Source organism: Pseudorca crassidens, chromosome 2, assembly GCF_039906515.1.
Source record: "Pseudorca crassidens isolate mPseCra1 chromosome 2, mPseCra1.hap1, whole genome shotgun sequence".
NCBI classification, from domain to species: Eukaryota; Metazoa; Chordata; class Mammalia; order Artiodactyla; family Delphinidae; genus Pseudorca; species Pseudorca crassidens.
The window spans coordinates 21,103,152-21,230,202 of NC_090297.1; the positions used below are offsets into that span (position 1 = coordinate 21,103,152).

General features: G+C 45.0%; 2 protein-coding genes across 7 annotated transcripts; both read left to right on the plus strand.

Annotated features, from left to right (window-relative positions):
- Positions 1-31,422: 31,422 nt before the first annotated feature.
- WDTC1 (WD and tetratricopeptide repeats 1) lies at positions 31,423-103,551 on the plus strand. 5 transcript variants are annotated; one of them, XM_067724985.1, is made up of 16 exons: positions 31,423-31,492; positions 50,403-50,550; positions 51,927-52,010; positions 83,134-83,180; positions 83,624-83,735; positions 86,500-86,690; positions 89,135-89,317; positions 90,484-90,578; positions 90,911-91,026; positions 92,342-92,417; positions 93,005-93,113; positions 93,907-94,080; positions 97,165-97,400; positions 98,833-99,013; positions 99,954-100,146; positions 101,552-103,551. In XM_067724985.1, exons 2-16 carry the CDS (start codon positions 50,503-50,505, stop codon positions 101,747-101,749), a joined length of 2,043 nt encoding a protein of 680 aa, XP_067581086.1. In that variant the 5' UTR covers positions 31,423-31,492; positions 50,403-50,502; the 3' UTR covers positions 101,750-103,551. The 5 variants fall into 5 exon arrangements, with proteins under 5 accessions (XP_067581086.1, XP_067581088.1, XP_067581085.1 ...); XM_067724987.1 differs by lacking the exon at positions 31,423-31,492 and adding an exon at positions 31,534-31,971 and having other exon boundaries at positions 93,008-93,113; XM_067724984.1 differs by lacking the exon at positions 31,423-31,492 and adding an exon at positions 31,535-31,971.
- Positions 103,552-112,162: 8,611 nt separating this feature from the next.
- On the plus strand, positions 112,163-124,321 carry TMEM222 (transmembrane protein 222). 2 transcript variants are annotated; one of them, XM_067724990.1, is made up of 6 exons: positions 112,163-112,378; positions 118,647-118,731; positions 120,028-120,059; positions 121,556-121,652; positions 121,738-121,859; positions 123,229-124,321. In XM_067724990.1, the coding sequence occupies exons 1-6, from the start codon at positions 112,182-112,184 to the stop codon at positions 123,314-123,316; spliced, it is 621 nt and encodes a 206-aa protein (XP_067581091.1). In that variant the 5' UTR covers positions 112,163-112,181; the 3' UTR covers positions 123,317-124,321. The 2 variants fall into 2 exon arrangements, with proteins under 2 accessions (XP_067581091.1, XP_067581090.1); XM_067724989.1 differs by having other exon boundaries at positions 112,166-112,378; positions 121,738-121,868.
- Positions 124,322-127,051: the final 2,730 nt, after the last annotated feature.

Below are 127,051 nucleotides of genomic sequence, written 5' to 3' on the forward strand. Positions count from 1 at the left end.
CACAGCCAAAAAAAAAATCTGTTAGATGGATGAATTAGGATACATGTATACATAAACAATATAAAGTATTTTTGTGTGTCTTTTAAATTTATATCAGTGGTATCATATCATATATATCCTTCTTCATCTTTACTTTTTCACTCAATATTTGTAACGTCTAGCCATATTGATATATAGAGATCTCATTCTTTCCTTGTAGCTGCTGTATAGTAAATATTCCACCACATTTATATATCTCAATTTTTATATCTGTTCGCCTATTGATAGACATTCAGGTTGCTCCAATTTTATGTTATCGCGGACAATTTGTATCAAATGCCTTTATAAATACCTCTTGGTGTCCATGTGTAAGAATTCTTCTCTCTATATACTTGAAAATGGAATTTCTGGATTGCAGGGTTTGTACATTCACTGCTTTCCTAGACTAAATTGTTTTCCTAAAGTACCTTTGGCCCTTCTGCCTGCAAGTATGAGAGAACCATTTTTCCTATTCCTCCTGGTTTATTTGAGTCAGACTTTTTATTCTCTGTTAATTTCATGGGTAGAAAATAGTATCTCATCATTTTTTTATAGATAAGATTTTTTATTTATTTAATTTATTTTATTTTTTATTTTTGGCTGTGTTGGGTTTTCATTGCTGCACGCGGGCTTTCTCTAGTTGCGGCGAGTGGGGGCTATTCTTGGTTGCGGTGCATGGGCGTCTCACTGTGGTGGCTTCTCTTGTTGCGGAGCACGGGCTCTAGGCGCGCGGGCTTCAGTAGTTGTAGCGCACAGGCTTCAGTAATTGTGGCATGTGGGCTTAGTAGTTGTGGCTCACGGGCTTTAGAGCGCAGTCTCAGTAGTTGTGGCGCATGGGCTTAGTTGCTCTGCGACATGTGGAATCTTTCTGGGCCAGGGCTCGAGCCCATGTCCCCTGCACTGGCAGGTGGATTCTTAACCACTGTGCCACCAGGGAAGCTCCCTGAAGTACCTTTCTTATCACACCCTATAGGAGGTCACATGCTACCCACATGACATTACTGGTGATGTTATTACCTTTCATCACTTGGTTTAGTTGGTGTTTCTCCACAGTAAAGTTACTATTTTCCCCCTTTCCCTACTCTATTCTTTGGAAGTGATATCTAATCATTTTCATTTGCATTTCCCTCTGCAGTTGGGAGTTCCTGGGAGAATTACCTCTTCGTCCTTTGCTTATGTTTCAACTTGTTTGCTTGTCTTTACTTCTCACCGGCTTCTAGGTGTTATTTATATATAAATTGCAATTATCTTTTTCCAGAGAGTCATTTAGTATTTTAATTTTGTTCATAATGTCTTCTGCCATTTTTAAGTTTTTAATTTTAATTTAATCATATTTACAAATGGTTTCCTTTAATCTTTGTGCTTTCTGAACTAGCTTTTGAACACCCAGCCATGACTCAGCAATCCCTAAAAAATCGTTGGTTCTCCTGACTTGATTCATGTTGCCCTTTTGCCTCGAATGCACTTTCTCCTTTTCACTGCCAAACAAGCTCCTACTTATCTTCAATGCCATAAACCAAATAAAACCTTCTGTGGGAAGCCCCTCCCAATTCCCCCAGGTAGAATTGGTTGCTCTCTCCACAATGCTCTCACAACTTGTCCACACCTTTATTAAAGTACATATTGCGGACTCCTCTGATAGTGCAGTGGTTAAGAATCCACTTGCCAATGCAGGGGACACGGGTTCAAGCCCTGGTCCAGGAAGATCCCACATGCTGCAGAGCAGCTAAGCCCATGCACCACAACTACTGAGACTGCGCTCTGGAGCCTGCGAGCCACAACTACTGAAGCCTGCGTGCCACAACTACTGAAGCCCGCGCACCTAGAGCCAGTGCTCCACAACAAGAGGAGCCACCGCAATGAGAGAAGCCACTGCAATGAAAAGCCAGTGCACTGCAACAAAGAGTAGCCCCCGCTCGCCGCAACTAGAGAAAGCCCACACGCAGCAACGAAGACGCAACACAGCCAAAATTAATAATTTAAAAATATAATAAAGTACCTCATATAAATGGAATCATGCTTTTTCTGTCCTTTTGTGACTGGCTTATTTCACTTTAGCATAACATCTTCAAGGTTCATTCATGTTGCAGCATGTGTCAGAATTTTTTTTTAAGACTGAATAATATTTTATTGTATGAATATACTACATTTTGGTAAACCGTTCAACAGTTGATGGACACTTTGGTTGCTTCCATGTTTTAGCTATTACGAATAATGCTGCTGTGAACATGGGTGTACACAGTAGTGTGTCTTCAAGACCCTACTTCCAATTTTTTTGAGTATATACCAAGAAGTGGAATTGCTGGGTCATAGGTTAATTCTGTTTAATTTTTTTGAGGAAACTCCATACTATTTCCCACAGCTTCTGCATCATTTTGCATTCCTACCAACAGTGCACATGTGTCCCAATTGTTCCACATCCTTGCCAACACTTGTTTTTTTGTGGGTTTTTTTAACATCTTTATTGGAGTATAATTGCTTTACAATGGTGTGTTAGTTTCTGCTTTATAACAAAGTGAATCAGTTATACATATACATATGTCCCCATATCTCTTCCTTCTTGCATCTCCCTCCCTCCCACCCTCCCTATCCCACCCCTCTAGGTGCTCACAAAGCACCGAGCTGATCTCCCTGTGCTATGTGGCTGCTTCCCACTAGCTATGTATTTTACGTTTGGTCGTGTATATATGTCCATGCCACTCTCTCACTTTGTCCCAACTTACCCTTCCCCCTCCCTGTATCCTCAAGTCCATTCTGTAGTAAGTCTGCATCTTTAATCCCATCTTGCCCCTAGGTTCTTCATGACCTTTTTTTTTTTTTTAGATTCCATATATATGTGTTAGCATACAGTATTTGTTTTTCTCTTTCTGACTTACTTCACTCTGTATGACAGTCTCTAGGTCCATCCACCTCGCTACAAATAACTCAGTTTCGTTCCTTTTTATGGCTGAGTAATATTCCATTGTATATATGTGCCACATCTTCTTTATCCATTCGTCTGTTGATGGACAGTTCGGTTGCTTCCATGTCCTGGCTATTGTAAAAAGAGCTGCAATGAACATTTTGGTACATGACTCTTTTTGAACTATGGTTTTCTCAGGGTATATGCCCATTAGTGGGATTGCTGGGTTGTACAGGAGTTCTATTTTTAGTTTTTTAAGGAACCTCCATACTGTTCTCCATAGTGGTTGTATCAATTTACATTCTCACCAACATTGCAAGAAGGTTCCTTTTCTCCACACCCTCTCCAGCATTTATTGTTTTTTGTATTTTTGATAGTAACCATCCTAATGGGTGTGAGGTGACCAACTAATTCATCTTTGTAACCGAACACTGGGCATGATGCAGTCAATGTTTATTGAATGAATGAATGAGGCTATAACCTGGATCAGTGGTCTTCAGACTTTTTGCTCTTGTGCCCCCTTAAAGAATTCTTTTTAATTCCGCATTTGTGAGGATTCCAACAGGAAACAATGCACTCAAAGTAAGACAATTCAAGAAGGTCATATATGCAAAGAAGCTAATGTAGGAGGTGTGGTCAAGGTGTAGGGAAATGACAAGGGATTATGCAGGAAGCTGGGAAGGGCAGCAGCCAGGCTGTTACCCCCTGAGGTCTAAAGGGCAATTTCTCTTCCTTAAGAGGAGCACTAACTTTCTGTCCAGGGACAGGGCCAGACTGACTAGATGTCCAGAGGTGGGAACAAGGGGAATAGAGACCCTAATCTCTCTCTCTTCCCTCCCTTCTGTCTCCTGCCAGGACTTCCCATTGACCAAATCCAAGCCAAGGCTAGAAGGCATAGAGCCGTTGATGACCTCCATCCAAGTCAGCCAACCAGGGGAGAGGAAGGAAGGAGTAGGTCGAAGAATGGACCTGCTGGTCCACATGCAGTCTATCTGGCACGTTTTAAAATTGACAACTGAAACGTTCATCTTAGGGACTTCCCTGGTGGCACAGTGGTTAATAACCCGCCTGCCGATGCAGGGGACACGGGTTCGAGCCCTGATCCAGGAAGATCCCACGTGCCGTGGAGCAACTAAGCCTGTGCGCCACAACTACTGAGCCACGTGTTGCAAATACTGAAGCCCGCGTACCTAGAGCCCGTGCTCCGCAAGAGAAGCCACCACAATGAGAAGCCCGAGCACCGCAACGAGCACTAAATGCAGCCAAAAAATAAATAAATAAAATTAAAGATACTACAGTTTAAAAAAAATGAAAATAAAATGAAGGAATGGATATAGATCAAACTTTTAAAAAAATAATAAAATATTCATCTTAAATGTAAGGCATTGCAAAGGATATACTTGCTAGCATATTGAAAATATTTTAAATAAAACTGTTCCATCATCAGTTGAATGTAAGTATCATCATGGTTTGCTACTCACTATTATTCATGTCAAGAAAATATCAGAACAAGCTGTACATTAGCAGGCAGAAATGCTACATCATTATTTGTTTTCTTCTTCAATGTATAGTTACATTTTGCTTCCTCTCACAGAATGTTCTCCTAGGGTAATATATTTTCTGCTGGAAAGTCTGTTATTGATTACCTAATTCATACTCCCAACAGAAATTTATATACATGATTGCACTTTAAGAAATTTTGAAATTTAAATAATTTAAATTTTCCTTTGACTCTAAAGCTCTACGTTTTAAAATTTCTTCTGGATTGAAATATCACTTTTTGTTGTATTAGTACACAATTGATCAAAGCAACATAACATATATCTTTTGAAAAATGATTATTAAACAAAGAGTAAAACGATATTGGAAATGTATCTCTTACTGAAATAGATTTTTTTTTCAATTAGTTTATGTATTTATGAATAAATGTTACTTATTGCTGGAATGAAGCTGGGTTCAGCATCAACTTTATATCTATTTTTAACTTTTATAAATAGAAACTCTGAGAAACCTTGTTCAAATAAATAAGTAGCTGAAAGCGGAGGGAGTTCTGTTTCAATAATATCACTTAATTATTTGAATTCTTGGTGTTACAAGCCAAAAAATTACATAGTGACCTATCATCAAAAGTTATTTTTAATGACAAGAAAGTCAGAATCTCCTTCAACTCTATTGAAAGCAAAGTACCAGCAACTGTCCCACTTACAAAATTCCTTATTATCCAGTCATCACAGTTCTTCACCTTTGGTTGGTGCCCTGAAGGTGTTTAACCCCCCACCCCAACCCCCTGGGGTAAGGTTGTGGGTGAAAATCAGGGCTGAGAGACTTTTGTAAAGTATGAGCAGGGTGGGAGGGAAAGAAAAAGGTGGACTTGGACTTCAGAGTATCTTCTCCAGAAAATGTGTCTTAGGAAAGAGCATGAATAGAGTTTGAGGATCTGCAGGTCAGTTCTTCAAAGTATCTGTGCCACACACCCTTGCCTTCAACGTACTTCCAATCTAGTAGGGGAGAGAAGTTAGCAAATTGCCAAAGTACAAAATGCACTGAGGGGTTGGTGAGTAGTGATGGAGGTATTCAGGGAGTTTACTTCCCGCTGTGGGAAAGGCTTCATGGGTGAGGTGGCATGTCAGCTGCTTTTCAGGTCGGGTAGGATTTTGACAGAAGAGATAGTGGAGAGGACATTCCAAATGGACCGCACTGGATAAACAAAGGCTCAGAGAGAAGCCATAGGGAAAAAAAAAAAAAAAAGGAAGCCATAGGGCATGTTTGGGGAATAAGCAGAGTGTAGACAGAGGCAAAGAGTGGGAGAAAAGGCAGAGACATAGAATCAAAAACTCTCAAGCCTAAAATCTTAAGAATCACCTAATCCAACCTCCACAATTACCACCAGCACTGCACCAAAATCCACTCAGTGCTCCAAAACATCTAGTCACCAGGAGCTCTCTCTTTATAGAATACCCCGTCCAGTGGAAATATAAGGCGAGCCACATATATAATTTAAATTCTTCTGGTAACTACCAAAGGGGAAAAAAAAAGAAACAGGTGAAATTAATTTTTTTTGTCTTCTCAGACTTTTTAAATCCCCATTATTGATTTACATGCAATAAAATTAACCAATTTTAAATGTATAAGTTTTGTCACATGTACAGGGGCAATTAATTTTAATAATGTTTTATTTAACTCAACACATCCAAAATATTATCCTTTCAACAAGCAATCAATATAAAAAACTGTTAATGAGATATTTTACATTCTTTTTTTCTGTTCTAAATCATCCCAATTCAGACCAGCCACATTTCATGTGCTCAGTTGCCCCATGTGGCTAGGGAATGAAGCACAGATCTAGAGGGAAACCATTGTATCCTTGGACCACTCTTGGTGGTTAGAAATTTTCCCTTGGATGGTAGAATAATGCTGGCTTGGTTTCTTCTTTAAACATCTGCATCTTCAACTTGTTTACCATAGACATGTATTAATATAGAATTAGCATAGGAATAAGTACTAGGTGTTATGGTTGCTCATGTGAGGGGCACCTCATCCTGGCCTTGTAGGTCAGGGGAAGGTTTCAAGAGGAAGATACACAGGAATGGACATAATGCTAAAAAACAGATTTGATTATATTCAGCTTATAATTATTCTTTAAACCATACTTATATGTTTGATGTACTCTTCTGTATATTGTACATTTCACAATTTAAAAACATAGGTCTACTCCCCAGTAGCAATGAGCAATGATCCAGCGCCCAGAGTTTGTCTTCTAAAAACCATTCTCCGATAGAAAGAACCAGGGATCTTTGGAGAAGCAGATGATTTTAGGGCTGGGGTAGAGAAAAGACAAGATGAGCTTAGAGCATCTTGCAGTGCCAGAAAGTAAGGAAGTGTTCAAACACCAAAGGTTGGGGGGACATGGCAAACGCTCGGGAGTCAACCTGACAACCTGAAAGAGCTCCCAATGGGCAAAGCTGGACAATTTGAAAAACAAAAGAAGTGACATAGTATTGGATTATAACCCAAAGTGTAAAATCAATGTCACAGAGTCCCTACTGATAAAACTAAATGATTGAATAAATAAATAAATAGGGGAGAAGAGACAAATCTTCTTTAAAGAAGTATTCCAAAGAATTTATGTAGGTGTTTCCCCTTCTAGGAGGTGGAACTTAATCCCACTCTCTACCCGTTGAGTGTCAGCTGGATTTAGTGACTTGCTAAAGAATAGAAAGGTAGGGGTGGGGGTTAGGGAGTGGATGCAGTAACTTTACAGTGGAGAGGCCTGGCCAATATCACCAAGTGATGGTGGTTAACATCACCAGTAATAAGTCATGTGGGTAGCATGCAATCCATGACAGGGTGTGATGAGAAGGGCACTTCATCTCTGGGCTATTTTTTCCCCCAAACCCAAAACTTCAGTCTAGTCATGAGGAAAACATCAAGTAAGTCCAAATTAAGGGACATTCTGCAAAATACCTAACCAGTGTTCCTCAAGACTGTCAAGGTCATAGGAACAAGGAAAAACTGGTAAGTTGTCACAGACAGGAGCAGACTAAGGAGACAGGAGGACGAAGTGCAGTGTGGTATCCTGGATGGGATCCCGGAACAGAAAAAGTACGTAGGTGAAATCTGATTAAAGTCTGGTGTTTAGCTATTGATAATACGTATATCAATGTTGACTCCTTAGTTGTGACAAATACACCTTGGTAACATAAGATGTTAATGTTAGGGAACTGTTGACTGAAACCATCTGCCTTGGCCAGGCCTGGTTGCTTGAGTTGTCTCACAACAGGGGTCCCGATAAGGAACATGGTGCCGCCGCTGAAAACTAACCGGGAGAATTCGAGAAGGGCCGAAAGGAGGGAGGAGACGATATGTCCTGCCCTAACCCCCCAGAAACCCTCACTCTGGAATCCATCTTGGCTGAGAGATGCATGAGCCACCAGGAAGGACCCTGAGTCACCAGATATGGGCCAAGCAAGATGATTGGCCAGAGACAACCCGGAAGCTAACGCCATTACCATAAAACCCGAGACTGTGAGCCGCTTGGCAGAGCAGTTCTCCTGGGTTCCCTTACCCTGCTGTTCTCTGCCCACGCGCCCCTTCCCAATAAAGTCTCTTGCTTTGTCAGCACGTGTGTCTCCTCAGACAATTCATTTCCGAGTGTTAGACAAGAGCCCACTCTTGGGCCCTGGAATGGGTCCCCCTTCCTGCAACATTAGTATTAGGGGAAACTGGTTGAGGGGTATACGGGAAGCCTTTTGACTATCTTTGCAACTTTTCTGTAAATCTAAAATTATTCTAAAGAAAAGGTTTAATTTTTAAAATATATCACATATATATGATATGTATATATGTATATTATATATGAAAGCAGGGGGAGAAAGGAGAAAGAAAGAGAGAGAGAGAGAGAGAAAGAAAGAAAGGAAGGAAAGAAGGAAGGAAGGAAGGAAGGGAAGCAAGGAAGGAAGGAAGAAAGAAGAAAGGAAGGAAGGTGGAGTAGCAGGTCCAGTGGTTACTATAAGTTGGGTCAGGGTTAAGCCTTTGGGACTTTATCCCGTGGCAGTGGGAACCATTGAAGGTTACTGAGCAAGGGTGTGGCTGATTATAGAATGACTCAGCCAAAGTCACACAGTTTCAGCTTCCCCAGGCCCCTTCCTTCCACGTGCTCTCTATTCTTTGCCTGCAGAAGCCAAGCTCTGGCAGGAATCTAAGTCACTAGCACAGAGATGATCACCTCCACTGCTCACCCTCCCGCCCCCACCCTATCCTGGTTCAGTGGTCTTTAGAGGCTCAACATTGCCACACCTGGTAAGGACCAGAGCCACCTTTCAACCTTCCCAGCAGAGACCCCTGGGCAGGGAGGTGCAGGGCAGGGCCTCCTGTAAAAATCCCACAAGCTCTAGGTGGAGTCATTTCTACCATACCCTCCTTGCTCTCTCTCCTCTCTCCTCCCATAGTGAAAGGAAACTAGTCCAGCAGTGGGGGAAGGGAGCTCAAGGGCAGAAGAAGAGGCAGCTTCAAGACTGAACCTTCAAGACCCACACCAGAAAAATTGTCTGTTATCAGTCTTTCTTCCATGGCCTGCTTGGAAACACAAATATGTCCAGGTCAGAAGCTGGGGGGGAAGAAAAGAGGAGAGGAAAATTGTCAGTGTACAGTCTGCCCTCCATATCCACGGATTCAACCAACTGCAGATTGAAAATATTCAGAAAAAGAAAACTCCAGAAAGTTCCAAAAAGCAAAACTTGAATTCGTTGAGCACTGGCAATGATTTACATTGTATTTACAACTATTTACATAGCATTTACATTGTATTAGGTATCATAAGTAACCTAGAGATGATTTAAATCTTGTTTTATGGTAGATTTATGTTTTTATGCAGATTCACTCTTTTTTAAAAATTTATTTATTTATTTATTTTTGGCTGTGTTGGGTCTTCGTTGCTGCACGCGGGCTTTCTCTAGTTGCGGTGAGCGGGGTCTACTCTTTTGTTGCAGTGCGTGGGCTTCTCATTGTGGTGCCCTCTCTTGTTGCAGAGCACGGGCTCTAGGCGTGTGGGCTTCAGTAGTTGTGGCACACGGGCTTCAGTAGTTGTGGCGCACGGGCTCAGTAGTTGTGGCTCACTGGCTTAGTTGCTCCACGGCATGTGGGATCTTCCCGGACCACGGCTCGAACCTGTGTCCCCTGAAATGGCAGGCAGATTCTTAACCACTGCATCACCTGGGAAGCCCCTAGAGATGATTTAAAGCAGGGGTTCCCAACCCCTGCCCCCCCCCCGCCCCCCACCGTCTGTAGAACAATTGTCTTCCATGAAACCAGTCCCTGGTGCCAAAAAGGTTGGGGACCACTGATTTAAAGTATACAGGCGGAGGGTGGGCTGAGGGTACGGGTAGGTTATATGCAAATACTATGCCATTTTATAAGGGACTTGAGGATCCGCAGATTTTGGTATCGGCAGGAGGTCCTAGAACCAATCCCTCACGGATACTGAGGGATGACTTGTACACTTTTCCTGCCAGCAGTTGTAGCAGTGAGAGTTCAATGCTAGAATTTATCAGATTTCCACACATCAATTAAGCCAGTTTGGACTTCCCTGGTGGTGCAGTGGTTAAGAATCTGCCTGCCAATGCAGGAGGCAGGGGTTAGAGCCCTGGTCCGGGAAGATCCCACATGCCGCAGAGCGCCTAAACCCATGCACCACAACTACTGAGCCTGCGCTCTACAGCCTGCAAGCCACAACTACTGAAGCCCGAGTGCCACAACTACTGAAGCTTGCATGCCTAGAGCCCATGCTTTGCAACAAGAGAAACCATTGCAATGAGAAGCCCATGCACGGCAATGAAGAGTAGCCCCCACTCACCGCAACTAAAGAAAGCCCACGTGCAACAATGAAGACCCAATGCAGCCAAAATAAATAAATTAATTAATTTTTAAAAATTAAGCCAGTTTTCTCATCCTTTATCTTTTATCCCTCCATGGAAAAAAAGAAAACAAAAGGCTAACATTATTCAGCAACCTGTTCTGTGCTAGGCACTACGCATAACTTCATTCGGTCCTCACGGCAACTCTATTAGTATACCCATTTTATTTATTTATTTATTTTTAAATGTTATTTTATTTTTATTTATTTATTTTTAGCTGCATTGGGTCTTCGTTGCTGCTCGTGGGCTTTCTCTAGTTGCGGCAAGTGAGGGCTACTCTTCGTTTTGGTGCGTGGGCTTCTCATTGCGGTGACTTCTCTTGTTGCTGAGCATGGGCTCTAGGCACACGGGTTTCAGTAGTTGTAGCATGTGGGCTCAGTAGTTGTGGCTCACGAGCTCTAGAGCGCAGGCTCAATAGTTGTGGCGCACAGGCTTAGTTGCTCTGTGGCACGTGGGATCTTCCCGAACCAGGGCTTGAACCTGTGTCACCTGCATTGGCAGGCAGATTCTTAACCACTGTGCCACCAGGGAAGTCCCAGTATACCCATTTTATAGGTGAGAAAGCTGAGGCTCAGAGAAGGTAAGTGACATGCCCAAGGTTATGCAGCTAATCAGTGGCAGAGCTGGAAGAGAGCAAAACCAGTTCAAGTCTTCAGAAGCACGGGCCTGAAAATGATCTTGGGGAATTTTACCTTTCAGGGTAGAGGAAATGGTTTTATGGAAAAATCCAAATTTCTTGCAGGATACCTAGCCCCATTTCTTTCTCTTTTTTTTTAATACATTTATTTATTTTATTTTTGGCTGCATTGGGTCTTTGTTGCTGCACACGGGCTTTCTCTAGTTGCAGGGAGTGGGGGCTACTCTTTGTTGCGGTGCGCGGGCTTCTCACTGAGGTGGCTTCTCTTGTTGAGGAGCACGGGCTCTAGGCATGCGGGTTTCAGTAGTTGTGGTGCACTGGCTTAGTTGCTCCACGGCATGTGGGATCTTCCCGGACCAGGGCTCGAACCCACATCCCCTGCATTGGCAGGCGGATTCTTAACCACTGCACCACCAGGGAAGCCCATCATTTTTCACTTATTAATACCATGCCTCCAATTATGTACTCTTGCTCCTGTGTGGTAGCCTGCTGTTTACGTGCAGAGGCCAACTGGGATCATGTCTCTTACAGCTCTTCTGCATCCCCTAGAGTTCAGAGATCAGTGCCTAGCTAACAAAAGGTGTATTTTATTACTTATGACTGTGATTGTAACCAGCTACCATTTATTAGCCAGCTACGCCTATTATGCACTAAATACTCTATATTTTATTTCTCAGAACTACCTTAGAGATAGGTATTTTTATCTCCACTATGCAAACTGAGGCTCAGAAAAATTAAATAACTTGTCCAAGGTCACAGAGCTGTTAGGACCACGGGGGCAGGAGCCTTGAGAGTCTGGCACTGTCGCCAGACTGATGTTAAGGGGCTTGTGGCTTTTCACCTACTCGCTCTTCCCTTGACCATCAGCTGAGCTGTGTCTGGAGAAAGAGAAAAAAATATCAAACTAGAGGCTTGTCAGAGGAGGTGGCTGCCATGTCATGGACCAGACACAGGGACAGAAGACTTCTGACAAGTAAGTTAGGTACGACTGCACCAAAAGCAGTCACAAAGTCTTGTTCCTGTGGATGCAGGGGGTGAGAAGTGGTCAGGAAAAACCCTGGGACATCTAGGAGTGTCAGCACTGGACAGCTGCCCACATCTACGTGCGGAGAGTAGAGAGTGGGATCTGATGGCCAAATCACTCACATCGAGGGGGTGATCAACTCACGAGGGTTTCCATCTTCCCTGTCCAAGAATTTGATCCAAGAGGAGGAAATGCAGGGTTCATAGTGCACCACTAGGTGGCACTGTGTGAGGAGGGCACAAAAATTATCCAATTACAACTTTTCAACATGAATAATTAGAAGGGATTTTACAGCAAGCAAACCATAAAGTAAACATCTCCTTTCACAGAAGGCATGTGAGATCCAGAGAAGTTATCTATGTTTCCCAGCTTTGTGGCTGAGCCAGTACCAGAGACCCAAGTCTGCCTCTTTCTAAGTTCGATGCATTTCATCTTTAACGCTCATCAAAACACATCTAGATGTCCATCTACTCATGTTGTGATCTTACTCAAGTCACTGATGTTTTTCTGAGTCTCAGTCGTCTGTGCATAGAATAGAGTATTAGTCTAGATCCATGATGTCAATAGCCACACGTGGCTATTTGAATTTAAATTAATTAAAACTTAAAATTCAGTTCTTAGTCACACTAGCCATATTTCAAGTGCTCAATAGACAATGTGGATAGTGGCTATCATATTGGACAGCGTAGATATAGAATATTTCCATTATTGCAGATAGTTCTAATAGACAGCATTGGCTGGTATTTAAGGTCCTTCCAGATTTAGTAACCTATGGATCCTCTGTGAGAGCATTGGAGGGTATAAGAGTAAATGCATAAGGTTTCCCAGCTCTCAGTCTGAGTTTTTATTTATTTATTAAATTTACTTATTTATTATTTACTTTTGGCTGTGTTGGGTCTTCGCTGCTGCGCGCGGGCTTTCTCTAGTTGCGGTGAGCGGGGGCTACTCTTCTTTGCGGTGAGTGGAATTCTCATTGTGGTGGCTCAAACCCATGTCCCCTGCATTGGCAGGCGGATTCTTAACCACTGCACCACCAGGGAAGTCCAGCCTGAGATTTTTTTTTTTTTTTTTCCCGGTACGCGGGCCTCTCACTGTTGCGGCCTCTCCCATTGCGGAGCATAGGCTCCGGATGCGCAGGCTCAGCTGCCGTGGCTCACAGGTCTAGCCGCTCCGCAGCATGTGGGATCTTCCCGGACCGGGGCACGAACCTGTGTCCCCTGCATCGGCAGGCAGACTCTCAATCACTGCGCCACCAGGGAAGCCCCAGTTGAGTATTTTTTTAATGACTCCATTTTATCTCCATTATTGGTTTATTAGTTATACCTCTTTAAAAAATTTAGTGGTTACTCCAGGATTTATAATATATATATTCAATTCATCACCGTTTACCTCCAAATAATATTCTACCATTTCTCTTATACAGTAAGAACCTTACAACAGTAAACTTCCAGTTCCTTCTGAGCGCCTTTTATGCTGTTATTGTCATGTATTTTACTTTTAAATATGCTATGAATGCCATTATTGACTATTTTTGCTTTAGTCAGCCAATTTTTAAGAAAATTTTATTTATTTATTTGGCTGCGTCGGGTCTTAGTTGCAGCACATGGGATCTTCATGGCAGTATGTGGGATCTTTCATTGTGGTGCACGGGCTTCTCTAGTTGCAGCACACGGGATTCTCTCTAGTTGTGGCACGTGGGCTCAGTAGTTGCGGTGGTGGGCTTAGTTGCCCAGTGGCATGTGGGATCTTAGTTCCCCGACCAGGATGGAACCCACGTCCCCTGCATTGGAAGGCGGATTCTTAACAACTGGACCACCAGGGAAGTCCTGCAATTATTTTTTAAAGGGATTGAAAATAAGGAAAATGTCTTTTCTGTTTATTTTTACCATTTTCTTTCTTTTTTTTTTTTTTTTTTTTTTTTTTTACCATTTTCAATACTCCTCATTTCTTTGTGAAGATCCAGTTTCTCTCTGGTATCATACTCTTCCTGCCTGAAGAATTTCCATTATCTTTTCTCATTGTTAGGTCTGCTGACTATGGATTTCCCCAGCTTCTGTTTGTTGCCCCCTCAGCTTTCAGCCACCCCTGCACCCCTGCAACACAGTGAGGGTTCTTCTCCATGCTCTCACCCCTCTCCTTGCGGCAGCCTGCTGGTGCTTGTTACTTGATGCTATGCTGATCATGGTGGCAAGACGTGGTGTGGGTTTCTCTGTTGTCCTGATCCATCCTCAGTCTTAGGCAAGCTCTATGCATCTGGGCCTCAGGCTGGAGACTTCTCACCATCCCTGTCCCTCCTCCTTGTGGCACTCAAATTCTGCCTTGTGATTTTGGTTGGTCTGCCATGTCAGCAGACCTCAGATTGGTATTGCTGGTAGGATCCTGAGCCTGAGCTGGTTTCTAGCCCCTCCTGGAAAGATAGAGGGTTTCTGCTTCTACTCTTCCCCCAGCTGCAGTGGGGCCTTGCTTGTGTCATGGAGTGAGAGTTTCCTACATCCCCACCACTCCAGGCAGATGGGCTTTGCTGCTACTCCTCCTGCAGAAGCAATAGATCTTTGCTGGGAGAAACACGGGCATGAGAGGTCTGCTTCCCCTACCCCAGAGGCTTAAGGATTTGCTTTATTGAAAAGAAGGAAGCGTCTGGAAAACTGGGAGGGATTTTATGTCCATCCTTCAGCAGCAGCCGATTACCTCCTACATACCTATGCAATGAGGGGACTCTCTGGTCTCCTGCTGTGCCTCTAATCTTTCTTGTGAGCACCCACTGGAGGCCCGTGGAAAAGAACCTAGAGTGAGTGCAAACTCCTCTTGTGTCTGGGCCCCAATCCATACCACACTGATATACTAGCCCACATATGGTCTTTAAAAATTTGTCAAAATTTTAGCTAATTTCTTCTTACCAGCTTCTCTGGCAGCTACCTCTTTCTCTTGTGCTTTGACAAAGGTGACACACTCTCTGTGTCCTAGCTCACCTTTGAGAGGCTTCTCACTCTTTGGAATTCAGTTGACTTGGTTACTTTACAGCCTGAGCTCTCTGATGGGCTGGAGAAAAATCATGACATTGTAGATTACCTGCCTTTTTCTCCTTATTAAGGTGAGAGTGATGTTCTTTGCCACGTTCTTCATCCAACGTAGAAGTAAAAGCCTGTGGAACTGGGCTTCCCTGGTGGCGCAGTTGTTGAGAGTCTGCCTGCCCATGCAGGGGGCACGAGTTCGTGCCCCGGTCTGGGAAGATCCCGCATGCGGTGGAGAGACTGGGCCCGTGGGTCATGGCCGCTGAGCCTGCGCGTCTGGAGCCTGTGCATCTGGCGCCTGTGCTCCGCAACGGGAGAGGCCCGCGTACCGCAAAACAAAAACAAACAAAAAAATGCCTGTGGAATTTCTTGAAACTTACCTTTTGTTACTGAACAACACTGGCAACAGTAAAGGATTTACGTAGTAAATCAAGACTACTCTGGTGACAATGCAGTACCCCACACAGGAATGTTGCCAAAATTAATTCCCAAACCCTTGAGGGTGGGTCCATCTTTGCTGCATGCCCAGTGTTTGTGCCAGGCACTGTGGAGCAAAATATCTGTTGATTCATTCAGTAAGTATTTACTGAGAGCATCCTGTGGACAGGTATCCACTAGGCTACTTAACGGAGATTCTGCAGAATCCTGGTCCTGGCCTTCATAGGGCTCACAGTAAAGTGAAAGTCGATACTGAAAAAAAATCATGGCAGGTGTGGTAAGTGCCACAAAAGAGGAAGTAGAGGATGCTATGGGAGATCATGACCAGTGATCTAACCTAGTCCTGTCCAGGGAAGCATTTCAGATGAGGGCTGGAGGGGCAGTAGAAGTTAGCCAGGCAAAGAGAGGAGATGTTCTAGTTACTGTGGGTGCATATCAATTCCCCCAAATCTTATTGGCATTTATTATGATCACAAGTTCCCTGTGTCAGGAGTTCAGACAAGGCACCATAGGATGGCCTGTCTCTACACCGGTGTCTGGGGCTTCAGCTGGAAGACTTAAAGGCTGAGGCCTGTAATCACCCAGAAGTTTGATTACTCACTTGTCTGGTGGTTGATGCAGGCTATAGGCCAGAGGCCTCAGCTCCCCTCCACATGGGCCTCATCAAGTGGTCTCTCCACATGGGCCAGTCTGGGCTTCCTCAGGTTCCAAGGGCAAACATCCCAAGAAAGAGAGCCAGGCAAAAGCAACACCATCTTTTATGATCCAACTTCAGAAGTCACTCAGCATCACTTCTACTATGTTTATTTGTTGAAGCGGTCAAAAAAATCCCACTCCACTTCAAGGGAAGGGGAAATAGACTCCCATTTCTTGATGGGGGATGGCAAAGTTCTAGAAGAGCATGTGGGACAAGAAATATTGCTATGGACATTTTTGAAAAACACAGTCTGCCCCGGTGGGAAGAGTGCTTCACTTGAGAGAATCCTTGAACAAAAATCTTCCGGTGGGAGGGGCTTCCCTGGTGGTGCAGTGGTTGGGAGTCCGCCTGCCAATGCTAGGGGACACGGGTTTGTGCCCCGGTCCGGGAGGATCCCGCGTGCCGCGGCCTATGGGCCTGCGTGTCCGGAGCCTGTGCTCTGCAACGGGAGAGGCCGCAGCGGTGAGAGGCCCGTGTACAGCAAAAAAAAAAAAAAAAAAAAAATCTTCCGGTGGGAGAAGGCAGAGCCCATCTGAGGACAAAAAAAAGCCTGGCATGTAGCCAAGAGAAGGAAGCTAGTATGAGGTCTAAGCGGTCAAAAACCAAACTCCTCATCCTTGCCCTTGAGGAGTTTGTCATCTTAACAGCCATAGTGCCTCCCTTCTGTTTAGTGCTCTAAAATCAACAAAGCAGCACATCAGTTATTTCCTCATTTGTTTCAATCAACCATCCTGTGAGGGATATATTATTAGCCCTATTGTACAGATGGAGAAACTAAGCATCAGTTGAGGTGAAGTGGAAGGCAACACAGGAGGGTCAGGGATACTCAGTGATTTTAGTTGACACATGGATAAACATTTTAGATGTTAGTAGCTAACATCCATTTTCATAGAAAAATATGTCTAAGACATCAAACTCATCATTTCACTGATATAGCTTGGGACAAATTAAAGAAGGGAATTGATTTAAAGTGGATTTAAGGGAAACTTTTAAATGAATAACAGTATAGAAGGTTTGTGAATATGGTAATAACGATAAAGATGGAAGGTAAATGAGGAGAGTTTGAGAAATACCAGCAAAGGAGTAGATGTGTTGGATCTGTCTGGAGTCAGATCAAATCCTGGCCAACTCCAAGAGCAAAAAAAAAAAAAGTCCCAAGAGAGAGCCGGGTGAATTATGTAGCGTCCCTGTGCCTCAGTTTTCTCATTTTAAAAATGAAAATAATCATATGACTTCTCTTCATAAGAATGTCATGAAGAGTAAATTAGTTAATATTTGTAAAGTGCTTAGAAGAATTCCTGGCATTTAGTAAGTGCTATATGAGTAATTATTAAATAACTAAATTAAATCAACTTATTTAAGCATAAAAGGGAATGTATTGGCTCTTGTAACCAAAGAGTTCTTTGGTGTCTGTTTGTCTTCAGTCTGGATCCAGGGGCTCAAAGTGTATCATTAGTTCTCTCTCTCGCTCGCTCCCTCTCTCTCTTTCTCCCTCTCCCTCCCTTACTCCTCCCTCTTGCTCCACATCTCAGCTCTACTGTGCTCTGTCTTGACTCATCTCCGGATGACCTCCCACCCAGTTTTGGCAAGGTAACCACCGGAAGCTCCAGGGTTAGAGGAGCCTGACATAGCTAACGGCTACCAGTCCAGAGGAAAGAGCCACCTCCTTTCCGCTGGTGTAGGAAAAGCCCCTTTATTAGTTCTGATTGGTCCTACTTGGGTCACATGACCACACCTCAACTGATCACTGTGGCCCATAGGGAGGACTACTTGGGCCAGTTTAATTACAAATGCAGCCCTGACCCCAAGAGATGGAGCGAGTTTCCCCAAAACCTTGGACTAAATGTGTGGGAGGGGTGGTTCTCTAAGGAAAATCCAGTGTTCTTCAGAGAAGAAAAAGGATTAGATACTGGAAGGGCAAACAAGCAAACAAAAAGTCTGCCATACTAAGTTAGCTTGTAAATTAAAGTTGCCAGGCCTCAGTTTCCATGTATGTCAAATGAGTACAATATAAGACACTGCCCACTGGGAATTCCCTGGCAGTCCAGTGGTTAGGACTCAGCACTTTCACTGCCGAGCTTGGGTTCAATCCCCGGTCGGGGAACTACGATCCCACAAGCCTCGCAGCACAGCAATTAAAAAAAAAAAAATTCCCTCAGAATAAAGTCATGGTAAGGATTAAACGACATAAACGTTTAATAAAGCTTAGCCCATACTAGTCATACAGTAAGCACTGAATAAATATTAGTTATTATTAATAATACCCATGTCACAGAGTTAGTAATGATAGAGCTGGGAATTACACCTATATTTTCTGATTTTAAAGGCTACTGATCTTTGTACATTTCAATCAGTTTTTTATAACAGCAAACCCTCTTATCTCTGTAGTATTTTACAGTATACAAAGAGACTTCACCTACATTTTTCTTACTTGATCATCACAATAACCTGTTTGCCCTGTACAGATGTTTCATAGTTGGAGAACTGGAAGCTTGAAGAACAACACATCACTCCATTCACTTCCTCAGCAAATATTAAGTGTACACCACGTTCTGTTGAGAGGGACCTCTCCTAATGCTCCAGCTTTCTTCTGTATTTACAATGAAGAGAAGTGTTTTTCAAGTTGTAGCTCATTATCCATTAGTGGGTCATGAAATCAATTTAGTGAACTGTTACCAGCATTTTAATTTTTAAAGTGAAATAGAAAACACTGAGCGCATCCCAAAGAGTGAGCCAGAGTTTGTGAAACTCTCATTCAATTACACATCTGCATATATATGTGGCTAATGGACTATGATGAAAAGTGGAGTTTCCTCTGTGAGACCTTGTTTAAAAAGTTTGAAAGCCATTGACCAACAGAGGATCTCAAACTTTTTGATCCTAGGACTCCTTTACAACCTTAAAAATTATTGAGAACCTCAGAAAAATCTTGTTTTTGTAGGTTATATCTATTGATTTACCATATTAGAAAATAAAACTGAGAAAAATATAAATCACAGGAACACACAGTGGAAAAGGCAGGTAAATTTTTTGCACTGTTATGGATATTGTTTTGAATTTGCAGACCCCCTGAAAGGGTCATGAGGACTGGTCTACAAGATATATGTTTAAATGTTTCTGCCAAATTCTAACTCACCCTTTCCAAAACACACTCATTGTTTGATCAATAGATCTTCCCAGGGTGACTGTTTAGTCATTGGCACTACTCTCTTTCAGTGATCCAGGATTCAAACTAAAGATTCTGGTTTTGGGGGGTTTGTTGTTGTTTTTTGTTTGTTTGTTCTTGCCATGCCCCATGGCTTGTGGGATTTTAGTTCCCGGACCAGCCATCAAACCCCGGCTCTCGACAGTGAAAGCGTGGAGTCCTAACCATTGGACCACCAGGGAGTTCCTTAAGGATTCTGTTTGAGCTCTGTTTTCTTCATCCATCAGACATCTACCTCTCTTCTCTCTTCCAGGTGAACCTGGAATTATTATTTGGGAGGTAGTGTAATGATTAAGATCACAGGTTGCAGTTACACAGACCTTGCTGTAGAACTTCGGGCAAGTTACTCATGCATGTGCAAAATTCAGAATTACTAAAAGATAGAGAATAAAAAGTAAACCTCCTTCCCTCCCCTGTCCCAGATCCATCTTCTCCCTCACTTTGGAGGTAGCCACTGCTTGAATATCAGCTCTCAGAGTTTCTAATTTCATGTCATCCCTTAATTTTTCTGTCTGTCAAATTCCAGGCTCACCTTGAACCCCTCCTTGACGCTCCCCCAACAAAACAAAATTGGAAGGAGCTTTCCTGTTGGCAAACTCTGCATAAACCTCTACAAACTTACCAAATGTATTGCTTTGAACATAGACACATTTATCTTTCTCACTGTATTTTGAGTGAATAGAACAATCCCTTTTGCCTTTGTAAGCCTGATGTCTACCCAGTTCAATGCTTAATGCAGTATGAGTGTTCAGTGAATCTCTGATGACTTAGTGTACTTCCCCTGATCAAGAATTTTCAAAGACTCCGCAGTGCCTGTGGGGATGTAGGCTAACCTCCTCATATGGACTTTCCAATTTTCTCCATTAGATCTCGACTTCCCTATCCAAACTTGTCCCCTAGGAAATGTGGCTGTAGCCAAGATAGTCTCCTAATTAGAGCCAGTCTGTCCTACTGCCAGGGCTTTGTTTGTGCTGTTGACGATCAGCTGAAATTCTGAAATCAAATATATATTTTCTAGGAACAAGAAATATATCTAGGGCTTCCCTGGTGGCACAGTGGTTGGGAATCCTCCTGCCAATGCATGGGACATGGGTTCGGGCCCTGGCCCGGGAAGATCCCACATGCCGTGGAGCAATTAAGCCCATGTGCCACAACTACTGAGCCTGCACTCTGGAGCCCACAAGCCATAACTACTGAAGCCCGCGCACCTAGAGCCCATGCTCCGCAACAAGAGAAGCCACCAAAATGAGAGGCCTGTGCACTGCAATGAAGAGTAGCCCCCGCTGGCTGCAACTATAGAGGGCCCGTGTGCAGCAACGAAGACCCAATACACCCCAAAATAAATAAATAAAATAAATTAATTAATTTAAAAAAAGAAATATAACTATTTACTTACTCAATATGTAAATGTTTAATATTTCTCACAAGAAATTGTCTCGTTTGGAAAGTTGCATGGTATCAGTCTTATTGCAGCATTGTTTAAAAACAGCAAAAGTATCCCCCTCCTGGGAGAAAACCATCATCTGAAAGGACTCCAATGTTTATTGCATCGCTGTTTACAATAGACAAGGCATGGAAGCACCCTAAATGTCCATCAACAGATGAATGGATAAAGAAAATGTACATATATACAATGGAATATTACTCAGCCATTAAAAAGAATGAAATAATGCCATTTTCAGCAACATGGATGGACCTGGAGATTATCACACTAAGTGAAGTAAGTCAGACAAAGACAAATATCATGTGATATCACTTATATGTGGAATCTAAAAAAAATGATATAAATGAACTTATTTACAAAACAGACTCACAGACATAGAAAACAAACTTATGGTTACCAAAGTGGAAAGATGGGAGGGAGGGATAAATTGGGAGTTTGGGACTGACATATACACACTACTATATTTAAAATTGATAACCAACAAGGACCTACTATTAGCACATGGAACTCAGCTCAATATTTTGTAATAACCTAAATGGGAAAAGAATTTGAAAAAGAATAGGTACATGCATATGTATAACTGAATGACTTTGCTGTACACCTGAAAGTAACACAACATTGTAAATCAACTATAGTCCAATATAACATAAAAAAAATTTTTTAAAGAATTTTTAAAAATTTAAAAAAATAGCAAAAGACATTGGAAATACCCTAAATGTTTATCAATATAGGAATGGTTACTCAGTGACATACTATACAGCTGTTAAATGAGCTAGATCTAGATATGTTAATCTGAATAAATTTTAGATAGAATCTTACTGCATGCCAGGTTTCTTTCTACAGTGTTATGTTCCTGACGTTCATCTAGGTTGTTGCTTATGGCAGTAGTTTGCTCCTTCTCCTTGCTATATAGTATTCCACTGTATGAATACATACATTTTACTATTGATGACTGGGTTGTTTCCATTTTTCCATTGCTATGATTTTGTTGGCTGTTATGAATATTCTTGAGCATAACTTATGCACATATGTTCACAATCCACCCAGCGTGGAGGATATGCATGTATGTTCAGCTTTACTCAATACTGTCAAATCGATTTCCAAAGTGGTTGTACCATTTTACATTCCTACCAATAATGAATAAACTTTCCAGCTGATTCACACCCTCACCAAAACTTGGTAATGTTGGGAATTCCCTGGCTGTCCAGTGGTTAGGACTCCGCCCTTCCACTGCAGGGGGCATGGGTTTGATCCCTGGTCCGGAACTAAGATCCCACAAGCAGTGTGGTGCAGCAAAAAATAAATAAATAAAATAAAATAAAATTTGTTAAGAAGTAAAAAACCTTGGTAATGTCAGTATTTTAAGTTTTAACCATTTTTGTGGGTAAGTAGTGAGATCTCATGAAGTTTTTATTTTCATTTCCCTGATGACTGAGGTTCAGCAACTTTTCATGTTTGATGGTCATGTGAGTTTTCTCTTTCAGTATGCATCTCTTCAACCATCTTGCTTTTTGTTTTTTTTTAAACTATGCCACATGGCTTGTGGCCCCTGCTGTGGAAGCGCAGAGTCCTAACCACTGGACCTCCAGGGTAGTCCCACATCTTGTCTATTTTTACCTTACCCATTATTTTAAAGGTCATCTGTCCTTTCTCATTAGTTTATAATAATTTTTTTATATATCTGAACCAAGCCCTTTTCATGTATATATGTTGCGTATATCTTCTCCCTCTTTGTAGTTTGCCGTTTAATTTTAGTAGTATGTGACATTGCCCATGCTTCCCCACCTTTGTCAGCATCAAAATGCAATTTGAAAAAAACACAAACTTTTGCCCAAAGGTATCTCATTGTTATTTTTTAATAAATGGACTTTATTTTTTAGAGCAGTTTTAGGTTTATAGAAAATTGAGCAGATAGTACAGAGAGGCCCATAAACCCCATTAACATCCCCCCCATTCGCCTATTATTAATATCTTGCATTAGTGTAGTACATTTGTTACAAATGAACCAATATTGATACATTAACTAAAGCCCATAGTTTACATAAGATGCATTCTTTGTGTTGTATAGCAATAGGGGTTTTGATAAATACATAATGTCAGACTTCCCTGGTGACGCAGTGGCTAAGAATCTGCCTGCCAATGCAGGGGACAAGAGTTCGAGTCCTGGTCCTGGAAGATCCCACATGCCACGGAGCAACTAAGCCCGCTGGCCACAACTACCGAGCCTGCGCTCTAGAGCCCGCGAGCCACAACTACTGAAGTCTGTGTGCCTAGAGACTGTGCTCCACAACGAGAGAAGCCACCACAATGAGAAGACCGTGCACCGCAACAAAGAGTAGCCCCCACAACTAGAGAAACCCCACGTGCAGCAACAAAGACCCAATGCAGCCAAAAATAAATAAATTACATTTTAAAAAATACATAATGTCATATATCCACCTTTACAGTATCATATAGAATGGTTTCACTGCTCTACAAACCCTATTTCATCCCTCCCTTCCTCCTTCCTCCTCAAATTCCTGCTAACAACTGATCTTTTTATTGTTGCTGTAGTTTTGCTTCTTCTAGCATATCATATAGTTGGAATCATATAATATGTAGCCTGGCTTCTTTCACTAAGTAATATGCATTTAAGTTTCCTTCATGTATTTTTGTGGCTTGATAGTTCCTTTCTTTTATCACTGAGTAATATTCCATTGTACGGATTTACCACAGCTTGTTTATCCACTCACCTGTTGTATTTATTTACTTATTTTTTTAATAAATTTATTTATTTTTGGCTGCGTTGGGTCTTCGTCGTGGTACACAGGCTTCTCATTGTGGTGGCTTCTCTTGTTGTGGAGCACAGTCTCTAGGCACACAGGCTTCAGTAGTTGTGGCTCGCGGGCTCTAGAGCGCAGGCTCGGTAGTTGTGGCACATGGGTTTAGGTGCTCCGCGGCATGTGGGATCTTCCCAGACCAAGGCTTGAACCCCTGTCCCCTGCATTGGCAGGTGGATTCTTAACCACTGTACCACCAGGGAAGTTCCTTTACTCACCTTTTGAAGGACATCTTAGTTACTTCTAGATCTTGGCAATTATGAATTAAATTGCTGTAAATATCTGTGTGCAGGTTTTTGTGTGGACATACGTTTTCAACTCATTTAGGTGAATACCTAGGAGTACAGTCACAGGATCATATGGTAAGACAGTTTAGCTTTGTAAGAAACCACCAGACTCTCTTCCAAAGTGGCTGTGCCATTTTACATTCCCATCAACAATGAATGAGGGTTACTGTTGCTCCATCCATATCCTTACCAGCATTTGGTACTGTTAGTTTTTTGGATTTTAGCCATTCTAATAGGTACATAGCGGTATCTTGTTGTTTTAAGTTGCATTTATCTAATAACATCTAATTATTACTTGAGCATCTTTTCATATACTTCTTTGATACCTGTATATCTTCCTTGGCAAGATGTCCAGGTCTGTGTCCTTTTTTTTTTTTTTTTTTTTTTTTTTTTTTTTTTTTGCGGTGCGCGGGCCTCTCACTGTTGTGGCCTCTCCCGTTGCGGAGCACAGGCTCCGGACGCGCAGGCTCAGCGGCCATGGCTCACAGGCCCAGCCGCTCCGCGGCATGTGGGATCTTCCCGGACCGGGGCACGAACCCGCGTCCCCTGCATCGGCAGGCAGGCTTTCAACCACTGCGCCACCAGAGAAGCCCTCTTTGTCCATTTTTAAATTGGGTTGTTTGTTTTCTTATTGTTGAGTTTTAAGAGATCATTGTATATTTTGAATACAAGTCCATTACCTGATATGTTTTGCAAATATTTTTCCCCAGTCTGTGGCTTATCTTTTTATCCTCTTAAGTGTCTTTGTAGAGCAGATTTTATTGTTGTTTTTTAATTTTTTGGCCGCACCATGCAGCATGTGGGATCTTGGTTCCCCTGGCAGGGTTTGAACCAGTGCCCCCTGCAGTGGGAGCATGGAGTCTTAACCACTGGACTGCCAGGGAAGTCCCCAGATGGTTTTTGTTTTTTTTAAGTTTTTATTTTTTTGATGTGGACCATTTTTAAAGTCTTTATTGAATTTGTTACAATATTGCTTCTGTTTTATGTTTTGGGTTTTTTGGCCCCAAGGCACGTGGGATCTTAGCTCCCCGACCAGGGATCTAACCTGCACCCCCTGCATTGGAAGGTGAAATCTTAACCACTGGACTGCCAGGGAAGTCCCACCAGATGTTTTTTGGTGTTTTTTTTTTTTCCCGGTATGCAGGCCTCTCACTGCTGTGGCCTCTCCCGCTGCGGAGCACAGGTTCCGGACGCGCAGGCTCAGCGGCCATAGCTCACGGGCCCAGCCGCTCCGTGGCATGTGGGATCTTCCCGGACCAGGGCACGAACCCGTATCCCCTGTGTCGGCAGGCGGACTCTCAACCACTGCGCCACCAGGGAAGCCCACACCAGATGGTTTTAATGAAGTCCAGGTTACCAATTTTTTCTTTCATGGATCTGAAAACTCATCACCCAATTCAAGGTCACCTAAATTTTCTCCTTTGTTATCTTCTAGAAGTTTTATAGTTTCATGTTTTATATTTAGGCCTATGATCCATTATAAGTTAATATTTATGAAAGATTTAAGGGCAGTGTCTAGATTTTTTTTTATGTGGATGTCCAGCTATTCCAGCAAGATATATTGAAAATATTACCTTTTCTCCATTGAATAGTCTTTATTCCTTTGTCAACGATCAGTCGACTATATTTGTGCAGGTCTATTTCTGAGTTCTCTATTCTGTTCCATTGATCTATTTGTCTCTTCTTTCATTAATACCACACTGTTTTGATTATTGTAGCTTTATAATAAATCTTGAAGTTTGGTAGCATCAATCCTCTGATTCATTGGAGTTAAATTTTTTTTTTAACTTTTTACATTTCCATTTTATTTCTTTTAGTTGAAGTATAATTGACTTATAATATTATATTAGTTTTAGGTGTACAATTTAGTAATTAAATATTTTCATACATTACAAAATGATCACCACTTTTGGTGTTTAAAATTTGAATTTCATAATTTCAATGTATTCCACATGTATACTGTTAAGTTCAACTTGAAACTCTTGTCAAGTAGATGGTGGCATTTCATATACTCTATTTACAGAGGCATAAAAAGCCTAAGTAACCTGTTCATCCAACAGGTCACACAGCCTTGGCTTTTCAGTGCCTGGGTGCACTAACCTGCTCCCTGGGGGAAAAAACCTTCTCTACTCTCTACAAGGTTAACAACTACTCCTCGTTATACATTAAAACACTGGAATTCTATTTGACCTGTCTTTTGTGAGTTTGATTAGCAAAAGTCACTGCCCTAATTTTGACTGATACCAGGCACCCTGGCACCACTGAGAGTCTAACTGTATAGAACTGGGCTTGGCCCCTGGACTCTGAGTTCTGCCCAAAACTATCACCTTGAAAGTTTCTACAGCAGATTCTCCTGGCTGACTAGCCCAAAATCCATTCATTAATCTCTTTTTCTTTGCCTCTTCTTGCAATACAGAGGCTGGACATACTAAATAATTGTCTTCTGGAATTTTCCAAACCTACCTTGTAGGTAGTCATAAGACATAGTTCTGGCAAGTGAGATATAAGCAGAAATCTTTTGGGAGCTTCTAAAAAGCTTTTGCTTTTTTAATAAAAGACAGTCAGTGCTGTTTCCTTTTCCCCTATTCCTCTTGCCTTGAACATAGATATGATGCTTGGTGCTGCAGCAGCCATTTTGTTACTACATTGAAAAACTAAAACCGAGGATGCTGGAGCAGAAAAAATAGAAATAAATTATGTTGAACAGCTGAACTAATTACAACAGTCACCTACCTCAGGACTTCTTGTTATGTGAGAAAACTCGACTTCATGTGTTAAAGCCACTGCTGGTCCAGTTATTTATTACTGGCTGCTAAAACAGTCTCAATCAATCTTCTAACTATTCTTATGGGGCCATCATTGCCTGTACATTTCTTCTGGATGCTTCTTTTGGAAATGTCATAGGATTCTTTGACATAGTCTCTTGAATGTCCCCTTTAGTGGCAATCTCTGTCCCTTTTTTGGCTGGATTAGAAAAAAATGGAGATATCTCATTTAGGAAAGTGGGGACATGAGAGCTGTATTCATTATCTAAAGCTTTTTTAAGAGCAAAAGAGATCATTTTGACGGTCACTCCTGCTCTTACCAAATTGACCCAAGCCTTTACAATTTACACAAGTATCACCTCATTTAATACACAAAATCTATGTTGCCACAGAGAACAGAATTGAGACAAGTAAGTGGAAGTAAGAACTTCATTACAAAGAAGAACTTTCTAATGATCAGAATAATGCAAACAAGGAAATGTGCTGCCCTGTGAGAGGGAGAATTGCTCTCCTGGGAAGGGCTGAGCAGAAAGCTGAGGATGCTGAGCAGGGAAGCAGATTAGGGCTCTCTTGACTCTAAGATTCAGACACAAACTTGGGGCATAAGATTGGCTAATTCTTTCTTAGTCTAGCTAAGCAGGGTTTTAAAGAAGGAACAGAAGATCAATAAGATAAATGGGAGAAGAATGATTCCAAGCGGAAGGAATAGTTTGAACACAGGTGCAGTGTGCTCAAGACGAGTTGGGATCGTCTTTTTTTTTTTTTTTTTTGGCTACGTTGAGACTTCACTGCTGCGTGCGGGCTTTCTCAAGTTGCAGCAAACAGGTTACTCTTCGTTGCGATCCGTGGGCTTCTCATTGCGGTGGCTTCTTTTGTTGCACAGCACGGGCTCTAGGCATGCTGGCTTCAGTAGTTGTGGCACACGGGCTCAGTAGTTGTGGCTCACGGGCTTAGTTGCTCCTTGGCATGTGGGATCTTCCCGGACCAGGGCTCAAACCCGTGTCCCCTGTATTGGAAGGCGGATTCCCTAAGAGTCGGGATACTCTTGATGAACCAGTTGGACAGGAGTGGACAGTTTGGGCCCTTGAGGATTTGTGACTTTAGGCAAGTCACCAGACTGTTCTAAACCAGTTTTCTCTTTGGTAAAATGAAGGGACTAACTAAAATCAGTTGGTCTCAACTTTTCTCACAGTGAACTAGAGTGTACTCCCAAAGGCTTTGCGACCACAAGTCCTAAAGAAAATACAGTGAGGGAATACATTTTAAAAAAATATTTAATTACAAACTACTTCAAACCTTCCAAAAAGTATGATAATAATATAACCACGAAGATAAAAGTGATGTTTAATATTTTGCTATGTTTACTATTGATCTCTTTTTAAAGAACTATGTTACCACTATAACTAAAACCCCATCACTCATCTCTTTTTTCTTCCTTTTTCTCAGAGGTAACCACTTTCCCAAATTGCTATGTGTTTTTCCCATTTAAGTTTTTGTACTTTTATTTCCTATAAAAGCATTTATAATATGTGGTATTTTTCTGTTGTTTTACATCAATATCATACTGAATAGATCATTTTTCAACTTCCTTTTTTCCACTTCTTATTATGTTTTTAAGATTTATCTATCTTGATAGATAAATCAGTAGATGTAAATCACTGAATTGGTTGTGTAGTACTTCATGGTACAAACAAACCACAATTCACCCATCCATTCCCCTACAGAGGACAGTTGGGTTGTTCTGACTCTTTTTGCTATTGTGACAAGAGTTGGAAGACATACCCTTGCCCATGTTTTCTTGTGCACATGGGCAACAGTTCCTCTAAAATATCAGGAGTTAAGTTTCTGGGTTGTAAAGCATGAGCATCTTCGATTTCAGCTCGAATATACCCCCTTCTGTCCAGGAGTCCAATCAGGAGGTGAAAATAGTGGGGTCAGTGAGTACCTCTGTAGAGCTGATCAGCTGGAGCATCAACTGATGCTTTTAGGAGAGGGGCGAGAAAAAGCTGCATTCACTGCCACAAGACTTATTTGAATAATCTTTGTCTACTTCCAAAACCCAAATCAGAGAATATTAGAATTGGTCATTTAATTAAATATCTATATAATACAATAATTTCTTCTAGAGTGTCCTGGACAGATGATTATACATCCTATACATGAACACTACCAAAGACAGAGAGCTCAAAACTTCCCAAGTAGCTCAGCTTTAATGGTTAGAAAGTTCTCTCTTGAACTGATCTGAAAACACCTATGGCTGGGAGGGAGTCTCATTCTGAACGAAACCCCTTGTGATTCTCTGTTTCTTCTATGTAAAACGAGAGTAAGAATAATACTTATCTCATAAGGTAGCGGTGAGAATCAAATAAGTTAGTGTGTGTTTGAATGTATATATGTGTGTGTACACAGAAAATGCATATACACACATATATGTATGCATATACATACGTGTACATAGATATATGTATATGCATGTATACATATGCAATATATAAACATGTCATATATACACATATTCATAGATGTAGAAAAGAAAAAGAGTACATGAGAGAACAAGTGAGCTCCTTGTAGAAAATAATAACTAATAGAAGTAGCTATTATTAATATTCTTCTTCTTGCTGTCATCCACTCTCTACCAACAAAATTTCTTTCTGACAACAAATACTTACCGAGTGTCTGCTGTGTGCCAAAGACTGTGCTAAGAGTCACAGAAACATCAACCACACTTCCCTGTCGGTATTTCTAAGATCATCTGTGATATTGCCAGCATAGAACAAAGGTTTAAAATGGGGATTCTGGATTCAAATAATCTGGGTTTTAATCCCAACTGTACTAGCTATGTGATTTGTGAGAATATTGCTTAATTCACTGATAAGCACTTATCTCCCATGGTAAATGTTCAATAAATGTTAGCAATTATTCAGTTGAATTGACCCAATGTTTCAGCCTGAACCTGGGGAGCCATGGATAGATGATCTCAAAGCTTTCTTCCAGTCCCAAAGTTTATAGTTTTTAAAATTTGGTGGAACATATATCTGTAGGAGAGAGATCAGGAGAAATAAACCATAACATTTTTAGGAGAAAGGCATTTCACAAAGCTGAATTTACAAGTGTAGGCCCTAACTCCTCCAAATGGGGAGAAATCACACGTAGGGAGCTTACACACTAATTCAACTCTTTTTTTTTTTTAAATAAGACTGTGTTTTGTTTTCTTTATAAATTTACTTATTTATTTTTGGCTGCATTGGGTCTTCGTTGCTGCCTGTGGGGGTCACTCTTTGTTGCGGTGCATGGGCTTCTCATTGCGGTGGCTTCTCTTGTTGTGGAGCACAGGCTCTAGGCGTATGAGCTTCAGTAGTTGTGGCACACGGGCTTAGTTGCTCCGTGGCATGTGGGATCTTCCCTGACCAGGGATTGAACCCGTGTCCCCTGCACTGGCAGACAGATTCTTAACCACTGTGCCACCAGGAAAGTCCCACTAATTCAACTCTTGATGCAAGCAGAAGCAGGAAAAAACAAGCAACTCATGGAGTGATAAACATGGGACAAACACTATAAATGCTAAGTATGTGTATACAGTTCTTCCTGAGGGTAGGTGCTGCCTGGTTCTCACTGGAGGGACAGGTAATGTTCAAAAGCTCAGACTCTAGGGCTACCCTGGTGGCGCAGTGGTTGAGAGTCCGCCTGCCGATTCAGGGGACACCGGTTCGTGCCCCGGTCCAGTCCGGGAAGATCCCACATGTCGCGGAGCGGCTAGGCCCGTGAGCCATGGCCGCTGAGCCTGCGCGTCCGAAGCCTGCGTGTCCAGCCCCCGTACCGCAAAAAAAAAAAAAAAGCTCAGACCCTAGAGTCAGACAGACGTGGGTTTGAATCTCAAATTGGTTCCTTATCAGCTATGTGACCCTGGGCAAGTTGCTTTTTAACTCTTTTATGCCTCAGCTTCCTCTACAGCAAAAATAGACGTAGTAATATTAGAGTACCTATCTAAGGAACTGTACTCAGTACAGTGCTGACACAGTAAGTACACGCTCAACAAAAGCAAATTATGATTATCTGACGGATGACACCCTGTGGGTGAGCGACAAGTTTCCATTCTCAAAAGATGACCATGTCTTCCTTTTCTGACTCAAGGCTCCTCATGGGTGGGGCCTGGTCTCTACCTCCAGAAGTTAGGCATGATAACTCCCTTGTGACCTTGGGAACTTCCTTAGAGAGGAATTGTTTCCTGCATCAGACTTGGGACTGCACAAGGCTGGAACGGCCTCTCTTTTTCAGAGGTGGGACCAGCAGTCTCAGATGGAACTTTCTCCCAACAAACTGAGTGTTCCCAGAGTGTGTGTGTGTGGCTGGCTCCCCTCCAGGCCACCGGTGTAGACTGATTATCTTTTATGCTCTTCCTTCAGGGCGGGAAGCCAAGAGTGAGGAATGTATCACTTCAGCAGCCCCCCAGAGCAGGAAGAAGTAAGGTGAGACTTGGCTCTGGGGTGACCCTGGGGCCCCAGCCTGAAGAGTCCCCCAATTAAGGGGCTCTGAGGGAGTCTTGAGGAGGCTCTTAGGAGACTGTGTCGGGCTCTGGGGGCAATGGGTGAGGGGAGTGTCCCAGAAGCGACAGGAGGGAGCATTTTACGCTCACATAGGGTGGAAGGTGCGTCCGGGTAACTAATGGCAACTGGGCGGGGTGAGCCCGCGCTGCGGGAGCTCTTCGACGGAGAAAAACTACGACTCCCAGGTTGCTCCAGGCTTAGCCCGGCTTTTCCGCCCGCCCACTGGCTGCCGGTCTGGCGAGCAGCGAAGCGGATTGGCCGCGGCCATGCGGGGCTCCCCAACTAGCAGGTTAGTAGGCGCCACCGGCAGCAGACGTTGACCAGGAGAGGGGGGTGGAGGGGCCCCTGATCGCCATTCTGGAAACGGCCGGGCGCTGTCTCTGTAGCGTAGCCGCTGGCTGTGAGGCGCGGGGCGGGGGCGGAGACTGCGTGGCGCAGGCGCGGTGCTGGGCTTCTCCTGGGTCCCCAGACAGCTGGAGGAGATAAACAGAGGAGGAGGAGGGAGGGGAGTGCGTGTGTGAGAGCGCGCGAGGGAGTGTGAGTGTGTGTGAGCGCGGGTGTGAGGCGGTGCGCAGGGGCGGGCGGAGGCGCTGTCCGGCCCCGGCCAGGCGCCAGGCGGGGAGCATGGGAAGGGGCTAGAGCTGCCCGGGCCCTCCAGCCCCCTCCCCGGGATCCGCGCCCCCCCTCCGGGGAGAGGGGCCGGGCCCCCCGGACGGACATGGGCTCCTGAAGTTGCGCCGACACCGGTCCTGGGAAGAGGCCTGACAGGTACGGGTAGCCGCCGCCCCCTGCTCTCCGCGGGCGCCGAGGCGAGGACCGGCTCCGGCAGCCTCGGCACACGGGCCGCCAGCTCTGGGCCGGCCCCAGCCCTGCCGGCCCGGGGGCCTGGACCCGTCCGCCTGAGGGCTCCGGGGTGTCCCGAGAAGGGGCAGGCCTCGCCGGGTCGGAGGGCAGAGTGGGCCGGGGGCGGGGTGGGGACGGAGGGCTGGCAGGGACGTGGAGGGAAGGCTCTGGGAGTTTGGGGAGGCTCTTCCGAGGGAGAGGTGGAAGTCGTCCCATCACGGGACTTTTTTGCGGAGTTTTTGTTTGACATCTGATCTGGCGCGGGTCTCAGGAAGAAGGGGGCAGGTGGAAGTGTCGGGAGGGCAACGTTGACCTGACCTGCTCTCTCTTAGTTTCCATCTGTGTGTGTGTGTGTCCGTCCCCGTGTCCAGTCCAGGCTTCTGGCAGCCGCAGATGCCTTCAGTGGCCCATCCTGGCACCAAACTGAACTCTGCCGAGGTGTTTCCACCAGGCGACTGTAGCGCCCGTACAAAGGGCCTTTACTTGGGAACTGGCTATTCAGTACCCACTTCAAAGGGCAAATGGGAAGTGTGGAGTAGGAGAGAGACTGCGACCCAGCAGGATCCAATTCTCGTTGCTGAAAGCTGCAGTGAGACGCCCCCTTGCCAGCCAGGTTGAATTCGCATAGTGCCCTCTGGCTCTCTCTTCTGCAGGTGTACTACTAGGGTCTCTAGAAAAGAGGCATCGGGATTTATGACTAATGTCTAACAACCTAATTTGACTATTTCCTCCAAAGGCCTTTCCTTCTATGACTTTCTTTAACTTCCTGAGGTAGTGGTAAAGCAACTTTAAAAAGTTTTCCTCTCAAGTTAGTGAGTTTAAAAGCATGGTAGGGTGGATGTAGCTTCCCCATTCTTCCCAAAGATGGGGTAGATGATCAGGGCAAAGTGGCAGTTAAGTCTTCCCTTTTAATAAGGCCTGAAACAGTTTTGAGAAGAAGATTATTATTCTGAGGTCACTTCCTGACTCAAAGGCATTATGAAATCCCCACCTAGGGCACAGGTATGCCCCGTGGCCTCACTAAGCTTTTCTGTACATTGCAGTCCTCCTTGAGTGGCCAGTCTGTGTTCACTAAGTTGAAGGAACTACTAAAGGATATTTTTGGTTTGAATTCTGGCTGCTGCTTCTTTGTAATTATATTTTTAAAGGGATTGAATTGAATCTTGGCTATTGAGCATAGTGATAGCCAGATCCTCTATCACAGGCCAAGGAGTAATTAGTAGGGCTCCTTTGGGCCGAGTCTAAGACTAACAATGGATTTTTTCATTGCAGTTTGTTGTATTTCATCGGCAGGTGGGAAACAACCTTTTCTGCCATAGTTTGTGATCATGCTGCTTAATTCTGGAGTCCAGCTGTCCTTCCCTCTTAACCTCTTTGGGGACACTTACGTTCAGGTCACATCCCACTTTGTAGAAGCAGTGCTTTGGGTCAACTCTGAAGAGTAACTGAACAACAATTCATATTTCTGCCTGGGACTCCTTCCCTTGGGGTCACTGAAGGAAAGAGAATATGTGTAGTGATTGTGGTGATGGTGTTAACATTGATGATTTGCCAGTTTTGTGTTTTAAAGTTGTGAAACAGCTGACAGTTTTTCTAGCTGGTAAGAACTCATGGGACATCCTATGGAGGGTATTTTCACGCATGTGGGCTTCAGAATCTGGAAGGATACAACTGAAGAAGCCCGCTGCTAAAATCTGTGGCTCCTGAGGGGCCAACTGCTGGGAAGACCCAAAAGTGTGACTTTAATTATTCTTCAATTATTTTTATTTTTCTTCTCTCCTTTTTGAATTAAGGCGTATAGCCCACGTGTGCAGTCCTGGGTCTCAGAGAGGGAGTCATAGACAACGTGTAATGTGGTGATACTTAACCTTTTCATTTGGGCCACTGGTTTAATGATCCATTCTGTTTCCTTTCTTCTTTTATCCTCACCTTTCCAGATTCTCCACTGCATCTTTGGGCTGCCAAACCCATATAATTCTTAGGCTGTGCTTTCTTCTCAGCTGTCTAATAAGCTCTTCAAAAACCCAAGCCCTGACAATTGCCATCAGAAACCAGTCCCTTGGTGTTACGTTTAATTCTGGCTAATTTACTTTGAGGGATATTTACTAACTGGAATACATCCTAAAAAGTGACTGACATTTATTGAGGGCCTGGTATATGTCACGCTCTGTGCTAGGTAGTGTTCTTACTTTATCTAATTTAACCTTCATGACTACCGTGTGAAGTGAAAGTTTTTCCTATTATACATATGAAGACACAGGTTCAGAGAGGTAAAATAACTTGCTTAAGGTCACACAGCTAGTAAGTGAAAGGATCAGAATTCAGACCCAGGTCTGTCTCCTCAGGGACTGTGACACTTGAGCAAGGGCTGAAAGGACCAAAACTAAGAGCCTGGGGGAACACATACTTGAAGAACTGTCTTTGGAAAAGGAACTGGACTTTCTCTGTGTGATTCTGCAAGGCAGCACTAGGATCAAAGGATGGAAATTCCAAGAGGGTAGATGTTGGCTTGACAGGAGAGAATTTGGCTTTCTAAAAACACAATGGGCTGCCTTGTGGGGGAGTGAGTTACCCATCATTGGAGGTATTCAAGCAGAGGCTTTGCCACTTCTTATCAAGGATATGGTAGAGTAGTTCATACTTATGTAGTTAAATTGGACTGAGTTTTTTTTTCAGTATTTTAAACTCTGTTATTATATCAAATTCCTGTCATTTTGATCTGTAAAAATCTAATATGTATTGAATACTTACTTTGTGCCTGGCACTTGCTGAACACTTTTCCTACAATATTTCATTTAATCTTCAGAAGTCCCCTGAGGTAAGTATTATCACTATTTCCACTTTACAAATGAGGAAACTGAGGGTCCAGAAAGTTGAAAAATATGCTGGAGGTTACACAGCTAGTAGTAGTAGGGCTGATATTTGAACCTATGTCTGCACCTTCTTAGCTGTGTAACCTAGAGTAAAGCACATGTTCTCTCTGAGCTATACTTTCGTCATATGTGAAATGAGCACCTACATTACAGTGGGTATATAAGGACTAAATGATGTAATACATGCTTTTCACTAGATCTCATCTTTTGCCCCCAAGAGCCTGGGTTTGGGGGTAAAGGGCTGCCACTTTGGTTTCTTCAGGTTGAATTCAGGCCTGACTGAAACCCTGAGAGTCCTGGGGTTCATTCTTGGTGCTATTAGTAACAGCTGCTGACTCCACAAAGGGCTTTGTGGCATTAGTAACTAATACCTTAAAAACTTGAGGCCTGAATAAGAGGAGTATTCAGCCAACAGGTTGGAGTATTGGAGGCAGTGTCAGAAGCTGTGTGGAAAGAAAATTCTCACCCTATTGTAGAATCAGATTCAGGGATCACTGTTTGCATTTTTATATTTAATGTCTTATTTTAGGGTGAACAAGGTCACAACTGCTAGAGCTGTGACAGAGCGGGATGCCAAGAATAATAACCCTTAATCCTCCCTGTAGCCATCTGGGGAGGTATTAACCCCATTTTCTTGGGGAAGGGAGCAGAGCAGGATCAGTCCTTGCCCAGGTAGCTATCTACAAGCTCTCTAGAGACAGTGTTAGGGTCAGGACCTTGGTAAAATTTTGTCCTTGTTCATAACCCCCAGATTCTGTTTTCAGAAAGCATAAAACTGTGCTTATTCCTGAACCTTTTAGAGAGCCTTTATCAGAATGGGAGGCAGGCGTTTCTGGTCAGGGAGCTTCATCAGTTGAGGCCTGAGTGTTTGGGTGCCAGTGGCTTACCTGGTTCCCTCTTGAGTCAGACATCTGGATGTAACACAGCTGCAAATGAATCAGAAAGGAAGCATTTCCAAATTGACTGGCTTAGTTTTCCTTGACCTTTCTGCTAGGAGTAAAGTTAGGGGGCAAAACTTAAAAGGCTCCCCTGTGAAAAGGTACTTTGAGTTGTGGCAGGATTTGGAAAGATGCAAGTTAAAGGCAAAATGCAAGACTGTGGATGCTCTTGAATACAATGAGAAAGGCTAGCATTATCGGAATATGCTTCCATTTCTCTTTCTGTTCCCTTCCATTACCTTAAGGTAATTGTGGCCCTAGGAGAAGGCAGATAAATTATCTATGATCACTGAAAAGCAAAGCTCTGAAAACATCAGGAAAATTTTTCACAAAACTCAAATCGCGATACAGAACCATACAGGCAGAGAAGACATCCAGGTGAGTTTTCATCCAGAGCCTCCCACAAGTGAAGCATTTCTTAGGATGGCCTTCCACAGAGAAAGCTTCAGTCAGCCCCATGTGGAATCATTTAAGCCAGGAGCCTCAAAGATGGCAGAGAACTTTTCCGAAGATGCTTTGCCGATGGGCTTGTCCTACCATCCACACCTTTCTCAGATGATGTCCTTGTGCCAACTTAGTCCATGACCCTGAAATGCAATCTTTAAATTTGTGTTTAAGACCAGCAGAGTCAAGGTGATTTTGATTCCTTAGCCTAACCCTAAGAAACGGTAAGAGACAAAGTTTCTATTGGGGAAGACTGCTTGGATGTGGTCTGATTAAAGATAATAGTAGTAACTCTTTCTTAGTGGCCAACAGCCTGGGTCCTGGAGTTAAGCTATCTAGTTTGACTCTTCATTTAATTACTGTAACTTTGGGCAAGTTAACTTCTCCATGCCTCAGATCCTTTATCTATAAAATGAGGATAATAGTAGGACCTGTCTCACAGGGCTGTTATGAGGAGTCTGTCAGATAACACTTGTAAAATGTTTAGAATGTTCAGTAAATATTATTTACTATGCCCAGTGTCAGGCATTTTACATATGTGGCTCTTCCATTCCTCATCAGTCTGTGAAGGTAGGCTTTATCATCCCTGGTTGGTTTTTTTTTCGGTACAAGGGCCTCTCACTGTTGTGGCCTCTCCCGTTGCGGAGCACAGGCTCCGGACGCGCAGGCTCAGCGGCCATGGCTCAGGGGCCCAGCCGCTCCACGGCATGTGGGATTTTCCCGGACCGGGGCACGAACCCGTGTCCCCTGCATCGGCAGGCGGACTCTCAACCACTGCGCCACCAGGGAAGCCCAATCCCTGTTTTTCTTTTAATTTATTTATTTATTTATTTATTTTTGGCTGCTCCAGGTCTTAGTTGTGGCGTGCGAGATCTTCGTTGCAGCATGTTTAGTTGAGGCATGCGGGATCTTTAGTTCTGGCATGCAGACTCTTAGTTGAGGCATACATGTGGGATCTAGTTCCCCGACCAGGGATCAAACCTGGGCATCCTGCATTGGCAGCATGGAGTCTTACCCACTGGACCACCAGGGAAGTCCCATCATCTCTGTTTTATAGATTGGAAAACTGAGGTTTAGAAATACTGTCACACAGAAAGTGGGTGGCAGAACTGGATTGAACTTTAGGACTGTCGGACTCCACAGCCCAACTCTTTTTATTTTATTATACTAGTTCCAATTACCTTTATGCATTGGAAGTGCTTTTTTTTTTTCCTATAGGATTGCTTCAGTAGGAAAACCATCGCAAATAGAGTGAAAGGAAACTTGCATACATCTTTTGCATAATTCAGAATGTTGAAAGGGGGTCAGCTGTCACTCAATGGGAGCACCTCCCTGCAGTGGTAGGCAGCAAGTCCAGAGGAAAGAGAATACAGATGACTTGGGTTCCATCTCCACTCTACTGCTACCTAGCAGTGTGTCCTTAGAATTATGGGATAAGGGCATTGGAACGGGTTTTGCAGCTCATCTCAGAGTCTACCTCTCATTTTACAGATGGGTAAATAGGCTGAGGGAATGAAATGTCATACTCAGAGTCACACAGCCAGAGTTAGAGGCAGATCTTGGCCTGGAGCACAAGACCCTAATCCCGGTTTAGTGCTTCTTCCTCAGTACCACATAGCATTGTGCTTCAGTTCTCCTTTGTTAAATGGGGATGATAATAACTTTCTAGCTTCCTCACAAGATTGTTGTGAGGTTCAAATGAAAAGCATGAACAAAAGCATTCTGATAGGTATAAAATACTGTTTGTATGCAAGGTAGTCATGCTGTTACTCATTCAACAAGTATTTATTGGTACCTGCTAAGCCCACATCACTCCTTGGGGACCCAGGAGGATCAATAGGTGAATCAGATAAAGAGCTGGCCCTCAGGATGCTTTTAGTCTTTTAAGGAAGAGAAGCCACATAAATAACTACTGTTCAAGTTAGGAGACAGATGAAGGAAAGGGTGAGAACTAAATTTTCTTTTCATAAGTTGTCATTTTGAGGTAGAGAAAAGAAGAAAGTGTTTGGGGACTTTTCCTCCTTTACAATTGAGATATAATTTACTTACCATAAAACCTACCCTCTTAATGTGTGCAAATCTGCGCTTTTTAATATATTCACAAAGTTGTGCAACCATCACCAATATCTAATTCTGGAACATTTTCATCACCCCCCAAAAGAAACCCATACCCTTTAGCTATCACTGCCTACCCCCAATCGTCCCATCTTCTCCCTCAACACTAGACAACCACTAATCTACTTTCTGTCTCTATAGCTTTTTCTATTCTTGACATTTCATATAAATGGATTCATACAATATGTGGCCTTTTGGGACTGGCTTCTTTCCCTTAACACAATGTTTTCAAGTTTCATCCATGTTATGGATGAATCAGTACTTCATTCCTTTTTATGGAAGAATAATATTCCGTATATGGATATACCACATTTTATTTATCCATTGATGGACATTTCGGTTGTTTCTACTTTGGGGATATTATAAACAATGCTGCTATGAGTGTTCATGTACAAGTTTTCATGTGGACATAGGTTTTCATTTCTCTTGGAGTAGATACCTAGGAGTAAAATTTCTGGGTCATATGGTCACTCTAAGTTTAACTTTTTGAGAGGAGGCTTTTCTTAAACGATTTTTTCTTATTGAAAATAATACTGTCACTCACACTTAGTATTTACAGTGTGCCAGTTATCCCGTGTAATCCTCACAACAGCCCTGAGGTAGGTACAATCATTATCTCTGTGTAACAGTTGAAAAAACAGCCAGTGTTTCTTGAATTATCACATGCCAGGTATTGTGCTAAGTGTTTTACAATGCATTACCTCATTAATGCTCCCAATAACCCTGTGAGATAGATATTATTACATATACCTATATAGCAGGTAAAAACAAAACAAAAAACCCAGGAGCTTAAAAGTAAACCGTTTTGGCGGCTTCCCTGGTGGCGCAGTGGTTGAGAGTCCGCCTGCCGAGGCAGGGGACATGGGTTTGTGCCCCGGTCCGGGAAGATCCCACATGCCGCGGAGCGGCTAGGCCCGTGAGCCATGGCCGCTGAGCCTGCGCATCCGGAGCCTGTGCTCCACAACGGGAGAGGCCACAACAGTGAGAGGCCCGCGTACCGCAAAAAAAAAAAAAAGGTAAACAGTTTTGCCCAAGAACGCAACCTAGTGTGTGGTAGAGCCAGATTCAAACTCAAGTTTCTTTCCATCCAAAGCTAGTTTCTAATGACTATTTCCACATTAACACAAAACAATAAAAGTTAACAGTAGAATACTTGGAAAATACACAGGAACAGAAAGAAAAATATATCGCCTGTTGTCCTACCAGAGACATGACCACTGGCTAACAATTTTGGTGCATATCCTTCTTGTTATAGCATTACATATGTACATTTTTTGGTTTGTATTTTTTCCCCCAAGGCTGGGATGGCTATATATATGTCTTAAACCTAATTTTTAAACTAAAATGATTAATGGTTTTTCCATTTCATTAAGCAGTCTTCCATGTTTTGAATGACTCTATAATAGGAAAAAAAGTGGGTTTTTTGGGGTTTTTTTGCCGCATCATGAGGCTGGTGGAAACTTCGTTCCCCAACCAGGAATCGAACCCGGTGCCCCGGCAGTAGAAGCGCGGAGTCCTAACCACTGGATGGCCAGGGAATTCCCAGAAAGAAAGATTTTTAAAAGGGCTTTATTAGAGAGAATTCCAAATGTATACAAAGTAGAAGAGTATAATAAACCGCTATGTACTCATCATCCTATCTCAATAACTGTCAACATCCTGCCATTCTTTTTTTTTGCAGTACGCAGGCCTCTCACTGTTGTGGCCTCTCCCTGTTGTGGCCTCTCCCTTGCGGAGCACAGGCTCTGGATGCGCAGGCTCAGTGGCCCTGGCTTACAGGCCCAGCCACTCCGCGGCATGTGGGATCTTCCCGGACCGGGGCACAAACCCGTGTCCCCTGAATCGGCAGGCGGACTCTCAACCACTGCACCACCAGGGAAGCCCCCCATCCTGCCATTCTTGTTTCACCTATACCTCCCCTGCTTTCCACCCACTCATTCTATTTTTTAGGTGAAATTTAGAAACATGAAAACACACTAATCTTGATTGTATAATTTTAACAAATGGATATACCCATGTGAACATACCTCCAATATCCGTGAAATCATACTCCCATCAATATATAGAGAGCCTTCTATCACTCTAGAAAGTTCTCTGGTGTCCTTTTCTTGCCAATCTCCACACACCCAGGCAACATTTCTGATTTTTTTTAACTATACTTTGCCTGTTTTAGAATTTCATATAGATGGAATCATACAGTATGTACTTTACGTCTGGCTTCTGTTGCTCAGAATCTAAGAGATTCTTCCATGTTGTTGCCTGTATTAGTAGTTCCTTTTTTTTTTTTTTCTGTACGCGGGCGTCTCACTGTTGTGGCCTCTCCCGTTGCGGAGCACAGGCTCCGGAAGCGCAGGCTCAGTGGCCATGGCTCACGGGCCCAGCCACTCCGTGGCATGTGGGATCTTCCTGGACGGGGCATGAACCCGTGTCCCCTGCATCGGCAGGCAGGCTGTCAACCACTGCGCCACCAAGGAATCCCTCCTTTTTTCTTTTATATAATAACTTTGTTGGGATATAATCCATATGCCATATAATTCATGCATTTAAAGTATACAATTCATTGGTTTTTAGTAGACTCACAGATGTGCAACGACCACCACAGTCAATTTTAGAACATACTTATCACCTCAAGAATAAACTCCAAACCACAGTGAAATACCACTTCACATCCACGAAGATGGCTATAATTAAAAAAAAAAAAAAGTGTTGGTGAGGGTGTGGAGAAAGTGGGGCCCTTATACATTGGCTGATGAGACTGTAAAATGGTGCAACTACTATGGAAAACAGTTTGGCGATTCCTCAGATAGTTAAACATAGAATTACCATATGACCCAGCAATTCCACTCCTAGGTATATACCCCAAAGAATTGCAAACAAGTACTCAAACAGAGACTTGTACATGAATGTTTATAGCAGCACTATTCACAATGGATGAATGGATAAACACAATGTGGCATAGCAGTGCAATGGAATAGTACTCAGCCATAAAAAGGAACGAAGTACTGATACGTGCTGCAACATGGATGAACCTCAAAACATTATAATACGTGAAAGAGGCCAGACACAAAAAGGCCACAAATTGTAGGATTCCATTTATATGAAAAACCTAGAATAGATAAATCCATAGATACAGAAAGTAAATTAGTAGTTGCCAGGTGCTGGGGGGAGGAGGGAATAGGGAATGACTGCTTAATGGGTATGAGGTTTTCTTTGGGGTTGATGGAAATGTTTTGGAATTAGCTAGAGGGGGCGGTCCCACAACATTGTGAATGTACTAAATACCACTGAATTGTACACTTTAAATGATTAATTTTATGTTACGTGAGTTTCAATTCAATTAAAAAAAAAGGAAACATATCCTTTAGTTATCACCCCTCTACCTCCTGTCCCCTCCAGCCCCAAGAAATCACAAATGTACTTTCTATTTCTATAGATTTGCCTATTCTGGACTTTTTATATAAATGGACTTATATGATATGTGGGCTTCTTTCACTTAGCATAATGTCTTCAAGTTTCATCCATGTTGTAGACATGTCTCAGTACTTCATTCCTTTTTCTGGCCAAATAACTTTCGATTGTATGGATAAACCACCTTTTGTTTATCCATTGATCAGTTGATGGACATTTCGGTGGTTTCTACGTGTTACCTATTGTGAATAATGTTACTATGTGCATTCTTGTACACGTTTTCTTATGGAGTTTCTTTGTTTTGTTTTGTTTTTTTTACTGGTACGCGGGCCTCTCACTGTTGTGGCCTCTCCCGTTGCGGAGCACAGGCTCCGGACGCACAGGCTCAGCGACCACAGCTCACGGGCCCATCCGCTCCGTGGCATGTGGGATCTTCCCAGACGGGGGTACGAACCCGTGTGCCCTGCATCGGCAGGCGGACTCTCAACCACTGCGCCAACAGGGACGCCCGAATTTCTTTGTTTTTAACAAAGTCACTTTTTTTTCCTCCTGACCTTGCATTTCAAAGCTAGCAGAGGTAATAAAGACATCCTATTCTCTGTGCCCCACCATCTGCAGTGGAATCCTCAGTGTCAGCTTTGTTTCTCTGGTAGGGAATGAAATATGGAAGAAATGTTGTAACTATGCCAGTGAGTATAGATAACAGGAGTTATCAGGTCTTAGTAGAATTCAGGTTTGGTGGAAGTCTATTAAGCACCTACCACGATCCAGGTATATATTTTGTACTTTCATATATATTTCATCATTTATTCCTCACAAAGATCCATTGAAGTAGGTTAGTATCCCTATATTACAAATGAGGAAATTGAAACTCAGAAACATTAAGTAACTTGCACAACTACGGGGCTGAAATTCAGGCCCAGGTGCCTAAGTATTTCAAGTCTGCTTCTCTTTCTGCTGCACTAACCAGAGCCTAAACAAGGACTATGGCACACCTGAAATGGGTGGTTCCTCATGTTTGTTTGGATATTACCAATTCAATCCTTGGTTCCAGATGAGTAATCTTCTCCAGATGTACTTTCTTCTAGGGTTTGGTAACCTTAGGCTCTTATATTACTGGTACCCTTTTCATTTTGAAGTGCGAGATTAATTCCTCCACATTTAACTGTTAGTTGAATTTTATTAGCTTCCTTTGTAACTATACAAAGATGTGCCCATTGAAGAAAGTTTCCCAGTAGCCTAAGTTTTTGGTTAATCATTAGAGAAATGCAAATTAAAACTACAGTGAGATATCATCTCACACCGGTCAGAATGGCCATCATAAAAAAATCTAGAAACAATAAATGCTGAAGAGGGTGTGGAGAAAAGGGAACATTCTTGCACTGTTGGTGGGAATGTAAATTGAATGGAGAACAGTATGGAGGTTCCTTAAAAAACTAAAAATAGAACTACTATACGACCCAGCAATCCCATTACTGGGCATATGCCCTGAGAAAACCATAATTCAAAGAGTCGTGTACCAAAATGTTCATTGCAGCTCTGTTTACAGTAGCCAGGACATGGAAGCAACCTAAGTGTCCATCAACAGATGAATGGATAAAGAAGATGTGGCACATATATACAATGGAATATTACTCAGCCATAAAAAGAAATGAAATTGAGTTATTTGTAGTGAGATGGATGGACCTAGAGTCTGTCATACAGAGTGAAGTAAGTCAGAAAGAGAAAAACTACTGTATGCTAACACATATATATGGAATCTAAGAAAGAAAGAAAAAAAAAATGGTCATGAAGAACCTAGCGGCAAGATGGGAATAAAGACACAGACCTACTAGAGAATGGACTTGAGGATATGGGGAGGGGGAAGGGGGGGCTGTGACAAAGTGAGAGAGTGGCATGGACATATATACACAACTAAAATAGATAGCTCGTGGGAGGTAGCCGCATAGCACAGGGAGATCAGCTCGGTGCTTTGTGACCGCCTGGAGGGGTGGGATAGGGAGGGTGGGAGGGAGGGAGACGCAAGAGGGAAGAGATATGGGAACATATGTATAACTGATTCACTTTGTTATAAAGCAGAAACTAACACACCATTGTAAAGCAATTATACTCCAATAAAGATGTTAAAAAAAAAGTTTGTGGAAGGGATGGTGTTAAGTTCTAGGCATTTTAGAGCTCTGGGAATAGAATACCTTTTAGAAGGTGTAACATCTGCATAGCAGCTCATATTTTCTTTATAACATTAAATCAGGGCTTCCCTGGTGGCGCAGTGGTTGAGAGTGCGCCTGCCGGTGCAGGGGGCACGGGTTCATGGCCCGGTCTGGGAAGATCCCACATGCCGCGGAGCGGCCGGGCCCGTGAGCCATGGCCGCTGAGCCTGCGCGTCCGGAGCCTGTGCTCTGCAAAACATTAAATCATATCTTTTCCTTTGTGCCTTAGGTATTTTTATATTTCTCGTATTCCTGACTCCTAGAAGCTGGCTTCCTTCTTCCTCTTTTCCATTTAATATCAGCTAGAGTTTGCCTGCAATATCCTGAATTACAAGTAAATGCCATTCCTAAACCTTTGTATTCTAGCTAGAGGAAGTTTTTATTGAGCTTTCACGTTCTGCCAACAAATTAGCCCTCAGTGTTATTAGAGCTTTAAGTGTGAAAATCAGGGTTTATTCATTAACTGTGCTATCCTTAGGATGAAGAAGATACATTAAAAGTTGCTTGTTGTCTGGGAATTCCCTGGTGCTCCAGTGGTTAGGACTCGACACTTTCACTGTGGTGGCCAGGGTTCAATTCCTGGTTGGGAAACTAAGATCCCGCAAGCCATGTGACTCAGCCAAAAAAAAAGTTGCTTGTGGTCTGTTAAAGTCCTTATTCTTCATTATTGATTTCCCAGTTGTCTGTCTAGCTCTACTGTTATATGTTTAGTTTGTTTCCCCTACTGTCATTTTTGTGCTCTCTTCTAAGATGTGTGAATAAATGAGTATAAATAAAATTTAATTTATTATTCCATGTTGTTCCTTCTGAATTTACTGTCCTAGCTATTCGTTTTGGTCGTTTGGTTAAATTAGCCTTTTTCAGTCCCTCTTTGGAGCTCTGATTACAGTAGCCTTGGTGCCATTGATATACAATTAATGACAACTATATTGTGTGCTCTTGAAGAGACGGGTCTGTGTTCGGCTTGTTCTTTGCTGTATTTTCAAAGTTTAGCGTAGTGCCTGGCAAAATAGGCACTGAAATTTTTACCTTATGGATTCCTTTTTTTTTTTTTTTAATTTGGCTGCATCAGGTCTTAGTTGAGGCATGCGAACTCTTCCTTGTGGCATGCGAACTTTCATTTGTGGCATGTGGGATCCAGTTCCCTGACCAGGGATTGAACCCGGGCCCCCCGCATTGGGAGCACAGAGTCTTGGCCACTGGACCACCAGGGAAGTCCCCACCTTATGGATTCTTGAAGTCACTTATTTCCGTCTTTTTGCCCCTCAGCAGAACTGAGCATTATGTAATTTGCATACTGCACCAGAGATAGAAATCCCCTTGATGTAGTCTTTTCTAGAGTTTAATCATATATAATATATATAACTTCCTTTTGCCAATTCCAGTCTTTCATTCGTATCATTTCATATTTATGAGTTCTTTATAGAATTGACTATTTCCTAACCTTCCTTAAAATAATGCTTTTAAAATTTGACCATGGGGCTTCCCTGGTGGCGCAGTGGTTGAGAGTCCGCCCGCCGTTGCAGGGGACATGGGTTCGTGCCCCGGTCCGGGAGGATCCCACATGCCGTGGAGCGGTTGGGCCCGTGAGCCATGGCCGCTGAGCCTGCGTGTCCACAGCCTCTGCTCCGCAGAGGGAGAGGCCACAACGGTAAGAGGCCCAAGTACCACAAAAAAAAAAAAATTTTTTTTTGACCATGATTAAATCTCCTAATATTCAAATAACTTTAATTTATTGCTCTGATCATTTGTATTTGAGAGACTTTGGACTGAAGTATGAAACTAGTTATGCCCCCTGTATATTTGAGCGTATTTCTCTCCTGAGGTGAGCCTTTACATAATCTCTGCTTAGAAGTGTTTCCAGTTATGCTTGTCTGCCTCTAAAAGTTTGTGGAAAGGCACTGTTGCCCTTCAGAGAGGAGAGGGTGGGCTGCGCTCCAGAATGAGCTATCCGCCAGCGCGCCATCATTTCTTCTCAGGATGGGAATGAAAATGTTTACCAAAATACCAACTGAGCAGTAGTTGTGTTAAATTTGACATTTTGGGTTTTAAACCTCTGCCTACCAGTCTGATACTGTTTTAAATCCCAGTTTCCATTTTATCATTTACTTGAATTGTAGTGGTTTTTGCTTGCCTGGTTTCTCTGCTTTTACCTCCCTTGTTCCTTTTAGTATTTCCAAGCCACACACCAATATTAGCTAAAGTCCCTTGCCTTTGTTTTTTTCTTTTTTTCTTTTTTGTTTGGCCTCGCCATGCGGCTTGTGGGATCTTAGTCCCCCCACCAGGGATTGAACCCGTGCCCTCGGCAGTGAAAGCGCCGAGTCCTAACCGCTGGACTGCCAAGGAATTCCCTAAAGTCCCTTACCTTTGATTCTTTGCTTTCTTAGTATAGGTACTATATCTTTCATCTCATTATTCCCTTGTGTCAAGCACAGTGCTTGGTGCTTGCTAAAAACTCAGTTTATGTTTTTAGAAAAATAATGAATGAGTAGTGACAAATTAGTTGGCTCTTTTGGGGATTCTCGTAGTGATCATTACTCTAGGAAATTACATACTGTAGTAATTTATTCATATATACTTAGTAATTAAGAGTATCCATACAGTTCTAGGTTTGAGTCCCAGCTCCACCTCCAGTTTACTAGCTGTGTGACATTGTGAAAATTGTCTCACATCTATGACTCTGTTTCTTCATCTATAAAATGATAGTAGCATCTACCATACAAGCTTTTTGAACTAATCTTAGCACTAGTTGTCTCTCTCCTCAGAAGTGTATCCCCCTAGTTCTTTGCGATTTCTTGTCATTCACGGTTCAGCTTAAATGTCATCTTCTCAGAGGGCCCCTCTGTATCAGGCAGGATTTGTAGTTGTAAGCAACAGAAACCAATTCTAGCTGATTCTTGAAAGGATATTAGGGAAACTCACAAAATATCAGGGAAGGCCGCAGAGCAGGCTTGAAGAAAGGGCTGGAACAAGGGAAACTGGTTAGCATCCAGGACCCACAGCCAGAATCATTCACGGAACCAGTCCATGAGGTCACTGCTGCCACTTATATAGCTTACACCACCACCAGCTGACTGGACCTTAATGGCAGTTATAGCACCTCTTCCTGCCAGCATGGACTTTCCATGATCCTCTGATTCGTTGACAGCAGATCCCAATTAAAGTCTGGGGCTCATGTGTCTGTTGGCATAGCCTGGGCCATATGCACACACTGTAGGTGTAAGGGAGCCTCAGAAAGAGAATCTTGACTCCACCATTCTCACTTCATAGTGAGAGGGCGCTCTGCCTCCCGCCAGACGCGTTAGATGGGGAGTTCCCAAAATACAGGAAGGGAGTTCACATGCCGAGCAGCCAGAAAACTCCAAAATACACTATATCTTCTTTGACCTCAAATCTAAAAGTAGCCCATCAATCACTCTCTGATCAACTTGTTTTATTTTCATCATAGCTCTTTTCACTACTGGATATCTTCTTATTTTATTTGTATTATTATTTGTTATCTATCCCCTCCTGCTAGAATATAGGTACCATGAGAGTAAGGAACTTGCCTATTTTGTTCACTGCTGTATCTCCTGGGCCCGGAATAGTACCTGGCATATAGTAGAAGCTTCTTGTGTTCACCTGTTAAATGAATAAATTAATGAATGAATAAATATAAAGCACTTAGCACAATTCCTGGTACATAGTAAGTACATAATATTTGGCAACTTACTATTTCTTAGCAGATAAAAGTATTTATATTCTTTTCAAAATAAAATTAAAGAAAAAACTTTATACTTACATTATTTTATTTGACCTTCCCAGTAATCTTCCAAGGAAAAGGTGTTGGGAGTAAAAAATGAGCCTTTTTCTGGTGAAGCATGCATGGCCCATTCAGTGTTTGTACCAATGCTTCCTGTGCCTGTGAGTCACAGGAATGAGGGCCTACTTAGAGAGATTAAGAGACTTGACCAAGGCCACATCACTGGCCTTACTTTTTTTTTTTTTTTTTTTGCGGTACACGGGCCTCTCACTGTTGGGGCCTCTCCCGTTGCGGAGCACAGGCTCCGGACACGCAGGCTCAGCGGCCATGGCTCATGGGCCCAGCCACTCCGTGGCATGTGGGATCTTCCCGGACCGGGGCACAAACCCATGTCCCCTGCATCAGCAGGCGAACCCTCGACCACTGCACCACCAGGGAAGCCCACTGGTCTTACTTTATATCAGATATACTCACTGACTTTGGTGTTTTCCATTGTAATAAGCCTCACCCCATATTATTGGTGATTGTGGGGCAATTACTGTTATTGTTTTGGCTTTGACCATTATATCACAAATCAGAGCCATAAACACAATTGCAGGCCAACGCTTAATTTATGTCAGTTTGTTCAAATTCATAATTTTAATTTGATGGCCAAGGGCCCCTGGAAAAGCTATTGTGGAATTGTAGTTTTCAGATGGCATCCCTGGATGTTCTTGGTGCTTGTAGGTTTTGTGAGCCTAAGTAGTGCCAGTGACTTCCATGTATCCCTGTTAATGCTCCCTAAGATGCAATGCTGGGTGACTTCCACACTGTAAGGGAAGGTTCTTGCCCTTTTAAGAGCTTTTAATCCCAAAATAGACCATGGAGGCATAAGCCCCAAAGAACTCAAGCTGAATGGGAACATCTAATCAGGCAGCAAGTTTTTTATAGTCCCACTGTGTGCCTAGCACTAAAGGAAAAAAAAATCTGCGATAACATAGTGTTTATAAATAGAGTCTCCTTTTGTGGTTAAATGCCAAAAGGAAAGGAAGGAGTCTGCTCACAGCTCAGGTGGAGAAGGTTTGGTTTTCGGAGGGTGTGCTAGGAATCTGCAGGAGGCCAGCTGGAGGAAAGCCAGGGCCAGGAGATCCAGAAGTGGCCTCGGGAGGTCCTGTTGACTTGGGAGGGTTAGCAGAGAGGCCTGATGAGCCTTACGAGCCATCATTAGAGGGCCATCATGGAGAAGGAAGACTAGACCTCCTGTGTGACTTCAGAGATAGAAACAGGACCAAAAGCTGGACATAACAGGAGGCAGAACTTTCTTTTAAAACATAGTGGTTTAAAATGTAAAATAGATAGCTAGTGGGAAGCAGCCGCATAGTACAGGGAGATCAGCAGTGCTTTGTGACCACCTAGAGGGATAGGAAGGGTGGGAAGGAGGGAGACGCAAGAGGGAAGAGATATGGGGATATATGTATATGTATAACTGATTCACTTTGTTATAAAGCAGAAACTAACACACCATTGTAAAGCAATTATACTCCAATAAAGATGTTCAAAAAACAACCCCAAAAACAGTGGTTTATTTTTTTCTCTAGTGGTTTTTTTTCTGATTGTAAAATAAAATTAATGTGCTTTTATAGAAAAAATTTGAAAACATCAAAAAGTAGAAGGAAAAAATCAGTCATACTATTTATTATCCAAAGATGGCAATTGTTATTTTTTATATTTCCTTTTTTAAACATAGCTGTGACAATAGTGTTTACTGCAAAAGCAAAATATAAACATTTGACATGATGTAAGCATTTTTCCTTCATAAGTAGCATTTCTAATGCTACATAATATCATATGGCTATACACTATTTAGCCATTCCTCTATCATTGGAAACTTGGGTGGTTTTATTTTTTTTGCTTTTACAAACTCGGTGATGAATATGTTTCAGTATGGAACTTTTTTATTTCTCATATTTTGTGCTTTCTTATGGCAAATTATCAGAAATGAGATGACTAGGTCTTTCTAACAGAGTTGTATAATAAAGGAATAGTTTGCTTAAGAAGTTCGGAGTCTGAAAGCCTACATATCAGGGTATTGAAGAAGGATTTCTTTATGTTGGACATGGTCACCATTACATTTCCTGTCTGCTCTTTGATTCTGTGAATCTGTTAGAGGGTTGAATGTTCTGTTTGTGATACTGATTTGGCTTTGGGGAGGGCCAGGCTGAAGGTCAAGGATTTTGAAGCATAATTAAAAGTTTCAGACTGGTTGCCACAGATGCATACTGAGCAAGTGAAACTTGACATCTTTCTTGCTGTATGCCTTGTTCTTACTTTGGGATGTGCTTCCATCTTCCTTCATACTCATATCCACACACACACACCCATTTTCTAGAGAAGCACACATGACTGACTCCTTCAGTGTTTGTTCCAGTACTTCCTGTGGCTGTGAATCCTTGTCTCTCCACCCCCCAACCCCCTTCACCCTCCAGAGCTTCTTCAACACTATGGAGCAGGGCCAGCACACCATGTCATAAATCACAGGCAATAGCCAGTTTACTGGGTGGGCTGGTGGGCTATTTTAGGGGTGGAATCAGGGCCCTGAAGCCACCTTACTCCATCCTCCAAGGTTTGATTATTTTTTTTCCCCCAGGTAATTAAATGTGTGTCTTGTGGACCTGGGCTTGGCTGGAATGCTCAAGGGTCCTGAAGATCCTTCTATAGCTTCCTTCTGTTGAATCCATTAAGAGAAGATGGCAAAAGTCAACATAACTAGAGACCTCATCTGTAGGCAGATAAAGGTAAGCAACCCAGACCTATGAACCAGAGCATGAGGTCCTTTTTCCCCACAGATTCATGTTATAGCTGAATAAACTGAGGACTAGAGTCTGTGACTTGCCATTAACTAATTAATGGCAGACACAGGACTAGAACCAAGGTCTCTTGACTCTGGTCTTCTTTTATCCAAGAACATGGAATCATGGAGACTCTTCTATCCAAGCACTTGTACCTGGGCTGCTGAGATTGATGGAGTCTGGTGGAGGAGGGGAGCATGTATGTGCACACCTGTGGAGGAGGCGGGGTGTGCAGCAGAAGTAAATAGAGCTTCTTCACGTTGCTCTGGCTACTCAGCTGTACATATAACAGAACCTGGGGGAGTCTTAATCCCAGTTTAGCTTAGACTCTTTCTTCTCTTCTTCGAGGGTCTCCTATACCAAAGCCTGCACCTTTTCTCTGCAGTTTGTACCTGGAAGACACTCCAATACTGTGAGATGAATAGATGACTGGGCAGTCAAGCTCATTTAGCGAGGTAGCCCAGGCTTTGTCAGGGAAGCCCTCAGTAAAGGAGCATGGGGGTTTAATGGAGGAGATTCAACCAAGACAAGATGTGCTTTTGAAGTAAGAAGCCCAGGCTGGGGTCAGGGGCTTAATCTCACCACTGCCCTAATTAACTACCTATAAGACTTTAGTCACTTTGCCTTTCTGTGCCTCAGTTTTCTGTTGTTAAATGATAATAATGTCTGTCTGCCTGCAGGCTTATCTTGAGAATGAAATCCGAAAGAACCTGAGAAAGTTCTTTGTAAAGGTTAAGCGCCAAAAATCTTTTAAAAATTAAGTGGCATGCGCATAAGCTGTGGTCACCATCCAGAAGGATTAGTGACACTTATGCCTATGCACGTTAGTCTGTGTTTTGTATATTTTCCCCTGCATCCCTGAATCCTTTTGCAGCTTTGTCCATTTGTGGGGGGGTTTGTGTGTGATTTCATTAGACTGCGTGGCCCCAAGGGCAAGGACCAATTCCTAGAGGCACAGAATCATAGAATTGGAGGGACCACTCAAGTTATTTTTCTCCTTTATATATACCCCACAATATGTGTCCTAAAGATGATGCCCACCTTCTCTAACCTAAGTATGGAAACATTCCCTATTTGTTGTTTCAATTTTTTTTTTTTTTTGGTAACCCAACAATTACAACTTAGTGCTTAATTATATCCTCTCTTCTATCGATATTATTCTCTAATCCCTGCCCAAGTATATTGTAAACTCCTGCAGGCCAATTTCTTGTTCTCTTTTCTAGCTCCTGTGGGGCCCAGCACAATGCTGCATATGTAATAGGAACATAGTAAATCATGTTAAATCGAATCAATGAATCTATGAGTTTGTTTCTCTTCCCCAGGAGCGGGGTGCCCTGAGCTTTGAGCGGCGCTACCATGTCACTGACCCCTTTATCAGACGGCTGGGCCTGGAAGCAGAGCTGCAGGTAAGAGATCCAATTTGCACCCTAGATGCAGATGACTGGCTCTCTATTCTCTGCCTGCAGAGAATCCTCTTTGCACTATTCAAGGCATAAACAGTTTTTCTCTGCAGGTCATACCTGAAGGTTACTTCTCCTTTACAGCGGTTTTATTAGGCACATAAATCTGAATCAAGATTAGTGATTGACATGGTCACACAGAAATTGTTTTATCGCCATATTATTTCCTTTGTGCTTGGAAAAAGACTATTGAATTTCATACCACTGTTTTTACTATTGGCTTGGACAGTAAAGATTCTTACCTTTGTATAGGAATTTAGAGTTTACAAAGTGTTTTCTCACACACACACACACACACACACACACACACTTGCATTTTAGCTTCAAAGAAATGCTGTGGGTGGTATATAGGAAATAGGTATTTAAAAAAAGGTTTAGAAAAACCAAGCACCTTGTCCAATGTTGTCCTGTCCAATCCAGGGGGAGTCAGGCCTACAGTCCAGATGTTCAGCTTTTTCTGTCTGACACAGAAACACTCCCCAATGTTAGCTCCATTCCCTTTCCTTCCTCAGAACTGTGTTTTGAATCCAACTTTTAGCTGTCCTCTCCAACTAAGTGTCATCTGCAGGTTGAATAAGAATTCTCTTTGGTTCCTTCACGTTAATGTTTGTAAGTAATTGTGTTGATCTTAGAAAAAGACTAGAAAGAAATTCATTGCCTACTAACAGTGTTATCTCGAGTTAATGAAATTATAGATGATTGTTATTGCTTTCTTTTCATTATAAACTTTTATCCGTTATAAAATATAATTACATTAATAGTAATATGGAAAAGATAAGTAAAAATTACTTGTTATTCCCCCCTCCCTAGTATAATTACTATGTATATACTTCCTTTTATCTTTTGCATATTTTTACATAATTGTAATCATACTTTACATTGAATTTTGTATCTTTTTTATAATAATCCTCTTCTCCATGTTACCAAGTGGTATTCACAACTTTCACTTAAAATTTTTTTTCTGATTATATAAGTAGTAAATATTATAGTAGAAAATATGGAATCGACAGAAAAATATAGAGAAGAAAACAAAATCAGTTTTAATTCTACCATCCAGAGATAAACATTGTTAATGTTTGGTATATTACTTTCATGTATTATGAAGCAGAATGCTAGTTAAGAGATGGGCATTAGAGCTGAATAAATTTAGTTTCAACACCTATCTTCTCTACAGCTATATAGCCTTGTTCAAGTTACCCTTAGTTTCCTGATCTGTAAAATGGATCAATAACTGAGAATTGTTGTGATGATTAAATGAGATGATTTTTGAAGTGCTTAATACAATGCCTGGATCATATAAGCTAGTTCAGTAAATAACAATTATTATTATGTCTTCCAGTGTTTTTTCATGCTTATGTAATTTTTTTCTGCAAAGTGGAGCTCATACCATTTACACAGTTTGCTAAACCCTTTTATACTTTTATGTCATTATTGTTTCCCCATACCTCTAAAAAGTCTTTGAAAACATGATTTTGTAAGTATATTGTATTATTTATCCTTTACTCTATTTTTTTGAATTTCTTTCCATATTTCCTTGAAACATAAAGTACATCCCTTTAGTGCACTTGGAGGTGGGGCATGCAAGGTTTTACCTCCGAGGGGACATTTGGCAATGTCCAAACAGTTTTGGCTATGAAAACTGAAAGGGTACTACTGGCATATAATGAATAGAGTATAGGGATGCTGCTAAACATTCTACAGTCATAGTACAACAAAGAATGTGCAACAAAGAATTATGCAGCGCCCAATGCCAATAACGCCGAGGTTGAGAAACCCTGCTCTGGTGGATGCTGAGTGGACAGTTGAAGGCCGGTCTTCTCCTTTTAGCTGTGCCTCCACCCAACCCATATTGTCTCTACTATCTCTTCCTGGTTTTATAACTTTGTCCACAACAGACTTGGAAACCTCTGTGAACACAAAACAGGATTCTAGCTATTATTTCCAAAGATTTGGCACTCAAATACAAAAATATGTTAAGGTGGATGCACTGTCTGAATTTGCACTTGGCTGAAGGCCACCTTAGCCGGGACCTATAGTAACAGTGCACAATATGAAGGAATGCCCACAGGTTTAGGTGTTAAAGCAAAGACCTAGTTTGGACTTCCCTAGTGGCGCAGTGGTTAAGAATCCGCCTACCAATGCACAGGACCCAGGTTGGAGCCCTGGTCTAGGAAGATCCCACATGCCGTGGAGCATCTAAGCCCATGTGCCACAACTACTGAGCCTGTGTTTTAGAGCCCACGAGCCACAACTACTGAGCCCATGCACGTAGAGCCCACGCTCCGCAATAAGAGAAGCCACTGCATTGAGAAGTCCGCGCACCAGTATGAAGAGTAACCCCCACTCGCCACAACTAGAGAAAGCCCGCGTGCAGCAACAAAGACCCAACAGAGACCTAGTTTAAATCCCAGCTTTGCCACCTGTGAGGCTTAGAGAAGTGAGAGCAGATGGAAAGAAGACTGGGAGAAAAATAGGTTTGTGAGAGAATCGGGGTTGGACCTGTAAAGTTTGAAAGCCTGTTGGATAGCTTTGTGGAGATGTCAGGTGGGCAGTTGATGGTCCTAATCAGGGGAGAGCTCTGGACTATAGGGAGAAATCCGGAGACTTCAGCGATCCATGGAGCCTTAGAGAACAGGGTCCAAGACCTAGCTCTGGAGATACTCCAGCTTTCAGAAATTGATTACAAGCTAAGGAGATAAAAAAAGTTAACCACAAAAGAGAGTCAGTGAAGTAGAACGGAAACAAAACCAGGAGAGTGTAAGGAGAGTATTTCAAGAAAGGAGTGGTCAGTTCTACTCAATGCTTCTGAAAGTTTGAATAAATGAGGACAAAACAGTGACTGTGGTCTTGACTAGAGCAGTTTTATTGGAGTGGTGAGAATAGATACTAAATTGGAGGGGTTGAGAAGTGAATTGGAGGTGAAGGAGTACAACAGCAAGTAGACAACTCTCTATTTAAAAAAATTTTTTTAGAGAATTCCCTGGCAGTCCAGTGTTTAAGACTCAGCGCTTTCACTGCATGGGCCTGGGTTTGATCCCTGGTCGGGAAACTAAGATCCCACAAGCCACACGGTGCAGGAAAAAAATAAAAAAATTTTTAAAGAGGGTGATGAAAATTTATTTATCTATTTAGTCAGTTATTACAAACTTTTCCCCTAGATGAAAGGAAAGATAGGATGTAAGCAGTAAAAAGGGTAAACTGTTGCAGGAAGGGGGACCCCTTTCCAGGGCCCGAGATTGGGGTCTTATCTAACACTCAGGAATGAATTGTCCAAGGAGACACACATGCTGACAAAGCAAGAGACTTTATTGGGAAGGGGTGCCTGGGTGGAGAGCAGGAGGGTAAGGGAACCCAGGAGAACTGCTCTGCCACGTGGCTCACAGTCTCAGGTTTTATGGTGTTGGGTTAGTTTCCAGGTTGTCTCTGGCCAATCATTCTGACTCAGGGTCCTTCCTGGTGGTGTGAGCATCACTCAGCCAAGATGGGTTCCAGTGTGAAGGATTCTGGGAGGTTGGTAGGACATATGGACTGGCGTCTCCTCTCTCCTTTTGACTTCTCCTGAATTCTTCCGGTTGGTGGTAGCTTGTTCCATGTTCTTTACCAGGATCTCCTGCTGTAAGATAACTCATGCAGCTGGTTACTATTGCCCCTGGCCAGGGTGGGTGGTTTTGGTCAGTGATTCCCCTAACAAAACTGTAAAAGATACCTTTTCTTGCTTTTCTACATCTTCTTCTCACCTTTCTTTCTTCAGCTAACTACCTGGGCAGCTGACTTGCACAGATGTATCAATAGTCTCTCTTGTCCTCTATCTTCTTGTTGGCTTTAACCAATGAGGAATCATTTCAGGAGACTGGAGGAAGAAGGACAGCTTTTTTTATTCCCTTCGCTGCCATCCTTCAGAATCACTTTATTTTGTTTTTGTTTTTGTTTTCCAGCTTTATTGAGTTGTGTAGACAGTTCTTGAAAGACCTCGTTTACAAAAGGAAGCAGAGAAATGGGGAAGTAGCTGGAGGGGCCTTCGGGATCAAAGGAGGGATTTGTAAGAATGGGAAGAGGGCTTCCCTGGTGGTGCAGTGGTTGAGAGTTTACCTGCCGATGCAGGGGACACGGGTTCGTGCCCCGGTCCGGGAAGATCCCATATGCCGCAGCGGCTGGGCCCATGAGAGGCCCGCGTACCGCAAAAAAAAAAACAACGGGAAGAAATACTAGAGGTTGTTTGTATGTTGATGAGAGAGAAGGTGGTTGCTGATAAAGGATTAGGACAGAATAACTGAAGGAGCCACGTCCTAGGGAAGGTTGGAGGGGATAGGATTTAGAGTTGAAGCAGAGGGCTTGACCTTTGGTAAGTGCGAAAACATTTCTATCATTGTTACAGGGTCCAGTGGGTTTGGCAAAAAAAGAAGCATAGACTGGGATAAAAACTGGAAAGTCATTGTAATAGTCTATAGTAGCAGTTCTCAAAGTGTGGTCTGCAGACCCCTGGGGATCCCCATGACCTCTTCAAGGGAATTCATGAGGTCAAAACTACTTTCATAGTAATACTAAGACATTATTTGCAAAAAAAAACTAATTCATTTAAAAATTTGCAAAAAAAAAGTGGTAAAACTACTGTCATTTTAGCATGAATCAAGGCAAGTAGCATCAAAGTCATTGAATTATTTACCCCATGCATTTGCAGTGACCCCCTCCCAAAAAAAGCCAGTCTTACTTAAAATGTCCTTGATTTTTACATCAATAAAATAATACAATAAAACTTATTAATTTAAAATTTCAACCCTTAAATACAGATCTCTTCAGTATTCTTTATTATGAGGTGGGAAGAATCCATAAAGTACTGCTGCTGCGTACTGAACTCTGGCGGTTGTCTTGAGGAAAAGCAGTTGTTCAATTGTTTTGAGTTGCAAGCTCAACTGGACACTTTTTTCATGGAACACCATCTGAAAGAATGGCTAGCAGATGAAAACTGGTTATTCAATTATGGGTATTTGGCAGACATTTTCTTTGAAATGAATGAAGTAAACTATCACTTCAAGAAGAACAACTGACAGTATTTGTTGCCAAGGATAAAATTTGAGCTTTAAAGCAAAGGAAAAAAAAAAAGAATATAGGAAAACTTGTATCTGCCACCATGAGCTTGATAGCCTCTCAGTACTTCTTAAAAGTCTTTTTGATGAGATCTGTAGTGATATTAACAAATGTCAACTTTATTTTATTGTTCAAATTCAGTGAGTCCTTTTTTTAAAAAAAATAAATTTATTTATTTTTGGCCGCATTAGGTCTTCGTTGCTGCACGCGGGCTTTCTTTAGTTGCATCCAGCGGGGGCTACTCTTCGTTGTAGTGCGTGGGCTTCTCATTGCAGTGGCTTCTCTTGTTGTGGAGCACAGGCTCTAGGTGCGTGGGCTTCAGTAGTTGTGGTACACTGGCTCAGTAGTTGTGGCACACGGGCTTAGTTGCTCTGCAGCATGTGGGATCTTCCCGGACCAGGGCTCGAACCTGTGTCCCCTGCATTGGCAGCTGGCTTCTTAACCACTGTGCAACCAGGGAAGCCCCGTAAGTCACTGTTTTGAAAACATCTGTAAAAGACCCAGGCCTAATGTAAAATCAACTAATGTTTGTTTTTTGTTTTTTCTTTTTTTTTAATTTTTGGCTGCGTTGGGTCCTCGTTACTGCACATTGCGGTGCTCAGGCTTCTCATTGCGGTGGCTTCTCTTGTTGCAGAGCACGGGCTCAAGGCACGCGGGCTTCAGTAGTTGTGGCACATTTGCTCGGTAGTTGTGGCTCACGGGCTCTAGAGCGCAGACTCAGTAGTTGTGGCGCACAGGCTTAGTCGCTCCATGGCATGTGGGATCTTCCCGGACCAGGGCTCAAACCCATGTCCCCTGCATTAGCAGGCGGATTCTTAACTACTGCACCACCAGGGAAGTCCACAACCAATGTGTTTTAATGTAGCAGGATACCAACAGCTCATTCATGTGGTTTCTGATTCCACATTGTAACATTAAGAAACCGTTATTTGTCCAGTTTTGGTGTAGTATCAAAGAAGGATACCTACAGTGATCTAAAAAGGCCGTTAAAATACTGCTCCCTAGTCCAACTATAATACTTATCTTTATGAGGGTGGATTTTCTTCATGTACTTCAACCAAAATAACATCTTGCAACAAACTGAATACAAAAGTAGATATGAGAACCCAGTCATCTTCCATTAAGCTAGACAAAAGAGTTTTGCAAAAATGTAAAGCAATGCCATTCTTCTCATTAAATTCTTTTGTCTTGGAAAATATAGTTAGTTTTTATTTAAAATGTGTTAGCTTATCTTTTTATTATTTTTAAATGAAATTAATTTTATTTTCATTAAATTAAAGTTATAATTAATGTTAATTTTAAATGAAGTTAATATTTCAGTTTTTATTTCTAATATGGCAGATACTGATAACCTATATTAAAAAATTCTTTGGGATCCTCAGTAATTTTTTTTTTTTTTTTTTTTTTTTGGCGGTACGCGGGCCTCTCACTGTTGTGGCCTCTCCCGTTGCGGAGCACAGGCTCCGGACGCGCAGGCTCAGCGGCCATGGCTTACGGGCCCAGCCGCTCCGCGGCATGTGGGATCTTCCCGGACCGCGGAACGAACCCGTGTCCCCTGCATCGGCAGGCGGACTCTCAACCACTGCGCCACCAGGGAAGCCCCCTCAGTAATTTTTAAAAGTGTAAAGGGGTCTTGAGATTAAAGTTTGTGAACCAGTGGTCCATAGAGCCATGAAACTGGATGACTGGATAATATCACTGGGGAAAAAAGTAGGAGGAGAGAGAAGAAGGCCCAAGACCAAGAACCAAGGTGTTTCAGCATTTAGAGATTATCTGTTTCCTCTCTTGCTCTACCCAGAGGAGACAGAAAGAATAGCATAGAGGTGGAAAAACATGGTATTATGAAAGCCAAGGAAGAGGAAAATTCAACGATACTGATTTCTTACAATCCTGATCTCAAAAGGCTATCTTATTTCCCTCTTTCCTAGTTGGAGGTTGGAGGGGACACCTTTTTTTGACACCCTCACCCCCCCCACTATAGTAATAAAAATGCCGTTATAAGCCATATCACCATGTATAAGCCCTTTAACTTCTAGGATCCATTTTCTCATCTGTAAAATAATGTACGCATCCTGTTTGTCTCTTAGTTTTAAGAGGAGGAATAAATAAGTTATTTTATGTATGTAAGGTACTTAGCACGGAGCTCAGTATATTGTAAAATTCATGGTACTCAAATATTAGCTACGGTTATTGTTGTTGTTATTTACAGAAAGCTTTTAAAGTTTCCTGAGATGCTGATTTGATGGCGTCCAGCTTTTTAAAATGCTTTATGGTCATTTTCTTCCCTTGTTTTATTTGCCACGCATTGTCACATATGGACCCCATTTCGGTTAACAAGAGTTGACTTTTGGAATTAAGATGAGGTTATATAATAAGGGTTGGGGGGGTGGGATAAAAGAGGTAAAATCAACAGTAAAAACTCCTGCCTTTTTGTGGTTATTGATTATAATGTTTTCCTCTATTTTATCTGGGGGAATTTTTTCCCTGGATTTCCTAATTTACTACTTTGTATAGTTTTGAAAAATGCAAAATGAAACTTAAAGAGAACTCCTAGAATACAGTACTGAACATTTAGTAGAGGCTCACTAAAAGCCTGTTGGTGTGATTGGCTTTTAAAATTTTCTATATTAAAGTTAGCTTAAAAGTTTAAAAAGATTGTCTACTTTCCACTCTTTTTCCCAGCCACCAAATTCACTTTCCTGGAATCAACTAACATATTCAATTTCAGTATCCTTCCAGAGAAATTTTATGCATTTTTATGCAAAATTTTATGTAAAAATTCTCACCTTTTCTCACAAATGTTAGCCTAACATATTTACTGCTTTGTACCTTACTTTTGAATTTAAAAATATACTTTCATGATTTTACCACATCAGTACATAAAGATGTTTCTTTCGTCCTTCCTTCCTCTCTTTCTTTCTTTTCTTTCCTTTCTTTCTTTCCTTCTTTCTTTCCTGCGTCAGGTCTTCCTTGCTGCATGCTGGCTTTCTCTAGTTGCAGCGAGTGGGGGCTACTCCCGTTGCGGTGCGCGGGCTTCTCATTGCAGTGGCTTCTCTTGTTGCGGAGCACGGGTTCTAGGTGTGTGGGCTTCAGTAGTTGTGGCACACGGGCTCAATAGTTGTGGCTCATGGGCTCTAGAGCGCAGGCTTAGTAGTTGTGGCGCACGGGCTTAGTTGCTCCGTGGCATGTGGGATCTTCCCGGACCAGGGCTCAAACCCGTGTCCCCTGCATTGGCAGGCAGATCCTTAACCACTGCACCTTCAGGGAAGCCCAAGATGTTTCTAATATTTAATCCTTTCATGGCTTCAGAGCATTGTGTTGTATGAGTGTACCATAATTTATTTAAATTTTCCCTGTTGATGGATATGTAGATTACTTACAGTCTTTTGTATGTACAGTGTTACTCCTTGCAACATCATTTGGCATATATGGGTGTATATTTTTAGAATAAATACCTACAAATGGAATTAGTAGTCAGAGAGTATATCCATCTGTGATTTTAATAAATATTAACAAAATTGTCTTTCATGGAGTTTGTACCAATTTATACTCTCATCACACTTCTCCAGTCTTAAACATAGTGTTCAATAAACATTTGTTCTCTCCCCAGCCCCAACCTCTTCTCCCTCACATGTCCATCATTATTCTGAGAAATTTCACAAATGAGTGAAACATAATGTGCCAGAGAGATCTCAACTTGGCTTCCTAAGAGAAATGTAGTCTAGGCTGATACCTGAAAGATGGATGGGAGGAGCTAGGTAGATTTGGGGGAGATAAGGAGAGAAAAAAATCCTAGGCTGGGGGAATAGCATATGAGTGATGCAGGAGAGAGTAGAGGGTACTTGGTTCAAGAGAACAGATGGTCCCAGGATACAAGTGGAAGAAGGATGATAAGTGAGGTTGATGAGGTTGGGATGTTCATAATGAAGGATGTTGTAAGCTGTGTTGAAGACTGTTGATTTTATCCTAAGGGCAGTGGAGAGCTGTCAAGTGGTCTTTACCATGTGAGCAATATGATCACAGTTAAGGTTTTTGTTTTTGTTTTTTTAATTAAAATTGGCTTCAAAATGAAGATTGCAGAAGTTTAAAATGTGGACAGCTAGATCACTTAAGAGATGGTGTCAGTGATTCCGGAAGAGGTGATTGGTTACTTGAACCTAGATAATGGTAATTTGGATGGAGAGAAGTCAGTGAATTTGAAAGACATTTAAGAGGTAGAATTAACAGAATTCTTAGTGACTGAATGTGGAAAGTTAGGAAAAGAGAGGAGTCAAGGATGAAAGTTAAGTTTCTATTTGGCAGGGCAAATGGTAGTATCATTCACAGAGTTAGGGAGCGCTGGAGAAGGAATAAGTTTGAAGGAAAAGACGATACGCTTGGTTATGGATGTCCTGGAGCCATAGGCCCATGCGTTGTCTAGTGCTTTCTAGGCAGGGAGTTGGAATACTTGGGTCTGAGCTTAGGAATGAGGTACACACTGGAGATGTTGATTTGGGAGCAGTGAGCAGCATATACATTGGAACAATGAAAGTGAGTTGTGATTGCCTTCGAGGAGTGTGTATAGTAGGAAGAAAGCCTAGGATAGAGCCATAAGGAACAACAGTATAAGGGCCAAGTGGACAAAGAGTTTGCAAAGGGTATCAAGAAAGAGCAACTAGAGGAGTAGGAAGGAAAACAGAGAGGGTGATGCCACAGAACCCAGAAGAAGAAAGTTTCATTGAAGAGGAAGTGGTCAGCACTATCAAGTACCGCTGGGGACCAAGTAAGATAAGGACTGAGAAGTGTCCCTTTGATTTAGAGCAAGGAAGCCATCATGGTCACCTTGGCAAGGGCCATTTTTGTGGTATAGATAGAAGTGGGTTGAGGAATTATTGGGAAGTGAGGAAGTAAAAATACCCAATATAGACTACTCTTTCAGTATGGCTGTGAAGGGGAAGAGAACTGGAAGGCCACAGCTAGATGTGGATTTGGCATCAAGGGAGGACTTTTTAGATTAGAGAAACTTGAGCATCTTTAATCCCAAGGGGAAAGGATCAGTAGAGAAAGGGAAAGTTGAAGATACAGGAAAGCTAAAAGATCATGTGGGGTTCGGATTTTGTCAGATGAAGGTTGCAAGAGAATGAGTGTAGTAATGAATCATGGATTTTTAGGTGGATGAGAAGGAAGTAAAGACATGAGGTAGCATGTAAGGAGAGAACAGAGTGACTGACTGGACTTGGAGGACTTGTTGAGGATAAGAATCATTGAGGAATGATATATATATATTCTCCTTTTTCACTTAACTAATATATCTTGAAAATCACTCATCAGTTCATAGAGTTCTTTTTTTTTTTTTTTTTTTTGGCCTTACTGCACAGCTTGTGGGATCTTAGTTCCCTGACCAGGGATAAAACCCAGGCCCACAGCAGTGAAAGCGCTGAGTCCTAACCACTGGACCACCAGGGAATTCTCCACAGAGTTCTTTTTCACAGCTGCATAGTAGTCTCATGTGTTAATAAAACAAGATTAATCAGTGAATTTCCCATGTATGGGCTCTTAGAGTTATTTCTAATAGTTTGTAATTACAATGTCATAATGAATAACCTTGTACATATGTATTTTAGTATTGCTAGAGATATATCTTCAGCGTAAAAACCTAGAAGTGGGAGTGCTGGCCAAAGAGTAAATGTATATATGTGGTTTTGTTAGATATTGCCAAATTTCCCTCCGTGGGAGTTGCACCATTTTGCCTTCCTGGTAGCAATGCCTGAGAGTGCCTGTTTCTCCACAGCTCACCGACAGACTAGGGGGTTAAGCTTCTGAATTTTTTTTACCATTCTAAAAGATGAAAAATGGTATCTCAGTAGAGTTTTAAATTACATTTCTCTTATGAGTGAAATAGAATATCTTTTTCATATATTTAAGGGCTGTTTTACTATAATTTTGCCAAGTTTGGTGTAACAAAGGAGGGAGAGTAAGAATTTTTATATGTACCTGCATATTTTTACAAACACAAGCATAGTATGGATAAGCAGAAACTAGTGAAGTTGGTCACCTCTAGGGGACAGAAGGCATAAAGTGGAGAGGTAAAGAAAAGGGAATAACCCTTCTGGACCTTTTTGTAGAGTTTTTCATTTTATAACCACTTTGAGGTTTTACACATTCAAAAAGTAAAATTAAGTCAGCAGAGATGGGGAAAGGGCTGCCAACTAACTCAAGTAATTTTCGACACAGTACTTTGACTATAAATATTCTTTGTATGTATTTTAAAGACAAGCTAAAGAAATCTTGATTGAACTCTAGTTAGTAAATTTGTCATTTGTAGAGGTATTCCTATAGCAATTCTGTAACTATCAGTATTTTGTGTGTATTGTAGGATTGAGCAAATGAGTAAATATATCAGTGTTGTTGGGATAAATTTATCAGTTAATATATAATAAATATATTTATAATATTGATATAATATACCAATGACGTTCCCTTCTCACTATGGGAGAAGGGAAATTCAAATATGGAATAGGCAACAGAAGAACTTTGAGGTATTGGATTGGAATTAGCAGTATCTCTGTGAATTCATGGTTGGTTGTTTGTTTTGGCTGTGCCATGTGGCTTGTGGGATCTTAGTTCCCCGACCAGGGATTGAACATGGGCCCCAGCAGTGAAAGCGCCAAGTCCTAACCAATGGACCGCCAGGGGATTCCTGAATTCATGGTTTAAAATACATATATTTTAATATAAATTTATATATTATTTCCAGCTCTGTCTTCTGAAAGGGTCCAGAAGCAATGATACCTCAATAGCCATGAGTTACTGGTTTCTAAATACCATTCCCCACTAGAAAGAACCAGAGGTCCTTGGAGGAATAACTGATTCAGGTCTGGGACAGCGAGTGTACGAGATGAGCCTACAACATCTTGTGGCAGAAGATCAACAGAAAGTAAAGAAAGAAAAATGACAGGAACATATCATAAGGACACAGAAGCCAGCTTGAAAGGCATGCTACTGGCCAAACCCATGACAATTTGAGCATCAGGATGAATAATGACAATAATGAATTAAAACCCACTGAATTAAAAAATACCTGATTTTGCACTGGTAAGAAAGAGAGGGAGAGAAAGAAGGGGTGGGGAGAGAGAAAAGCACTTCATTCTAGTAGATTGCTGACCACTAAATGAAGAAATGATAAAGTTGGAAAAAATCACCATTTTATAACTGTCACACCACATCATACCAGTAATTGATTCAGGCAAGAATAATCAATGAATGATTGAACAATTGGGTGAAAACTTGATGGTGGACAGGATGTTTGCACAATGTAGAACTATTTCCTCACAGATAGCAAAGGGGAAAATAGTAACATTAGAGTGGAGAAACCTGGTAGATACCACCTTAACATCAGGTGACACCTGATAGTGTGCACTGAGGAGGACAAAAAATCACCTAGGTGGTATTTCTGTCAAAATGCATTATCTAAAACTAATCACGAGGAAATAATCAGACAAATCCAAACTGAGAGACATTTCTCCAGAACAGCTGACATATTCTTGAGAAATGTCAATGTCGTAAAAAACAAAGGACTGAGGAACTGTTCCAGATTAAAGGAGACTAAAAAGAAAATGGCAGCTAAATGCAGTGTGCGATCCTGGATTGGATCCTAGATCAGCAAAATCAAAGGGATAATATTGGGACAGTTGGTGAAATGTGAATATAGACTGTATATTGAATAATAATTGTGTCAGTGTCAAATTTCCTGACACGGAAATTTAAGTATGTAAAGGGTCTTGAGGTCTGTAACTTATTCTCAAATGGTTCAAGAAAAAAGTGTGTGTGTGTGTGTGTGTGTGTGTAGAGAGAGAGAGAGAGAGAGAAAGAAAGAGGAGGGGGGGAGAGAAAGAAATGTTAGCAGTTAATGAAATAGGGGAAAGGTATATATGGGTGTTTTTGTACTATTCTTGTACCTTTTTATATGTTTGAAATTGTTTCAAAATAGAGAGTTAAAAATGTTCATTAAGAAAATATAAAGAAGTGTTGTAGTGGCAGCAACTGAGTAAGAGGGCCTGAGGGAGGTTGAGATTAGAGGATTTAAGTTTAATGTTGATTAGGGTAATTCTAAGGTGTTCTGGTATATAGACCAAACTACTTCTCTGTATTCCTTGGACATCTTTGCTGAGCATTTCACATCCCCTTTAGTTATATGCTCTAGCTCATCTTGTCTCAGTGAGTTTTATTGTCATAACCAGACAGGAGCCAAATATCCTGGGATTTCAGTTTGTGGCCTGCAGTCCTCACTTCGGAGGCAGGTGGTACTTGCTTTCAACATCCCTATGGTTTTCAAAGTCCACCTTAAAGTTCTAATCTCACTTTGATCCATTCTATTTCTTCCACTTGTGGATTTCTTGGCATAGTGTTAGGCATTAACACTGAGAGGTAGAGAGAGGGAGAGGAAAGTAACCTCACTTTACAAATAAGGAGAGTAAAACAGCACTTGCAAGGTCACATAAGTGGTAGAAATAAGATTAATAAGATTTATTTCAGGGGGGACTTCCCTGGTGGCGCAATGGTTGAGAGTCCGCCTGCCGATGCAGGGGACACGGGTTCGTGCCCCGGTCCGGGAAGATCCCACATGCCGCGGAGCGACTGGGCCCGTGAGCCATGGCCGCTGAGCCAACGCGTCCGGAGCCTGTGCTCCGCAGCAGGAGAGGCCACAACAGTGAGAAGCCCGCGTACTGCAAAAAAAAAAAAAAGAAAAGAAAAGAAAAAAGATTTATTTCAGGCCTGTCTGGCTTTAGAGTTCACATTCTTTCCACCTCAACCATGTGTCTACTTTTTTAAAGGGCTTAACAAATGGTTCTTGGCTTGGTGGGTTTATTCTCTTGCCTTATTAGTTTTCTTAATATTGTACTTAAACAAGTTGAAAACATTATATGTCCCACCTTCACAACTGGCTTGATGGCTTTTTTGTTTCTTGTATAATTTGAGCATAAATTCACTAGAAACAAGTCATATCAAACTAGATTGGTTTTCTTTTTTAATATAATTAGTATGGTAGACCAGGGCAGTTTCATAGTGTAACCTGATTCTAACAAAGACTTGTCAGAGTTTTATTACAATATCAGTTGAGAGAAGTAAATTAGATAACAAGTTCATCAAATAGCCTGTAAGAAACAGATGGAGCAGAGATCTGACTTTGTGAGAGATTTCAAGAACTATCCTTTAGATCAGGGGTCAGCAAATTATGACTTGCAGGCCAAATCCAGCTTGCCACCTGTTTGTTGACTTAGTTTTTTAAGATCATTTTTATTTTATGTAAGTGTACAATTCAGCATTTTTTTGTTTTTTGTTTTGTTTTAGTATATTCATGAAGTTGTACAACTATCACCATTACCTAACTCCTGACATTTTCATCACCCCAAAATTGAAACTCTTTTAGCAGTTACTCCCCATCCCCTACCCCTGGCTCCACCCCTGGCAACCACTAATCTATTTTCTGTCTCTATGGATTTTCCTATTCTGGACACTTCATATAAATGGAATCATACAATATGTAGCTTTTTGTATCTGACTTCCTTCACTTAGTATGATAATTTCAAGATTTATCTATGTTGTAGCATGAATCATACTTCATTCCTTTTTATGGCCAAATAACATTCCATTCTATAGCTATACCACATTTTGTTTATCCACTCATCAGTTAGTGGACATTTTGCTTGTTGCCACTTTTTGGCTATTATGAATACTGCTGCTATGAAGAATTTGTGTAAAAAATTTTGTATGGACATATGTTGTCAGTTCTCTTAGTTATATACCTAAGAGTGGAATTGCTGTGTCATATGGCAACTCCAGGTTTAATTTTTTGAGGAACTGCCAAACTGTTTTTCAAAGTGGCACCACCATTTTACATTCCCACCAGAAATGTACAAGGGTTCCAGTTTCTCCATACCCTTACCAATACTTATTATCTGTCTTTTTTTATTATAGTCATCCTAGTGGGTGTGATGTGGTATTTCATTGTGGTCTTGATTTGCATTTCCCTAATGACTAATGATGTTGAGCTTCTTTTCATGTGCTTATTGGCCATTTGTATATCTTCTTCTCTGGAGGAATGTATTCAGATCCTTTGCCCATTTTTAAATTGTTATTTATCATTTTATCATTGAGTCATAAGAGTTCTTTGTATGTTCTAGATAATAAACACTTATCAGATATGTGATTTGAAATTTTCTCTCTCATTCTCTGGGTTTTTTTCAGTTTCTTGAGAGTGCTTTTGACACACAAATTTTTAATTTTCATGAAGTTCAAATTATTTTTTTTCTTTTGTCACTTATGCTTTTGGTGTCATATTTAAGAAACCATTGCCTAATACAAGGTCACAAAAATTTACACCTGTGTTTTCTTCTAAAAGTTTTATAGTTTTAGATCTTATGTGTACATCTTTGATCCATTTTGGGTTAATTTTTATATATGGTGTCATGTAGAGGCCCAGCTTCATTCTTTTGCATGTGCATATTGTTATTACAGCACCATTTGTTGAAAAGACTATTCTTTCTTTCATTGAATTGTCTTGGCACTCTTGTCGGAAATCAGTTAACCTTACATAAATGTAAGGGTTTATTTGTGAACTCGTTACTCTATCCCATTGATCTAAATTTCTGTCCTTTATGTCAGTACCACATTGTTTTGATTACTGTAGCTTTGTAGTAATTTTTGAAATTGGGAAGTGAGTTTTCTAACTCTGTTTTCTTTTTCAAGATTGTTTTGGCTATTTTGGGTCCCTTGTATTTACATATGAGGTTTATGTTCAGCTTGTGAATTTCTTCAGAGAAGGCAGATGGGATTTTCATAGGGATTGGGTTGAATGTATAGCCACTTATTTTTATAAAAAAAATTTTATTGGAACACAGCCACACTCATTCATTTATGTATTGTCTATGGCTGCCTTAGTAATTCAACAGCAGAATTGAGTAGTTATAACAGAGACCATATGGCCTGCAAAACCCAAAATATTTACTGTCTGGCACTTTACAGAAAAAGTGCCAACCTCTGCTTGAGATGATGGAGTAAACTTATGCTCTGAAGCACCAGAGGGCAGAACCTGGGAGTCATTCATTATTTCAGTCATATGTTCAAGCGTATATTGAGTGCCTACAATATGCCAGAAATGTTCTAGACTCTGGGAGATGAATATAGCAGAAAATAAGACAACACGGTTCCTGGCCTCATGAAGCTTCTTGCTATGGCCTTTATGACACCCTTAGAATATTGCCTCTAGTCACCTCCCTGAGCTTATCTTGCCTTACTCTGTCACTTTTATCACTATGTTCTAGCCACACTGACCTTCATTCAGTATCTACAGCATACCAAGCCCGTTCCTACCTTTGTACTTTTTCTTTCCTGTGCCTGGCATGCTTTTCCTTCTCAGCATTAAAATTTCTCCTCAAACATAGCTATATCAGAGAGGCTTTCCCTGACCACTGTATCTAAAGTATAACCTGTCACCATGTTTTATTTTCTACATAGCGTTTATCACTATCTGAACTCATTTTATTGATTCCTGTGCTTATTTTTTTTCTCTCCCCCATCACTAGAGTTCTCTATCTTATTTAGCACTGTAGCCTTTGCATGTATGAGTGCCTAGCACATAAAAAATAAAAATAAGATCAATCAATCAAATAAAAAGATTGAATGAATAAAGAGAATTTGCAGGGATAGACCGCAGATATAGGTCAGCATAAGGAAAAACTTTCTGACATGAGTTATGGTTGTTGACTTGCCCCACTATATTTATACTTAGATTTTTAGCTAGAACATATAGAAGTTGAAATATATTTTAAATCATTTCTTTTCATGACTTCTAGGAGGATTTTTCCTTCCCCAGTAATCATAGTTCACATCAGGCTATACTATAAGTTTTGAATTATCATGGTGCAAGGGAAAGAACATACTTGGATTTGATTTCCAGTTTTGCTACTCAGCTATCACAGTGCTTTACGACTATTGAATTGGTTCCCACAACAACCCTATGAGGTTATGTATATTATCTCCTTTTTTAGAGATATAAAACCTGAAGCACAGAGAGGTTAAAGAACTTGCTCAAGGAAACACAGCTTGTGAACATGAAAACACATTAACTGTCCTTTATGGACAGTTTAATGGATTTTGAAGGGTAATTATGTGAAGCAATTAGGACAGGGCCTGACACATAGTAAGCTAAGTTTTAATTATTCTTGTTACTCTTATTGCTCCATTTAGTAATTCTAAGGCACACTAAAATTTGAGAAACCATTGAACTAAGTTAAAGAAGCAACAAAAGGATGTTATGGAGATGTCTGGGTAGTCTGATCATTCTGCCTTTAAGATAACTATCAAATCATTAAGTGAATGGAGAGCAAGTGAAGAATTGTCGAGTTTTATTTGCCTTCAGGACTCACTCCATTCTGGCATATTACAACTATGTAATCTCAACACATGCTAATAAACACGTGTATTGTGAAGTTTAAATGAATTGATATACGCAACAGCTTAGCACTTACCCTGGCATTTAGTAGATGCTTAATTAATGTTTGCTGGATTTTCATCTAAATCTTCCTTGCTCAGACTCATATTCACACTGTCAAGGAGTTATAGAGAAGCACATGGCCATCTGTTTCCTCTCTTTCCGAGTTGGCATTTCCTGTGGAGGGTCCACTGAACATCTCTAACTCTCATGCTCTTTGGCATTGATCTTTTCAGTGGAACTTCATTATACAAACGTTTAGGTCTGAAGTCAGTGGGTATGTTAAACATGTATGTGGTTTGGGTTGCAGTTAAGAGAGGGCCCTTACATGTATCCATGCAAACTGGGCCACAGTTATCTCCAAGCTAGACTATGTCCTCAAAGATCGTTTAATCTTGCTCTTAAAGCCTGATGCTCCTGTCTTCTGGGTTTTTTTGGTACCTGTCTCCTTCTTCTTTTATGGTAGACCTTAGTCTCATGTCACCATAGACATGGACCTGTCTTTGTTTATTCTACTGTCTATTCCCTTTTCTCCCAGTGCCTTATACCTAATGGGTGTGGAATAAATGAGTTGTCCGTTTGGTCAGAGCTTAGGGTAACAATTTAATAGCTGCAGAAATAACCCTTTAGAAAAAGTTAGTAAATAGGAAGGAGTCCAGTTGTTCAAGATGTATACCCTTTGTGAGTATTCTGGCCATGTGGAGGGGTCTTTGAGAGTCGGATCTGGAAGAACACACAGAGGTTGGCAAGAGAAGATACCTGAAGATGAGTTCCACGAATGGGAGCCAGCATTTACCAAAGTGTGCTATAGGCACCTTGCATATATTACATCATTTGATCTCCACAGTGATCTTGTCGGGATGACATTATCATCATCTCCATTTCCCAGTGAAATATCTGAGGCTCTGGGCATCTTAAGTGACTGCCCATACACCTAGAAAGAGGCCAAGCTAGAGCTGAACCCAGACCGTTCTTTCACTTTACAATTCTGCCTCATATGTGTGACCCAGCTTCCTCTTGTAAAAGAATTGCTGTTACAATTCTGCCTCATATGCCTCATATGTGTGACCCAGCTTCCTCTTGTAAAAGAATAAATCTGGACAAAAGGATCTCCAGTCCTTTGGGTTATGCCAGGATACACATTGGTTGGCAGACTTCCTAGCTCTTTGCTTCTCTTTTCTTATTCCCTTAATGCAGTGTGTCCCAACTTTTTCCCCTATCAAGAATGACCTTTATTATTTTTTTCCCTGTAGGTCCTACATTTTGATAGATTGTTGTCTCCTAAATTGTATTAATTAATAATGTTTCTTATTTTAATATACTTCTCCACACCGTGACTGCACAGCAGAGCTCCTGAGTAGCATTGGCTATACCTAACGTTACAACACAGATTGTATATATTTCCAGTCAAATGCAAAAAATCATGACTTTGTGCCTAGTCTGGGTTGCCCAGTCACCTGTAAATGGTCTTTTCCCACTGGACTTTTTTTTTTTTTTTTTTGTGGTACGCGGGCCTCTCACTGTTGTGGCCTCTCCCGTTGCGGAGCACAGGCTCCGGACGCGCAGGCTCAGTGGCCACGGCTCATGGGCCCAGCCGCTCCGCGGCATGTGGGATCTTCCCGGACCGGGGCACGAACCCGTGTCCCCTGCATCGGCAGGCGGACTCTCAACCACTGCGCCACCAGGGAAGCCCCCACTGGACTTTTAACTCAGGACTTCCCTGGCAGTCCAGTGGTTAAGAATCTGCACTTCCAATGCAAGGGGCACGGGTTTGATCTCTGGTCAAGAAACTAAGATCCCACATACTGCATGGCACAGTCAATAAATTAATTAATTAATTAATTAATTAAAATCCATCAACTCACCAAAATTGGAACTGATCTAAGTGTACAATACTAAGGTAGAGATGAATATAGTTTAAACTTTGGAGGAATATTCTATAACCATTTGAAGTGATGCTTATGAGATCATAATAACATGGGGAAAGGCTAATGTTATAAGTTTGGAGAAGAGGAGGAGAAAACAAAACCTCATCAGCTCCTCCAGAGGACAGGAGATGTGTCTGTCTGACTCAGTTATATCTCTCTGATCCAGTACAGTACTGGCAGACACATAGCAGGCGTTTAAGTTTTGAGGGAAATACCCCGAAATTTAAAAAGCCAAAATGGAGCTTCCCTGGTGGCACAGTGGTTAAGGATCTGCCTGCCAATGCAGGGAACACGGGTTCGAGCCCTGGTCCAGGAAGATCCCACATGCGCCACAACTACTTAGCCTGTGCTCTAGAGCCCATGTGCCACAACTACTGAAGCCTGCACGCCTAGAGCCCATGCTCTGCAAAATAGAAGCCACCACAATGAGAAGCCCACGCACTGCAAAGAAGAATAGCCCCTGCTCGCCACAACCAGAGAAAGCCCGCGCAGCAATGAAGACCCAACAATGCAGCCAAAAATAAAAATAAATAAATAAAAATTTTTTTAAAGTAGATTGTAAAATAATATTTTAAAATTAATTAATTAAAAAGGCAATATGACACCATGGTTAAGAGCCAAGTTCTGGAATCTGTCAGACATGAATTCACATTCTTACTATACTGTTTATACAGTATGGGGTATTAACCTTTTCCTCATCTGAAAAATGAGAATAGTAGTGGTGTTTCCATCACAAGGTAGTTGTAAAGTTTAACTCAGAGCATAAATGAAGGGCACAGTATTGTTCCTGGTAGATGGTGAGATAGCGCTTATTATATATCAGCTACCACTATCACTATTATTATTACTACCTTGTTTCTTCCCTCTCTTTATTGAGGTATGATTTACATAAAAATAAAGTGCGTAGGTCTCAAGTGTTGAGTTAGATGAGTTTTGGCACTTGAGTAACTACCACCCACGACAAGATAGAGAATACTTCCATCACCCTGGAAGTTCCCATGGTGCCCTTTCCAGTCAACACTCCTACCTCAGAGCAACCACATTTTGGCTTCTGTCTCCATAGATTAGTTTTGCCTGTTCATATACTTTCTGTAAATGGAATTATATAGTATACATATTTTTGTGTTTGGCTTCTTTTGCTTATCATGACGTTTTTTGAGTTTCATCCATGTGGCTGCATGTATCTATGGGTAGTTCCTTTTTATTTCTGAGTAGGATTACACTGTAGGAGTACACTACTTTCGTGTATTCATTCTCCTGTTGATGATCATTTGGGTTATTTCCAGTGTGGGGCTTTAAAAATTAAAGCATCTATGGATATTCTTATACCAGTCTTTAGATGGACAAATGTTTTCATTTCCCTTAAGTGAATACCTAAGGAATGGAATTGCTGGGTCATAGAGTGGATATAAGCTTAACTTTATATCAGACTGACAAACAGTTCTCTAAAGTGATGGCAGCAGTGAGATCTCTTTTTAATACAGGTGGGAATAAGGGTGACATTTGAGGGAATCCAGCACAGCCAGAGAAATACTTTGGAGTCATATGGACCTGCGTTCCTATCCGGGCTCTGGTGTTTACAATTTGTGTGACCCTGGCTAAGTTATTTAATATCTCTGAGACTTGGTCTCACCTGTAAAAAGGGAGTGATAATGAGATCAGGTATATTAATAGCTAGTATTCTACCTAGTAGTGGCATGCCAAATTGGGGGCAGTAGTGCAGGCTTGTAAGGGGGTGCATGGTCTGTAAGGAATTTAAAAGCAGTAAGAAAACCACCTAAAAGTCCATTTGCTTTTTATCATTATGCACCTACAATTCTAAGCAGTGTCAGTGGTAAAACGCTTCTCCCTGCCTCCTTTTCCTCCTGTATACCATGCTACCTAGAAATGTATAGGAACTTATAATAAAGAGTAATTATAATCAATATTTAATAAAGTTAAGTAGGAAGTAAGGGGTTGTAATTTTTAACTTAAGTGAGATTTGTAGCTTTTATTCCAGGTACTTTCTCTGTGCACTTTCTGTTTTCTCCAGATCCCTGGTGTGGAAGGCTCACCCTAAGTAGAAACATTTCCTGGGTTCCAGGGAGGCACACAGAGGTCTATTCCTCTTTAGGAGCCATCTGTAAACAGTCCCTCCTCTCTGTTCCTTTAAAGTTTGAGGTTTTCTCCCCTTTTTACCCAGTGTTTAATTCTGATATGTCATAGGCATATTTTCTTCCATTGTATTTGTCAACGTAATTATAGATCGTGTACCTAATCTAAGCCAGCCTTATTTATCAAGTCCAGAACAAGTCCTCTTAAACAGGCTGTGCCTTGTAAATTAGCTTCCCAAACATACATTCTAACTTATGGAGCCCTTTATTAATGTTTTTTGTCAATAGTTACTTTGTATTTATGTAGAATCTGGTTTAGGCTTTCTCTCTACACTTTCTCCAACTTACCTGCCTCTGAGCTATTTTTTTACTATGTAAAAATGAATCATAAATATCATATTTGTCTACTGTGGCCTGTCTTCTATACTTTGGATGGGCTACTGATTTGAGGACAAATACAGTAATTCTGGAAGCATTAATACATCTCAGACAGTGCTTAAGAGCCTGAGCTCTTGAGTTAAAATGCTTCCTGATACCACTACTAGCTGTGCCACATTAGCCATGTCTAACATGTGGGGGGGGGGGGTGTTTGTTTGTTTGTTTACACCACCAAGCAACTCGCTGCTACCAGCTGGGTTCCCTACGATGTAACTCAATTCTGACAGGATCTACCTGGAGATAGCATCAGATCCCACAGGTTAAGGGTTCAGTCCTACAAGACTGCCCTGCTGTTCCCTACCCCCAACACCTACTTCAGATGGCAGTGGCAAATCCAGGTTGTCACCTGTGCTTTGGACCAACTGGCTATAGATTAGAGGTTCCAAACACCTTCTCCTTTGGTTCAATTAATTTGCTAAAGTGACTCACAGAACTCAGAAACATTTTACTTACTAGATTACCGATTTATTATAAAAGGATATAATTGAGGAACAGCCAGATAAAAGAGCTGCATAGGGCAAGGTATATGCCGCTCTCCCCAAATCTTCACATGTGTACCAACACAGAAACTCTCTGAACCCTGTCCTTTTTGCTTTTTCTTCACATTGGCATGGTTGATTAAATCATTGACCATTGGTGATCAGTTCAACCTCCAGTCCCTCTCCCCTCCCTGGAAGTCAGGGAGGTGGGACTGAAAGTTCCCGCCCTCCAATCATATGTTTGGTTCTCCATCCTTAGGTGCTTTCCAAAAATCACTTCATTAACATAAACCTCAGGTGTTAGTTGAAAGAGGTTTGTTATGAATATCACGAAACCTTTATCACTCTTATTACTTAGGAAATTCCAAGGGTTTTAGGAACTCTGTGCCAGAAGTAAGAATGAAGACTAAATATATCTTTCTTAAGTATAAATATATATATAAATCACAGTATCGCAGCAGATTACCTAACCTCTCTGAGCGTTGTTTTTCTTATCCATGAAATGAGTAATGATACCTGTTTCTTTTTTTTTGACATTCACATTGTATTTCTAGAATATAGATGATCATTCAAGTTAGAAGTTAGTTAATTTTTTAATTTAATTTTATTTTTTTATACAGCAGGTCCTTATTAGTCATCCATTTTATACACATTAGTGTATACATGTCAACCAATCGCCCAATTCAGCACACCACCACCACCACCCCCTGCCGCTTTCCCCCCTTGGTGTCCATATGTTTGTTCTCCCAATTCATCACTCCACCTCCCCGCCATTTTCTCCTGTTGGTGGCCATACATTTGTTCTCTACATCTGTGTGTCTATTTCTGCCCTGCAAACCAGTTCATCTGTACCATTTTTCTAGGTTCCACATATATGTGTTAATATATGATATTCGTTTTTCTCCTCTGACTTACTTCACTCTGTATGACAGTCTCTAGATCCATCCATGTCTCTACAAATGACCCAATTTCGTTCCTTTTTATGGCCGGGTAATATTCCATTGTATATATGTACCACATCTTCTTTATCCATTTGTCTGTCGATGGGCATTTAGGTTGCTTCCATGACCTGGCTATTGTAAATAGTGCTGCAATGAACATTGGGGTGCATGTGTCTTTTTGAATTATGGTTTTCTCTGGGTATATGCCCAGTAGTGGGATTTCTGGGTCATATGTAATTCTATTTTTAGTTTTTTAAGGAACCTCCAAACTGTTCTCCATAGTGGCTGTATTAATTTACATTCCCACCAACAGTGCGAGAGGGTTCCCTTTTCTCCACACCCTCTCCAGCATTTGTTGTTTGTACATTTTCTGATGATGCCCATCCTAACTGGTGTGAGGTGATACCTCATTGTAGTTCCGATTTGCATTTCTCTAATAATTAGTGATGTTGAGCAGCTTTTCATGTGCTTCTTGTCCACCTGTATGTCTTCTTTGGAGAAATATCTATTTAGGTTTTAATATTGAGCTGCATGAGCTGTTTACATATTTTGGAGATTAATCCTTTGTCTGTTGATTCATTTGCAAATATTTTCTCCCATTTTGAGGGTTCTCTTTTCGTCTCGTTTATGTTTTCCTTTGCTGTGCAAAAGCTTTTAAGTTTCATTAGGTCCCATTGTTTATTTTTGTTTTTATTTCCATTATTCTAGGAGGTGGATCAAAAAAGATCTTGCTGTGATTTATGTCAAAGAGTGTTCTTCCTAAGTTTTCCTCTAAGAGTTTTATAGTGTCCAGTCTTACATTTAGGTCTCTAATCCATTTTAAGTTTATTTTTGAGTATGGTGTTAGGGAGTGTTCTAATTTCATTCTTTTACATGTAGCTGTCCAGTTTTCCCAGCGCCATTTATTGAAGAGACTGTCTTTTCTCTATTGTATGTCCTTGCCTCCTTTGTCATAGATTAGTTGACCATAGGTGCGTGGGTTTATCTCTGGGCTTTCTATCTTGTTCCATTGATCTATATTTCTGGTTTTGTGTCAGTACCATATTGTCTTGATTATTGTAGCTTTGTAGTATAGTCTGAAGTCAGGGAGTCTGATTCCTCCAGCTCTGTTTTTTTCCCTCTAGACTGCTTTGGCTATTTGGAGTCTTTTGTGTCTCCATACAAATTTTAAGATTTTTTGTTCTAGTTCTGTGAAAAATGCCATTAATAATTTGATAGGGATTGCATTGAATCTGTAGATTGCTTTGGTTAGTATAGTCACTTTCACAATATTGATTCTTCCCATCCAAGAACATGGTATATCTCTCCATCTGTTGGTATCATCTTTAATTTCTTTCATCAGTGTTATAGTTTTCTGCATACAGGTCTTTTGTCTCCTTAGGTAGGTTTATTCCTAGGTATTTTATTCTTTTTGTTGCAGTGGTAAATGGGAGTGTTTCCTTAATTTCTCTTTCAGATTTTTCATCATTAGTGTATAGGAATGCAAGAGATTTCTGTGCATTAATTTTGTATCCTGCAACTTTACAAAATTCATTGATTAGCTCTAGTAGTTTTCTGGTGACATCTTGAGGATTCTCTATGTATAGTATCATGTCATCTGCAAACAGTGACAGTTTTACTTCTTCTTTTCCAATTTGTATTCCTTTTATTTCTTTTTCTTTTCTGATTGCCATGGCTAGGACTTCCAAAACTATGTTGAATAATAGTGGTGAGAGTGGACACCCTTGTCTTGTTCCTGATCTTAGAGGAAATGCTTTCAGTTTTTCACCATTGAGAATAATGTTTGCTGTGGGTTTGTCGTATATGGCCTTTATTATGTTGAGATAGGTTCCCTCTATGCCCACTTTCTGGAGAGTTTTTATTATAAATGGGTGTTGAATTTTGTCAAAAGTTTTTTCTGCATCTATTGAGATGATCATGTGGTTTTTATTCTTCAGTTTGTTAATATGGTGTATCACATTGATTGATTTGCATATATTGAAGAATCCTTGCGTCCCTGGGATAAATCCCACCTGATCATGGTGTATGATCCTTTTAATGTGTTGTTGGATTCTGTTTGCTAGTATTTTGTTGAGGATTTTTGCATCTATATTCATCAGTGATATTGGTCTGTAATTTTCTTTTTTTGTAGTATCTTTGTCTGGTTTTGGTATCGGGGTGATGGTGGCCTCATAGAATGAGTTTGGGAGTGTTCCTTCCTCTGCAATTCTTTGGAAGAGCTTGAGAGGGATGGGTGTTAGCGCTTCTCTAAATGTTTGATAGAATTCACCTGTGAAGCCATCTGGTCCTGGACTTTTGTTTGTTGGAAGATTTTTAATGACAGTTGCAATTTCATTACTTGTGATTGGTCTGTTCATATTTTCTGTTTCTTCCTGGTTCAGTCTTGGAAGGTTATACCTTTCTAAGAATTTGTCCATTTCTTCCAGGTTGTCCATTTTATTGGCATAGAGTTGCCTGTAGTAGTCTCTTAGGATGCTTTGTATTTCTGTGGTGTCTGTTGTAACTTCTCCTTTTTCATTTCTGATTTTATTGATTTGAGTCCTCTCCCTCTTTTTCTTGATGAGTCTGGCTAATGGTTTATCAATTTTGCTTATCTTCTCAACGAACCAGCTCTTAGTTTTATTGATCTTTGCTATTCTTTCTAGTTCATTTATTTCTGCTCTGATCTTGATAATTTCTTTCCTTCTGCTAACTTTGGGTTTTGTTTGTTCTTCTTTCTCTAGTTCCTTTAGGTGTAAGGTTAGATTGTTTATTTGAGATTTTTCTTGTTTCTTGAGGTAGGCTTGTATAGCTATAAACTTCCCTCTTAGAACTGCTTTTGCCATATCCCATAGGTTTTGGATTGTCCTGTTTTCATTGTCATTTGTCTCCAGCTATTTTCTGATTTCCTCTTTGATTTCTTCAGTGATCTCTTGGTTATTTAGTAATATATTGTTTAGCCTCCATGTGTTTGTGTTTTTTACATTTTTTTTCCCTGAAATTGATTTCTAATCTCATAGCATTGTGGTCAGAAAAGATGCTTGATATGATTTCAATTTTCTTAAATTTACTGAGGCTTGATTTGTGACTCAAGATGTGATCTCTCCTGGAGAATGTTCCGTGCGCACTTGAGAAGAAAGTGTAATCTGTTTTTGGATGGAATGTTCTATAAATATCAATTAAATCTATCTGGTCTATTGTGTCATTTAAAGCTTGCGTTTCCTTATTAATTTTCTGTCTGGATGATCTGTCCATTGGTGTAAGTGAGATGTTAAAGTCCCCCACTATTATTGTGTTACTGTCGATTTCCTCTTTTTTTTTTTTTGCGGTATGCGGGACTCTCACTGCTGTGGCCTCTCCTGTTGTGGAGCACAGGCTCCAGACGCGCAGGCCCAGCGACCATGGCTCACGGGCACAGCCGCTCCGCGGCATGTGGGATCCAGACTGGGGCACTGGGGCACGAACCCGCATCTCCCACATCGGCAGGCGGACTCTCAACCACTGAGCCACCAGGGAAGCCCCAATTTCCTCTTTTATAGCTATTAGCAGTTACCTTATGTATTGAGGTGCTCCTATGTTGGGTGCATATATATTTATAATTATTATATCTTCTTCTTGGATTGATCCCTTGATCATTGTGTACTGTTCTTCCTTGTCTCTTGTAACATTCTTTATTTTAAAGTCTATTTTATCTGATATGAGTATTGCTACTCCAGCTTTCTTTTGATTTCCATTTGCATGGACTATCTTTTTCCATCCCCTCACTTTCAGTCTGTATGTGTGCCTAGGTCTGAAGTGGGTCTCTTATAGACAGCACATATATGGGTCTTGTTTTTGTATCCATTCAGCAAGCCTGTATCTTTTGGTTGGAGCATTTAATCCATTCATGTTTAAGGTAATTATCAATATGTATGTTCCTATTATCATTTTCTTAATTGTTTTGGGTTTGTTTTTGTAGGTCCTTTTCTTCTCTCATGTTTCCCACTTAGAGAAGTTCCTTTAGCATTTGTTGTGGAGCTGGTTTGGTGGTGCTGAATTCTCTTAACTTTTGCTTGTCTGTAAAGCATTTGATTTCTCCATCGAATCTGAATGAGATCCTTGCTGGGTAGAGTAATCTTGGTTGTAGGTTCTTCCCTTTCATCACTTTAAGTATATCATGCCACTCCCTTCTGGCTTGTAGAGTTTCTGCTGAGAAATCAGCTGTTAACCTTATGGGAGTTCCCTTGGGAACTCCTAGGGGAGTTGTTTTTTCCCTTGCTGCTTTCAATAATTTTTCTTTGTCTTTAATTTTTGCCAATTTGATTACTATGTGTCTCCTTGGGTTTATCCTGCCTGGGACTCTGCGCTTCCTGGACTTGCGTGGCTATTTCCTTTCCTATGTTAGGGAAGTTTTCGATTATAATCTCTTCCAATATTTTCTATGGTCCTTTCTCTCTCTCTTCTCCCTCTGAGACCCCTATAATGCGAATGTTGTTGCATTTAATGTTGTCCCAGAGGTTTCTTAGGCTGTCTTCATTTCTTTTCATTCTTTTTTCTTTATTCTGTTCCACAGCAGTGAATTCCACCATTCTGTCTTCCAGGTCACTTATCTGTTCTTCTGCCTCAGTTATTCTGGTATTGATTCCTTCTAGTGTGTTTTTCATTTCAATTATTGTATTGTTCATCTCTGTTTGTTTGTTCTTTAATTCTTCTGGATCTTTGTTGAACATTTCTTGCATCTTCTCGATCTTTGCCTCCATTCTTTTTCCGAGGTCCTGGATCATCTTCACTATCATTATTCTGAATTCTTTTTCTGGAAGGTTGCCTATCTCCACTTCATTTAGTTGTTTTTCTGGGGTTTTATCTTGTTCCTTCATCTGGTACATAGCCCTCTGCCTTTTGATCTTGTCTATCTTTCTGTGAATTGATACCTGTTTCTTAAGATAATGGATGTAGAATGCTGTATTAGTTTTCTATTGCTACCACAACAAATTACCACAAACTTAGTGGCTTAAAACAACACAAATTTATTATCTTACAGTTCTGTAGGTTGGAAGTCTGCCGTGGGTCTCACCAGGCTAAACCCTTGACAGGGCTATTCTCCTTCTGGAGGCTATAGAGTAGAATCCGTTTTCTTGCAATTCCCGCTTTCTAGAGATTGCTGTATTTCTTTGCTCGTGACCCCCTTCTTCCATCTTCAGAACCGGCAATAGCAGGTCAAGTCCCTTTCACACCTACATCTCTCTACTCTCTGCAGCCAGGAGAGGTTCACTGATTTTTTTTTTTTTTTTGATGTGGACCATTTTTAAAGTCTTTATTGAATTTGTTACAATATTGCTTCTGTTTTATGTTTTGGTTTTTTGGCCCCGAGGTATGTGGGATCTTAGCTCCCTGACCGAGGATCAAACCTGCACCCCCTGCATTGGAAGGCGAAGTCTTAACCACTGGGGTGCCAGGGAAGTCCCAACGTTCACTGATTTTAAGGACTCGTGTGATTATATTGGGCTCACCTGGATAATCTAGGCTAATTTCCCACCTCGAGGATTTTAACCTTAATCATATCTGCAAAGTCCCTTTTGCCACCTACCATAACATATTCATGGGTTCCAGAGGATCAGGACATGGACGTTTGTAGGGGGGCCGTTGTTCTCCCTACCCCAAGTGCAAGGTACTGTGCCTCGCTCTTTGTAAACCTTCAGTAAGTGGCACTCGTTCAAGGCCCTCGGTACTCTGGGAAGTTGCAAACTGAAGACTGAGCCCTGGGCACAAGTAATTTAAAGCCTGGTAGGAAAATGAGAGGGGTGAGGCCAGAAATGATTCTGATCCAGAAAGAGTGAAGAGAGTCATGTGTGGGGTGTCCACCAAGTGCTGTGGGAAAGTGAGAAGCCTCAGGTCAGTAAGTGGTCTGGCGAGTTTGAACAGAATGAATGTGTCAATAATGTATTTAAGTGCAGAACCCAGAAAGAAATGAGGATCAACTCAAATGAGAATCTTTTTGGGACAATGGGTAAGAAGGAAGGAGAAGGCAGAGGAAAAGCCCCTTGTGCCTAGAGAGTCAGGGAATTAGATTTGTTCATGTCTCTTGATTCTTCCCACTAGTCCCCCTGGACTCACTTGTTCATTATGCAGCAGATATGTGCCAGGCACTGTACCTGGCCTAGAGGATATAGTGAACACAGTACACAGAGGCCACTTCCCTGCAGCTCAGTGTGGTGAAGCAAAATAACCATGTCAACACAGAGCCATAATACAGTGTGGCAGTAGGAGCCCACAGGAAGGATGTGCCTCCTTCCCAGATTTACAGGGTGGGAAAGGCATCTTGAGGGAAGTGCTGATAAACTGTGACCTGAAGAATGAGTTAATCAGGTTGCTCTGGGCCACAGGTAACAGCCCAACTCAAGTGACCTTAAACAATAATGACTGGAAGCCCAGGAGTAGGGTAGGCATCAGGGTTGGTTACTCTGGTCACTTTGGCTCCATTTTTCTGTGATTCCCTTGGCTGGGCTTTCCTCTCTCTGTTTATTTCACTCTCAGGCTGGCTACCCTCGTGGTCCCAAGTCCCGGAGTCACATTAGGACACCCAGCATCCAGAGGAAGAAAGGCATCCCTTTCATAGACTCTCTCCTGAAAATGAGAAAACTCCTTTTCCACACACTCCCAGCAACTGGTCCCCTTGCATCCGATTGGGGTCACAGGCTCATTTCTGAGCCAATACCTGTGTCCAAGTGAATGCCGTGTCCAATTTGGCTTAGATCTAAGTTCCTGAACCTATCACTGTGGAAAGGACAGTGAACTTACACATGGTCTGATTTGGGCTGGGCAGATAATGAAATGAAAATCAAGGTGCCATTAGGAATGAGGGAGGGTGAAGGAAAGAAAGAACAGAGTGTAGGAATGGAAGTGACTTGTTCTCTCCTTCTCCCATGTAAGACTAGTTTCTGCCACTTCATACCTTCTGCTTTCCATGGATTCTGTTTCCTCTTATTTCTAGCTTTGCCATGACTTCTCTCCGCACATGCTTTCAACTTCAGCATCTGTCATTAACTGCCTCACTTCTCCATGTCTCTCAATTCAAATCCCCAAGCTTAATTTACCTCACTATACCAGGCTCCACCTACTTGGAAGTAAGCTGCAGAAGATCTAAATACAAGATTTATTTTGTATACTGCTCTGCCCCCAGCATCTGAACAGTACCTGGCATGCAGTAAGTGCTCGATGAATTAAATATGTGCCAAATGAATGGAAGATCAGCCTTCTAGCTAATCGGCTGCCTTTCAGTCAGATGCCCTCTGCCAGATTTTCTGTGGCTGAGGGGGTGTCCCTTGAAGGGACTGTTGACATGTCCCCTCTAGTGGTAGGAGCAGAAATTTGTTTGGATATAACTTCTACTACTATTATCTGAACTTCAGTTTACTTTTCTGCAAAATAAGATCAATGAAATCTGCCCTTTATGGCTCAGAGGGGTTCAGTATCAAGTGAGATCATGAATATGAAGGTACTTTATATATTGTAAAATGCCAGGCAGTTTAATTCAATCCTGGTCACTCACATACGCCTGGAAAACACTGATGACAGAAAGGCTGTTTTACCTGTTCACTTCCACTTCTTGATGTTGAGTGATCCAGGAGAACCTCTAATTGACTCTCTTCTTGTCCCTCTCAATTTGCTCCCCCAGGGTCACTCAGGATGTGTCAACTGTCTGGAGTGGAATGAGAAAGGAGAGTAAGTATGAGCTCTGACACCTAGGGGGTGCTGGAGAATGGTATGGGGAGGTTGGGAGAAAGGGACTTTCCTTCCTCTTTGTAGATCTAAGGAAAAGAGTGGACCCAAGAGTGGAGACTGCTGCTCTGTGCTATGTACTTAAGTTTAGTTCATCGTTATCAATACACAGTTAAACAATGAATTCCAGATAGATGGAAAGTTGAATGACCTTCCAAACCCTGTTTTTTTGATAAGCTATTGTATTTAAGGAATGATGAGAAATTCTCAGGACAAAATAGAAGAGAATCAATCACTGTTTACAAGATAACCTTATATTCTGTGACATCTACTGTTCTTCAAGTTCTGTGTAGCCTAAGTCCTTATCAACTGGGAAACATGGGATAGAGGAAGTGGGGGCAGGAACTTGAGGAGAGGTCAGAACTGTTCTTTCTCTCTACTTGCAGCTTGCTGGCCTCTGGTTCTGATGACCAGCACACGATTGTGTGGGACCCGCTGCACCACAAGAAGCTGCTTTCCATGCACACAGGACACACTGCAAATATCTTTTCTGTCAAGGTGAGCAGGATAAGCCACAAAGCAAGTGGACAGTGTGACTGGGCTGTGCACGTGGTTGTGTTTGCATGTGTGTGTCCCACGTATACCCTGGGGTCACAGACATCTTTGTGATCTGAGCATCTGCTGGTGATTCCTGAAATTCCGTCTCTTTTCCATGCTCTGCTTCTTCTCTTAGAGCCAAGAGGCCAGCTCCAAATAAATTTATACTTATGTGAGTGGTGATGATGGGAGGTATGGTTCTGAGCATGAACTTCAGTAGCAGGCAGACCTGTGTTTGACTCCCTCATCTGCTCCTTGGAAGCTGTGTGAACTGGGAAAATCACCTGACCCCTCTGGGCCTGTTTACCCATCTGTAAAAAGGAAGTAGCTAAGGAAAATCCCCCACGTTAATGAATAAATGAGTAAATAAATAATTTAACTAAAAAAGGAAGTAGCAATCCACAGCGCTGATGTTACAGTTCAATGAGATGATTGATTTAAAAAGCACCTGTCACAGGTGATTTTTAGCTGTTCTACTTTTCATAGGAAATGAGTCTCTGATTGTTGGTCTAGGGGAGTTGAGCTGAGAAGAGGGGAGGCAGGGGACTTAAAGGACTTCAGACCTCTGAAGACCTGTTACGTGGAAGTGACATGAAACTTGTGCCTCTCGGTCCCAGAAAACAGACCTAGGAATAGTGACTTAAGTTTTCAGAAGCCAGTGTAGGCCTGATGAAGGAAAGGATTGTCTAATGCTTAGAGATATTTGAAAAAGGTAAAATGGGCCTTCTGAGGATGTAGTAAATGTCCTAGCACTGAGGTATTCCTCACTGGGCACTTCCATCTGCTAGGTTGAAGGCTGAAGGAAATGACCTTTAAGTCTTTCCAGCTCTGAAATTCTGTAATGGATGTATGTGAGAGTGAGGCTGTCCTTTGGAAAGCCTCACTAATCTAAGAAATGTTTTCCTAATTAATATCAAGATGAATTACAAGATACCTGAAGAAGAAGATTCAAGAGCTCAAAACCAACTTATTTCACTCATCAGAGCTTCTTTCCTAAGCTCTGATTCTCATCTCCTGTTCCAGGGACCAATCCTAGATGAATTTCTGTGATTTGAGAGACAGAACAATGCTGATTCACCTCTTGCATGATGAACAGAGACTGCTTTCCTCCCCTGAAAAGTGTTAGGTCCAGTTTAAATCTGTGGGGTCAGATCTGGGGAAGGGACCTAAGCTATCAGTTTGGCATCATAGAAAACAAAATGTTGAGTTCAGAGACCAGAATTGGACAATGACCTTGATACTCCCTAATAGTAAGACCTTGGGCAAGGCACTTATATTCACAGACTCTCAGCCTTCTCTTCTGTTATAAAAAGGTATAGAAAAGGGTTCCTCTCTCTTCTGGTAATAAAACACCACAGATCTATTTATTTAACCGACGAGCTCCCCCTGGTGGCATCTATAGTGTGGAACGAGTATGGCAGTGGCCACAAGCTCTTCCCAAGGGTTCTCCTGTTTATTTCTATTGCGCGTGGGGTGTATGTTGTCTCCAGCCAGGATTAAAGACTACTAGTTGTCCCTAAAAATGATCAGATTCCATCTGTGTCATCTAGCCCTTATGCTGGTGAGCTATTAGAGAAGTGCATGCGGAAAGAGTGAATTGTTAAAGTCAAGTGGGGCTTCAGCTACCTAAATGCAGGAAAATGTCAACACCCTCTCCCCCACCCCCCAGACCCCAGCACCCACTCAGCCTTGCTGTGGGCTGGGAGAAACTTTTCAACTAAGAAAAAAAGATAATTCAATCTTTCAAACTTAAGAAAGAAGAGAATAACTCAACTAACACCACACCCGAATATTTTTCTTCCTCAACACTAGGTGATAGAACTGTATACGTTTTAAAAATTATTAATCAAAGTTATGTTTGTGGCTATTTTGACCTTGCCATATGTGATCTGGAATATTTTGTTCTCAACTTCACCAGAATGATGGGGTTGTCCTTTTGAATAATGGCCACATAAAGATGTATTCTTCTGATGCTCAGCCCTTCCCCAAGTTCTGACTTCCGAGCCATTTCCAGCACTTGCCATTATAAGGAGCGCTACTTGGAGCATTTCTGCATAGGCCCCTTTTTTCTTTTAGAATTATTTCTCAGAAGTGGAAGTTTTAGGTCAAAAGATAGAAATAGTTTTTATGTTTCTTACCTATTGCCAGATTGTTCTCCAGAAATATTTGAACCAATTTAAAACACCCACTCCCTTATAACACTGAAAGTCCTTTTCATTTCAAGACTAATTTATTTCTTAACCCCCAGGTTATTAAGTAGCCATCATGAGGCATATAGGAGTCAGACAGACTTGAGTTTGAATTGACAGTCCTCCTGAATGCTAGTACCGAACCTTAATTTTTAATGGGGTTATTGTAAGTATTAACAAGATAAATTACCTGCTCGATGTCTAGCACATGGTAAATGCTTAGTAAGTGGTAACAGCTATGATTATCATCCATTCAGCTCTTACCTGGGGAAGAATCAGAGGAAGAGGGTTCCTTAGGTAGGCCAGCTTGGCCTAGGTCAGGACCGCTCTGGCGAAATAAAGGTGTACATCCTGATTTTGACCTTTGGGCCTACAGGCTGATGCTCGAGATCCAAAGTTTTCTTGGCGGATTGTCTTGGATGGGCTCGTTTTCTTATCTGATGTGGAGAGGGAAAAAAAGGTGCTAACATCCAGGCTGGTCTCCTTCCGTGGCCTAGCCCCACCACCTGCCAACCTCTTCTTCAATCTCTCCCAAGCAGTTCCTGCCTCACGCTGGGGACCGCATCTTGATCACAGGGGCAGCTGACTCCAAGGTGCATGTCCACGACCTGACAGTAAAGGAGACGATCCACATGTTTGGAGACCACACAAACCGGGTGAAACGCATCGCCACGGCGCCCATGTGGCCCAACACATTCTGGAGCGCTGCTGAGGATGGGCTTATCCGGTGAGGGCCTGAGGCAGGGAGTGGGGCCTGTGCCTCCCCGGCTCCCACTCCATGTCGGTTCCCCCATCCTATCTGCCCTACTGCTTCCTTCCACAGGCCTGGCTCCTTCCCTCCAACAGAGTTCCAGACTCATTTGTCTGCCCAGCACAGTTAGCAGTGAACAAACTCCACTGATTTACTTACCCTATTCTTCACCTTCCCCACTTCTTACCCTCTCCTGAGCAACATTCAAGCCCACTGGCTTTCTCACCATCTCAGATGCACCGTCTGCCTCCTCTGGGCCTTCATACTTGCTGTTCCCTCTAACTGGTTTTCTCAGTCCCAGCTCTTTCTCAACTCTTTCTTACCCTAAGGAGACAGCTTAAGGGTCACCTCCCGAGAAGCACCTTCTCTGACCATCCTATCTAAAATAGATCCCCCACCATTGTTCTTTGTCTCCGTGCCCTAATTGTATCCTCTATAACTCTAATCACCCTCTATAGTTCTTTTATTTTATTTACTTGATGGTTTACTTTTTTGTCTGTGTCCCTCACTGAGTAGTAAACTCCCTCAGCATTTTGTCTGTCTTGTCCATCTTGTCCATGTCTTTCTTGTCCTTGGTTGTGTTCCTAGAGCCCAGCACAATACCTGGCACATAGAGGCACTTGATACATTTCCCTTGAACAGTCAGTCGCTCAATGGGCATATTCCTGGGAGGGGCATAGCCAGCCAGAAATGGTTAAGTGGACTCTCCCCCTTTTCACTGGCCTATATCGTCACACCTTTGCCTCTACTTCCCTTCTTCTTAAAATGGTCTCATTGCCTTTCTTTAGCTCCTTTCTTCACATATAACCTTAGAACTTTTTCCTTATCTCCACAATCTGCTTTAATATCCTTCCTTGAGATGCTATGGGACTTTGTGCCCTCTTCCCTGTTACAGAGGAAGAGGGGTGTCTAAGTCATACATGAACTAGAACTCAGACAGATCAAGTCAAGTCCTCCCTCTGTCATTCAGTGTCTGGGGCAAATCACTTCACCCCCCGGACCTCAGTTTCCTCATCTATAAAATGGGAATTATCATAATATCTCTTTTGTTGGCCTGAGCATTAAAATTGAGATAGTGCCCGTAAAACTTTAGCCACAGTACTTAGCAGACACAATGCATTTGGTCGGTGGCGGGTCCAACTCTCTGTTGCGCTGGTTGACCCTGACTGACTAGACTGTGCCAGGGCAGCAGGTAGAGGCTAAGAACCTAGGGCATGGGGCAGGAGCCTAAGCACTTAGGGGCAGGCACAGTCAGGGGAGGAGTCCTAGCAGAAGGTGAACACAAGCTGGCCTTCCAGAATAGACAGGATTTGGATGGGCAAGGAAAAGCAGAGTGGACTCCCCAGCTTGAGCAGAGTTTGTGAAGGCATGGGTAAACGTGCCACATACAGGACACAGTTCTGAGGCTGTAACTGACCCACACTTAGAAAACTGAGGAGCAAGGTTGGAGAGGTATGTGAAATCATGTCTTGAAAACCAGACTGAGTAGTTTGATAGAAGTAAACAAAGAGTAAACTCATGCTAAAAGTATTGAGGAATCTCTGCAATTTTTTGAGCAAGAAAGTGATGCAACAAAAACAATATTTTAGGAAGAGCAGTCTGGTGAGGATGGCTTAGAAAGATAAGTGAACAATGAAGAAATTATTGGAGATGTTTAGGCGGAGGTGGGTGAGCACATGAATGATGCCCTCGCCATTCTCTGGATGTGCCTGTGTCCCAGCATCAAAGCAGTTCCCCAGTAGGAGTGTGCTGACGCTGGGTGGATGTTTTGGCCTGACTTTACCACCCGGATGGGACTTGGGCTTGTCCTGGCAGTTGGTGTTTCTAGGTAGCTCTTAGATGATCTCCAGATTTTCTTTTCTGTCACCTCTATACTTTCATCTCCTGCAAGAAACTAGGTTAAGAATAGAATTATTCTTAATCAAGGATCAGAGCAGAGGGGTTAAAATGCAGTCTTTCCAGCTCTGCACTATCTCAGTGCTGCACTTACTGCAGTGTCGTCCAGGCAAGTTATTTAGCTTCTTTGAACTTCTAGTGGTACCTAGGGATGGTGTGAGAATTTAATTAGATAATACATGTATAACACTTGGGAACAATACTGGACACAAAGCAATTTCTCACTAAGTGTTAGTAGTCAGTAGTAATAGTACTTAGTAACAATAATATTGATATCTGTTAAAAAAAAAAAGGGGGTTAGTAGTATCTACCTTAAAGAGTTATGTTAGAATAAAACAGAATGTGTGTGAAGCCTACTACAGGTGCCTGGCACACAGTGGGCACTCAAGAAATGGGAGTAGTTTTTGACGTTATTTACAAACAGGTTCAAAGCCACTCCCAATTCCTTTGCATTTGGGCCTTGGCTTCTCCCCTGCCTTCCACCCATGGACACAACCCCCAACCCCCTGTGTCCTCTCTCACAGCCAGTATGACCTTCGGGAGAACAGCAAACACTCGGAGGTGCTGATTGACCTGACAGAGTACTGTGGCCAGCTGGTAGAGGCCAAGTGCCTCACCGTCAACCCCCAGGACAACAACTGCCTGGCAGTGGGGGCCAGTGGGCCCTTTGTGAGGCTCTATGACATTCGCATGATCCATAACCACAGGTATGAATAGCGCGGCCTCCCGTGGGCAAGGGGACCCGGAACCTGCTGCCCCTTTCCCTCATTGCCATGCCCTCTTCTTTTTGAGGTGGGTTGTTTTTGCTTTTTGTTTTACATTTTTTATTTCTTTAATGTTGTATCTATTTTATTTATTTACTTGTGGCTGCATTGGGTCTTCGTCGCTGCGTGTGGGCTTTCTCTAGTTGCGACGAGCGGGGGCTACTCTTCGTTGCGGCACGCGGGCTTATTGCGGTGGCTTCTCTAGTTGCGGAGCACAGGCTCTAGGCGCGTGGGCTTCAGTAGTTGTGGCATGTGGGCTCAGTAGTTGCGGCTCGCGGGCTCTAGAGCACAGGCTCAGTAGTTGTGGCGCACGGGCTTAGTTGCTTCGCGGCATGTGGGATCTTCCCGGACCAGGGCTCCAACCCATGTCCCCTGCATTGGCAGGCAAATTCTTAACCACTGTGCCACCAGGGAAGCCCTGAGGTGGGTTTTTGTAATTTTGTGATTCTTTTTAAAAAAATTTAATCCATGCTTATTTTGGAAAATATGAAAAGTATATTAAAGAAATTACCCATACTCCATTACCTGAAAGAAATCACTGTATATAGTATTTTCTGCTTGTTCTTTCACTATGAGTGTGTGTACAGAGTTATAATCTTATACATGTAATTCCTTTATTTGTACATATAATTCTACTTTATTCTTTTTTTTTTTTTAAACAAAAGTAGAATATACTCAGAATCTCCACAGAAGTCCCAGACCTGAGCGGCTCCGCCAGCCTGGGTTTTCAGTGGACTCCTGGGACAAGTGCAGAAACTTCTGGCCTGCATTACTTTCATTTGTGGATTTGGGTGACCACTATTGCTCTGCACACACTGCATGACTTAGGGTGGGCCTTGAGCTTTTAGCTTCCTCATCTGTAAAATGGGAGTAATAGGGTGGCCATGAACCAAGACAAGTAGGTGGGACCTACTTATAAAGCACTGTAATATATGTGTCCACAGCTGTCTAGTTGGTGGACCTTTGGGGGTGCTGAGATAAGGAAGAAAGGTACCTCCTCCTGTATCTCTCCAGGGATATACACTTGGGTTTTTCTCCAGGAAGTGTGGTATGGTCTAGCCAGGAGTACTGTTAGGCCTTATAACCTATATGGTTTGCCTTCCCACCAGAAAGAGCATGAAGCAGAGCCCTTCAGCAGGTGTGCACACCTTCTGTGACCGGCAGAAGCCCCTTCCGGATGGTGCAGCCCAGTATTACGTAGCAGGTAGGGCTCAGCCCAACTCTGGCCCTAAACTCTTGGCAGGGTGCTGATTGTCTGTGGGGCAGTGCAAGGAGGCGGCATGGCATGGTGACCAAGAGCAAGGGGTTTAGAATCAGACAGACCTGGGCTTTGATGACTGTCAGTGACCAGCTATCCTACAACCTTTGGTAAATTACTTACCCTTGAGGAGTCTTAATTTCTTTTCTGTAAAATGGGGTTGTAATGACTCAATGAGATAAAGCATATAACACAGTTGGCCCAGTTCATATAGTAAGGGCTCAACATTGGGAGGGATTGGAAGCCTCACACTAGGGTAACAGGGCTGTTCCCTGCAGGTCACCTGCCAGTGAAGCTGCCCGACTACAACAACCGTCTGAGAGTGCTGGTCGCCACCTATGTGACCTTCAGCCCCAATGGCACAGAGCTGCTGGTCAACATGGGAGGAGAGCAGGTATGGATGGCTGCCCAACGTGGCCCTGCCCTTCCCCCTCCCACCCTCGTACCCAGCAGCCAGGGCTGTGTACCCCACACCCCCTACCATGAGGCAGACAAGAAGCCTCATTGTAAATGACGTTACTGTGAAATGTGGAAGTGCCATGGCATCTTTGCAATATTCCCAGAGAGGCGTCAGGCTTAGAACTGACAGACTTGTCTCCAGATGCTGGCCTTTTGTTTACTAGCTGTGTACTGTGACTTTGAACAACTCTCTTCATTTTCCTGAACCTTGGTTTCCTCATCTTCTATCTTCCTAGGAGGAAATCCTGGGGCTCAGAGCATGCAGCCAGGCTGCAGTTTGGGGCCAGCTTTGGGAAGTGTTCTTTGATAACGGCAGGTTGCTAACCCTTCTGTTTACAATCTCTCAGTCAGGATATTTAGTAAGCCTTGCAAAAATTCATTTACTCTACAAAGTCACTGAGTACTTACTCTGGGGGTAGCATTATCATGAACACGAGGGAAACAAACGTGAAATATGATCCATCCTAGGCTGATGGGAGCGACATGGCAAGTGAAACCGTTGATGACATTTAAAGTCAAGGTGTGACACAAGAGAAATGGGATGGAGACTAGGTGAGCCCTTGAGTTCAGAAGAGGGCTCTGGCTTCAGGTTGCTTAGCTGTCACCTGGCTTAAAGGTAGCATAAAGATGAGTTGGCGAGGCAGTCTAGCAGAGTGGTTCGGAGCCAGACAGACTCGGTTTTGGGTCCTGACTGTGCCACCTTCTGCTTTTGTGGCCCTGGATAAATTAATTAAACACTGAGCCTACATTTCTTCATCTGTTCAGGGGGTGATGATAATAGTACCTTTTCGTGGGGCGGGGGGGGCAGTTCTAGGATGAAATGAAAAAAAGCCATATAAAACACTTAGCAGAGGTCCTGGAGCAAAGTAAGAATTCAATAAATAGTAAGTAATAATAGCTAATATTTACTGAGGGAAGTAACTAGCAGTGTTACTTTGGGCAAATTGCTTCTCTGCTCTGAGGCTTCAGTTTTCCCATCTATATAACATGAGACCTCTGAGGACCTTGTCGACCTAATAAACATGTGATTCGAAGTAATGACAGTATTTCAGGCCATCCACCCTAAGGGCCAGGAACTGGCGAGATTTTCCTGCCTGAGGTTTGCTCCGTAGAAACACCCCTTCTCCCTCACTTGATGGTTCCCTGCTCAACACTCAGCTGTGTTCCTGGGAGCCACCCAGGCCTCACTCACAGTCCAGCCACATTCTTGCCTCACAGTGTCCATTCTTTTCTTGACCCCTGCACTCTAGGTCTATTTGTTTGACCTGACTTACAAGCAGCGGCCGTACACCTTCCTCTTGCCTAGAAAATGCCACTCCTCAGGGGGTAAGTTCTCCCTTCGGGTATCCTTTAGGGCATCTCTGCTGGGGAGCATGAGTGTACAGTGCCTCTGCTGAGAAGCCTGCCACTTACCTTGTGCTGGCTGTGATCCTGCAAAAGGAGTAGATTCTCTGAAATAACCCTGTACAGTAAGAAGGAAGGTAATATTAGGTCAGAGAGGTCTGTCAAAGGGGTTTGCGTCACAGCCCTTTTCACTTCCCTCCGAAAAAGCAGGTTCTTTCCGTGGCTTGGCTCTTGAGGGCCTGAAGTAATTGTCTTTCCCTTCTCGTCCTGGACCAGTCTCCTCATTGATTTCTTCCTGGGGCCTACAGTTGTTTTAGGCACCTCCTCACCCCCCACTCCATCCCCACCCCCAGCTAATGCCAAGTTGAAGTTGTGTCCCGCTTCAGCCAGCAGAGGGCGCACAGGCTTTTCTTTATGTCCTTGCCTGCTTTCTGGGACTAGACCTACCCTGGGGGGATAGCCCCACAATGGAACCATCAGACCCTGTGGTGGAAGCTGGAGGGCTGCTGAGGAGAAATGAGAACCTCCTCCTAAGTTGTTGCTGTTCCTTTCTGCCCACCCCCTCCCAGAAGTTCAGAATGGCAAGATGTCCACCAATGGTGTGTCCAACGGTGTGTCCAATGGCCTGCACCTTCACAGCAACGGCTTCCGGCTGCCAGAGAGTAGAGGACATGTCAGGTGAGGCCAGCCTGACTTTCCCAACCTTCCCAGCCCCAGTTACACCCCACTGGACTGGAGGGAGGGCATGTCCTGTAAACCTTCCTCCTGACCCCCACCCAGGCATACACCCCAGAGTCAGGGGACTGGGGCAAAGAGGCTTCTGGACTGTGGCTAGTGGTCCCAGTGCCACTTCTTCCTGGTAGGACTCCAGTCATGCTCAATCTGAAGCTCTGGTCCCTTGATACCAGTAGCTGGCGCCAGGACCCAGGGGCTAGCTCCTCTTAGCACTGGGCTCCCTCCTATAAAGGGGTCCCACACAGACGGGCCCCCCATTATATTTTCTCCATTCATAGCATCTTCTGGCCTCTGTTCACTTCCAGGCCCTGTGCTGGGCTTTGGATACAGAGGTGTCCAGACCCTCTAGCCCTTGAGAGAAATGCAATCATCTATAGAGAGGTCCATGAGAGGCACTTGGATGGTAACGAGGTTCGGCTCAGCATGGAGGCTGTAGGTGTCAGCTACTTTCATGCCCAGGAGTTTGATTAAGAATTCCATTAAACCTGTCCAGGACAGCTTCATTTCTCCCGGTTTCCGCCCCGCCCCCCCGCCACTGGCTCAGAGCATCTGGAATTGTGACCATTACCTATCACAATAACCCAGGCCAAGGATAGGAGTGGTACCCTCTTTTAGATGACAGTGCAGATCCCAGGGACCGGGAAAACCTGAGTGGCCTTCAGGCAGGGCTACAGACTTACTGAGAGGCTCCTCTGGCCTTCCTTGGTTGGCCTGACTTGGCTCTGTTCCCTCACAGCCCCCAGGTAGAGCTGCCCCCATACCTGGAGCGTGTGAAACAGCAAGCCAATGAGGCTTTTGCCTGCCAGCAGTGGACCCAGGCCATCCAGCTTTACAGCAAGGCCGTGCAGAGGGCCCCTCACAACGCCATGCTCTACGGGAACCGAGCTGCTGCCTACATGAAGCGCAAGTGGTGAGTGGGCCTGATGGGAACAAGCTGCTGAGGCATCCATGGAAGGTAGCAGTGACATCCTGCCGCCTCTCAGGGCTTCTTAGGCCCAGGCTTCTCCTCCCCACCTCCAGGTTAGTGGTGGGCAAGTGCCTGACTCATTAATCAGGAAGCCTCAAACACCAAGAAAGCTCACAGTTAAGTGGAACATGTTCACAAGTAGCTTCAACATGGTGCTTTGTTAGGAAGTGCTGTGACCACTGGAAGTAGGAATTGGGGGAATGGTTAATCCCCACTCTTGGAGAATTGCGCCTTGAATTGGACTTTGAAGGAGCAGTAGAATCTTGCTAGATGGAAATAAGGCATTTGGTGAATTCAGTTGGTATCTGTTTGAAATGATTCTGCAGCTCCTTGACCTTGGGGCTTGCTTTCCTATGCTCTTAGACCGTTTGGACCAAACACGAACAAGATCCTAGACATCCAAAGCTGTCTGTGGGTCTTGCTGAGTTGTAGTGGCTGGTGGTAAGGGAGTAGTAGGTCCATATCCTGAAGAACCCTTTATCTTTGGAGACCACCAGGGCCCCTGGCCCTTCTGCCTGCAGCACCAGCAGGCAAGCAGGCAGGCAGACCCCATCCCCCAGCCAGGGCCAGGATGGGAGATGGATAAAGCTGGGCCCACAGCCATTTCTGCTCCGTCTGGCATCCCTTGGCTCTGCCCAGACAGACAGGCCAGCTGGTGTGCCATCGTCTGGCTGCAACTAGTCAGGCCAGAGAGGGAAGCTTAAGAAACCCACCCAAGTCAGCAGGATGGTGGATGGGGGTTCGGAACGATGCTGCCCCCACGGGCCTTAGCTCAGGCATCAGGAGCTTGCCAAGGGCTCAGATGGCAGCCAACCCCAGGAGACAACAGCTTTGGGGCCATCCTGAGGTGTGTTGCCCCTCTTTCCCAGCAGGTGGGTAGAATGCAGTGGTGTTCAATCAGGCTCTAGGCTAAGAGCTGCCTCATTCCTGCATTCTTGCTAAGAGAGACTGATGATTTCCCAATCCATGGGTATCCTCACCATGTTCTCTGAATTCCTACTATGCACTAGGAACTAGGGACACAAAGTTCTGTCACTCTGAGTTCTTGTGCTCCGGAGTGCCCAGTCTCTGGACAGGGGATAAAGATGTGGACATGCTTCATCACCAAAGAGGCAGGAAGCAGTAAGTCTTTGAATGATCAGGTGAAGTGCTGTGGGCATCAAGAAAAGTTAGGTCACTTTAACTGGGGATCAGGGAAGCACCAGGAAGATGTGATGTCTGAATGGGCTTTCCGTGTCAGCAGGCTTAGACGGAGACGCAAGGAGGAGGGGACTGTGGGGGAAGGACATTCCCAGGGAGATGAAATGGTGTGAACAAAGGCGTGGGGGTGGGGGGCTGACTGAAGAGCTTGTTTGCAGAACAACAAATCCATTTGGCTGGAGCAGAGGGTTTGGGCTGGGACTGGCAGGAGATGAGTCTGTGAGGTAGCCTGGGGCCAGCCTGGGAAGGACTTGGAATGCAGAGCAGTGGCGTTTTGGCCTTGATTCCGTGGACGATGGGCAGCTTCTGAAGAGTTTTGAGCAGGAGAGGCTGTGCTGAGGGCTGTCTTTTCAGGGAGCTTGATCTGGCAGTAAGTCTGGGTGGGTGAGCCCTGGGCCCAGCCTGCTCTCTCCCCAGCCCCACATGCCTGCCAGTGACCCCCAGAATGTCACATTCTGTCCCGGGCCAGTCTCCCCAGGGCTGCCATCTGCTCCTGGATGCAGTGGGAGCGGTCACCCTCTGGCACCTGGCTGCTCTCTGGTCTGGCTCTCTCCAGGAGCTCTGAGGGCCACCTTGCAGGCAGTAATTGGCTTTCCAAACAGCGCCTGCTCCTTCGTCACAGCCACCCGTTCTGACGCAGGCCGTGCCGTTGAAGCACTCTGTCTCCTGCCTGCCCCCACCCTGGCTGCGCTGCTTGCTCCTGGTCTGAGCATGGCCGCTCCAAGGACCGGCTGCTTCCTCTGAGCGCTGTAGGAGAAGGAGGGTCAGGAGGATAGCTCCCATGTTGGGCCTGCTCTGGCCTCGTGCAGAGGAGCTGTGAGCTGTGCCTTGGTGGAGGGAACGTCAGCTCTAGGGAGTGCTGCGTAGCACAGTTGGGTCCTAGGCCCACCTCAACCCAGCAGGAAAACAAAAAAAAACCCCACAGCTCCCAAAGGAGAAGTGGCTCCTGTGACCCGCCTGGCTCTCCAGATAAGAGGTGGGAACTGGTCTGTGGAGCTGGGGGAAGGTGTATTTTATATTCCGGCACAGGGTGGGAGAAGGGGGGGCTTTTTCTTTGGCCCCTCCCCACCCCCCCAAAACCATTCCCACTTCCCCGTATCCATGCTTCGGGAGTTTGGAGAAGTCAGTGTGGGTGATTTGGAGCTCCTGGTGTTTGCCCGCCCCCCACCCCACCCCCGCCATCAGCTTCCAGAGGACTGACTCTGCCAGACTGTCAGGCCCCATCCTCCAGCCCTGGGAGGTAGAGGCCACAGCTGCTGTGGATCAGTCAGCCAGGACAGAGGGGGGTCTGGCTGAGGGCTTGCTGCCTGCTGGTCAGACCCTGAGTCCCCAGCCTGGCCCTTCTGGCTTCCCCGGAGCACAGAACTGTCCTTGAGGGCCCCCCGCCTTGGACATGGCTTTGAAGGCCAGCCGGGGGCATTTGAGGAGGTGGATAGAGGAAGGGAGAAGGAGAGCTTGGGGAGCCTGAGGCGGGCAAGATGCCAGGCCTTCTGCTGCAGAGCTGCAGGTGCCTGGGGTGAGTGGGTGCGCAGTTGCACGCTGTGTCCAGCAGAGGGCAGCCGGACACTGGTTTTTGCCTCACACCCACCTCCCACCCTCTACCTACCCTGCCAAGACCTCGGGGCTCCTGGCTTGCCTTCTTAACGTAGTCTGTCTCCTGGGGAGCAAGGCCTGGGCTGAGCAGGATTCTCTTCATCCCCAAGTACCCTTTCCCTGAGATCTCTCAAAGGTGGGCTGGGGTGGACGCAGGAAGCGCAGGAGACGGAATGGGGACTCCCTGCTTGCTGCGTGGCCCCACCTCCAAGCCACGTTCCCCTGCCTTCCCAGGGATGGTGACCACTACGATGCCCTGAGGGACTGCCTCAAGGCCATCTCCCTAAACCCATGCCACCTGAAGGCGCACTTCCGCCTGGCCCGATGCCTCTTTGAGCTCAAGTACGTGGCTGAGGCCCTGGAGTGCCTGGATGATTTCAAAGGGAAGTTCCCGGAGCAGGCCCATAGCAGCGCTTGTGATGCACTGGGACGCGACATCACGGCCGCCCTCTTCTCCAAAAATGATGGTGGTGAGTCGGCACTGAGGCGGGGTTGCTGTCACTCTATCTATTTGCGGTGCTACAATGACATTCTGGAGAGGACATAGTTCTGAGATAGGAGAGGCCTAGGCTTACGTACTGATTGAGAAGCCACATGACTTTGAGACAGTCACTTGGTCTCTTTGAGACAAGGATTAGCAATAACATGTTTAAGGCACCTGGTGTATTCCCCCCGGGACTCAGGATAGGAGTCAGCTGAGCCCAGTGTGCCTCGCAGGTCATTCTCTTCTGCTCACAGACAGGGCCTTGGCCATTCCATTGGGATCTGAGTTCAGGGTAACTGGCTGGGGTGCACTTGCTCCAGTTTGCCTGGGTGCAAAAGAAACAGCAGCACAGGGCAGCAGAAATGCCTTGGGCGCAGGTGTGGAGCCTCAGTTCCAATCTCAGCTCTGCCATGTGAAACCATGTGACCTTGGGCAAAGCACAGCCTCTCCGAACCTGCTGCCTATTTGCAGAGAGCATTCGAGGCCCTGCCCAGGTCACCTGGGTAGCACTGGAGAGTAAACTAGGTAGTTGTGTGGTCTACAAACACGAGAGGGGAGCTCACTGAGGGCAGACATGGATCCTCCCTGTCTCCTTTGCAGTTTACTAACCATGGGCTGATTCATTAGTCTGAACAGTGCCAGGCACTGTGCTGGGTCCTGGGAATATATCTGGCAACAAGTCAGATGGAATTTCTGTGTTCATGAGTCTGTAGCCTAGTGAAGGAACCAAGCGATGGAGGAATAAAGAATGCCCGGCGGCCCTGCTAGGGTGCAGGTGTGGCGGGGAGGGCTTGATGGCATCCTGGGGTTCTTGGGGAAGAGACATTCAGGCTGAGACCTTGAGGATGCAGAGGAAGAGTTAACTAGATGCAGAGTGTAGCTGTGGGAGGTGAAGAGTTCCTGGCAGAGGGACCAGCACGTTCCAAGTCCCTGAAGCAGGCAGGAACAGGGCACTAAGAATACAGGTAGGATTTTAACCGGTTAGTACCTCATTTGGATCCATGATAACTTGTCTGCGAGAGAGGGAGGGCTTGGACCTTATGCCTTCAGAGCTATGGATCTATTTAGAAAAATCACCCCCTCGAGGCTCTCTTGGCAGTGCTTTACCCTCCCCTCCCTGCCTCTCACATCCACAGAAACAGACCTTGGGTCTGTGCATCCTTGGGGCTTCCAGACGTTATTCAGGGACCTAAGCCAAGGCCCTCTTGGCATCAGAGGTCTCCTCTTGAACACCCTCAAGGCCAGGATCCAAAGATGCTTCTTTCTCATAGTTGTTCCCAGTTTTCCAGGGAAGAGGTAGAGACGGGTAGCCCTACATTGCTTACTGCTTGGACCGAAAACCGGGTCAAGGGTGGGGAAAAAGTGGGGGAGGCGAGAGAGGGACAGGACTCTCACCTTTCCTTGTTCTCTGCCCTCAGACGAGAAGAAGGGAGCTGGTGGTGGTGGCAGCGGCCCCGTCCGCCTCCGCAGCACGAGCCGCAAGGACTCCATCTCAGAGGATGAGATGGTGCTGCGGGAGCGAAGCTACGACTATCAGTTCCGCTACTGTGGCCACTGCAATACCACCACAGACATCAAGGAAGCCAATTTCTTTGGCAGGTCTGAGGCCCTGAAGAGGAGGAGGGCACAGCCCAGTTGGCAGCAGGAGGTTGGGGTGGGGGTGGGGGGCATGAGGACACAATGCTTTCAGAAAAGGCTCACATCCCAGCTCTGCCTTTGTACCCTTGGGCAAATGGCTTCATCTCAGTGGGTCTCAGTTTCTTCACCTATGAAATGAAACCAGCCCTCCCCACTCAAGGGGCCATAACAAGGACTAACGAGGTGACCCAGAAAGCATCCAGGGCAGCACCTGGACTCTTCCTTACCCGCACCTCCTGCTCCCCGTGCGCCCACGTGCCAGAGCTTGGGTTCTTTATCTGGTTGCTTGGAGCCTTGGGCAGGCACCCTCATAGGCTGTCAGTCTTGGCAATCTTTTGTGCCTAGAACTGTGCCCCCAGTACTGAGGGACCTAGCCCATGTCTCAGACACCATCACCCCCAACCCTCCTTTGTAGATGCTGTACTTTCTTTGGGTAGGCGAGATACACGAATGTGAATTAAGAGTCTCCGTCAAGATCCCTTCTAAACGTCAATGGTGTATCAGGGGCAGATGTGCTGTAGGATTTCAGGGTCTGGATCCAGGAAGGCTAGGACTACTGAGGGAAGGCTTAGGCAGGAGTGTTCCCAGAGACCTAAGAGATGCACCATCTGGTCCTGGCACCCAGGGTGCTTATAATGTACTTCGGGGGAGAGTAAGTAGGAGAGACCTAGGCAGTCCCTGACCCTGAGTTTAAGAGAACAGTTGAGCTGTGACACCGCTCTGCAGTGTGGAGAGAATTGCCGTGTGCATGGGAGTTCCGAGTCAGGTAAAGACCCCAGAGTTCGGGGGGCCGAGTGGCTCCAGACTTCCCTGCTCTCCCTTTCCCTAAGCCATGCAGCCTCTGCTTGAGGCCACAGGGCAGTACCCCACCTGACCTCCCTGCCCTTTGCCCCCCCGCCAGCAACGCTCAATACATCGTCAGTGGCTCTGATGACGGCTCCTTCTTCATCTGGGAAAAGGAGACCACCAACCTGGTCCGCGTGCTCCAGGGGGACGAGTCCATCGTCAACTGCCTGCAGCCGCACCCCAGCTACTGCTTCTTGGCCACCAGCGGCATCGACCCCGTTGTGCGGCTGTGGAACCCCCGGCCAGAGGTGAGGGTGCGGCAAGGTGGCAGATGCCAGACAGGGAGGAAGGTAGGGATGGACCCTACGTGAGGCCTCCAGCTGAGCCCATGAGGGTTGGGAAGGGCAGTGAGTCACACAGAGGCTAGGAGCTGCTAGGATGAGTGAGCTCTCACCCCAGGGCCCCAGGCTGCATCGGGGTGGGAGCCAGCAAGCTCTGAAAGCTCCACATGAAGTGGGCAATTCCAGGGGCAAGACTTGTCTCCTGCCTTCCAGGGGCATATCCTCGAGCCAGCTGGCACAGGTGAGACTCACATATGGGAAACAGCAACCGAGGACTGGGTGCGGGAGGGCAGGGAGGGAACCAGATCAGCTCCAACACCACTTGATGAGAACGGTACCTCAGAGGCTCCCTAGGTACCCTGCCCCTCGTATACCACTGCCTTGTGTCCCCCAGAAGCTGTGCAGAGGCCTGTCCCTCAGTCACACGAGAAGTACGTAGGTTTTAGAGTCTGATGGGCCTCAGTTTGAATCCTGGTCCCTCCACTTACTGCCTGAGGGACTCAACCATCTCTGATCCAGGTTTTCACCATCTGTACATTGGAATGGGAATGACATTACCACCTCAGAAGGTTGCTCTGAGGATTAAAGAAGTGATGCCTGTGGTGTGTCCGGCCCACAGGGACACTTAGGACGGTGTGGTAGTCAGTGTGGGTAGTCAGGTGGCCTGGCCCCCTGCCCTCTGCCCCACCTCCTCCCCCTTCCCAGCTGGCAAAACAGAAGTCAAGAGCTGTGTCTAATTTTCTATGAATTTTAAAGAGAGAAACCCTATAGGACCCTTCCTTGGGGAGAGAGGAAAAGGAGGATAAAGGAATCCTCTTTGGGAGTGGGGTGGGGGGAGTTATATCTGTGCTCCCACCTCAGGTATAGAGTTTGTGTGCCCAGCATATCCTGGTGTGAATCCTCCCTCATTTATGTCCATGTATGCCACCCCCATATATATAACCCTACGTGGTGTGCTCCCCGTATATGTCTTGATGTGGTATGTCCTCATCATTTTCCAGCGTGGGGTCTCCAGGGTATACCTTGCTATGTGTATTCCCCCCCGTTTATATCCCAGTGTGTTGTGTCTCCTCCAAGTGTATATTACCACGTGCCCCCCAACCCCAATATGTACAACCCCGTGTGGTGTGTCATCTCCCTCACATACAGCCTGGGGTGGGTGTGTGTGTGTGTGTGCGCACGCGTAGGCACGTGTGTGTGTGTTTGTCCCATACATATCCCAGGATGCATTCCCCTCTATGCATGGACACACGTGGATATACCCATATACATCTCCTGGTATGTACATACCCTCTCCATACGTATAGCTCAGTCTGTGTGTGTGTCTCCCCTGCACATATATCCCAGTAGTATGTGTGCCTCCCCCCCACAGAGTGAAGACCTCACAGGCCGAGTTGTGGAGGACATGGAGGGTGCTTCCCAGGCCAACCAGCGGCGCATGAATGCGGACCCGTTGGAGGTGATGCTGCTCAACATGGGCTATCGGATCACAGGCCTGAGCAGTGCGGGTGCTGGGGCCTCTGACGATGAGGACAGCTCCGAGGGCCAGGTGCAGTGCCGGCCCAGCTAGGCCCTCCTAGCCCTGGTCCCCAGCCCCTGCTACCGGCTGGGTCCTCCGCCCCTGGGCAGGAGGTCAGGGGGTTCTGTTTTGGTTTGTCTTCCCCTTCCCCCCATTTTTTCCTTTTCCCTGTTTTGTTTGTTAGTTTGGCATTGGGGGTGGGGATTGCTACAACTTGCTGGCTTTTGGACTTTTGGGCAATTGCCCCTCGACTGGCCCCAGCCCTGAGCAGAAGAGCAGGAGGAGAAGCCCCTCCACATGCCCACCACCACCTTGCACTTCCGTGTCCCTGGAGGGCTCCGGCCTGCCTCGGGTGGGGAGGCAAGGGCTGAAGCTGTCTTCAAGGACTGCCCTACCCTTCAGTTGGCAGCAGAAAGGGGAGTGGAATTCCCAGTCCATAAGGGCTAGCCTTGACCTGTTACCATTCTCGCTTCTGGTAGGCAAGGCTAGCTCCCTCCTGGTCTTCAGGGAAGGTTCTGAAAAAGCATAGGGTGCCCCCTTCCTTGCAGAGCCACTCTGTCAGGGTGGAAACAGAAGTAAGGATGGGAGCCCTGGAGGGGCAAGGTCAAGCCACCGCTTCCTTGCAGTACAGCGTCCCTGCCCTCCTCCCAGGCACTGGCTCTGGGTCCTGCGCCTGCCCTCGCTGGCCACCCCGGGGGCTTAGCCTTTCCCAAGGGCCCTGGCAGTGTGGGGCGCCCCACCATTCCCCACCCATCCGTGCCAGCCCTTCTGCACCCTGGAGGCCACTCTTCCTTCGGGCGCTCTTCAGCCTCACTGTGACCTTCCTGCCAGAGCTCCCAGCCAGGCCTCCTCTTGCTGAGATGGCACTCCCTGCTAGGAGCCTTCCAGGCCCTCCGTGCCCTCCCTCCCATCCCACATGCTGAGCCGCCACAAAGACCAAAGAAGTGATGGCTTTTCTCTGTCCCCTGCTGCTCTGGGGGGAGGGGGTGGGTCTCCTGAGCCACTCGGGTGGGGAAGCCCCTAACTCAGCCCCTCCCTCCTCAGCAGCCTGAGCTTTACACTGGATGCAGCGGTCACCCCACCACTCACCAGACCTCCCTCTCTGCCCCCTTGGCTCTCAGCTCAGGAGCTGCTCCCGCAGTTGGTTCATCCTTCCTCCCCTCTCCCTCTTCACTCCCCTCAGGGCTCACTTGGCTCCAGCCCTCCAGCTGCAGCCTCTGGGGAGAAGCAGCCTCCCTCGCTCCCTCCCTCCCTCCCTCCCTCCGCCCTGACTCTGCCAGGTGCCTCCTCTCGGCCAGGCTTCAGAAAAGCCCTGTAGACAGCAGGGCCATGTTAAAAGCTTTTTCACAGTTTTGAGAAGATGAGGGGTGGGAGTGGGGGGTGGTGAGGATAGTGGTGGGGGTCTGGCACCATCTCGTCATTGCTTTAATCCCAGCAACACAGGTGGCAGCCTCTCCCCCTTCCTCTCCCCCCCGTCCCTCTTCCCACCCCTCTCTTCTAGCTTGGTAATGAAGTATATTTATTGGTGAAGGAAACAGCTGCTGCTGCTTCTCCTGCTGCTGGGACTTGCTCCCCTGTCTCTTCTCCACGACCTTTCTCCAGCCGGGAGGGGAGAGCGGGAGTACTGGGGCTGGGCCCTGGGGCCCAAGGACTAGCAGGGGCCCCTTTGCTTTCCTGTGTTCGAGCCACCCGCCATTTCCTCTGTCCCTGCCTCCTGCCTGCCCAGCCTGGGCCCTGCCGTGTGGAGAGACACATAAGCCTTACTGTCCTCTGGGGGCAGGAGCCGAGCCTTTTTGTTGCTCCGCTCCCAGGAGAGTGAGGGTGACGCAATTGATTAAAACCATTTTGTTCTAGGTGTGGCTGGTGGCATTTGTGGGGTGCAAATGCGTCTTGGGATCAAAGTGAGAGTATCTCACCTCTGTAGCTCTGTGACTTCGAGTAACCACACCTCTACTGGGTAGAATAGGGCCTGCCTTGGAGGGTCACCAGCCTAGCAGGGCCAAGTGCAGAGCCCGGCACTGGTGGCTGTGATTTGCAATAATAATCAGCTTTCACTCTCTGGGCTGTTTTCTCATCTGTAAAATAAGGAGGTTGAAGTCTTAGCGGTTTTTCAAACTTTTAAAATCACAACCCAAACAAGAAATACACATTTTACATTGTGACCCAAGACACCCACGCTAATTTGTATGTATATACTGAACATAAGTTTTACACAATAATACGCTTGCTACATGCAATGTGTTCTGTTAAGGAGAAAAAAATGCTGACTATAACCCACTAAGTTGATTTCACAACCTGCAGTCTCTTGATGGGCCCTAGATTAGAGGATTTCTTAGACCAGAGGTTCCCAAACTTTCTCAGCTCACTGAACCATTAGTGTCTCAGTAGTTTTTTCATGGACCCCCTAAGCCAAAAGAAATACCTAACATTTCAGTGTGTTAGTTAAGCCCGGATCACTTAAGAAGAATTTATGTCCTACCAAGTTAGTCATTTAAAAAATTAATACATGTAAGTTAGAGGAAACTTTTTATTTCATTCTTGAAGAAGTACAATAACTAATGGAATCTGTGTGCTTGTGGGGTGCTGTAAAACTTTGTCAGACTTTCTAATCAGATTGGACCGCACCACCCTCATTTCCTGTCCCACATTGACTTTCATTTGCTTTATATCACAGCAACTGCTAAAAACCCAGCTTCTCAAAGATGACGTAATCAAAGGAATGTAGTGCAATCTAATGATAAAACTCTGAACCACCTTGAGCCAGTAGTTCTCTCAGTAGCCAACAGATGCTGAGTAACTCTAAATTTATAATATCCTACTGTGCTCCTGTGACTTTGCTGTGGCACCCTAAGGTGCCCTGATGCACAGTTTGGGAACTGTGGTTCAATACTGTGGGAACAATAGTTTCACTAGTGAGATTTTGTGATTATTCTGTGTGTGCATTTGGAGAGAACCAGGCTGAGGCCAGCAGGGTATACTCAGTTTAGTACAGGAGACAGAAAGGGAAGAGGTCCTGTCAGAAGCACAATAGGTGATGTTATGAAGCAGGTGCTTATTCCTCTGTGTTCCCAAATTGAAATCTGCCGAAGCTTCTTCAGGACATTTACGGACCAGGCAAGGAAGGGACGATGTACAAGGCCAAGGGAGTAGGGCATAGTCCCAGGTGCCCTCATGGACCCTGAGTGATTCAGTTCAGCTGCACTGTAGAGGGTGGAGTGGCCCATGGACTCCAGGGGCAGCCAAACTGTGGAGGACTCCTGTGCTTGATGAGGGAGCGTAGGCTTGATCCTGTAAGCAAGGAGGAGCCATTGGAAGACTTTACGAGGGGCTCCATTCCATTTGGAATTGGTACTTTTTTTTTTCGGTACGCGGGCCTCTCACTGACATGGCCTCTCCCGTTGCGGAGCACAGGCTCCGGACGCGCAGGCTCAGCGGCCATGGCTCACGGGCCCAGCCGCTCCGCAGCATGTGGGATCTTCCCAGACCGGGGCACGAACCCGTGTCCCCTGCATCGGCAGGCGGACTCTCAACCACTGCGCCACCAGGGAAGCCCTGGAATTGGTACTTTTTTATTAAAAGACTATTTTTTTTTTTAGAGCAGTTTTAGGCTTACAGAATATTGAAAAGATAGTACAGAGAGTCCCATATACCCCTCTCTCCCTGGCTTAGTTTCTCCTATTATTAACATCTTGCATTAGTGTGGTACATTTGTTACAATTAATGAACTGATATTGATACATTATTATTAACTAAAGTCCATAGTTTACATCAGGGTTCATTCTTTGTATTGTACAGTTGTATGGGTTTTGACACACGCATAATGTCCTGTACCCACATTGTCAAAAAATAGTTGCACTGCCCTAAAAATCCCCTGTGCTCCACCTGTTCAGCCTCACCAGCACGCGCACACACACACACACAAACAAAAGGGAAGAAGAAAAAAGGTACTAAGTACTTAGGAATAAACCTAGCAAAGTATGTACAAGATACTTATGAGGAAAACTATAAAATTATGATGAGAAAAATCAAGGGAAATCAGAATAAGTGAAGAGATATTCCATGCTCATAAATAGGAAGACTCAATACTATTAGATGTCATTTCTTCCCAACTTGGTCCATAGCTTCAATGAAATCTCAATCAAAATCCCAGCAAATTATTTTGTGACTATCAACAGGCTGATTCTGACGTTTATATGGAGAGACAAAGACCCAGAATAACCAACACAAATAACAAAGAGAAAGAACAATGTCAGAGGATTGACCCTACCCAACCTCAAGACTTATCATAAAGTTACAATAACCAAGACAGGGTGTCATTAGCAAAGGAATAGACAAATGAGTGGAATGAATTAGAGAACCCAGAAGTAGATCCACACAAATATGGCCAACTGACCTCTGACAGAAGAGCAGAATCAATTCAGTGGAGAAAGGAAAGTCTTTTAAAAACATAGTGCTGGAAGAACTGGACACCTACATGCAAAAAAAAAAATATATATATATAAACACTGACTTTACACCATTCACAAAAATTAACTCAAAATGGATCACAGAACTAAATGTAAAACACAAATCGATAAAACTTCTAGAAGATAACATCGGAGAGAATCTAGGTGACCTTGGGTTCAGCAGTGAGTATTCAGATACAACATAAAAAGCATAACCCATGAAAAAAAACTGATAAATTGGACTTCATCAAAAACTTCTGCTCTACGAAATCACTGTGAAGAGAATGAAAAAGACAAGCCAAGGATTGAGAGAAAATATAAGAATTCTTACAAGTCAACAATATGAAACAAGCAACCCAATTAAAAACTGGGCAAAAGATCTGAGTAGTCACCTCACCAAAGAGGACATACAGGCGACTAACAAGCACACGAAAGATGACCAGCATTGTGTCGCTAGGGAATTACAAATTAAACCAACAGTGAGATACCACTCCACACCTATTAGGATGGCGATACCAAATGCTGACAAGGATGTGAAGCAACAGGAACTCATGCAGTGCTGGGGAGGATGCAAAATGGTAACAGTCTGGCAGTTTCTTACACAGTTAGATAGTCTTATCATAGGATCCAGCAATTGCTGTACTTAGAATTTACCCGAATGAGTTGAAAATGTATGTCCATGCACAGACCTGTCCATGAATGTTTACAGCAGCTTTACGAATAATTGCCAAAAACGAAGCAACCAAGAAGTCCTTCAAAAAGTGAATGGATAAACAAATGGGTACAGCCATACAGTGGAATATTACTCAGTGAAATGAGCGGTCAAGCCACAAAGCCATGGAGGAAACTTAAGTGCATATTGCTTAGTGAAAGAAGCCAATCTGAAAGCCATACCGCATGATTCCAACTATATGACATTCTAGGAAAAGCAAAACTATAGACAGTAAAAAGATCTGTGGTGCTCCATTTTAGTGTGTTTCCACATGTGACTCAGCCCTGCTGACAGGGAGCCTGGGGCTCGGTGAGATAAGCCTGCGTAGTGAATGTGTAGCGGAACAGACATTAGAATTGCAACCCCTGTGTTTGTGGTGGGCAGGTGTGGCCCTGTGGCCCCAGGGCCTGCTGCCGGTCTCTGTGCTAAGGAGCATGCTGAAATGCATTTGCAGAACTTAAAAGGTGATGAGAGATCAGCTCAGAGGATCCCAGCCCTGGCTATACATCAGAACCACCCAGAATACTCTGAGAACTACAAATAGGGACAATGAGTTCCAAAGAGGGGCAGGAAGAGGGAATGGACTGCCTAAAACCCAAGTTACTAGAAGCAAAACCAGGACTGGATCTCTAATCTCGGATTCCTGGTCCAGTTCTTTAAGAATCACTTTCTTATTTAATGTCATGATATTTTTTGGGTTCCTATTGGCCTAGCACTGGCTTAATGGCAATGCATGCAACAGATGAGTCCCTGCCCTCCTGGTGCCTCCACATTCTCTGGAAGATGTGGGTAGCAAATATGGGGGTTGCACACGGTCCCTGAACGTTAGATTTCACTAGAAATCTTGAGCCTTGCCCCATACATTCTGCCGTGGAGTGCCCCACTGCGTGCCAGGCTCTGTGTCTTGTGGACATGATGGCAGGCGTGAGGCACTCTGTTGTTCAGCCATGTTCTGCCTCCTGCACCCGAGCCACTTCTTGATATAAAATAGGTCCTGGTCCTAGTGATGCCACAGTTTGCACCTTTTTTATGATGATTTACAGAATCTCAGGTCTCGTCCTCATCACTCTTTAATGGCCCTAAAGGGGGTCACCAGCAGAGATAGCCCAGGGTTAAGGTGCAGAACCCCAACTCTATCTAATTTATGCTTAGATCTTGGGAAAGTTCCTGAACCTTTCTGGGCTCATTTTTCTCATTGGGAAAATGGGTGCCATGATACCTGCTCTGGTTACTTCACTGCATCGTAAGAAGGCCCCAAATCACAGTGAGAGGATGCGCATCTAAGTGCTTAAGTGGTTAAGGGTCCTATGATGGTGATGAGTGGTTTGAATTGCTGTAACAGCCAACACTGAGTGTTCATATTGGGCCAGGAGCTGTTCAGCTATAGCCTATCAAATAAACTTTACAAGAACTTTGCAATCTTCGTTTCCCATTTTAAGGATGAGGAAATTGATGCCCTGACAGGTTCGGTTACTTTCCTAAGGTCTGACAACCACTGACAAAGCTAAGGGTCAATACTGGGCTTGCCGGCTGGAGTTCATATGCTTAACCACCATGCTTTACTGCCCACCTGGGTGCAGAACACTTAGATTCTGGTCCTAGCTGTGCTTTCTAATTTGTTGGGTAAGTCTGCCCATCTATAAAATGGAATGGAGAAGAAAGTCGTTTTGTAAAACTCTGATGTCTAAAGGGTCAGAGGGTCTGTTCTCAAATGGTTTCTTGCATTGTATCAGCCCCAGTGGTCCCCTCCCCACCACAGAAAGGTTTGCAGCCATCCAGGAAGACAGTTTAGGGCTTAATGGGGGGAATCCAATGGAGCAGAAGCAGAAAGCCTGCAGAAGAGAGGACACACACACATGCACACTGCATCACACCCAGCAGCTCCTCCAACCTGCGCTGTGATCGCCCCAGGCTCAGCCCTGCTTCCCTGGATTACTGATTGAGGTGATTCTTCACCAGAGCCATTAAGGCGACCAATCTATGGTCATCAAATAGCTCTGGTCCCATTCCCTGAGGACTTCCTATCTACCGGGTGCCATTCTGACTACAAGGTCCAATGGATCCAGTCAGTCCCCTTCTCAAGGAGTTTGCTGTCTCCTGGGGAAGACAGACATGTAAACAGCTAATGCTAATGCAAGTACACATGAATATGCAATAGGCAGAAACAGGCTCCGTGCTCTGGGAGCAAAGAGGGAGGATTTGCTGGAAACCCTGAAAGTGGTGTAGAGAGAAGGGGAAGGGTGAGAGTAGGGGAAGGAACTCTACTGAAGGAACAGTGTGAGCAAAGACATGAGGTATGAAGGGCAGGGCTCTTTCTCTGAAGGGCAAACAGGGCAGTGAGGTTAAATCCAAGCAAGTCCCAAGGGAGACAGAGAGAGAGATGAGGATGGAAAAGAAGGTTGGGGGTTGGGGCCAGACCATGGGGGCCTTGAATGCCAGGATGAGGAGTGAGATGGCCTGTGGAAGGAAGTGTGTGAGCCCTGGGGACTTTTACATGGGGCCAATTGAGGGGGTGTCCTGACTCATACCAAGAGAGGACGTGCCCTGAGTTCACCCTTCAAACAAGCAGCATCTTACCCTTGAAGCTTTCCCAGCTTGACTGCTTCCAGCTCTGCCATCCTTCCCTCCCCCAGCCAGTCCTATAAGTGGATCCAGATGGTCATTCCTATTTTAGGTCGGGGTGTGTGTTGGGGGAGGGGTGGCTATGAGCTCTATCAATCGTTTCCTGAGCTCTGTTAGAGGAGCTTCTTCCAGGACCCTGCTGTGATCCTCTGAGCCTGGAAGGGACTGTTAGTCTTTGATGGAGATTTCCCATCTGTCTGTGGGTGATAGGGGTGGCAGCAGCACAGGAGGCAAGGGCACAGGCCAGGGAAGCTTTAACATTGGGTAAGAGAACCTAGGTGACGTGTACATGTGGGAGGGGGTCCTGTGAACGGGCTGCGAAGGGGAACAAGCCTGGGAGAGAGGCTCCAGAGGAGTCAGAGAAAGAGCTGGTTTCTCCCTCCAGGTACCTGGCCCTCCTCATGCCCCTGCTTCTGCAGCTGCCTAGGCCAAGGAGCTAGGGCTCTCTGGTCAGACCCTACTGAGCACTGTGCCTACCAACATCCATAGGTCCCTTAAAAATCTTGGGGCACTGCAAGGTAGCAGCTGACAAGCTAGGTTCCTGCTCTCAGACTGTCTATAGCTAGCATATGATACATACCAAGCTTATAACTATTTGCCATTCATTCAGTTTAGCAAATATTAAGCAAATGCTCTGTGCTAGACACTACTAGGCATTGGGTTTACAAAAGTGAACAAGACAAATACAGTGTCTGCCCTCAAGGAGTTTCCAGCCTAGTAGGGGAGTCCAACAATACACAGCCACAAATGTGCTACAAAGGAAAAGAACAAGGTATTCCAGGGGAGATTCACAGGAGCTTTCCAATTTAGATAGGGAAGCCAAGGAGGAGCTCTCTGAGAAAGTGACATTTAATCTGCTACTTGAAGGATGAATGAACGTTACCCAGTTTTGGAGGGAGAAAGGGCATTTCAGGCAGAAGGGAACAGTGTGTGCCACGTCCATGGGGTATACAAGAACACGGCACATGAGAGGAACTGAAAAGAGGCTGTAGGACAGTGAACAAGTTAATAAAAAAAAAGGGCATGGTGCAGGGCCTTGTAAGCATGGTATATTTGTGTTTTATCCAAAGTACAATGGGAAAACACTGAAGGTTGTCAGATTAAATGTGGTACTTGTGTTAGTACAACCAAATTTGTGGCAGGCCCTAAGAAAGACTGACTTTGGTTGTGTATTCATCCCTACAAACAATAAATGTTTAAAGGGCACCCACCAGCCCTTTGCTAGAATTATGGGTTGACAGTGATGGCAGAGGAATGTCTAAGGTATAGACCTTCCTCGGAGACCCTCCAGAAGAGATGGGACAGCTATAGTGATTGAATCAAGATGTGATTTATTCATTCAACAAACAGGCACTGCACACTTAATCTATTCCATACATGTGCCAGATGCTGGTTGTTGCCCATCAAGGATCACACACATGGGTCACAGGAGAGGCATAAACATACTCAAAGAATTTTGAGTGGGTTAGAATCATTTTCAGCTGTGATATCTGTGAGGCCTTTATAAAACACCCAGTCGTTCTGTAAATCAGTAAACATCTAGTGGGCATCTGCTCTGCACTAGGAACAGTGCTAGCTACTGAAATTAAGGAACTTAGAGTTCCATAACAGAGATAGACATACCCCTCCAAAATGCATTAAAATATTAGGTTCTAAAAACAGGAGAGCAGGCTTTCTATAGATCAGTGTTGAGGGAGGGTAATTCAATGGAAGAAAAACCTTCCCCAAAAGGCATATCTCCCACCTTCCTCAGCGGATTTATCCATACCTCCCACTAGCATGATTTTTAGCTGCTGCCTTCCTTCTTTGTCCCCCCATTTTCCCTTCCCACACCAGCAGATTCCATTTTCTTTGGCTATCTTGGCATCCGTAAAAAAGCCCAAAGAATCCAAGATTTGAGCCTGGCTTCTTTATAGTGTGTGATCTCAGACAATTACTTTAACTTCCCTGAGCCTCAGTTTTCCCATTTGTACAATGAAGGGATCGGATCACATCTAAGGTTTGTGATTTACTCCAGCCAAGGTGATATTCACACTCCTGCACACTGCTCTGCAAGGCCTTTCTTTCTTTGCACGGCTGCACGCATCCCTCCAGCCCCATCCCCGAGCCACCTGGCAAACATCAAGGCTCAGCTCAAATATCTTCAGGCAAGTTTCCCCTATTTCTGCACACACGCCACACATTGTTTTAGTCTATCCTTCCTTTATGCTACCACTACCTCGCAAGAGACCACAGAATGAAAAAGGGATAGAGACTTGGGTTTGAGTCGTGGCCACTTACCTCACCTCTTAAGCCTCAGTTTCTCACTTGTAACTTGAGGGAAATACCTAAATTCGCACGTCTAAGCAGTTTATGGGGATTAAAACAATGTACGTCAAGTCAAGTGCGTGGCACCTAAGTCGCGCTCAATATATGGAGACTGTACCACACCTCTTAGGAGCCCTCAGCGTACTGAATTACAGAGTTCTAGGTCAGTCTCCCGCGCTACACTGCGCGCTGCCTGAGGGCATCCCTTTCGCTGCGGTTCAGTGCTAGCGCGAACCCCCGTGGCTGGCGGGCGCAGGAGGAGGTGGGCCGGGCCAAGAAGGACGCGGCTCCTATTCCCGGCGGGAAGGCCAAGCCTGGCGGACCCCACCTTCCGGAAGTGACGCCACCGAGCGACCGGCGCTGCATCAGGGGCAGGCCGGAGCGGGGCGCGCGCAGCATGGCGGAAGCGGAAGGGAGTTCGCCACTCCTGTTGCCGCCGCCGCTGCCACCCCCGCCCGGGATGGCGGAAGTGGAGGCGCCGACGGCGGCCGAGACGGACAAGAAGCAGTTTAGCTGTGCTGGCAGCGGCGTCATGGACGTGGAGCGGAGCCGCTTCCCTTACTGCGTGGTGTGGACTCCCATACCGGTGCTCACGTGAGTCTCCTCCGGCGTCCGCCCGGGGACTGGGAGAGCCGGGCCCGCGTGGCGTCCTCCGGCGGCCCGGGGCCAGCCTCCGGCCCCGACACACAGCAAACCCTTCGCACGGGTCCGCGGTTCACCAGTACCCCGCCACCCGCGCGGTGCGAGCTCTGCTGGTGAATGGGCCAAGCTCCCCTCCCTCATTACACCTGGTCTGATCTGAGAGAAAGACCGTTGTTGACCGCGGAAAGGTACTGAGGCTGGGAAGCTAAGGACCTGTGGGCGTACAGAAAAGGGACCCCTAACTGGGTGTGAGAGAGACATCTTCATTCACTCACTGGCTTATTCATTCGTTAAACAAATGATTGCTGGTCACTTCCTATACGCAAGACATCCAGCTGGGTCTGGAGGCAAGAGTGGGAGTTTGATTGGGACCACACCAACTCCTGGGATTTCGTCATTGGAAGGGCCCCCAGAGATCTGGGAGTCCAGTCCTTTGTCTCACAGATGAGGCTGAAGATCACACACCATCTCAGTTGCAAAGCGCATTTAGGTCCCAGGCTGTCTGCCTTCCAGACCAGGGTTCTTTCTATGGCATCAGCCTTTGTCAGAAGAGAAAGCAGGTGCTCCAAAACTGCTGGCGCCTTTTAGCAAGGAGCTTGGGGACGAGGAGGGGGGAGTAGGGAGCTGGTTTGCCCTCGTGCTTCAGCCTTGACAGCTGATAATAACCACTCCTCACAGTGCTGGACAGTTGGCCAAGCTCTTTCACACCCATTTCCTCTGAATTCCACAACCACTTTCTAAGGCAGGAATTATATTCTCGGATGATGAATTTGTACCATTAAATGTCTTGATCATGTTCACATGACAGTAAACGAAAGCATCCCAAACTCCGTTTTCTGACTCCATAACTTGCTCTCGTTCGATTACATCCTGTCCCCTCTCACCTGACGAATAGATTTGTTCCCTGTATCAAAAAGAGCCAAGTGGTGTGGAGAAGGGATCATTTTTGTTCTTATATGTTGCTGATCCTAAAATGAGCTTAATTCTTGTATTATGTTAAAATACTTCAGTTGTTCTGTTTTCAAATGCTTATGCATTTGTTTAAGAACACCCAAGTCTTGGACTTCCCTGGTGGCGCAGTGGTTAAGAATCTGCCTGCCGATGCAGGGGACACGGGTTCGATCCCTGGTCCGGGAAGATCCCACATGCCGCGGAGCAACTAAGCCCGTGCGCCACAACTACTGAACCTGTGCTCTAAAGCCGGGAACCTAGCTACTGAGCTCACATGCCTTGAGCCCAGACTCTGCAACAAAGAGACGTCACTGCAAACAAAGAGTAGCCCCCACTCACCGCAACTAAAGAAAGCCCGTGCACAGCAACGAAGACCCGACGCGGCCAAAAATAAATAAATAAGTAAGTAAATAAATGTATAATTTAAAAAAAGAACACCCAAGTCTGAGTCCTTTCAAAATAAAAATTTTAAGAAAGCGTTTTCATTGATTAATTCAGTATTCTTTTTTTTAAAAAATAAATTTATTTATTTATTTTTAGCTGTGTTGGGTCTTCGTTGTGGCGTGCGGGCTTCTCACTGCAGTGGCTTCTCTTGTTGCGGAGCACGGGCTTTAGGTGCACAGGCTTCAGTAGTTGTGGCTCGCGGGCTCTAGAGCGCAGGCACCGTAGTTGTGGCACACGGGCTTAGTTGCTCCACAGCATGTGGGATCTTCCCAGACCAGGGCTCAAACCCGTGTCCCCTGCATTGGCAGGCGGATTCTTAACCACTGCGCCACCAGGGAAGTCCCTCAGTATTCTTTTTAACACACCTGCTAAGTGACTCCTATGTGCCTAGAGTAGTTCTAGGTGATAAGAATATACAGTGGTGAGTAAAGCAGGTATGATCCTTGTTCTCACAGAGTTTAAATCATGGTGGAAGGAGATAGACAGTAAACAAGTAAACTAATAAAAGAACTGATAGTGAATCGTGCTATGAAGAAAGTAAAATGTTAACGTGAGAATAACTGGGAGGGAATGTATTGGTTTTGATAAAACCTGTCTTGTTATCCCAAGATCTCTTTGGTTTTTCCCTGTTCTCAAAAACACGTTTGTGGAGTCCTCTGCTCTTTGGAGAGCTGGTAGCAACATTCAGTGGAGGCACCACGATCCCCAGTCATCTGGGCCAGAAGCAGCACACACCCCATTTCTATTCAGATCTATTTACAGGTGTTCATAAGATGAATAAGGCCTACTGCCCCATCAGAAGGCTCATGTTCCCATCAAAGGACTCGCCTTCCAGCAGGAGAGAGACAGGTGAACTCACCATTGTAGTACATTGTGGTGATTGCTGACCTAGAATGCAGAGCTAGGAATAGATGTGGCACAAGGAACTGTCATTGATTTTGGAGGTGGTGGGGGTGGATCAGAGAGGGGGAAACTGAATCCAGAGATCTGTCTGTCCCCTCAGAAGTGTTGATAATTCTCATGAAAAGCCAGATAATAGCTATTGCTACTACTAAAAACAGAAAAGATTGGATACTTACTCTGTTCTGGGCTGTGTTCTAAACATTTTATATTCACTGTCTCATTCAGTCCTTTTATCAATGTAATGAAAATAGGTACTGTCATCCTCATTTTATAGATGAGGAAATAAAGGCTTAGAACCCAGCATAGGGCTTTTTCCACTGAAATAGTCTACCTATACCAGGTAGAGCTCCAGAGTCAATAACTCATTCATTCAATAAATAGTTCTTGAAGACCTATTATGTACTAGGTCTGAGTAGACAGTAGTCCACAAAGCAGCTTTGGAGCTTGCCTTCATGGAGCTTCCAGACTGACAAATACTTTGAGAGTTTCTTCTCTGGGGCTTCCCCAGGCGCAGACTTCTGTTGTCTCCAGCCTTTATTCTACTTCCGGGGAAGCCGTGGTATGTGGAGTATTGGTCAAACCCAGACCTCTCCCCAACCAGATGAAAGGAATTGAGGGTGGGAGGTGGAGATGGGTCTTGAGATTAGGGCCTGAGAAGCCAGAGGAGCTACTTTCCCATAGTTCTGAGTGTCCATCCTGTGGCCACTATGAGTCTAAAGCAACTTATTGTACGCCAGCCTGTCCAGCCAATCAGATAGCAGGTATTTATTGTACACCTCATGATAACAACATTGGGCAACTACCAAGTGCAGGGAAGTGTCATAAGCATTTTGCAGGCATATCCTGTTTGATCCTCACAATCGCCCCCCATTGAGGTCATCATCATCATTGTTCACCTCTCACTGACAGATGGGAGTGAGTGCCTGCCCAAAACAGTCAAGACTCAACCCAGGTCTGACCTCAGAGCCTGACTCCACTCTTAAATGCATGATATTCATTCATGCATCATTTAGTCAGTGACTGCTTAGCTGCAGCTATGTGCCAGGCACTGCCCTGCGGGCTACTCTAATCAATAAGAGAAAATCCCTGCTCTCTCAGAGTTTACATACTAGAGGGGAAAGACAGTAACCATGTAAGTAAACAAGATGATTGCAGATAACAGTAGATACTATGACGAAATTAAAGCAGAGTCATGGGATCTGGGGTGTCTGGGGTCGTGTGTGGCTACTGTAGAAGGCACTGTCAAGGGAAACCTCCAGAGTTGACCATTAGCTGAGGCCTAAGTGCTGAGAAGCAGCCAGCTATGTGAAGCTCTAGAAGAGTGTCTGGGACGAAGGCAAATGTAAAAAAAAACCATTGAGGTGGGAGGATTTGGTGTGTCTGACGAACCAGAATTGGGCAGTGTAGCTAGAGAGAAGAGTGAGGTGACTTCAAGGATTAAGCAGGGCCAGACTGTTGGAAGGAGTTTGGAGTATAAGTGTAATAGGAAGCCCGTAATGGATGTTAAAGCAAGGGAATGACAGAATCTGGATCATGTTCTTAAAAGACCACTCTGGGGAATTCCCTGGCCATCCAGTAAGGTTGGGACTCGGCGCTTTCGCTGCCGGGGGCCCGGCTTCAATCCCTGGTCCAGGAACAGATCCCGCAAGCCATGCGGCACAGCCAAAAACAAAAAGACCACTCTGGCCCCACCATCCTTCCCGGTGCTCAAGCTGCAGACCTGGAAGAGCTCTATCCTATCGTCATAAAACTGCCCAGTCTTCCTTTTAAAGATCTTCTCAAGCCATCTGCTTCTCACCTGACCAGTACTCTGGATCACCATCTTCTCTTGCCAGTATTCCAGAACAGCCTCTGAACTCCTGTCTCCCTCCCATTCTCCAGGCACACGCAGCACTTTGCTGCCTTGGAGTTTTGCTTTCTGCCTGTCAACATCCTGTGCTTTCACAGGTCAAGGTTAAAAGTTACCTCCTGTGTGAAGTCTTTGCTGACTCTGCCCCAGCCCCATGTAATTGTTTCTTTGGGCTATATCTCTGTGGCTTTTGCCTCCACCTCCCAGCAGGCAGCCTTCAAATCAGCACGTGGCTGCTGGCCCTGGGAGTCCTTTTTTCTTTTTTTCCTTGTGAGTCCTTCTTAAACTGGATCAGTCTCTCCAGCACCTAGTTCCTGTAGAGCCATGGTTCTCAGACTACAGACAGATCTGGAGTTCCTATGCGTTTTGCATATCAGGGTCCAACTGAGATTTGGGTTTTCTAAATAAATGCCCATGGCTTTTAAAAATTCAAACTTTCGACTTCCCTGTTGGCGCAGTGGTTAAGAATCCATCTGCCAGTGCAGGGGACACGGGTTCTATCCCTGGTCCAGGAAGATCCCACATGCCGCGGAGCAACTGAAGCCTGTGCGCCACAACTACTGAGCCTGCACTCCAAGGCCCGCGAGCCACAACTACTGAGCCTGCGTGCCGCAACTACTGAAGCCCGTGTGCCTAGAGCCAATGCTCCTCAACAAGAGAAGCCACCACGATGAGAAGCCCGCGCACCACAACGAAAAGGTAGTCCCCGCTCGCCACAACTAGAGAAAGCCCGCGTGCAGCAACAACGACTGAACACAGCCAATAAAAATAAAAATTAGAATTAAAAACAAATCAAACTTTCAGTTCCTGGAATGCATCATGCTTTTGTCCTGATCTCTACCCTTGCACACATTGTTTCTTCATTGTTTCACACACACACACACGCTGGTTTAAGTGCCCCCCAACACTTTTTAAAAAACTTTTTAAGCCTTTTTTTTTTGCAGTACGCGGGCCTCTTACTGTTGTGGCCTCTCCCGTTGCGGAGCACGGGCTCCGGACGCGCAGGCTCAGTGGCCATGGCTCACGGGCCCAGCCACTCCGCGGCATGTGGGATCTTCCCGGACCGGGGCACGAACCCGTGTTCCCTGCATCGGCAGGCGGACTCTCAACCACTGCGCCACCGGGGAAGCCCTAGAAAACTTTTTAATTGAGGTATAACATGTACCATAAAGTGTAAAAATCTTAAGTATACGGCTCAATGAATTTTGCATGTGTGTGCACTCATTCACCCAGGTCAAGAGAGAGGATGTTTCCAGTATCCATTGGGCTCCCTTGTGCCAGTCAGTTCTGCCACAGAAATAACCCCTCTTCTGCCCTCCAGCACAATAGATTAGTTTTGCCTTTTCTTGAACTTCACATAAACAGAATAATATGCATGCACTTTTGTGTAAGTTTTCTTTTACTCTGGCTTGTATATGTGAGAATCCATGTTGTGCGTAGCAGTTTATTATTTTTCATTGTTACCTACTATTTCACTGTATGACTATACCCCAATTTACTTACCCGTTTTACTATTGTTGGACATTTGGATTATTTCTAGGTTTTTTTAATCAACTTTATTGAGATATAATTCACATACAATAAAGTGCATACATTTTAAGTGTGCGGTTCAGTGAATTTTGACAACTGTTGTTTCCAGCTATTTTTTAATAAAGGTGCTGTGAACATTCTTGTCCACGGCTTTGGTGGACACAAGCATTTGTTTCTGTTGGATGTATACTCTGAAGTGGAATTGCTGAGGTAGAGGGTGTGGTACCAGTTTTCGAAAGCTGTGGAAACTCTCCCAGCAGCAGTGAGAAGAGAGTTCCAGTTGCTCCGCCTCCTCACCACACTCAGTGTTGCCGTCCTTTGAGTTTAGCTGTTCTGTGGGCTGCACCGATTCCCGGCTCTGCTGTTCACTTTCACTTGCCCCACTTCTGTACTTCCCCTCCCGCTGCCGCCACCCTAATGGACACTTTACCACACAACGTTATATTCATATGCTGTCACTCTGGATGGAGTGTTCCCAGCGTCTGTCTGACCAGCTGAAAGACACCCACAAGCTCTGCCCTTTCCCTGTCCTTTTTTTCACAGGTGGTTTTTCCCCATCATTGGCCACATGGGCATCTGCACATCCACAGGAGTCATTCGGGACTTTGCGGGCCCCTACTTTGTGTCGGTGAGTCCCCATTCTGCCCCCCTCTGGAGGGTTCCAGGGCTCAAGTGGAAAGCTAGCCTATCTTGCCCACAGGCAGCCTTCCTGTCTCCCCAATATGCAGGAGAATGCAGATGCCATGCAGTCCTGGTCCGGCCCTCTGCTTCTCACCAGTGTTTGACCCCTTTCCCCTTTCTCTTGCCTCCAGGACAGGCCAGGAGGGCAGTGTGGCCAGGATTCTTAAGTAACTGACCCAGCCCTTTGCCCACCCCGGGGGTACCAAGACATGGGTAGGGTTAGAGGCAAGAGTGGAGAGTCAGACCATCCTGGTTCCTTGGTCCAGGAACCAAGTGTCTGGACCTTCAGAAGGTGGGAGTCACAAGGTGGGGGCACAGGGGAGGCTGATGTGGTTCCCTGGGTGTGGCCATGGAGAAGAGGGGGCGGACCTTCTAGAATGAACCAGCTGTGTTCTCAGGTCTGTTCCCTGGGGATGTGCCCGAGATAGGGCAGTAGGCTTGCGCCAGGTGAGCAGGCAGCGTCCTGCCTATTTCGAGTTGCAGCTTCCTCTCCGTCAGGCTGGGATGAATGGGTGTGGTGGCACCAGCCTGCTTATGTTCATATTTGTCATGATCATCTTAACACCACAAAGGTCTTTCATACCCATTACTTTCACTGCCATATATGTGTATGATAATTCATCTTTGACCAGCTCTGTCAGCAGATTCTGAACCCAGAATCTGTCCCTTTGTAACTCCTGTACCCCACATCTTGTGTGGCAGGTATAGGACTTAGCTAAAACATCCCCCTCGTAGCAGGCCTCTTGAGGCCCAACCGCTGTGTCTACCCCACTCACCCCAACCCACCCCACATCCTGCTTTGACTGCAGTCACACTGCCAGATTCTGTGTGGGCCACCACTGTCGGGTCAGGAGGTCAGAGGTTGTCCTCATTCACACCATGAAGGAGACCACTCCCCTATGGACAAAGACCAGAGATTGACCAGAGAACCTGGAGAAAATAAGGCCCATAGAGGGTGAGAGAATTACTTGGCAGCCACAGAGAGAGGCAGTCATGGCTGTACCCCAAGTCTTTGGTCTCCGGGTACAGTGCTCTGTGCACTCCTGCCACACTGCCTTCTTCACACAGAAGAGCTGCTGCTGACCCTTCAGATATCCCGCCAACCCCAGAGCAGGGCCCAGGCTCCACTTCTGCCCACCCACCTTACCTCCTTCTAAGTCACGACACTTCCACCACCAACCCAGGTCTGTCTGCTGGGCTGGATGCGGGCTCCCCACTGACCTCTGCTCTTGTCCCTCAACAGGAAGACAACATGGCCTTCGGGAAGCCTGCCAAGTAAGTGGTGAACATCCGTGTGATTGGCCCTAGAGCCAGGTTCCTCCTACCTGGAGCAGCAGGCCAGGCCTTCTGGGGCACAGCAGGAGCCAGCAGCCTGAGGATGGGGTGAAGGGGGGCAGCCAGGGTCTACCAGAGCATCTGACCTTGTACCACACATCTCCTGCTCCAGTCCCTGGCTGGGTCCTTTATCCACGGGCCATCTAGGCCTTGCCTCAGCCCTGCAAGGTCGTGTTGTCAGCTCCTTCGGAAAGGTGAAGATAAGGAAGGGACTTGGTCAAGATCACACAGGAAGTGGCAGAGCTGGGACTCACTTGCAGGTCTGTCTCACTGCAAAACCTGGACTCTTTCTCCTGCCCCTCAAGGAACAAACACACCATTTAAGGTGTGAGGGAGGCATGGTTTGGAACTCTGCTGGAAAGTTCTGGTTGGAGAGAATAAAGGCAGTTTAGTCTCTCCTGGAGCTATTGCTGGTTTGCATGGGGTTTGGGGACTTCATTTTTTCTGTCTTGGGGGCCCACCTCAGTTGTGGTGACAGTGCCTCAGTCTTCAGTCTGCTCAGAACAGCATCAGATGCTCTGTTGCCCAAGGCAGCATCCAGGAGGGTGGAGCCCAAGGAGGAGTTGGTGTCCCACACAGCATAGGCAGCCTGGAGCTGGGCTCTCCAAACCCTGCTGACTCCCTCAGGCAGGTGGAGATGTGAGCCAGGGGCCTCTGGTCTGGGTGTCTGCTGCCAGACTGCTCCTCAGCGAGAGTTGTAAGGACACCCGTTTCCAGGCAGGAACCCCTGAGCAGCTGAAGTCCCGGCCACGGTGGTTTCTCACTGGTCCAGTCTGTAGGCTCCTCTGTCAAGCCATTCCCCACATAGCAGCCAGAGGGCGCTCTGACCTCCCAGTGCCCCCTGGCCCAGACCCTTTGGGGTGTCACCCAGCTTGAGGTTCACAGACTTTAGCTCCACCAGCTATTCTCCCATTCACCCTAGTCTCCCATGTGGGGAGATGGGGAGAATGCTTTCTGATGGATGAACTCCTCAGGATGACCTTCAAGTCCCCCAGAACATGGCCCCCCTGCATCTCCAGCCTCACCTTCCAACATCCCTCACCCCGTTCTTCCATCTGAATCCCCCAGCAGTGCCCAGTTTCTTAATTTCTGGTACACACTGCACAGTTCTGTGCCTCTTTCTCTGTTCAAACTGTTCCCTCTCCCTAGAATATTCACTCCCCATTCTGCGCCTGGCTAATCCTTCCTCCTTCACACTGGACTCGTGTCACCCCCAGGAAGCCCCTCACGTCCCCACTGAGTGAGTTCATATCCTCCCCAGGATCCACATGGCGGTGGGCATGTCACACTGTTCCAGTTGTCTGCTGTGTGGCCCTTTCCCTGGACCTGGCTCACCCCTGTAGCCTCAGCACCCGGCTCAGGGCCCTGCACAGAGCAGGCGTCAGGGGACATTCGTGGAGCTGAGCCAGTGCCCAGAACCCCTTCTCCCCCCTCAGGTACTGGAAGCTGGACCCTGCTCAGGTATATGCTAGCGGGCCCAACGCGTGGGACACGGCTGTGCACGACGCTTCTGAGGAGTACAAGCACCGCATGGTAGGTGGGCCACTCCTGAGGGCGGGAACGAGGGTGGGAGGTTTCCCCGCAGCCCATCCTGACCCAGCCCATCCTGCATCTCCAGCACAGTCTCTGCTGTGACAACTGCCACTCACATGTGGCCTTGGCCCTGAACCTGATGCGCTACAACAACAGCACCAACTGGAACATGGTGACTCTCTGCTTCTTCTGCCTGCTGTATGGGAAGTACGTCAGGTGCGCTGCCTGTCCCCCTGGCCGCCGCCACCCTCCCCGGGACCACTCTCCCACGGATCCCAACGGGGCCATTTCTGGGGTCCTTCAGCCAGCAGGGACAAAGCAGGAAAACAACGAGCTGAGCTCCTGGTGGAGAGGGCGGTGCTGTCTGAAGCCCAGCTCTGTCCCTTGTAGCTGAGCTCCTGGTGGAGAGGGCGGTGCTGTCTGAAGCCCAGCTCTGCCCCTTGTAGCTGAGCTCCTGGTGGAGAGGGCGGTGCTGTCTGAAGCCCAGCTCTGCCCCTTGTAGCTGAGCTCCTGGTGGAGAGGGCGGTGCTGTCTGAAGCCCAGCTCTGCCCCTTGTAGCTGAGCTCCTGGTGGAGAGGGCGGTGCTGTCTGAAGCCCAGCTCTGCCCCTTGCTCACTGTGAGATCTTGGGTAGCTGCCTTGGCCTCTCTGAGCTGCAACTGTCCCTAGGAAAATGGAGATAATGATTCTGGCTCCTCAGGGATGCTGCGTGTGTACAGAGCCCTGTGCTCAGGTCCGGTGAACAGGTGGACCCTCAGAAGAGGATGGGTGACCCCATAGGGTCCCCTCCCAGCATCCCTCATCAGAGGCAGGGTTCTGGGCGGGTGGGCCCCAGTGGTGGCCTGGGAGGACCTTTAAAGTCCCCGCCTCATGACTTATGAGGTCAAAGGCCTTGGTCCCAATTCACAGATAAAGGGAGCTCAGAGGGGTGGAGTGACCCTCCCACCGGGGAGCCAGCACACACCTGGGCTAACCCGGCTGCCTCTCCAGGCTTTCTTCCAGCTGTGCTCATCATTAAGAGCTTCTGAGAAGGAGATTTTCAGGGTCTTTTTTGGTCCAAAGGCTTTTAGAGGTCTCCTGGGAAGACCTGTGACCTGTGGTCACACAGAGACTGAGGCAGAGGCGGGGTTGAAGCGGGCTGAGCCATAGCCCCGCCTAACTCTCACCGACCCCTCCCCGCCCACTGCACTGAGCAGAGGGCACTCTGGCTTCCCCACCCAGACTGAAGACTTCTGGGTCCTCTCGCTGGCGACCTCTCCCCAGACACAGGGGCGATCGTGGATGGAGTCAGGAAGGCCCAGAGGGTGGACGTGTCTCCTGTACCCACCCAGCGAGGTGTCACATCTCCACCAGGAGCCTGGAACAGCCCCTGCCCAGGACCGTAGCTGGTGCTCCTCCACAGCGGGCACCAGGCCTAACCCAGTCCCTTAGTTGACTGAGTTTGGGGGTGAGGGGGGTGGTTCCAGGAGCTTCCTTGGGGGGAGCGGCCCCGTCTGGGTTTGTGGGAGGACAGTGTGCTGGACCACACGCCCACTCACTGGCCCCTTCCCTCCCATGCTCCCCTCTCTCTCCATCAGCATCGGCGCCTTCGTGAAGACCTGGCTGCCCTTTGTCCTCCTGCTGGGCGTCATCCTGAGCGTCAGCCTGGTCTTTAACCTGCGGTGATGGCTGCCCCATGGCCCTGGGCCCGCCAGGCGCCTGAGGAGGCCGCCGCCATCACCTTTTGTTCCAGATTCTTCCCCCTCGGCCCGGAAGGCAGGGATGGGCCTGCTGGTCTGGGCCCAGGGGTCTGGGCCCAGTGGGGTAGGATGAGGGCTGAGGGTGAGCGCGGGGTGGGGGCGTTTGCATTTTGTGTCTCGCTGGTCGCTCAGAGGCTCCCTGCCCCCTCCTTCCCAGGCTTGTGACTCCCACCCTTGAGGCGCCCTTCGTTCATCTGTTGGAAAAGCCTTAGCTTCCCTCTAGAGCTGTGTCTGCCACTGCCTGCTGGGCTCCCTCTGCCTCAGCCCAGTGCCTGGTGGGGGAGGGAAGGATATTTGGACCCACCAGACAAGGCAGCACAGGGAGCAGAGCTGGATTTGAAGCCCATTCTCCTGCCAGGACTCTGGTCCCAGGGTGGAGGTACACCAAGAAGTCTGCATAAACTCAGCCACCCTGGGGCCTTCTCCACGGGCCTCTAGAATGGTCCAGTAGGGCTGACGGGCCCCCTCCAGATGTCTGCCAGAAGATGCACTAGGGGTAGTTTGTGCCCCGCTCCTGGCGGCCGCCAGCCCGTGCAGCCCCCTTTTCCCGCTCTCCCAGGGCCTCCAAGTACTTGGGTTCATCTCCCCCCTGCAGTTTGGGGCCTGGGCTCCCCCAACCAGGCTGGAGAGATGAGTGACACTGACGTATCCAGAGTGACCCCTGCAGATCAGAGCGATGTAACAAAGCTTGTCCTTGGCCCCAGGTACGGGCCTCGCACTGGTGACGGCACCCCTTGGGTCCGAGATGTCGGGGGGCCGTCGGAGCATCCAGCGCCATCAGGGAGCTGAACGGGAGCTGTCTCCTCCCACCTCCCACAGCTCCCCCTTCACTTCAAGTTGTGGGACAGGCCTGTGCTGCCCCCCTCACCCCTGCTCCACGGATTCCTTTGTGCGGGGCTCCTGGGCAGGACAATAAAGAGTTTTAACTCCAGACCATGCTTGTCCTTGATTTCTCCCTTCGGTGGTCCCTGGTTTCACTGAAGACATGCGCTCCCTTCAGCTCCTATCTTCGTGGTGAACTTGGGTTCCTCTGCCCCTGGCAAAGGGGTCTGGTTGCCAGGGACATGGTTGGGTCCTCGTCCAGGGCCTGGAGCTTGCAGGAGCCAGCATCCCTCGGGTGTATCCTGCTCTGAGCAGGAGCGCTGCGAGTTCTCCACGCCTCGTCCACCATCCCAAAGCTTTCTCCTTGAGGCAGGCGAACATTGAAACCCCTCCCATATTCCCTGTTGGGAAGAACTTGGCAGTAGGATTGGGAGTCAGTGCTGACAGACCAGGGCCCTGGACCCGGCCCCCACCGTATCCACTGATCACGTTGCCAAGCTCCCCGTGCTCACCCCCAGTGATCCGGTCGCTGCCCTGCTCCGTGGTGCCTCTACTCCATGGCCCTCGGGACCCCACACTCTCACTCTCCACGCATCCCACTCTCTACCGAGATAGGGCAGCACCTGCTCTCCAACACCCACCCACTTCTGGTCCTTTGCTTCCCACCTGTTGAAGTCATGCCCTTCCTTCTCAAGGCCCAGCTTGAAAGCCACTGCCTTGGTGAAGTCTTTCCTAACCTTGCCCTATGCCGGGTGTCACTTTAGTTGAACTAGCAAAGGATTTGGTCTCTGAATCCTGAGAGCCCTTTGTGTTCACCCTGAGCATGGCCTTGGGGACAGCTCTAGCTGCGGCCCTCAGGGCCCTGGATCAAGTGTCCGTCAGCTCATCCCAGAGCCTGCGGTGCTGTGGTTTCCAGGCCTGGGGCTTCTCCAGGGCATGACAGAGGTGGCCCCTCCTCTCTTCAGAGCAATTCCATTTTCAAAACTCTGTTCTGCCTATGGGTCCACCTAAGGGTTGGGGTTAAATTGTGGTATGGAGGACACCACAGCAAAATGGCCAGAAAAGCTTTAAGGCCTGTTTTCACCCAGCAGAGCTTTAAAGCAGCCGTGTGGTGATGGGACATAACAGCTGCCATAAGAATCACCAAGTTACTGAGTGCTCACCACGTGCTGGTAAAGTACATCATTTATCCTCACCACAGGCCCATGAGGTAGGTGCTCTCATCCCCATTTTAAGATGAAAAAAAGCACAGAGAGGTGACGTGGCCTGCTCGAGGTCACAGGGGTAGGAAGAGTGGAGCCATGTCGAAACCCAGCAGCCAGCCTCCAGAGCCCCCATTCGGAACCACCCTGCAAGGTGGCCCCACTGGAGCACACGAGGGAAAGTGGGGTGGGGCTGTGACCGACAAGAAGGGAGAGTGGGTGCTGGAGGCAAGAGAAAGGAATCTCCTTACGACAGTCCCAGGAGGTGGCTGCCGTTGTCCCTGCTTCATAAATGGAGAGAGTAAGGCTTACAGAGATGATTGTCACTGATCCAAGGCCACAGGCCATGTGGCAGAGTCAGAATTTTAACCAGGCCTGGGAACTCTTAGCCAGGGGGTGTTGCCTGGAGACCAGCCGCAGTGCAGAGCATCAAGGCCCTGCAGGGGTTGCGACGGGTGGGGAAGGCATTCTGCAGCTGAGGAGCTGGGAGCACAAATGGGTCTGGGTGTTGAAGGGACAGGAAGCAGAGCCCGTAGGTAGGGCTCTAAGGACGTAGGAGACAGGAAATGAGGACCAGCCAGAGCTAGGCAGGGCCCCAAGGCTTGGGTTGAGGGGGCAGGCAGCCCAAAGGATGATGGACTGTCTTGGGAGGTGAGACTCCTGCTGGTTTGGAGTAGATTGGGTAAGGGGTCAGGGGGTTCCCTTGGTTGTCTGCTGGCACCTTCCAAAGCTGAGGAATGACAGATAAAAGTGGGATGCTGAAAGGGCCCTCTGACAGCTGTGCAATAAAGGGCTGGGGCGGGGTGGGGTGCTGAGTGTGGAGGCCAGGAGACAGGGAGGAGGAGGCTTCCAGGAGAGGCTGGGCAGGGACTGAAACCTGGGCAGTGGGAGGGTGGCAGAGGTGGGGGACAGACGGGAGAGAGTCCAATGAGTGGCAGCAAGCATTAGGAGGCCTGGGGCCCAGGTCATGAGGGCTGTTCACAAAAGTGGAAACTTGGAAATAGGAGAAGGTTTCAGGTGGGGAGGACACAGAGGAGTTGGGGTTGAGAAGACAGCAGGAGAGGGGTCCAGGAGAGTCACAGAGGCAAGGACAGGAGATCAGAAAGAGGAAGGGAGTTTAGAAGCCAGAAGAATAGACAGGGAAGTTTGATGCCTTCCATGGTGAGAGCCGAGAGGTGGGAGGGTTAGAGAAGCATCCTGGGGAGGAGCCAGGACAGAATGATGGGAAGCGGTGAGGGTACTGTAGGCCACTCCTCTCCCAGTCCGGGAGACTTGACAGAGGAGGCGGACGTCACAGTAGCCGTTCCCACAGTGGATGTTCAATGGCTATTGCATCTACAAATGCCTCTGAGTATTTATTAAGGGCCGGTAGGGGTCTAACTGAACTGTAGTGAGAGCCGTCTGAGGAGGGATTATTACCCCTATTTAATAGATGAGGGAAAAGAGGCTCAGAAAATAAGGCTGACTTGCAAAAATAAACGGGGAAGGCTGGACCTTGGGCTGGGGGTGGAGGAGGGACCCTCGGGGGCTCCGAGTGGTGGTAACCTTCCGAAGCCACTTCCGATGCTGGGGAGGAGGAGTGGGGTAAGTCCACTCCTTATCCACCTCCCCTCTTGGGGGTCTGTGAGGTGCCCTCT

Coding starts and splice junctions, on each gene's coding strand:
- WDTC1 (XM_067724985.1), top strand. CDS start 50,503: ATGGCAAAAGTCAACATAACTAGAGACCTCATCTGTAGGCAGATAAAG. Junction 83,181..83,623: donor GAGTGGAATGAGAAAGGAGA/GTAAGTATGAGC, acceptor CTCTACTTGCAG/CTTGCTGGCCTCTGGTTCTG. Junction 91,027..92,341: donor TCAACATGGGAGGAGAGCAG/GTATGGATGGCT, acceptor CCTGCACTCTAG/GTCTATTTGTTTGACCTGAC.
- TMEM222 (XM_067724989.1), top strand. CDS start 112,182: ATGGCGGAAGCGGAAGGGAGTTCGCCACTCCTGTTGCCGCCGCCGCTG. Junction 121,653..121,737: donor AGGAGTACAAGCACCGCATG/GTAGGTGGGCCA, acceptor CTGCATCTCCAG/CACAGTCTCTGCTGTGACAA. Junction 121,869..123,228: donor CTGTATGGGAAGTACGTCAG/GTGCGCTGCCTG, acceptor TCTCTCCATCAG/CATCGGCGCCTTCGTGAAGA.